Genomic DNA, 144,179 nt, shown 5'->3' on the forward strand with positions numbered 1-144,179 from the left:
ATCCTTAGATATGGTAATCCCAAGGAATGTTACTTTTTCATTGACTGGAATATTGCATATAGAGGGCATCACACAGTCTTTAACAGTAAACAATTCACACTTATTAAGGTTTAGGCAAAGACCAGATGCTTTGGAAAAAATATTTATCACATCGACTGCTCTAGGAATCTGGTCAGCATCTTTCAAAAAAGAGGGTGATGTCATCTGCAAGCTGACTTATGATAATATCTCTGTCAGCAATAGAGATCCCTTTTATATTGCTGGATTTAACAAAACTTGTAAGAAGCTGGGTTGCAAGCAGGAAGAGATAAGGTGAAATTGGGCAACCTTGCCTAATTCCTCTTTTCAAATCAAGTGCCATGCTTTAACTTAATGGAACTGTTCCCATTCATATAAAGAGTTTTAATAGTACTACAAAAGAATTCCCCAAAACCAAATCTCTCAAGGGAGAGAAATAGAAACTCATGTTCCACTGTATCGAAGGCTTTATAAAAGTCTAAGAAGACAATAAAACTATCTTCGAAGATTAGATCAGAATCGTCAATAAGGTCTAATACCAGTCAGATATTATTAGATATATTGTATGTCTACTCCTCATGAGACCAGATTGGGTCTCTTCTATAATTTAGTCCAATACTGCCTTCATTCTTTTTGCAAATATAGAGGCTAGTATTTTGTAGTCGTTATTGAACAAACAGATTGGATGCCAATTATCGAGGAGAAGCAAGTCTTTCTTGGTCTTAGGTATTAATGTAATCAGACCTTGAGTCAAACTGGGAGAGAAAGCATTATTTGTAATGCTTTCAGAAAAGAACTCCAACAGAAATGGGGATAACTGTTGAGAAAAAGTTTTGTAAAACTCAGCAGATATACCATCCGTCCCAGGAGACTTATTATTTTAAGGTGTTCAATAGAACAAATTATCTCTTCAACTATAATACGGTCATCACACTGTTCCCTCTCAGCTTTCCCAATTGATTTCACATCCCCCAGAGAGTAAAAAAAAAAAGAGTTGAGGAAACCTCACAATACTTAGAACTATATAAAATCCTAACTTATTTCATCTGTAGCCTAATAAACTACATGCTTTCCCAAGTCGTATTGTCGTACATACCATAGAGTGATGCAAGTCGTACATACCATAGAGTGATGCAAGTCGTACATACCATAGAGTGATGCAAGTCGTACATACCATAGAGTGATGCAAGTCGTACATACCATAGAGTGATGCAAGTCGTACATACCATAGAGTGATGCAAGTCGTACATACCATAGAGTGATGCAAGTCGTACATACCATAGAGTGATGCAAGTCGTACATACCATAGAGTGATGCAAGTCGTACATACCATAGCGTGATGCAAGTCGTACATACCATAGAGTGATGCAAGTCGTACATACCATAGAGTGATGCAAGTCGTACATACCATAGAGTGATGCAAGTCGACATGATGATTGGTGATTGGCTGCCGTTTGACAAATGCAAATGATATCGTTCTTATCCATAGTAATCTCATAATGTAGATAACTAGCTGCACTGTATCTGCAAGCTGTTGGTTAGAGCGCATGTACCAAGACCGGAGTGGGCACATTTGCTATATAACTCAACAGTTTCAGTGGCAAAACTATCAGTAGCGTTGAAAATGCAATGGAAACACCATTTAACTTGTATTTTTCATATAGTACATGGGAATTTAACCGGAAAATTTATTTTTATGTGCACGACGTCATCACACACAGCCTTTATTCCGCAAAAAGTCAGTTTAATGTAAACACATCTCTGGTGGGGTAAATGGCATATTGTTTTATGCAGATTTTAGAATTATTGCATAAATATGAGTGAATGTCCATAGGAGGAGCAGCAGGGGGGGAAGTGAGAAGGTAATGAAACACTAATAAAAAATAATAATACATATTTACAGTTGTAACAATGATAAATGTCCATTGGGGGGTGGGGGCAGGGTAATGTTCGTTGGGGTGTAGAATATCCATAGGGTAGCAGCAAGGGGGGGGGAGTCAGAGGGGCAGAAGGGGGACAGGGGGAGCAGGTAGCTAGCTGACTAGTGGCGATGCAGCAGCCTGATGGTCTGGGGGTCGAAGCTATTGGCCAGTCGTACAGTTTTTGCCATGATGCTCCTATACCGCCCGTGTCTGAGTGATGTTAGCAGAGAGAACAGGCTGTGGCTTGGGGAGCTGAGGTCTTTGATGATCTTCTTGGCCTTCCTGCGACACCTGGTGTTGTAGGTGTCCTGGAGGGTAGGCAGTGTACACCCAATGGTGCGTTGGGTTGAGCGTATCGCACTCTGTAGAGCCTTGCGGTCAGCGGCGGTGGAGTTGCAGTACCAGGCCATAATGCCATAACCCGACTGTAGGTTCTCGTGGTGCTTCTGTAGAACACTGTGAGGGCTCTCAGGAACAGGCCAAATTTCTTCCGGGCTCCTGAAATTGAAGAATCGCTGCAGTGCCTTCTTTGCCACGGTGTCTGTGTGGTTTGACCATTTCAGCTCATCTGAGATGTGTACACCAAGGAACTTGAAGGTTTTGACCCTTGGCCCCGTTGATGAGGATGGGGGCGTGCCCAAACTGGTTCTTCCTGAAGTCCACAATCAGCTCCTTTGTTTTGCTGACATTGAGGGAGAGGTTGGAGTGCCTACCTCATCTCTGTAGGCCGTCTCGTTGTTGTTGGTAATCAGGCCTATGACTGTCGTATTGTCAGCAAACTTGATGATGGAGTTGAAACTGTGTGAGGCCACGCAGTCGTGGGTATACAGGGAGTACAGGAGGGGTTTGATGACACACCCTTATGGGCCCCCGTGTTGAGGGTCAGTGTGGAGGAGGTAATGTTGCCTACCTTCACCACATGGACACGGCCCGTCAGGAAGTCCAGGGCCAAGTTGCATAGATAGACGTTCAGTCCCAGGGTCATGAGCTTTGTGATGAGCTTAGAGGGCACTATGGTATTGAAGGCCGAGCTGTAGTCAATGAACAGCATCCTCACATATGCATTCCTTTTGTACAGATGGGTGAGGGCAGAGTGCATTGGAATGGCGATTGCATCGTCCGTGGATCTGTCAGGGTGGTAGGCGAATTGGAGAGTGTTGGGTGTGTCGGGAGGGAGGAGGTGATGTGGTCTTTGACTAGCCACTCAAACCACTTCATGATGACGAAAGTGAGAGCTACTGGTCAGTAGTCATTTTGTTCAGTTACTGTCCCTTTCTGGGGCACGTGTATGATAGTGGACATCTTGAAATAGGTGGGGATCACAGCCTGAGCTGTCAGAAAACAGAACAGCTAGCTGGTCTATACATGCTCTGAGGGCGCGGCTAGGGATACCTACTGGGCCGGCAGCCCTGCGAGGGTTAACACGCTTGAACGACTTACATTTACATTACACTCCGTGGAGACCGTAAGCATGTAGCCCTCGTTGACCTCTGGAGCTCTCCTCGGCAGCTTTGAGTCGTTATGCTCAAAGCAGGAGAAAAAGGTGTTTTGCTGGTGACTGGCTTTCGTTTTGTAATCCGTGAATCTCGTTAGAAGCCCATGCCACATAAGCCTCGTGTCCAACCCGCTGAATTGCTCTTCCACTTTGTCCCTATACTTGTGTCTCGTTGTCTTGATCTCCTTGTCATGTTTATAAGCAGCATCTCTCTCCTTCAGTTTCCCGGCAAGGCTGCCATCAATCCCGGTTTGTGATCTGGGTACGTTTTGAAAGACCATCTGTGTCACGTCATCTATGCATTGTTTTATGAATCCCCTCACTGAGTCGGCTTATTCATTGATGTCATCCCCAGAGGCACGTCGGAACATATTCCAGTTCACGTGATCAAAACAGTCTTGGAGCATGGATTCTGATTGGTCAGGCCAACATTGTACAGACCTGACCACCGGAACTTCCCTCTTGAGTCTTTGTTTGTATGCGGGGATGAGCAACAAAAAAAGATATGAGCCATGTGGAAAGGCGGAGAGAGAGAGAGGGAGAGAGAAAGAGAGAGAGAAAGGGAGAAAAAGTGTTGGAGGGAGAAGAGATGACGTGGTGATGGGCCAATGAGAGAGAGTGTTGGGAAAGAGACAGAAGAGGTGTAGGAGAAGAAAAAAGAGGATGATTTGATGAGAGTAAGGGGGGTAGTATTACTATAATAGGGGGATAATGAGAAGGGGAGAGAAATTGAAGGAAGAAAGAAAGAGAGCGAGAAAGCGTGAGAAGGGGTCTGGCGAACGGGCAATTGAAACCACGTGTCCGCCCGAGGCGAGGACACGGTGGAATAAGCTCACACACGCAAGGAACGAATTCCATCACTTACACACACCAGGGGCCCCCACGTATTCATTCTCGTTACTTATTTCTTTGCACCGACTTATCACAGGTCGCAAAACTTTGTGTGATCTCTGCTGTGTTCGCCCTCTTTCCCGGAGCTATGACCAACCCCTTCTTTCCTTTTCAACTCTTTTTTTCAAGGGTTGTCTTCCCTCACCTGTCTCACAGCCTAGTGGTTAGCGCGTTGGACTAGTAATTGAAAGGATGCAAGTTCAAATCCCCGAGCTGACAAGGTAAAAAAAATATGTCATTCTGCCCCTGAACAAGGCAGTAAACCCACTGTTCCTAGGCTGTCATTGAAAATAAGAATTTGTTCTTAACTGACTTGCCTAGTTAATAAATAAAGGTAAAAACAGAAGGATGATTTGGAAGGCATTGCCATGACAAGGGGCTCCCTATGTGTTCAGTGAAGTCATGGGAAGAGGTTGGAGGGGAACCTGATCCTCTAGACACACCAGAGAGCCTGCTGGTGTCATGGAGTTATGATCATATCTGCATAAAAATAAAAGGGCGCTTGAGTTTCAGTTTATTATGACACAGATACTTTGTGACTGTTCTGTCCAAATAAAATAGGGATCTCTGAAGTGCGCAATAACATTTTTAAGGTAATTTCCAATTGAGCCGACATATGCAACTTTTACCGTGAATGCAGTCTCCGCCGATGCAGAAACATGGCTTTTTATTTTTTTATTTTTTTTACCTTTGTTTAACCGGGGAACCTATTGAAACCAGGGTCTCATTTCCAATGGTGCCCTGAGAAGAATAGTTCAAGCAACGTGAGCAACAATTCAAGAATGATCACTACAAAATTACAGTTATAACATTTCAAATAAATTACGTTACATTCAAAAGGGCAATAGAAACAAGGACAGTGAGCTCCAAAAGTATTGGGACAGTGACAAATGTGTTGTTGTTTTGGATCTGTACTCCAGCACATTGGATGAGTTTAAAGTGTAGATGGTCAGCTTTAATTTGAGGGTATTTTCATCTATATCGGGTGAACCGTTTAGAAATTACAGCACTTTTGTACATAGTCCACCCCATTTTAGGGGACCAAAAGTCATCTGTGGATCTGTTTGGGTGGTATGCAAATTGGACTGGGTCCAGTGTGTCTGGGATGATGGTGTTGATGTGAGACATGACCAGCCTTTCAAAGCATTTCATGGCTACAGATGTGAGTGCTACAGGGCAATAGTCATTTAGACAGGTTACCTTGGCGTTCTTGGGCAAAGGGACTATGGTGGTCTGCTTGAAACATGTAGGTATGACAGACTGGGTCAGGGAGAGGTTGAAAATGTCAGTGAAGACATTTGCGAGCTGGTCAGTGCATGCTCTGAGTACGTGTCCTGGTAATCCATCTGGCCCTGCGGCCTTGTGAATGTTAACCTGTTTAAAGGTCTTACTCACATCGGCTATGGAGAGTGTGATCACACAGTCGTTCGGAACAGCTGGTGCTTTCATGCATGGTTCAGTGTTGCTTACCTTGAAGCGAGCATAGAAGGTATTTAACTCGTCTGGTAGGCTCGCGTCAATGAGCAGATCGCGTTGGATTTCCCTGGGTTTCCCTTTGTAATCCGTGATAGTTTGCAAGTCCTGCTATTTGAATAATAATAATGTTGGGCTCTTCTGGTAGTCAGAGACTCCCAGCCAACAGAACTATATAAGAGACGCCGCGTACGGAAACGATCACCAGTGATAAAACGCAAGGCTGAGTGGTAGACTGAATCTAGAGGTTTTAACACAGAGGCTGGAAAACAGGAAACCAATCTTTACTGGCAACTTTTAGGTCAGCTCATCAATGTGTGCTTTATCATCAATCCAAATACCTAGATACTTATAATGGGGGACTAGCCCAATTTGGGCTCCTCTCAAGGTACAGATACGCAGATCTTTAGGATACATTTTACGAGACCTGGAGAAAAACATGAACTTGGTTTAAGATCTGTGAACGATTCTTGAATTGAATCAAAGCCAAGATGAAGGTCGTGAATGGCCTGCTGTACTGAGGGGCCACGGGAATAAATAACTGTGTCATCCACATAGAGATGTAAGTTATTATTATTAAGGGACAAACCAACATTATTAATGTAAATAGTGGACAGTAAAGGGCCTAGTATTGAGCCTTGTGGTACTCCTTTGATTATGTTAAGAAAATTAGACAGAACTCCATCAACACATATACATTGAGCTTTAGCGCTGACCTTCCGCGATATGGATTGTGTTATGACACCACACAGATAACATGATATGCATCATTATGAGCTCATGCACCAGCGCCCCACCTGATACTTGAAAGTCTGAGTTCTCGCAATGTTTAGGTTTGTTTCCATAGCGTTCTCCCCGGAATAACTTATTAAGGACGGGCAGAGAAGTGAGAGGAAAGGGGTAGGTGGGAGAAAGGGGCGAGACAGCCATGCTATGGGAAAGTGTTTTGGGCTAACCAAATTAGTGAAAGAAAGGCAGGACACAAAGGCCTTTGAGAGAGGCAGACAGTTCTCTTGACATGTGCCTTAAAAGAGATGCTGCCACAGATGCCAAAAAAGGGGGCCGAAAGAGAGTGAGAGAGAGAGGAGGGACGAAGGGAGAAAAGATGGAACGAAAGTGAGAGGGCTAGGAGAAGGGAGAGCCATCGACTGAGGACAAAACACGAAAGAGGAGAGAGGGAGAGAGAGAGAGAGAGAGAGAGAGAGAGAGAGATACAGAAAGAGAGAGAGAGAGAGAGAGAGAGAGAGAGAGAGAGAGAGAGAGAGAGAGAGAGAGAGAGAGAGAGAGAGAGAGAGAGAGAGAGAGAGAGGGAAGGAAGGAAGGAAGGAAGGAGCGGAAGAGAGTGGTTGACCACAAGATGGATGGTAATGCGTGTGAATAAAGGAAACAATGAGAAAGGTCTGAATATGGAGGAGACCAAACACACTCAAGATACTCTTAAAGGTTTTTAGTGTGTGTGTGAGTGTGCGTGCGTGCGTAAGTGTGTGTGTGGCAGAGAGAGAGTGCAGGTCGGTGGGTGTGGGTGTGCAAATGGGGTGAGCACTAAGAGGGGGAGTAGCCACAAATGCAAATTGATGCTAAATAGTAAGACCCGCCACAAGATTTCTCTATGGAATTCCTCTTCATCACATTATAATGTGTGATTATTGGCTGATCGAAGTGAGCTTTAACCACCCCGTTTGCTAGTCTTCACTCTCTGTTGCATAGGAAAAATCATGTAATGTTATCAATGAGATGGAATCTCAGATTTTCAACAGTTTTCAGATGAATACATTTCTACCATTCACCTGCTATTTTCACACCTCCACTTCAACTATTTACCAATTGGAAAACAAATGCATACATTTACTTTAGTCCTAGCCTAATTGTGGCCCAGAAAGACACTGGGCCACAATCAGGATCCTCCTGAATTGACATGGTAAACAACGAACAGCGACATGCTGTGAAAATACCCGCTTTTTGTCGTTTTCCTTGCTGCTAATGATGTCGAGACAGAAAAACAACACGGTTGAAGAGTGGTCTCTTGTTTTCACATGCAGATTGCAGACTCTTTGATACCATACCCGCCCCTCTCTCAACCTCTGCCATTGTGAAGCCCTCAAAACCTGCACGCACGCACGCACACACACACACTCTCTCACACACACACACACACTCTCACACACACACACACAATCTCACACACACACACACACACGCACACGCACACGCACACACACACACACACACACACACACACACACACACACACACACACACACACACACACACACACACACACACACACTCACACACATATACACACTCGCTCATAGACACACACACAGGCACACTCTCACACACTCACACACACTAACTATTCCTACCTCGGGGTCTGTCTGACTCGGGCCATGAAATTGATTTTTTTTGCCCCCTCCCTCCTCCCCTCGGCTCCTATTTTCTTTTGCCATGAAGCGAGACCGATGTTGTGCCAGGCTAGGAAGAATACCCCCCATCCCTGTCCCAGAATCCTTCAGTGCACTAGCAGCACCCAGCCACCCACAATTCCCCTCTTCTGTCTCCCTCTTTTTCCTCCTCCTTCCCTCATTCCCTCCCACAGAGTCAGAAACATCACATCGTAAACTTGCCAATGTCAAAGTCAAGGTTCGTGTAGTATCAACGTATTTTACTTTTGTGGCAAAAATTTTGCGATAATAGAAGATTTTGGGGTTGCTTCATTGGTCAGCGCCAACGTGGATCCACCATTGCCAAGGGGATTTGAATAATAAAGAGTCTACTCTCCCTCCTCCCTCTCCTCCCGCTAACTCAGACACTCAGACCACACACGGAGACACAGTGATGCCACTGGTCTGAGCAGGCTTTCTTCTCTTGACTCAATATACTGCTGCTACCAGTGAACGTTTCTATTAAATCCCCTGTTGGACGCTGAACGGCAAGATCCTTCAACCAAACTTCAGCTTGATCATCCCAACACCAAACAAAAAAACCTCATAGAAGCTGAATGCTAACATGTTAAAACAGCATCAAAGACACACAAGGCCTTGTGATGGACAAAGGATTGAGAGGGAGAATCATCAACAAGCAGAAGTGACAAAAAGAGACTGAGGTAAAAGGCAAGATGAGCCAAAGAGACTGGCTTTTATCACTCCTGTCACTTTTATTTCTTTAGGCGCATGCCGCTCCTTCCCATAATCCAGCCTGACAGGGTTTTCATCATCCAGGGAGTGGTGGAGTGGAGGAGTGTGGAGGTGGTGGAGGGGACCTTCCTCCCCACCCTCCCCAGCGGTACTGCATGCTGCCTGGGCTCGACTGGTCACCAAGGCCCCTTTGTGCCGGTTATCACCTGGTGGTGAGTGATGGGCGCTGTGGCCTCCCGCTCTCAGAGGAGCGAGGCGGAGAAAGGGGGGAGAGGGAGGGAGCGGGGGAGACAGACGGAGGAGGGGAAAAGGGGAGGAACGTAGGGAGCACCCAGGAGAAGGTGCAGGAGAGGAGTGGTCTGGAATGTTCCAAGCCAGGATGGAGAGAGTGTGAGAGAGAGAGAAAGAGAGGTATAATTTGAAGCACTGGAGAAGGAGGAGTCGTTTCCTCAGTTTCTCTCTCTCTCTCTCTCTCTCTCTCTCTCTCTCTCTCTCTCTCTCGCTCTCTCTCTTGCTCTCTCTTTCGCTCTCTCGCTCTCTCTCCCTCTCTCTCTCTCTCTCTCTCTATCACAGGTGCACAGAAGGAGGAATGTGCTTTGTTGTCATGACTCAATAGGACTCAAATCATCAATGAAATGAAGAGCGACAGCATCAAATGATGGAGTTTAGATTTCTTTTATCACCATCATACGTTATATACCCCGTGTGATGCAGCTATGGACTTACATGTACACAGTTCCATTGGAACCTAGAGTAGTAAATGAATGATAATATCACATGGATCCATTGTGAGTCATAGTGCAGGTGGATTCCAGAGGCTGGTGAGATGACACAAGGTCAAAGGTCTCCATCCTGGTCTTCTCCCACGCTCTCCTCTCCTCCATCATTCACACACCTGTCTCTTCTCTCACGCCCTTGTCTCCTTTCCCTCCTATCTCTCTTTCTCTCTCTGTCACACAGACACACAGACACACACACACACACACACACACACACACACACACACACACACACACACACACACACACACACACACACACACACACACACACACACACACACACACACACACACACATACGCACACTCTCTCACGGTATCTCAGTCACAGACACACACACCCTCACACACACACACATTCCTTGGCTTCCCAGCTGCCTGTGCACCTGGGCAGGGAGCTGTCATCACCGTGGTAACCGGCATACAGCTGGGTGTGTCACTATCACCTGGCTCATCTGCCTCTCAGAGAGAAAGAGAGAGAGAGAGAGAGAGAGAGAGAGAGAGAGAGAGAGAGAGAGAGAGAGAGAAGGAAATCATCTCAAAGGAGAAAAATTTCCTCCTGTATGCTACCTATATCTCCCCACTAGAATCCCCATACTTTAGTGAAGACAGCTTCTCCATCCTAGAGGGAGAGATCAATCATTTCCAGACCCAGGGACATGTAGTAGTCTGTGGCGAAATGGGGATAAACACCTACCTGGAGGTAACAGCATTCTCTCCCCAACATGCCCCCCTAGACACAATTACCACAAAACAACCAACAAAAACGGGTCATAACTCCTGCAGCTCTGTCGCTTACTGGGTCTGTACATAGTCAATGGTAGACTTTGAGGGGACTCCTACGGTAGGTATACCTACAGCTCATCTCTTGGCAGCAGTACTGTAGACTATTTTATCACCGACCTCAACCCAGAGTCCCTCAGAGCATTCACAGTCAGCCCACTGACACCCCTATCAGATCACAGCAAAATCACAGCCTACTTGAACAGAGCAATACTGAATCATGAGGCATCAAAGCCAAAAGTAGTGTAGAAATCTACCAGAAAACAATAAGCCAACAACAAATTAAATCCCTTTTAAGACCACTTCCTGGACAAAACGTTTCACTGCAATAGTGAAGGTGTAAACTTGGCAGTAGAAAGCCAAAATAGTATATTTGACCTCTGAGCGTCCCTATCAAATCTAAACATTTCAACATTTCAACCTAAGAAAATGAACAAGGACAAATGCTTTGATGAAGACAGCAAAAACTTAAGAAAGGATTTGAGGAACCTATCCAACCAAAAACACAGAGACCCAGAAAACCTGGCCCTACGCATTTACTGAAACAGTACAGAAATACACTAAGAAAAAAGAAAGAACCGCACATCAGAAATCAGCTCCATGTAATGGAAGAATCAATAGAATCTAACCACTTCTGGGAAAATTGTAACACACAAAACAAACAGCAACATGAAGAGCTATCCAAAATGGAGATGTATGGATAAACCACTTCTCCAATCTTTTTGGCCCTATAACAAAGGCCAAACAGCAAAAACATATACATGATCAATAAAAAATCTTAGTCAGCTGTTAAAGAATACCAGAACCCACTGGATTCTCTAATTACATCGAATGAACTACAGGGCAAAATACAAACCCTTCAACACAAAAAGGCCTTTGGTGTATCCTAAATGAAATTATAAAACATACAGACCACAAATTTCTATTGGCTTTACATAAACTCTTTAAACAACATCCTCAGCTCTGGCATCTTCCCCAGTACTTGGAACCAAGAACTGATCACCCCAATCCACAAAAGTGGAGACAAATTCAACCCCAATAACTACCGCGTCAATAGCAACCTTGGGGAAATCCTCTGCATTATCATTAACGGCAGACTCCTACATTTCCTCAGTGAAAACAGTGTCCTGAGCAAATGTCAAATTGGCTTTTTACCAAATTGCCATATGACAGACCATGTTTTCACCCTGCACACCCTTGTTGACAAACAAACAAAACAAAACAAACGCAAAGTCTTCTCATGCTTTACTGATTTAAAAAAGCTTTTGACTCACTTCGGCATGAGGGTCTGCTATATAAATTGATGGAAAGCGGTGTTGGGGGAAAGCATACGACATTATAAAATGCAAACAAACAACAAGTGTGCGGTTAAAATTGGCAAAAAACACTGATTTCTTTCCTCAGGGCCGGGGGGTGAGACAGGGATGCAGCTTGAGCCCCGCCCTCATCATATATATCAATGAATTGGCGAGGGCCCTAGAACAGTCTGCAGCAGCTGGCCTCACACTACTGGACTCTGAAGTCAAGTGTCTACTGTTGCATATCATCTGGAGCTTCTGTCCCCAACCAAGGAGGGCCTACAGCAGCACCTAGATCTTCTGCACAGATTCTGTCAGACAGTTCATCTCAGTAATACAAAAATAATGGTGTTCCAAAAAAGGTCCAGTTGCCAGGACCATAAATACAACATTCCACATAGACACTGTTGCACTAAAAAACCACAAAAAAACTACACCTAACTTGGCTAAACTTCCACAAAATTGTGAACGATCTGAGAGACAAGGCAAGAATGGCCTTCTACGCCATTAAAAGGAACATACAAAAACTGGTTCAAAATACATGAATCAGTTATGGAACCCATTGCTCTCTGTGATTGTGAGGTCTGGAGTCCACTCACCAACCAAGATTTCACAAAATGGGACAAATATCAAATTGGGACAATGCATGCAGAATTCTGTAAAAACATCCTCTGTGTCCAACGTAAAATACCAAATAATGCATGCAGAGCAGATTAGGATGAGTCCCGCTAATTATCCAAATCCAGAAAAGAGCAATTCAATTCTACAGCCACCTATAAATAAGCGATTCTCAAACCTTCCATAACAAAGCCCTCACCTACAGAGAGGTGAACCTGGAGAAAAGTCCCCTCAGCCAACTGGTACGGGTACTCTGTTGACAAACACAAACAGATCCCACAGAGCCCCGGGACAGCAACACAATTAGACTCAACCAAATCATGAGAAAACAAAAAGAGAATTACTTGAAATACTGGAAAGCATCAACAAAAAAACTGCGCAAACTGGAATGTTATTTGGCGCTAAACAGAGAGTACACAGTAGCAGAATACCTGACCACTGTGACTGACCCAAAATGAAGGAAAGCTTTGACTATGTACAGACGCAGTGAGCATAGCCTTGCTATTGAGAGAGGCCCCCATCGGCAGACCTGGCTCTCAAGGCAAGACAGGCTATGTGCCAACTTCCCACAAAATGAGGTGGAAACCGAGTTGCACTTCCTAACCTCCTGCCAAATGTATGACCATATTAGAGACACATATTTCCCTCAGATTACACAGACCCACAACAGCAGTTACATGTGTGACCTCTTGGCACTTTTAAAAATGTAGGTGTGCAGTATGTTTCATGTTCATTTCTGATTGTTTATTTCCCTTGTTAATTTCCCTTTTTGTTTATTGTCTATTCCCCTTGCTTTGGCAATGTAAACAAGTTTCCCACGTCAATAAAGCCCTTTGAATTGAAAGAGAGGGAGAGAAAGAAAGAGACAGGAGAGGGGAGATAGAGAGAGGGAGGTGAGAGAGAGAGAGAGAGAGAGAGAGAGAGAGAGAGAGAGAGAGAGAGAGAGAGAGAGAGAGAGAGAGAGAGAGAGAGAGAGAGAGATAGGGGGGCTATGTGCACACTGCCCACAAAAGGAGGTGGAAACCGAGCTGCACTTCCTAATCTCCTGCCAAATGAGACACATATTTCCCTCAGATTACACAGACCCACAAATAATTCAAAAACAAATCCAATTTTGATAACCTCCCATATCTATTGGGTGAAATACCACAGTGTGCAATCACAGCAGCAAGATTTGTGACCTTGTGACCTGTTCAGTGAGAGAGAAAGCGAGAGATAGAGAGAGAGAAAGAGAGACGCAAAAGTGTGGGCCATGTATATGAATGAGAGGGCAAAGAAAGCATAGCTCTGTCCATGAGAATTTCTCCGTCCAGAATTAGTGTACTTATTTATATAATGTGTGTATGAATGTAATTGATGACATCTCAATCTCAGGAGATACACTCTCAAAGTACATTTGAATCTACGCAGAAGCTATTCTGCCCCCAAAAGGGGCTTCTTACCATTATGGAACCAAAGGTCTTTCCAAAGGTCAGGATCAGGGGTTGCAACATAAACAGCACCCCCTCTTCCATTACACATAGTATTTTAATTACAGCCAGAGTATAGAGGAAGTGGGACAGCCTAACTGGAACCCGTCTCAACTCGAATTTATTACTTTGCATGATTCTGAACGAAAGCAGAAACAAAGCTCAATATCTTTTAATGTGCCTGGATCGATTCGCACGCGAGGCAAGCACAGAGGGCCTAGTATGCGTGGTGTATGGGCAACCTCGCCTGTGTTCCTTACTAAGCAGAGGGGACATCAAAAGGAGGGTTTTATTCCCCCCTCCACTATAAATCCCCCAAAAGGAGCCATTTATGGGACAATAAGAGGCCATTTATGAGCCCCAAGAAAATGAAGGAAACTCGGAGGTGTGGGATGAAAGATGACAAGGCTTCTCTGGCACTAGCAGACGTTAGCTAGCTGCTTTCTGTGTTTCTTTTCTTTGGCACTAGCAGACGTTAGCTAGCTGCTTTCTGTGTTTCTTTTCTTTGGCACTAGCAGACGTTAGCTAGCTGCTTTCTGTGTTTCTTTTCTTTGGCACTAGCAGACGTTAGCTAGCTGCTTTCTGTGTTTCTTTTCTTTGGCACTAGCAGACGTTAGCTAGCTGCTTTCTGTGTTTCTTTTCTTTGGCACTAGCAGACGTTAGCTAGCTGCTTTCTGTGTTTCTTTTCTTTGGCACTAGCAGACGTTAGCTAGCTGCTTTCTGTGTTTCTTTTCTTTGGCACTAGCAGACGTTAGCTAGCTGCTTTCTGTGTTTCTTTTCTTTGGCACTAGCAGACGTTAGCTAGCTGCTTTCTGTGTTTCTTTTCTTTGGCACTAGCAGACGTTAGCTAGCTGCTTTCTGTGTTTCTTTTCTTTGGCACTAGCAGACGTTAGCTAGCTGCTTTCTGTGTTTCTTTTCTTTGGCACTAGCAGACGTTAGCTAGCTGCTTTCTGTGTTTCTTTTCTTTGGCACTAGCAGACGTTAGCTAGCTGCTTTCTGTGTTTCTTTTGTCTGGCACTAGCAGACATTACCAACAGAAGTTAGCCAGCAGAAGTTTGCTTCTTTATGACGTTCTCTCCTCTCTGTCTTATATGATGAGAGAACCATACTCTGGGACATAGGATAGGGCAGGGGGATTCTGGAACCAGAGTTAATAAATCTGACTACTCGGTGCAAACAAACAAAAACAACACATTTCACTGCACCTATCCGGTGTATGTGACAATAAAGCATAAATACTTTTTTAATACACGAGCATCAACTAAATATTTAATTGCAACGTGGAATCCCATGTCTTTTTTTAAGTAGACATGAAATGAATCCTAAAAATGTTGATTCCAAGTTGCAATTAAATAATTGTTTAAGGTTCTGTATGTTACTGTGGTATAGTTTGTTGCAGTGCGTAGTAAGATTTGTCAACTCTGGTCTATTCCAGACTCCCCCTGCCCAATTGGTGGTGAAATATTTTAGCACTGACCTCCTTGCCTCCAATATGGATTACGTTCAAGATGAATAAATGCATAGAAACAAAGGGTTGAAGAGTGATTTGAACATACACACTCTCCTGGGAGAATGAACCGGATCGGGTCAGCCTCTGGGTTACTCAGGTGTGGCCAGCAGGCATCCCTGGAACACTGACGCAGGACAACTGGGAAAAACTGGGAATTTCTTTGGCTTATTCCAAGCACTCAAGCATACACAATATATGGAGCCTGTGTGTTTTGTGGAGGGAAGTGACAGCACATCACGTAAAATACTTTTCTTCTGTTTTATTTATGTTTTGGTTTCAGCACCAGTCTGACAGAATGCACAGCCATACTTATCACCACCGCAGAGCACACACACACACACACACACACACACACACACACACACACACACACACACACACACACACACACACACACACACACACACACACACACACACACACACGCACACGCACACGCACATACGCACGCACACGCACACACACACACACACCGAAAACACAGCATGGTAGCACCTTTTTAATGGAACACACACACACACACCCACATACAGTTTCAGTGTATGGGAAAAGAACTTCAGCACCAGCTTGATAGAACACACATCTGTAAACAGTTGCATACAAACACTATTGTTATAGAACACACACACAGACAGACAAAGCACGCAATCACACAGTTGCACCGTAACACACGGTAATGATTGAGAATGAACAAAATTATACTTTCTTTTACTGTAATTGATATGATGAGTAGTGATGAATTAAAACGTGAAGACTATTCAGAAAATAAGTGTTCCTGGTTGCAAATGTTATTTCCAAAGCTTGGAAGACTCAACAAAATAAGTTGTATAACTGAAAGGTTTTTATTTTGTGTTTCAGTTGTTTTAATTTCAGTACGAATGCAAATGTGTGTGTACGTAGGCTATTTACGTATATGTAAGTGTGATCATTTCATTTGGAAACAATAAGATGCATGACCCTATAAAAAAATCAATCAGTATCATCTTCATCGGTAGCCACACTCTCACACACAACACAACAAACAATACACCGTTGCCTAGAGGTTACCCCGCAATGACTCACTATCTTTGTCTGGAAGCAACTTTCAAACAAATCATTGTTTGCCTCTTTGTTTTCTTCATTTCACTTAATCTTCCGTAATGGTTACCAAATATCATTAGGGCCAACCTCTGTGGCTTTTTTTGCAGCGTTGTAGGCAAGCCAAGTGTTTGTTGTCAGAATTTTATTTGGCCGAGGAGGGGGGCTGTTGTTTAGTGTAGGCCTAATCTTGGCACGCCAATAACAGGTTTCAATAAAAGCAGCTGCTTTGTTATGGTAGTAAAGATTTTCTTCCTTCCCCCCCTCTTTTTGCAGAGTGTAGGGAATAGGCTCAGAGCGCCAAACTGGAAGCATCATCCACATATGCCCAACTGTTTTCCTCTCCAGGCAGGTGGTGAAGAGATTTTTTGCTGGAATGCCGAGTGTTTTCCGCGATGCCTTACTTTGTAGAGGGAGAGAGAGAGAGAGAGAGAGAGAGAGAGAGAGAGAGAGAGAGAGAGAGAGAGAGAGAGAGAGAGAGAGAGAGAGAAAGAGAGCGAGAGATGGTTAGCAAGTCCGGTTAGCAAGACCACACTGCCCCCTATGGGGCAAACTGTGTCAGTGCAGGATCAAAAACAAAAGATCGAGAGACAGAGGTATGCTAGAGAAAGGAAAGAAAGTGTAGACTTTGGAAAGGTCAGAGAGAGAGAGAGAGAGAGCGAGAGCGAGAGCGAGAGCGAGAGCGAGAGAGAGAGAGAGAGAGAGAGAGAGAGAGAGCAGAGAAAAGGGAGAGAAAGAAAATAAATCAGAAATAGAGGCATGCCCTTAGACTGTGACAGAAAATGTATTTTGACTGGGTGCAACATAAACAGTGTGATTGAGGGAACATCAGAATCTAAACACCCTAAACGCAATGACTATACACACTGGTGGTCCCACCTCACGACTCTAGCCTCAACTATCATTCTAAGATATTTCCAGAGAGAGGGAGCGAGAGAGGGGGAGGAAAAGACAGAGAGAAAGAGAGACAGAGTGTGTGTGAGAGCGAGAGAGAGAGAGCGAGGGAGAGAGAGAGAGAGAGAGAGAGAGAGAGAGAGAGAGAGAGAGAGAGACAGAGAGAGAGAGAGAGAGAGAGAGAGAGAGAGAGAGAGAGAGAGAGGGAGAGAGGAAGAGAGAGAGAGAGAGCGAGGGACAGAGAGAGAAAGAGAGAGAGAGAGAGAGAGAGAGAGAGAGAGAGAGAGAGAGAGAGAGAGACAGAGAGAGAGAGAGAGAGAGAGAGAGAGAGAGAGAGAGAGAGAGAGAGAGGGGAACTAATCAGCATAACCACATGTGTTCAGTAAGTTGAATATTTTGCCAATAGGGACATTATACCAATTCCTTTCTTATTACATGCTGGTTTAAACACACGATGTCATTTGTATCTCTCTGCTTAGAGCTCTAATTACACTGAACAAAAATATAAATGCAACATGTAAAGTGTTGGTCCCATGTTTCGTGTTCCATACACACAAAAGTTTATTTCTCTCATATTTTGTGCACAAATTTGTTTACATCCCTGTTAGTGAACATTTCTCCTTTACCAAGATAATCCATCCACCTGACAGGTGTGGCATATCAAGAAGCTGATTAAACAGCGTGCTCATTAGACAGGTGCACTTTGTGCTGGGGACAATAAAAGGCCACTCTAAAATGTGCCGTTTTGTCACACAACACAATGTCACAGATGTCTCAAATTTTGAGGCAGTGTGAAATTGGCATTCTAACTGCAGGAATGTCCACCAGGGTGGTTGCCAGAAAAATTGTATGTTAATTTCTCTACCATTAGCCGCCTCTAACGTTGTTTTAGAGAATTTGGCAGTATGTCCAACCGGCCTCACAACCGCAGACCATATGTATGGCGTCGTACTCCAAGGTGGTGGTAGGGTTATGGTACGGGCAGGCATAGGCTACGGACAACGAACACAATCACATTTTATAAATGGCAATTTGAATGCACAGAAATACCCTGACGAGATCCTGAGGCCGATTGTAAGGCCCATTTTTTAAGGTATCTGTGACCAACAGTATTCCCAGTCATGTGAAATACATAGATTAGGACCTAATTAATTTATTTCAGTTGACTAATTTCCTCATATGAACTGCAACTCAGTAAAATCTTTGAAATTGTTGGATTTATATTTTTGCTCAGTATATATGCATTATTACACATAGATTTCCCTTTTGTCCTCTTTACATGCATTTCTTTCATTCCTATGTCTGTAGTTCCAAACATATGACTCTTGGATGTAGTATAAGGCCTCGTCGTATTCTCCTTGAAGTGTCCATATGTATTTGGAATAGTATGTAGAATACTACATTGTTTAACATGAAACATGTCATGAAGTTATATATTGGGCATACAATAAACCCTCTCATAACCGTTGTTGACCAACCTGAGTCGACTTGAATCTAGGTCTGTGTTACTGTAATAAGACTATTAGCCCGCTGAGCTAAAGCCTAGTTATATTGGTGCCATCCTAACATCTTATGATGACACAACTCATTTGGTCTACATGACCTAGTATAGGATTTAAAAAAAGTCACTTCACAAGTTTTTTCGAAAGTACTCTTTTGGGTTTCACCCTCAGTCCCTCATCTCTCCAAGAGGTATTCATACTCATGGTAAAAACAAAAAAATCATATAAAATTAAAAAGTGTTAAGGTAAACATTATTGGACCGTGAACTTTCCTGCCTGTCTGGCTGACCGTGACAGGTTCATGTTTCCTCCCTTCATTATTGTCCTCCTTTCCCCGCCAGTCATCCCTTCTTTTTTAACCCCTTCATCACTCAGCTATGAATCCCTTCTACAGTGCCCTCCACTATTATTGGCACCCTTGGTAAATAGGAGCAAACCGGGCTGCGAAAAAAACGTCTTTATTGTTTATCCTCTTGGTCTTCTATTCAAAATATTCACAAAAATCAACACTTTAATTAAAGTAAAATAATTGGAAGAAAAAATGTATTCTTATCATAAAACAAAGATTTTTCTCAAATATATGTGTGCCACAATTATTGGCACCCCTTCATTCAATACTTTGTGCAACCTCCCTTTGCCAATATAACAGCTCTGAGACTTCTCCTATAATGCGTAACAAGATTGGAACACATGGCAAGGGATCTGAGACCATTCCTCCATACAGAATCTCTCCAGATCCTTCAGATTCCAAGGTCCACGCTTGTGGACTCTCCTCTTCAGCTCATCCCACAGGTTTTCTATGGGGTTTAGGTCAGGGGACTGGGATGGCCATGGCAAAACCTTGATTCTGTGGTCAGTGAACCATTTTTGTGTTGATTTTGAGGTGTGCTTCGGATCATTGTCCTGCTGGGATATCCAACCACGGCCCAGTTTAAGCTTCCTAGCAGAGGCAGTCAGGTTTTGATTTAATATCTGCTGGTACTTGATGGAAATTGGCATTTTCAACCTTTAACCTATTTTCTTATAGCCATTTCCTGATTTGTGCAGCTCAACAACCTTTTGTCGCACATTGTATTCTCGGGTCTTTCCCATAATGAAGGATGACTATGGGAACTTGGCCTGTGTGTCACCTCATATTTATACCCCAGTAAAACAGGAAGTCATGGCTTACCACTTAAGTGTTCCTAATCACTCAGGTTAACTTAAAAAAGTAAAATATGAATGGGAATATACTTCAGTTAGATTTTACTTATAAGAACTTCTAGGGGTACCAATAATTGTGGCACACGTTTTGGAGAAAAATATTTATTTAATTTATTTCACATACATTTTTTTCAATCATTTTATTTAAATTAAAGGTTCGATTTTTGTGAATATTTTGAATGAAAGAGGATAAACAGAAAATAAAAAATGTCACAGCCCGTTTTGCTCATATTTACCAAGGGTGCCAATATTAGTGGAGGGCACTGTATAGTTTACAGATGCCACCCTAGAATTGTGACATGTTGTTTGTCATTTGTGGGCTTTGGAGATCTAGCAGTGTGTGTAGCTATTGGTAGCACCTAAAGTATGCCAGTCATGCTCCAATAATGTCAATATTAAAGAGTTAAAAAAAATACTTTATTATATTGTATTATATTTTACAATCTTATTTTATCTTAGCCCTTCTATAACCTTACATTATCAGCTTGTCAAGTGTTATGCGAGAACCTTTAAACAAAACAGTGAGTGTGAGTCACAAAATTACACAACATTTCCCAATGATCTTATTTCTCATTGTATAATTCCTTTGAGTCAAGTACAATTTTATTTTCCGTAACTGATGAACAGTGCCTTGAAACAAAACACAAGTCCACTCACTCTTATCATCTTTGGAACGTTCGTCAAATCACATTCAAGTCTCACTTGACAGGGCCAGCTGAATTTGCTAAACATTCTGCTTATGTCAGTTCCACTGTTTTTTTTAGACAGCCGTTTTACAGTCACTGAGCTGTCCGTCATCCTGTCGACCAATCCTGTCACAGCCCTGAGTGGTCCCGTCCAATTCTTGAGCTGTGCTGTGTTTGGGTTACGCGGAGTGCATTGGGACAGTCACGGTAATCACGTGTGTCTGTTCTGAGAAACCCTCTCTCAGTTTTCTAGTTTTAGGTGAAGGAGCCCATAGACAGTCCAAGGACTTGGACTGAATCTAGGCTAGCAGCTGCACTGTGTAAGCCCCCACCCGATCACTTCTAACAGATAAGAGCCCTCAGTTTAGTGCTATTCATTTACGTCTGTTTCGGTCTCTCACTTCTTCCCTCACTCTTATATGTAGAGAAAAGGGTGATGGAAGAAGCCAGGCGAGAAGACAGGCTTCCCAACCTCCACACTCGTTTTTGTGACCCATCACCCCTCACTTCATTTGGCTCGGGTTTGTTTGTTAGTTCAGTTCAACGTTCCCTCCTGAGCAGGATATCGTCCTTCAAAATCGTCCTCTCTACAAGTTCAGCCAGATCACTATAGATATATCATATCAAAAGGCAATAGGGCAATAACACTATTAATATTCTGTCATATAAACACATATCTTATACAGTACACATAGTATATAGTACAGCATTTTGAGTGTGTTTATATGAGGGAATAATCGTGGTCTTATTGCATTGCCCTCTCAAAGACATTCAGTGCTGATTACCCATGATTCACTCTGATAATGGCCCCCATCAGAGCCATGTATTTAGAGAGTTGGGCCAATATGATTTCTGTATTATGATGCACTTACATGACATTTTAGCTCCCCATTAACATTACATGGGGAATACTTAATACTATGTAACTGAATGTCTATAATTAGAACAATATTCAAAATTCAAAAATTTGGCCTAACTCTAAATACATGGCTCTGGCCCCCATTATTTACTCTGTCACGCATCCGAGGAGGACTGAGGTAATATTCAGGGCCGGCGATGCGACGCGAGCGGCCATTGTACATGGCTAGTAATCCCACACGCCCCAGTCCACCACTACTATGGAAGTCTGTTCAAGAGAACGTTACGACAGAAATCTATTGTGTAGATCAGGTATGGCTGTTTGTCATTTAGAACTGTGGGTCATGTCAGCACTACACGTCACATTTCCACCTGTAACATTGTGTTTAACCTCATGAAATACACCCCACATCAATGAGTGATGGCCCTCTGTTGAAGCTATTACTTGAATGTGATGTGATGGACTCTCTGGTTGTAAAACTGCGGCCTGACTCAGTTTGTCATAGAGTGACCTCTGGTATGACAGGTTGTGGTCACTTTACAGGCCACATAGGCGAAGGCAGAGAGAGATCAGATATACTGGGAATGAAAGGACACAACACTGATATATCCTGTGTGAGGCCAAGTAATGTCAGGCCTATATGGAGAGACAGAAAACGTATTTTGCCTATGTTACTCCTATTCCTTTGTGCAACTGAGGAGACATGACGGATCAGGGCTCTATATCTTCTTTCTTCCTGAGTGATATCAGATAAACCGGGAACGTGACATCCATTTCCTGTGAGTGAAGAGCCTAGGGCTGTGTTCATCAGGGCACACTGTAACAAAACATTTTGCAATAGAAAACGAAAAAAAGCATTTCCTATTGGACAAGTTCAGATAGCACCTCTCCATTTCAGTTGGTTTTCTTTTGTTTCGTGCCTAGTGAACATGACCCCAGACATAGGATGCACTTCAACCTTCCATTTCCTCCTTTTTCTCCAATGAGAATCCTGAGAGTCTGCCCCTTAGAGGCAGTCAGGACACAGCGCCACCTGTCCCGCCCGGTGGGCCCTGCAGGGACAGAGTCTGCGGTGGACAGGGTCGGACCCAGCGCAGCTGAACAGGAGACGCTCCCGCTGCAGGCCGCAGCGACGACCCCACGGGCTGTAGGCAGGAAATAGATGGTTGTCCACTTCCTGGTCCATGCTGGAGCAGGACAGGCCCAGTCTGCCAGAGGGAAAAGCAGTTGGGATCAATCAGTATGGCCTCAACAGAATCTGTTCGAAATTGTGACATTTAACTATTGTAGTAGTTAACTATGTCACCTAAGCTGACACACTAGTTATATGTCACAGTTTTAGCGCTAGGCTGGAACAAAAACCATTGCGCACTGTAATTGGGGAATTTTGCTATTGTCAGCAATGTGATACAGCAGGGTATTGATGGGAGTTTCTTATAGACTATCACAATATTGTGTGAAAAGATTTAACAGGGATTGTATTGGCCTACCTGGTCTGGAGAATTACAGCGGATGCTAAAGTGTACATGTAGCGCATGAGTACTAACAGACACCTGAGATTATCGCACGGAGATTATCTACACACATGCATCCAGCCTAAACCATGGTACAATATAATACCACTGTGTGTGTTATGTGTATGTATTGGCTAGTCCTCTTGCACCTGTGTACATGTAGGTATTGGATAGCTGTGCCCTCACACCTGTGTATGCAGTGCATTCGGAAAGCATTCAGACCCCTTCACTTTTCACCACATTTTGTTAAATTACAGCCTTATTTTAAAATTGATTAATGTATCTTTTCTTCCTCATCTTTCTACACACAATACCCAATGATGAAAAAGCGAAAGCAGGTTTTTAGAAATCTTAGCAAATTCACCAGAAATGAAAAACAGAAATACCTTATTTATATAAATTCTCAGACCCTTTCGCTATGAGACACAACATTGAGCTCTGGTGCATCCCGTTTACATTGATCATCCTTGAGATTTTTCTACAACTTGAATGGAGTCCACCTGAGGTAAATTCAATTGATTGGACATGATTTGGAAAGGCACACACCAGTCTATATAAGGTAGGAGAACCTTCCAGAAGGACAACCATCTCTGCAGCACTCCACAAATCAGGCCTTTATGGTAGAGTGGCCAGACGGAAGCCACTCCTCAGTAAAAGGCACATGACAGCCCACTAGAGTTTGGTAAAAGGCACCTAAAGGACTCTCAGACCATGAGAAACAAGATTAAACTCTTTGGCCTGAATGCCAATCTTCACGTCAAGGAAACCAGGCACTGCTCATCACCTGGCCAATAACATCCCTATGGTGAAGCATGGTAGTGGTAGCATCATGCTGTGGGGATGTTTATCAGCAGCAGGAACTGGGAGACTAGTCAGGATCGAGGGAAAGATTAACTGAGCAAAGTACAGAGAGATCCTTGATGAAAACCTGCTCCAGAGCACTCAGGACCTCAGACTGGGGTGGAGGTTCACCTTCCAACAGGACAACGACCCTAAGCACACAGCCAAAACAAAGCAGGAGTGGCTTCAGGACAAGTCTCTGAATGTCCTTGAGTGGACCAGTCAGAGCCCGGACTTGAACTCGATCGAACATCTCTGGAGAGACTTGAAAACAGCTGTGCAGCGACGCTCCCCATGCAACCTGACAGAGCTTGAGAGGATCTTCACAGAAGAATGGGAGAAAATCCCCAAATACAGGTGTGCCAAGCTTGTAACGTCACACCCAAGAAGACTCGAGGCTGTAATCGCTGCCAAAGGTGCTTCAACAAAGTACTGAGTAAAGGGTCTGAATACTTATGTAAATGTGTTATTTCAAAAACCTTTTTTTGCTTTATCATTATGGAGGTATTGTGTGTAGATTGATGAGGGGGAAAAAAACAATTTTAATACATTTTAGGCTGTAACGTAACAAAATGTTGAAAAAGTGAAGGGGTCTGAATACTTTACGAATGCACTGTATGTAGGTATTGGATAGCTGTGCCCTTGCACCTGTTTGCAGTATGTTTGTTCTGTCTGCCTGCCTGTATGTCTGTCTCTCACCTGGTGAACGCTGCGGGGTTGTTGAGGTGGTGGAACAGTGCCGGCTCACACACCAGGGAGGCACGTCGACAAACACTCACACACGACTGGCCCAGGGGGCCCAGGTGTATTCTCAGAGCGCTCTCAGGTGGCCAGGTAGGGAAGGACACGCTGCAGAAGTCCTGGGGTCAACAAGAAGACAGGAACAACAGTTATATTATTTTGCAATAAATGTTGGAATGTATCATATAGCTCATGAGACTGGGTTTGGAACAGTATAAAACGAGGTTGTTCAACTCAGTTTAGGGCCCTCACTATCTGGCCATGCTAGGAGGTACAGACTTTTCAAACGTCAAAAAGTGACCACCCACTATCCTTGACCTAAATTAGTAACACAAATGTGCAGTACTTGCCAATCAGTTCTGACAATACTGCCACTATTGTTCTTTCTAGCATGACCAGCTAGTGACTACCATTTATATACATATATCACCAAGCCTGCTTTTTGTTCCAATGCCTCCTAATAGAAGACATTATAAGACACATATTGGAATATAAACCATAGGCCGTATAAAACAGATAGAAACCTATCCCTTTAAAGAAGTTTTAAAGTGTTTCTGGAGACTATTGTTTTGTTGTGTACCTGATGAGTGATGTAAGCATGGACCCTTTCCAGCATCCCTTCACTGGTGAACTCTCGAGGGGTGAAGGGCTTGACCTTTAAAACAGACATAGGAGCTAAATACAGCTTCATATCAGGGTTATGCTAATCATATGAGCCTTCATAAGCATTCATATAACAGCCATACCAATGGATAAGAGGTTTCACCTGTAAAACAGACTAATTCTATCTTCCATAGATCTCGAGATCCATTACAACTTCATATAATAGTTGTGCTAATCATGTGAACCTTCACAAGTGTTAGCAGTTGCTGTTATTCTATGAAAAGCCAACTGACATTTACTCCTGAGGTGCTGACTTGCTGCACCCTCGACAACTACTGTGATTATTATTATTTGACCATGCTGGTCATTTATGAACATTTGAACATCTTGGCCATGTTCTGTTATAATCTCCACCCGGCACAGCCAGAAGAGGACTGGCCACCCCTCATAGCCTGGTTCCTCTCTAGGTTTCTTCCTAGGTTTTGGCCTTTCTAGGGAGTTTTTCCTAGCCACTGTGCTTCTACACCTGCATTGCTTGGTGTTTGGGGTTTTAGGCTGGGTTTCTGTACAGCACTTTGAGATATCAGCTGATGTACGAAGGGCTATATAAATAAATTTGATTTGATTTGAATAACACAAAAAATATATATTTATTCAAAGAGAACAAATCATAGTTGTTATGCTGGAAAGTAGATGGTCATTCTTCCCTGTCCTCAGTGTTTTCTCCACTGAACAAAGAGACAGGATGTAGTTTATACCCCAAGCCTAGCCTGTGGTTGACCAATTAGAATTCATTGCAGTAAAATTGGGCCAATGGTCAAATAACAAGTATCCCATTTCAGGCTCAATGTGTAGACCATTTGGACCAATGAGAACTTGCCACATGTAGCTATGAGTCCTGGACTGAAATTCCTCCCGTGTCCCTGACCCATTAAGCTTCAGTTCCCCATTACAGAAAAACAACAATTTCCTTTGATCTTTAATTCCCTCTTGACCTTTAGTCCTCTGCGTTTTGTATTTATCTGAGAATATTCTTACATAAGCATTCATTTAACATTCATAACAGTAGAATCAAGGTTATGGTAACTGACCTCTGTGCGTAGAATAGCCCTGACCGTCTCTTGAACGTCAGTAGTGTTGGTCATGTCCACGGTCCAAACGTAGGGTTTACCGATGAACTCCTCAGCATAGGGGTGCTGGGAGGAGACCTGACAGACACACACATGTATGCATGCACACACACACACCAACACACACACGCGCACGCACACACACACACACACACACTTCCCAATTAAACCACCATTGGGTCTGAAATAGTCTTTAGGTACATTTTTTTTGTTCATTTTTCAATTTAATTTGATTCATTTCTTAATAATTCTTTGGGATGAGTTCATATCCAGTACCTGTCGTGTTGTGGGCTTCCCTTTATAGAAGTCACTGTTTTCAGAGGAGCGAGGGGGCTGGAAGCGCGGCTGGAGGAAGACACAACCTAAAGCTATGGCCTCCAAAGGAGCTGGACCCTCATAGGGAAACCCAAGGCCCACAAACACCTGGAGGGGGAGGGCAATGCAGCTATGCATTTAGAATCCCTATCACTGCATGGCTTACAGAGATACTGTAGAAAGTGTTTGAATCCTAACATATCGAGCTATATATTTGATCCAGGTCTGAAACCATGCATAGATGTCCACGGAAGTTTGCACAATAAATCAAGATAGTAAATGTCCTCATGGTTCCTGAGACACTGTGGCCTGGGTTCAGTTCGGTTGTTACCTTGGCTCTTCTGAGGAGCTGTAAGAACTGATCCTGGGTCAGCAGGCCGTGGTTGATGATGTTACTGGGCAGCTGAGCGGAGTGGCCTGGAGGCTGGTACACTGTGCCGTGGGTCTCCAGCTCCTGACTGATCACCTCCAGATAACGCTCCTTGCCCTGGAATAGAAAAGAAAAGATTGGAAAATAGTACAGTAGAGAGGAGAAGAGAAGAGAATAAGTTCATTTATAGTGTAGAGTAGAATTGTGGGAGCATGTCGCATGTGGGCCGTTCCAAAAACAACCTGTCTAGTAAGGACATTACTGGATGGCACGGTCGTTGGTCACTGCACCATTTAACTCTTTCCGCCTCCTTACCTGCCACATGTAGTCCTGTTTCCCGTAGACCACAGCCGTGTTGTCCTTCCTGTAAGGCCCTGGCTCCACTTCCTCCTCCCTCTCTTCCTGCTCCACCATCGCCTCCTCACTCACAAACCCCAGGAACGAGTTGTCAGGGGTATGAGCTACACAGGAGACAGAGACGCAGGTCAGAATGCAATTTTGGATTATAGCGTTAGGAAAGTGTTGTATTGATTGTTTGAAGTCACATTATAACCACAGACCAACGTTTTAGCCATCAAACAACCAATAAGTTCTCACATGAAGTATATTGTCTAGTGGTCAAGAACTACAGCAAATCATTATTTCATTAGCAAAGATACAAGTATAAATCCTCTATCAGTTAGACCTCAAAGGAATAAAACCTGTTTCACCCCAAAGGCTTCTATCAGAATGAACAAGAGAGAAGGATAAGACAAAACAATGTGTCTAATGTGTCTGATATGTCTAATATGTCTAATAAGTCGAATGTGCCTAATACGTATAATGTGTCTAATGTGTCAAATATGCCTAATGTGTCTAATACGTCTAATATGCCTGATGTGTCTAATAAGTCTAATATGTCTAATATGTCTAATGTGTCTAATGTGTCTAATACTGAATGTCTAATATGCCTAATATGTCTAATATGCCTATATGTCTAATGTGTGTAATGTGTCTATGTGCAGTTGGAGATGCCAATAGCTGTCAGGACAGGAGGAGACTATAACAAACAGCATTAGTACAGGATAACAACAGAAAGATGTGGGAAAAAAGGTTGTTTTGGACCGGCGATGTCGACATAAGGGACCAAGAATGCGGGTGGTGACAGTTGAGTAATAACATTGGAAGCGTCTCGATGGGCCGACGTGAAAGGAGAGAAACAGACATAAATCACACGATGGTGGAAATAAAAACTATTCTTAGGGGTTAGTGTCAGTGTGTTTGGATAGGCCATACACTTTGACTTCCCACAGCTTCTCAGATTCATCCTAACAGAACAGAGAGAGGGAGGTGTGAGAGATGGGATATTTATTTTAAGAAATACAAGAATGTGTCTGTGAATGTGTGTGTGTGTGTGTGTGTGTGTGTGTGTGTGTGTGTGTGTGTGTGTGTGTGTGTGTGTGTGTGTGTGTGTGTGTGTGTGTGTGTGTGTAGGCTTGTGTGTGTGTGCGTATTAGTCCACGTGTCAGTCCGTCTGTCCCCCCAACAGTTGTTTAAAAGGCCCTGCCAAATAACTCTCTCCTGTCTCCTAACTCTTCCTCACAACTGTGAAGAAGGTCCTCTCTGGGTGAATAACAGGCTAATTTATCCCAGCTTGTCTCCAACACTCCTCCACACGCACACCAGACGCGTAGCACCTCCATTCATCATCTTAGTGGGCTCACACCAACACACCGACATGAATCATGATCAAGATGGAAAATGGTGCAAATAGGGGAGCGATGGCTAGATAGAACCATTGCTTACGACAGACAGACACACACAATAACCAATGCCTTCCCAAAGGCCCTGACACTCAACAGATCCCTTCTAGCACTTCAAAGCCCCATCGACACCAGCTCTAATCCCTTTCTCCCTCCGTCTCTTCCTCTCTCTGAGCTGCCATCGCCGCGGGCAACATCCCTCTTGCCGCACGAGCAGCACAAATAAACAGCAGCGTTCCTGCCTGTGGGAGTGGTCCGGACTGTTCGGCGCTCTCCAGCTTGTCCCAGTCTAGTCGGAGTGGGAGAGATGACTAGGAAGTGTTTGAGAAGATTTTGGGAAGGGCAAGGGCTCACGTTTATTTAACCTGTTCTTAATCCTCTAAGACTGCAGACATACGAAGTCTCCTTTGTGGAACATACATCAACACTGTCATAGTTAATAACACTCCCACAGTGTGTCACCACTGTTGGTCTCTAAATGGTAAAGCCCAACACTAAATACAGACACACACGTGCATGCACGCATGAACTCATACACAAACAAACACACACAAATGCAAGAAACCCATAAACAGACTTACGTATATACTGTAGTACCAGTCAAAAGTTGACAACTACTCATTCAAGGGTTTTTCTTTATTTTGACTATTTTCTACATTGTAGAACAATAGTGAAGACATCAAAACCATGGAATCATGTAGTAACCAAAAAAGTGTTAAACAAATCAAAAAATATAGTAGCCACCCTTTGCCTTGATGATATCTTTGCACACTCTCGGCATTCTCTCAACCAGCTTCACCTGAAATGCTTTTCCAACCACCTTGAAGAAGTTCCCACATATGCTGAGCACTTGTTGGCTGCTTTTCCTTCACTCTGCGGTCCAACTCTTCCCAAACCATCTCAATTGGGTTGAGGTCAGGTGATTGTGGAGGCCTGGTCATCTGATGCAGGACTCCATCACTCTCCTTCTTGTTCAAATAGCCCTTACACAGCCTGGAGGTGTGTTGGGTCATTGTCCTGCTGAAAAACAAATGATAGTCCCACTAAGCACAAACCAGATGGGTTGATGTATCGCTGCAGAATGCTGTGGTAGCCATGCTGGTTAAGTGTGCCTTGAATTCTAAATAAATCATTGACCGTGTCACCATGCTTCACGGTGGGAACCACACATGCGGAGATCATCCGTTCACCTACTCCGCGTCTCACAAAGACACGGCGGTTGGAACCAAAAATCTCAAATTTTACTCATCAGACCAAAGGACATATTTCCACCAGTCAAATGTCCATTGCTTGTGTTTCTTGGCCCAAGCAAGTCTCTTCTTATTATGGTGGCCTTTAGTAGTGGTTTCTTTGCAGCAATTCAACCATGAAGGCCTGATTCACACAGTCTCCTCTGAACAGTTGATGTTGAGATGTGTCTGTTACTTGAACTCTGTGAAGCATTTATATGGGATGCAATCTGAGGTGCAGTTAACCCTAACTTATCCTCTGTAGCAGACGTAACTCTGGGTCTTCCTTTCCTGTGGCGGTCCTCATGAGAGCCAGTTTCATCATAGCTCTTGATAGTTTTTACAACTACACTTGAAGAAACTTTCAAAGTTCATGAAATTTTCCAGATTGACTGACCTTCATGTCTTAAAGTAAGTAAGTAAGTAATTGTCACGCCCTGGCCATAGAGAGGCTTTTATTCTCTATTTTGGTTAGGCCAGGGTGTGACTAGGGTGGGCATTCTAGTTTCTTTATTTCTATGTTTTCTATTTCTTTGTGTTTGGCCGGGTATGGTTCTCAATCAGAGGCAGCTGTCTATCGTTGTCTCTGAGAACCATACTTAGGTAGCCCTTTTTTCCACCTGTCTTTGTGGGAAGTTGACTTTTGTTTAGGGCACATAGCCTTTGAGCTTCACGGTTTGTTTTTCTAGTGTTTGTTGTTTTGTTCGGCGTCTTTTTTTCCAAATAAAGAGAAAATGTACGCTCAGCACGCTGCACCTTGGTCCTCTTCTTTTAACGGCCGTGACAGTAATGATGGACTGTCATTTCTCTTTGCTTATTTGAGCTGTTCTTGCCATAATATGGACTTGGTATTTTACCAAATAGGGCTATCTTCTGTATACCACCCCTACCTTGTCACAACACAACTGATTGGCTCAAACGCATTAAGAAAGAAAGAAATTCCACAAATTAACTTTTAATTGCTTCTGAATCTGCATTGCTTGCTGTTTGGGGTTTTAGGCTGGGTTTCTGTATAGCACTTTATGACTTCGGCTGATGATAAAAAGGGCTTTATAAATACTTTTGATTGAACAAGGCACACCTGTTAATTGAAATGCATTCCAGGTGACTACCTCATGAAGCTGGCCGTGAGAATGCTAAGAGTGTGCAAAGCTGTCATCAAGGCAAATGGTGGCTACTTTGAAGAATCTCAAATATAAAATATATGTTGATTTGTTTAACACTTTCTTGGTTACTACATGATTCCATAGAGTGATTTCATAGTTTTGATGTCTTCACTATTATTCTACAATGTAGAAAATAGTAAAAATAAAGAAAAACCCTGGAATGAGTAGGTGTGTCCAAACTTTTGACTGGTACTGTATAACAGGGTTCATGTTTCCATTTGCCACTGCAGAAATATGTATTCGATGTTTATGTATTCCTATTGGTTGGTTGAATTGACATATTAGTAAGGTGTTATGTTACTGGCTACGCTTGCAGATAGGGGGAGATTGCGAACTTCAATTCTTCCCAATTTAATACTGACACGCAAGCGGTAGGTTACGTTCTGAAATAGTGCTTTCAATTTATGTATTTACAATGTGTACGAGTTCACTATGTACATTTCCTGATATATATATGCAGTGCCTTCAGAAAGTATTCATACCCCTTGACTTATTCCACATTTTCTTGTGTTACAGCTGAATTCAAAATGGATTAAATACATTTTTGTCTCACCCATCTACACACAACACCCCATAATGACAAAGTGAAAACATGTTTTTAGACATTTTTGCAAATGTATTTTAAATGAAATACAGAAATATGGTATTTACATAAGTATTCACACCCCTGAGTCAATACTTTGTAGAAGCACCATTGGCAGCGATTACAGCTGTTAGTCTGCTTGACTAAGTCTCTAAGAGCTTTCCACACCTGGATCTTGCAACTTTTGCACATTATTCTTATAAAAATTATTCAAGCTCTGTCAAATTGGTTGTTGATCATTGCTAGAAAAATATTTTCAGGACTTGCCATATATTTTCAAGTAGATTTAAGTCAAAACTGTAACTCAGCCACTCAGGAACATTCACAGTCTTCTTGGTAAGCAACTCTAGTGTAGATTTGGCCTTGTGTTTAATGTTATTGTCCTGCTGAAAGGTGAATTCATCTCCCAGTGTCTGGTGGAAAGCAGACTGAACCAGGTTTTGTAATGGATTTCCCCCAAACATAACACTTTGCATTCAGGACAAAAATATATATTTTTGGCAGTATTAATTTAGTGCCTTGTTGCAAACAGCATGCATATTTTCGAAAAAATGTATTCTGTACAGGCTGCCTTCTTTTCACTCTGTCAATTAGGTTAGTATTATGGAGTAACTACAATTTTGTTGATCCATCCTCAGTTTTCTCCTATCACATTGGCGGTTTCCTTCCTTAGAACGGACACCTGTGTCTTTGTAGAGACTGGGTGTATTGATATACCATCCACAGTGTAATTAATAACTTCACCATGCTCAAAGGGATATTCAATGTCTGATAAAATACTACCAATAGGTACCATTCTTTGAGAGGCATTGGAAAACCTCCCTGGTCTTTGTGGTTGAATCTGTGTTTGAAATTCACAGCTCAACTAAGGGACCTTACCGATAATTGTATGTGTGGAGTACAGAGAGGAGATAGTCATTCAATAATCATGTTAAACACTATTATTGCACACAGAGTGAGTCCATGCAACTTGTCATGTGACTTGTTATGCACATTTTTACTCCTGAACTTATTTAGGATTGCCATAAGGGGTTGAATACTTGTTGACTCAAGACATTTCAACTTTTCATTTGTAATTCATTTGTAAACATAATTTCACTTTGACATTATGGGTACTGTGTGTAAGCCAGTGACCAAAAATCTCAATTTAATCCATTTTAATTTCAGGCTGTAAGACAACAAAACGTGGAAAAAGGGGTGTGAATACTTTCTGAAGGCACTGTATATATACAGTAAATGTGTGTGAGTGCACGGTACGTGTTAGATATTGCTGGCTTCCTGGGATGCGCTTTTGTATGTTATTGCTGTAAGAGCGAGCTAGCAAGCATGCTATAATTGTAATGGCCGCATTAGCTCCCTGCTAATTCAGTTATTCCCATGCTAACAGACAAATCTACAGCCATCAACATACTGCTGTCCAGCGCATCTAATGTGCTTCCTTGTGTCTATCGTCAGAATAAACACAAATCAACTGGGATCTCTGGCTGAGCATTCCTTTCTTTAAAAACACAACGCAAGAGAGTTAGTTACACATCTGTTACACATACGATCACATCTGTTAACCCACACACACACACACATACAGTATACTCACGGAACATGGTCATGTACTGCAGTGGCTGTAGACGCCAGCTTCCCCATAGCGTGTTGTAACCATGGCTCCGGGCATACGTCCCTAGGTTGAAAGCCGGTTCCGTACCAAAAGAGTCAAGGATTCGGAAGCGGCATCTGAAGAGAGGAAGAAATGTATCATCATAGGCATATTTCATTGTGTTGAACTGTATCTTATGTGACTTGAAATGATGTGGGAAAACTGTCTTGAATCTAGTACTTACGGGTTTGCTTCATGGTAATTACATGGTAATGATATATATTGTTACAGTACCTTGGAATAAGGTTCATGTAATCCAACATGTTAACAAAAGTAACCAAAGTGTCATTACTGGTAGTGTTGGAAGGCCAGCCCCATGGCTCCCTGGAGATGGGCGAGGCCGTGGTAGTCTGTATAGATGAGGTCAAAGGGCAGGGGCATCTGAATGGGGCAGCTTCCTTTACCCGGGGCTGCACCTATCACACTGCTCCACCAAACACAAACAAACACTCTGTGATGGTGAGATAGAACTCAAAGTGACAATGCATAGTGAGAGCTTTAAGTTGTCAAAGGACGATGATTATTCATGATTAGATCAGTCTTCAATACATTTCAATGGATATGCAAAGCCATGATGTCGTTGGATATCAAGGTACTAGACATATTTCTATTAAGAGGTGTGTAAAGCACACCTTGAATCCTGTACTTCTGGCTTGCCTTCCTGGTTATGGGTTCACTTAATATGGCCGCTGACCCATCCATCACAGAACATTGACTTGAATGGGGATTCCCATTATAGTCATTCTATTTCTATGGTGTGTTACCTGTGCAGGTGGTTCTGGGAGGTGGTAAAGGTCAGATTGTGACCCAGGATGAAGAGAGAGGCACTGAGGTCAGCCCACTGCACCAGCTCCCCCAGAGGCCCCCCTTGGTCCACCATGGCCCCGAACCGCTGGCCTGCACCCCCAGACAGGACCCCCGGGTACAGCAGGACCTAGAGAGGGGGAGAACATGGAGGTGGAGGACGATGAGAACTCATGATTAGATCAGTCTTCATTACATTGAAATGGATACGCGAAGCCACGATGATGTTGGATATCAAGGTATTAGAAATATTTCTAGCACCTGGGGGCACATACAGAAGTAACTTTTAAAACACAGCCTTATTTGAGTATATAGAGGTTTTATCACTTCAATATTACACATTCAACAATCATCCCACCAGCATATCAGCGCAAGCACTATGACTAACCTAAGGAATAGTAACAAAAAATAACTAAAGACATACAGTTGAAGTCGGAAGTTTATATACACTTAGGTTGGAGTCTTTAAAACTAGTTTTTCAACCACTCCACAAATTTCTTGTTAACAAACTATAGTTTTGGCAAGTCGGTTAGGGCATCTACTTTGTGCATGACACAAGTAATTTTTCCAACAATTGATTACAGACAGATTATTTCACTTATAATTCACTGTATCACAATTCCAGTGGGTCAGAAGTTTACATACACTAAGTTGACTGTGCCTTTAAACAGCTTGGAAAATTCCAGAAAATTATGTCATGGCTTTAGAAGCTTTTGATAGGCTAATTGACATCATTTGAGTCAATTGGAGGTGTACCTGTGGATGTATTTCAAGGCCTACCTTCAAACTCACGGGAAAATCAAAAGAAATCAGCCAAGACCTCAGAAAAATAATTGTAGACCTCCACCAGTCTGGTTCATCCTTGGGATCAATTTCCAAACGCCTGAAGGTACCACGTTCATCTGTACAAACAATAGTACGCAAGTATAAACACCATGGGATCACGCAGCCGTCATTCCGCTCAGGAAGGAAACGTGTTTTGTCTCCTAGAAATGAACGTACTTTGGTGCCAAAAGTGCAAATCAAACCCAGAACAACAGCAAAGGACCCTGTGAAAATGCTGGAGGAAACAAGTACAAAAGTATCTATATCCACAGTAAAACGAGTCCTATATCGACATAACCTGAAAGGCCGCTCAGCAAGGAGAAGCCACTGCTAAAAAACCGCCATAAAAAAGCCAGACTACGGTTTGCAACTGCACATGGGGACAAAGATTGTACTTTTTGGAGAAATGTCCTCTGGTCTGATGAAACAAAAATATAACTATTTGGCCTTAATGACCATCGTTATGTTTGGAGGAAAAAGGGGGAGGCTTGCAAGCCGAAGAACACCATCCCAACCGTGAAGCACGGGGGTGGCAGCATCATGTTGTGGGGGTGCTTTGCTGCAGGAGGGTCTGGTGCACTTCACAAAATAGATGGCATCATGAGGTAGGAAGATTATGTAGATATATTGAAGCAACATCTCAAGACATCGGTCAGGAAGTTAAAGCTTGGTCGCAAACTCCAAGCATACTTCCAAAGTTGTGTCAAAATGACTTAAGGACAACAAAGTCAAGGTATTGGAGTGGCCATCACAAAGCCCTGACCTCAATCCCATAGAAAATTTGTGGGCAGAACTGAAAAAGCGTGTGTGAGCAAGGAGGTCTACAAACCTGACCCAGTTACACCAGCTCTGTCAGGAGGAATGGGCCAAAATTCACCCAACTTATTGTGGGAAGCTTGTGGAAGGCTACCTGAAACGTTTGACCCTGTCACGTTCCTGACCTTATTTCCTTTATTTTGTCTTTGTTTAGTATGGTCAGGGCGTGAGTTGGGGTGGGCATTCTATGTTATGTGTTTCTATGTTGGGTTCAATGTATTAGCCTGATATGGTTCTCAATTAGGGGCAGGTGTTTTACGTTTCCTCTGATTGAGAACCATATTAAGGTAGGCTGTTCTCACTGTTTGTTTGTGGGTGATTGTTCCTGTGTCAGTGTTTGTTCCACACGGGACTGTTTCGTTTCGTTCGTTCGTGTGCTCCGTCCTGTTCGTGCGTTCATGTGTTTTGTTCTCAAGTTCAGGTCTGTTCACGTCGTTTGTTATTTTGTATTTTGTCAAGTGTTCTTCGTGTTCGTCTTTAAATAAATCATTATGTATTCAACCCACGCTGCATATTGGTCCGATCCATGCTCCTCTTCAGACGAGGAGGAAAACGACCGTTACAGACCCAAGTTAAACAATTCAAAGGCAATGCTACCATATACTAATTGAGTGTATGTAAACTTCTGACCCACTGAGAATGTGATGAAAGAAATAAAAGCTGAAATAAATCATTCTCTCTACTATTATTCTGACATTTCACCTTCTTAAAATAAAGTGTTGATCCTAACTGACCTAAGACAGGGATGTTTTACTAGGATTAAATGTCAGGAATTGTGAAAAACTGAGTTTAAATGTATTTGGCTAAGGTGTATGTAAACTTCCAACTGTATGAAAATATTACAGCAGGAGATAGAGGGATTATAAATATAGATGCAGTACGTGGGAGTTTGAAATCCGATGAACTTCAAAGTATGTTAACCCCATAGAATTACATATTAGAAGTTCATTTAGTAGGATCTCTGTGGTTAACCCACCCTCTTCTGCAGTGAAGTCGTCTTAGTGGTGTTCTCTCGTATCCTGTGTCCCGCCTTTATCCAGCATGTAGACAGCCTCTCCACCCTGGACCGGATGAACCTTCTTGCAGGACCCTGAATTCCACCAAACACCTCATACAATGGCCTCAGAGTCGTCCGGACCTCTGCCTGTGTGAAATAAAAAGGGATTATTGAACAACAATATTAAAGCAGTACGAAAGTAGTGTATGCAAGTTAGAATTAGATAAAGAATTTGATTGAGGTATGGCTTGCATCCAAATATGAAAGGTGCAAAAGTTATCTTGGCCAACATTGAGGAGGCTCTTATAAATCATTGACTCAAAAACATCCCAACCCCTGCTCAGGTAACTCATCCCATTCCCACTATTTCACATCATTATCATAGTACTTCTACAGATAATCATATCCCCAGGGGTATTGCCAGTAACAATCTTGTGACCATAAAAAAAAGAAATCCACTGTTAGCCCAATTGGGAAGCCCACTGTGGTAAGATCGGCCCATAATGTTATTTCAAATAGCACAAAAATGGATACCCCTGCTGTATTCAAATTGCATAGAGTTGGGTTGTTACATATCAATGTACAAAGTTTGATGTCAAAGATGGACCTTCATGATATCTGGATGCATGACACGAGCCCGGACATTTTGGTTCTCACAGAGACTTGGACAAATGGCTCAATCCCGGATAAGGACATTGCTGATTACCACATCTTCCGGTGTCACAGACTGAAAGAAGGGGGAGGGTGGTTATATATGTGAAATCAACTCGTGGCATCAAGTTCTCTAAATAAAAATAAATTGCTTTTGGTTTTTGATTTGTCCATAAGCCAAAATACATATGTATCTGTTGATGGCATTTACCCCCTTCTTCAAGCCCTCACAAATTGGTTGTTGATCATTGCTAGACAACAATTTTCAGGTCTCGCCATAGATTTTTGAGCAGATTTAATTCAAATCTGTAACTCGGCCACTCAGGAATGTTCACTATTTTCTTGGTAAGCAACACCAGTGTAGATTTGGCCTTGTGTTTTAGGTTATTGTCCTGCTGAACGGTGAATTCATCTCCCAGTATCTGGTGGAAAGCAGACTGAACCAGGTATTCCTCTAGGATTTTGCCTGTCCTTAGCTCCATTCAGTTTCTTTTTTATCCTGAAAAACTCCCCAGTCCTTAACGATTACAAGCATACCCATAACATGATGCAGCCACCACTGTGCTTGAAACTATGGAGTACTCAGTACTCAGTAATAGGTTGTATTGGATTTGCCCCAAACATAAATGTCACACCCTGATCTGTTTCACCGGTCTTTGTGCTTGTCTCCACCCCCCTCCAGGTGTCGCCCATCTGCCCCATTATCCCCTGTGTATTTATATCTGTGTTCTCTGTTTGTCTGCTGCCAGTTCATCTTGTCTTGTCAGGTTTTACCAGCGTGCTTTCCCGTCTTTCTGTTTCTCAAGTTCTGTTTCCTAGTTTTTCCTAGAACCTCTGCCAGCCCTGACCCCGAGCCTGCCTGCCGTCCTGTACCTACCTGACTCTGACCTGATCACAAACCTCTGCCTGTCCTCTACCTGCCCTTTGCCTTCCCCGTGTTTATAATAAACTGTACTATCCACCTCCTGTGTCTGCATCTGGGTCATATCCTAAGTCGTGATAGTATGAACTGACCATGACTGACGCAGCAGACTTGGACCAGCTCCACAACGCCTTCTCCTCCCAGGGAACCACCATTGGAAGACACGAGGAGTTACTTCAAGGTCTTATGGAATGATTCCAGACCTTGGCGGAACACCAGGACATGCCTTCAACACATCGCTGGAGCAATTTCTGCCCCGGGATGTCTTCCTGCGGGCTTGGGAAAAGCCCGGACCTCTCCGCCATTCCCGCGGAGTACCAGGACCTCCGGGAGGTTTTCAGCAAGGCCCATGCCGCCTCGCTTCCTCCGCATCGGCCCTATGACTGCGTCATTGACCTTCTCCCAGGCACTACACCACATCGGGGGCGGCTTTATTCCCTGTCAGGGCCGGAGACCAAGGCGATGGAGACATATATTGAGGACTCCCTGGCTGCAGGGGGTATCCGTCCTTCTGCCTCCCCCGACGGCGCAAGGTCAAAACCCTGCCGGGGCCTGAATGACATCACGGTTAAAAATTGTTACCCGCTTCCACTTGGCTTTCGAGCCTCTCCAGGGGGCAACCATCTTCTCCAAGTTGGACCTCCAGAACGCCTACCATCTGGTACGGATATGGGAAGGGGATGAGTGGAAGACCGCCTTTAACATGGCTAGCGGGCACTACGAATACTTGGTGATGCCGTTCGGACTGACCAATGCTCGTGCTGTGTTCCAGGCCCTGGTAAAAGACGTTCTCCGGGACATATTGAATAGGTTCGTGTTCGTCTACCTTGATGACACCTCGTGTTTTCCCACTCGGCTCAAGAACATGTCCTCCATGTCAGAGAACTCCTCCAGCGTCTTCTGGAGAACCAGCGGTTCATCAAAACAGTAAAATGCTAATTCTATCACGCCACCATTTCCTTCCTTGGGTACATCATAGCTGCAGGCAACATACAGATGGATCCTGAAAAGGTGAAAGCGGTGGTGGATTGGCCGCAACCCACCTCCAGAGTGCAGCTGCAACGCTTCCTGGGATTCGCCAATTTCTACCGCCGGTTCATCTGGGGTTACAGCACCCGGGCTTCCCCACTGTCAGCGCTCACCTCTCCCAAGGTCCCGTTTACGTGGTCTCCAGCTGCAGACCAGGCGTTCTTGGACCTCAAGCACCAATTCACTACCACCCCCATCCTAATCCATCCAGATCTGTCCCGGCAGTTCGTGGTGGAGGTCGACGCCTCAGACGTCGGAGTGGGGGCTGTCCTGTCCCAGCGTTCGGCCCAAGACCAAAAGCTGCATCCCTGCGCTTTCCTCTCCCATCGTCTCAACCCCACGGAAAGGAGTACGATGTGGGTAACTGGGAACTACTTGCGGTGAAGATGGCATTGGAGGAGTGGAGGCACTGGTTAGAGGGGGCGGAACATCCATTCATAGTATGGACAGATCACAAGAACCTGGAATATCTCCGCACCGCCAAGCTCCTCAAATCCAGGCAAACTCTATGGGCCATGCTGTTCACCCGATTCAACTTCACCATCTCCTACCTACCTCTTGTCTCGCAGCTGCACTCATCTGGGGTATAGAGAACCAGGTCCGTGGGCTGCAGGGGGCCCGGCTAACCGGATGTTTGTCCCATACTCTGCCCGTTCCTCAGTTCTGGAATGGGCTCATTCCTCTCGACTGGACTGCCATCCTGGCTCCCATCGGACCCTGGCCTTTGTATGACAAAGTTTTTGGTGGCCCACCTTGGTTCCTGATTTCTCAGCGTTCATCGCCGCCTGCACTGTGCGTGCCCAGAATAAGACTCCTCTGCAAGCTCCGGCTGGCCTCCTTCAACCACTTCCCGTCCCTCACCGTCCCTGGTCACATATATCCCTGGTCACTGGTCTCCCCCCGTCTGATGGCAACACAGTTATCCTTACCGTGGAGGACCGATTTTCCAAAGCCGCCCATTTTATTCCTCTCCCCCAAGCTACCTTCAGCCAAGGAGACGGCCCAGCTCATGGATCCATGAACTCATGGATCTCCGACCGGGGTCCTCAGTTCTAGTCCCAGTTCTGGAAGGCGTTCGGCACGCTCATTGGGTCATTGACCAGCCTGTCCTCCGGGTTCCACCCCCAGTCTAACAGCCAGTCGGAGCGAGCCAATCAGGCTCTTCACTGCCTCGTGTCCGCCAATCTCACCATCTGGAACCAGCAGCTCGTGTGGGTAGAGCACGCCTGCAACATCCTCCCTTGCTCAGCCTCTCGGGTTTTGAGTGCTCCCTGGGATATCAGCCCCCGCTCTTCCCGGAGCAAGAGGAAGAGGTCAGCATACCCTCGGCCCAGATGTTTGTCCGCCGCTGTCACCGTACCTGGAAGAGAGCCCGGTTGGCTCTTCTCAAGACCACCTCCAGGTATCGACGACAGGCGGACCACCACCGGACCCCGGCTCCCCGTTATAGTCTTGGGCAGAGGGTATGGCTGTCCACTCGGGATCTGCCCCTCCGGGTAGAGTCCCGCAAACTGTCCCCACGTTTTATCGGCCCTTTCCCCATCTCCTTGATTCTTAGCCACTCTGCTGTTCGTCTTCTGTTGCCATGTACCCTCTGTATACATCCCACTTTTCATGTGTCTAGGATTAAACCTATATCTCACAGCCCTTTGTCTCCTGTTTCCAGGTTCTGTTTCCTAGTTTTTCCCGGTTCTGACCATTCTGCCTGCCCTAACCCCGAGCCTGATTACCATCTTGTACCTGCCTGACTCTGACCTGATCACGAACCTCTGCCTGTCCTCTACCTGCCCTTTGCCTGCCCAGCATTTATAATAAATTATCTGAGAACTATACTATCCACCTCCTGTGTCTGCATCTAGGTCATATCCTGAGTTGTAATAATACAACTTTGTATTCAGGGCAAAAAGTGAATTGCTTTGCCACATGTATTGTACATTGTTGCAAACAGGATGCATGTTTTGAATATTATTATTCTGTACAGGCTTTCCTCTTTTCACTCTGTCAATTAGGTTAGTATTGTGGAGTAACTACAATGTTGTTGATCCATCCTCAGTTTTCTCCTATCACAGCCATTAAACAATGTTTTAAATTCAACATTGGCCTCATGCTGAAATCCCTGAGCAGTTTCCTTCCTCTCCGGCAACTGAGTTAGAAAGAACGGCTGGGCCTCCCGAGTGTAGTAGTGGTCCAAGGCACTGAATCTCAGTGCTAGCTGTGCCACTGGAGATCCTGGATCGAGTCCAGGCTCTGTCGCAGCTGGCCGCGACCGGGAGACCCATGGGGCGGCACACAATTGGCCCAGCGTCGTCCGGGTTAGGGGAGGGTTTGGCCGGCAGGGATGTTCTTGTCCCATCGCGCTCTAGCGACTCCTGTGGCGGGCCAGGTGTACTGTGTTTCCTTCGACATATTGGTGCGACTGGCTTCCAGGCGTTAAGAAGCAGTGCAGCTTAGCTAAGTTGTTTTTCGGAGGACGCACGGCTCTCGACCTTCGCCTCTCCCGAGTCCGTATGGGAGTTGCAGCGATGAGACAAGACTGTAACTACCAATTGGATACCACAAAAAAGGGGTAAAAGTTTTAAAAAAGAAGGGACGCCTGTATCCTTGTAGTGTCTGGGTATATTGATACACCATCCAAAGTGTCATTAATAACGTCACCATGCTCAAAGGAATATTCAGTGTCTGCTTTTTCTATTTCTACCTATCTACCAATAGGTGCCCTTCTTTGTGAGGCATTAGTAAACCTCCCTGGGCTTTGTGGTTGAATCTGTGTTTGAAATTCACTGCTCGACGGAGGGACCTTACAGATACAGTAATTGTATGTGTGGGGTACAGAGATAAGGTAGTCATTCAAAACTCATGTTAAACACTATTATTGCACACAGAGTTAGTCCACACAACTTATGTGATTTGTTAAGCACATGTTGACTCATTCATTATTTAAGCTTGCCATAACAAAGGTGTTGAATACTAATTGATTCAAGACATTTCAACTTCAAATGTTTAATTAATTTGTAGAAATGTTGAAAAACATTCTTTGTGTGTAGGTAAGTCAGTGACAAAAAAAATCTAAATTGAATCCATTTTAAATTCAGACTATAACACAACAAAGGGGAGGAAAAGTCAAGAGGTGTGAATACTTTCTGAAGTCACTGTAGATTTGTAAATGTTTTCCCCACAAGCTTTTCTTCGTGATATGTTTTACTCTGACTTCTCCTCTAGTAGCTGCATGCCTGACCCTGAATTAGCTCTAGAATTGTTCTCATAACTTTTTATCTCTCTGGCAGAAAAACAGTCCCTGTAAACGCCTTAGCGTAAGAAATATAACACATTATTAGTTCTCTATAGAACTTTCAGATCTAGTTATGCTGACAAATCAAGAAATGCTGACTCAGTAGCTGATTGGCAGCTTTTTAGGCAATTGAGAAATAGATGCACTTCCTCAATCAAGAAAGCTTGTGGTGAAATTTAGAACATTTTGGAAAACAGTTAATGCACTGTAGCGTGGAAATTCCTCTCCTTCCCTAACTAAGCAAGTTGTCAGACTGGCATCATTACTGAGAAGAATTTGATAAATAGTGCTTCAAAATCAGCATTTTATCTCGGCAGGCTTTTTAATTTGAAAGAAATTGTGGTTTAATTGACCCTGGTCAGACAGTCAACTGCCTGCCCTTCTCCCAGCCTCTAGTTGGCTCGATGGAAGTCCCGTCAACTTCTGGTGAATCTTTGTTTTCATTCCAACAACTTTCTACTTGTAATGTGCCAGACGCCTTGCGCAATATTGATGTAAAAAAAACTGGGGCTGATTTGCTTGAACCTTTCTTGCTGCAGCTTTCTGCTCCTCTGATTGCAGAATCTTAAACACACATTTTTAACCTTAGAATTATTTCTGGTACCATCCCCAGGGTCTGGAAGGCGGCCCAGATACTCCCCCTTCAAAAGGTGGTGACCTGTGCGACCAACATAATTATTGTCTGGTGTAACTGAGTCAGGTTTGTAGGCCTCCTTGCTCGCACACGTGTTTTCAGTTCTGCCCACAAATTTTCAATGGGATTGAGGTCAGGGCTTTGTGATGGCCACTCCAATACCTTGACTTTGTTGTCCTTAAGCCATTTTGCCACAACTTTGGAAGTATGCTTAGGGTCATTGTCCATTTGGAAGACCCATTTGCGACCAAGCTTTAACTTCCTGACTGATGTCTTGAGATGTTGCTTCAATATATCCACATAATTTTCCTGCTCATGATGCCGTCTATTTTGTGAAGTGCACCAGTCCCTCCTGCAGCAAAGCACCCCCACAACATGATACTGCCACCCCCGTGCTTCACGGTTGGGATGGTGTTCTTCGGCTTGCAAGCTTCCCCCTTTTTCCTCCAAACATAACGATGGTCATTATGGCCAAACAGTTCTATTATTGTTTCATCCGACCAGAGGACATTTCTCCAAAAAGTATGATCTTTGTCCCCATGTGCAGTTGCAAACCATAGTCTGGCTTTTTTTATGGCGGTTTTTGAGCAGTGGCTTCTTCCTTGCTGAGTGGCCTTTTAGCTTATGTCGATATAGGACTCGTTTTCCTGTGGATATAGATACTTTTGTACCTGTTTCCTCCAGCATCTTCACAAGGTCCTTTGCTGCTGTTCTGGGATTGATTTGCACTTTTCGCACCAAAGTACGTTCATCTCTAGGAGACAGAACGCGTCTCCTTCCTGAGCGGTATGAGAGCTGCGTGATCCCATGGTGTTTATACTTGCGTACTATTGTTTGTACAGATGAACGTGGTACCTTCAGGCATTTGGAAATTGCTCCCAAGGATGAACCAGACTGGTGGAGGTCTACAATTATTTTTCTGAGGTCTTGGCTGATTTCTTTTGATTTTTCCATAATGTCAAGCAAAGAGGCACTGAGTTTGAAGGTAGGCCTTGAAATACATCCACAGGTACACCTCCAATTGACTCAAATTATGTCAATTAGCCTATCAGAAGCTTCTAAAGCCATGACATAATTTTCTGAAATTTTCCAAGCTGTTTAAAGGCAAAGTCAACTTAGTGTATGTAAACTTCTGACCCACTGGAATTGTGATACAGTGAATTATAAGTGAAATAATCTGTCTGTAAACAATTGCTGGAAAAATTACTTGTGTCATGCACAAAGTAGATGTCCTAACCGACTTGCCAAAACTGTAGTTTGTTAACAAGAAATTTGTAGAGTGGTTAAAAAAAGAGTTTTAATGACTCCAACCTAACTGTATATAAACTTCCGACTTCAACTGTATATATAGTGTCATTGTTGTTTATTGATGTGTTCAAGCTGCAACAAACACTCAAACTGGACAATTTTATCTCAATCTCTTCATTCAAAGACTCAATCATGGACACTCGTACTGACAGTTGTGGCTGCTTTGCGTGATGTATTGTTGTCTCTACCTTCTTGCCCTTTGTGCTGTTGTCTGTGCCCAATAATGTTTGTACCATGTTTTGTGCTGCTACTGTACCATGTTGTGCTGCTGCCATGTTGTGTTGCTACCATGATGTTGTCATGTTCTGTTGTCATGTGTTGCTGCCTTGCTATCTTGTTGTCTTAGGTCTCTCTTTATGTAGTGTTGTCTCTTTTGTCGTGATGTGTGTTTTGTCCTTTATTTTTATTATCTTTTTTTTTTATCCCAGCCCCCGAAGGAGGCCTTTTGCCTTTTGGTAGGCCGTCATTGTAAATAAGAATTTGTTCTTAACTGACTTGCCTAATTAAATAAGGTTGAAAAAAATAAATGCAGGGCTCATCTGCAAAAGAGACAGTGGTCTCAGCATGACTCTGTGCTTAAATAAAAGGTTAAATAAAAAATTATAAAAGATCATTTCATGTCTCGACAAAAGGCTACTAAAACCGTCAGCATATGTTCAGTGAAGTCCATAAACATTGTTTTTCTATGACAGATTTTGATAGTCATAATACCTCTGCCAAGTGACATTCAACCTGTTCTAAAGCTACCTTCTCTTTGTGGGTGCGTGGTTGCTGGTGCCATGGTGGTGCTGAATGGTTTCTTCCAGGGTGGGGGGGACAGAAGTCTTCTCTCTCACTCAGATAGGTCAGGATGGAGCAGGTGGTACCATCCACCCCGTAGAAAGCATAGCAGAGGTCTGAGTCCCAACGGGCTTGCAGGAACTGGGAATGTAACGTCAAAGTGTTTGTGTTCGAAAAGAAAGTGATAGAGACAGAAAAATTGGTTTGGGACAACAGGTACAGGAGAAATGTTGACTTCATGGGCCCAACAACAAAAACAGATTTAGCATTTACAAGATTAACTGTCAACTAATTGTGTTGTGTCTCACCTCAACTTTCTCTGCACAGTGGGGATACACAGGGTCCTTGGGCACCTCACAAACCTCACGGAGACCTGACAAAAGAGATTGTGATATTATATAAAATTATACTTTATTTTACCAACAACTTCTGTGCTGCTCAGAGTACTCAGTGGGCAATAAACTTGAATCAGCACTCAATTCCTACACTGTAAAAATAAATGTTGATTCAATATACAATTGTAAGGCAACCAGCTGCAATAGAATTGTGAGTTTTCTTAACATTGGGCATATAGTTGAACTAACATACATTCTCAAGTTGAGTGAACATACAATTCAACTTGAAAAATAAATCTACCTTATTTGCAAATTTCCCAGTTAAAATGTAAATCTATGACAATACATTACATACAGTTGAAGTCGGAAGTTTATATACACTTAGGTTGGAGTCATTAAAACTTGTTTTTCAACCACTCCACAAATTTCTTGTAAACAAACTATAGTTTTGGCAAGTCGGTTAGGACATCTACTTTGTGCATGAGACAGATAATTTTTCCAGCAATTGTTTACAGACAGATTATTTCACTTATAATTCACTGTATCACAATTCCAGTGGGTCAGAAGTTTACATACACTAAGTTGACTGTGCCTTTAAACAGCTTGGAAAATTCCAGAAAATTATGTCATGGCTTTAGAAGCTTCTGATAGGCTAATTGACATCATTTGAGTCAATTGGAGGTGTACCTGTGGATGTATTTCAAGGCCTACGTTCAAACTCAGTCCCTCTTTGCTTGACATCATGGGAAAATCAAAAGAAATCAGCCAAGACCTCAGAAAGAAAATTCTAGACCTCCACAAGTCTGGTTTGTCCTTGGGAGCAATTTCCAAACGCCTGAAGGTACCACGTTCATCTGTACAAACAATAGTACGCAAGTATAAACACCATGGGACCACGCAGCCTTCATACCGCTCAGGAAGGAGACGCGTTCTGTATCCTAGAGATGAACCTACATTGGTGTGAAAAGTGGAAATCAATCCCAGAACAACAGCAAAAGGACCCTGTGAAGATGCTGGAGGAAACAGGTACAAAAGTATCTATACCCACAGTAAAACAAGTCCTATATCGACATAAGCTGAAAGGCCACTCAGCAAGGAAGAAGCCACTGTTTCAAAACCGCCATAAAAAAGCTAGACTACGGTTTGCAACTGCACATGGGGACAAAGATTGTACTTTTTGGAGCAATGTCCTCTGGTCTGATGAAACAAAAATAGAACTGTTTGGCCATAATGACCATCGTTATGTTTGGAGGAAAAAGTGGGAGGCTTGCAAGCCGAAGAACACTATCCCAACCGTGAAGCACGGGGGTGGCAGCATCATGTTGTGGGGGTGCTTCGCTGCAGGAGGGTCTGGTGCACTTCACAAAATAGACGGCATCATGAGGTAGGAAAATTGTGTGGATATATTGAAGCAACATCTCAAGACATCAGTCAGGAAGTTAAGGCTTGGTCGCAAATGGGTCTTCCAAATGGACAATGACCCCAAGCATACTTCCAAAGTTGTGGCAAAATGGCTTAAGGACAACAAAGTCAAGTTATTGGAGTGGCCATCACAAAGCCCTGACCTCAATCCCATTGAAAAGTTGTGGGCAGAACTGAAAAAGCGTGTGCAAGCAAGGAGGCCTACAAACCTGACCCAGTTACACCAGCTCTGTCAAGAGGAATGGGTCAAAATTCACCCAACTTATTGTGGGAAGCTTGTGGAAGGCTACCCGACACGTTTGACCCAAGTTAAACAATTTAAAGGCAATGCTACCAAATACTAATTGAGTGTATGTAAACTTCTGACCCACTGAGAATGTGATGAAAGAAATAAAAGCTGAAATAAATCATTCTCTCTACTAATATTCTGACATTTCACCTTCTTAAAATAAAGTGGTGATCCTAACTGACCTAAAACAGGGAATATTTACTAGGATTAAATGTCAAGAATTGTGAAAAACTGAGTTGAATTTGGCTAAGGTGTATGTAAACTTCCGACTTCAACTGTATATCATAAAGCCTTTCTTTGAGGGCCTAGTTACAACCTAATGCACTGGTCTGAAACTCCTGATTTACAGGCCACATCAAGCCTGTAAGTCACATAATGCTGGCTTGCAAAGTGATGTGTAATTCCTATTGGAATCCAGCCAGAGTGAGGATATCTTTTAATTGCCTGCAACCTGCATTGAGAATGACTGCCAGGGTAGGGAAGATTGATTATTGAGTCTACCTAAAGCTTATAAATTGGATCAGCCATCTCAGTAAGGGAAAAAGTTAAACTACTAACAGATTGGATTTATTTTGAAAAATGTTTGTTATTATGTTTGTGTGGTAGGGATGTAACGATTCACAGATATGCATCGGTCCCCGGTTCAAATGTTTAAGATACAAGTGCATTGGTAAAGGTGCTTCGACAAAGTATATGTTTTTTATTTTTAATACATTTGCAAAAATTTCAAAAAATCTGTTTTGACTGCATTATGTGTGTAGATTGATGTGTGTAAATTAACTTTAATAATGGAACACTAGTAACTTTAATAATGTTTACAGACTGCTTTACTCATTTCATATGTATATACTATATTATATTCTACTGTATGCAATGCCACTAAGACATTGCTCGTCCTAATATCTCTATATTTCTTAATTCCGTTCTTTTACTTTTAGATGTGTGTATTGTTGTGAATTGATAGATATTACTGCACTGTTGGAGCTAGAAACACAAGCATTTCGCTACACCCCCAATAGCATCTGCTAAATATGAGTGTGTGACCAATAACATTTTATTTGAAGTGAGCTAAATTTTAAAAAGTTTGTTGAGTAAAATTACAAATGTATGTTTGCTCAAAACCACGCCCACCCCGTTCAAGAACAATTCGATATGTATTTAGATACACGGGCCCGATGCAGGAACGATACGTTTTAGTTTCAAACGATTCGGTGCGATTCGATTTGATTAAAAAAGTGTTAGGGCTAGTAATGTATCAATATTTATCTTTAAAAATGATCTATGACATAGCCAATGAATATATAGCACAACTTTGGATTTCACCCCATCTCATAATCAAATGGTTCAGACCTTTAGGATGTTTTGACCAACTTAGAGTGAGCTTCTCTTCTTCTCCCGCTACGACCATGCAGTCCGGGTAGCAAAAGTGATTGCTGTCCTCCTTATGAAATTAGCAACTTTACCCTGTATATGTAAAAATGACCATATATAGTGCATTCGGAAAGTATTCAGACCCCTTGACTTTTTCCACATTTTGGTATGTCACAGCCTTTTTCTAAAATTGATTAATTTAGCAGATGTTATTGGGGGTGTAGTGAAATGCTTGTGTACCTAGCTCCAACAGTGCAGTAGTATTTAACAATTCACAACAACACACACAAATCTAAAAGTAAAATAATGGAATTAAGAATATATAAATATTAGGACGAGCAATGTAGTGGCATTGACTAAAATACAGTAGAATAGAATACAGTATATACATATGAAATGAGTAAAGCAGTATGTAAACATTATTAAAGTGACTAGTGATTCCATGTCTATGTATATGGGGAAGCAGCCTCTAAGATGCAGGGTTGAGTAACCGGGTGATGGCTATTTAACAGTCTGATGGCCTTGAGATAGAACCTGTTTTTCAGTCTCTCGGTCCCAGCTTTGATGCAGCAGTTTGTTGATTCAACGTACAATTGTAAGGCAAAAGCTGCAAAAGGATTATGAATTTCCTCAACATTTGGGCATATAGCTGAACCAACATACAGTGTTGCCTTCCAAAGGCAAACATGAGTTAGTAATTCGACTCAACAAGTTTTTATACTCACTACGAGCAAAGTTTGTTGAGTGAAACTTTTTTTGAACACGCATTAGCTGAATTTGGTGTCCTTTCAAAGTCTACCCAACTCAGAATAACGCTGATTGAGCAATTGGTTAAATTGGCTTTTTTACAGTGTAGCATTCTATAGCATGAGAAGAAACCCACTGTGTTCCCAAAGAGGCCCCTTCCCGTAAGCACTCCACCTTCTTCCCCCTAGTGTCAATCACACACACACACACACACACACACACACACACACACACACACACACACACACACACACACACACACACACACACACACACACACACACACACACACACACACACATACACATAACGTCAAACACACACACCTAACCCACCTGCCTACCCAACCCCAAACATTCTCCTTTACAATGCAGACCGTGCCAAAACACACAGGCCGTAGCTGTGTAAAACAACCTTGTAAAATGGGCAGAAAATAAAATAAAATCCCAGTCACAGCCAAGGTGCAAAGCACGAAAAAGCTGATGAGAAGATGAAAAAAAATCTGCATCTGAAAAAACACGCGTACGAGTCAACAGGCCATTGAAAGGACTCCTGGGTAATTTGATCGCTCTTTATGGGGTCTGAGGTAATGTGAGGGGAAGAGAGGCGGGTCGGGAAGGAGGGTGGGCTGCTCGTGGTGAGAAGTGTGTGTGTGGGGGGGGGGGTTGTGTGGCCTGCGTTGTATGAATCACCTTATTCAGGGTTTGTGAGCATTCACTTTCTCTCTTCGCTCTCCCTCTCTTTCATTCGCTCTCTCTCTCCCTCCCTCTCGCTCTATCCCTTTGCCTCCCTCCCCAGCTCCCTCCATCCGTCCTCACGTGGCTGGGTCGGCCAGTAACCCGACTCTCACCTGACACCTCTCCGGGGGGGGGGGGGGGTTTAGGGGAGACGGCTGCTCCACACACACACACACCACCATACACACACAATCACACACACACTCCGCCAGCATAGCTAGCTCTCTGGGACTTGTTAAACCCCTTATTCATCGGCCTTAAGGACTCCCTCCCTCATATTCACCTGTAGTCTCTCACCTTTGACCCCTACTGGCCAACGACCATCCCTTCTAGAATCTCAGGCTATTAACTTCACTATGTTGTTAATCTTTGAACTTGAACTATTGCACAGCCCTGAACTGCGGCCTCGAGTAACAATATCAGAGTCCCTCCAGCCAATCTCAAATGCACTATAGTCAACCAATAGTTTTATTGTGGTGTTATGGGGAGACTGGCTGCATTGGCTTAAATCAGGTGCCAAGTCCAACAAAAGCATGTAGTCATTGCATCTTCACTAATGTGCTATGATATGATATATTATATGCTATGTTACTGGTATGACGTTCTATGATAATATACACTGAGTGTACAAAACATTAGGAACACCTTTCCATTACATTTTTGGCCATCAAGGAAAACGCTATGTCTGGCGCAAACCCAACACCTCTCACCATCCCGAGAACACCATCCGATGTTTTTCATCGGCAGGGACTAGGAAACTGGTCAGAATTGAAGGAATGATGGATGGCGCTAAATTTTTATAATTTTTTTATTTCACCTTTATTTAACCAGGTAGGCTAGTTGAGAACAAGTTCTCATTTACAACTGCGACCTGACCAAGATAAAGCGAAGCAGTGCGACACAAACAACAACACAGAGTTACACATGGAATAAACAAGCGTACAGTCAATAACACAATAGAAGAAAAAAAAAGTCTATATACAGTGTGTGCAAATGGCGTGAGGAGGTAGGCAATAAATAGGCCATAGTAGCGAAGTAATTACAATTTAGCAGATTAACACTGGAGTGATAAATGAGCAGATGATGATGTGCAAATAGAGATACTGGTATGCAAAAGAGCAGAAAAGTACATAAAAACATATGGGGATGGGATAGGCAGATTGGGTGGGCTATATACAGATGGACTATGTACAGCTGCAGCGATTGGTTAGCTGCTCAGATAGCTGACGTTTAAAGTTAGTGAGGGAAATATAAGTCTCCAGCTTCAGCGATTTTTGCATTTCGTTCCAGTCACTGGCCGCAGAGAACTGGAAGGAAAGGCGGCCAAAATAGGTGTTTGCTTTGGGGATGACCAGTGAGATATACCTGCTGGAGCGCGTGCTACGGGTGGGTGTTGTTATCGTGACCAGTGAGCTGAGATATGTAGCGAGGGCCAGCCAACTAGAGCATACAGGTCGCAGTGGTGGGTGGTATAAGGGGCTTTGGTAACAAAACGGATGGCACTGTGATAGAATACAGGGAAATTCTTGAAGGAAACCTGTTTCAGTCTTCCAGAGATTTGAGACTGGGACGGAGGTTCACCTTCCAGCAGGACAATGACCCTAAGCATACTGCTAAAGCAACACTCGAGTGGTTTAAGGGGAAACATTTAAATGTCTTGGAATGGCCTAGTCAAAACCCACACCTCAATCCAATTGAGAATCTGTGGTATGACTTAAAGATTGATGTACACCAGCGGAATCCATCCAACTTGAAGGAGCTGGAGCAGTTTTGCCTTGAAGAATGGGTAAAACTCCCAGTGGCTAGATGTGCCAAGCTTATAGAGACTTATAGAAATGCTGCAAAAGGTGGCTCTACAAAGTAATGACTTTGGGGGGGTGAATAGTTATGCACACTGTTTTTTTGTCTTATTTCTTGTTTGTTTCACAAATATACATATTTTGCATCTTCAAAGTGGTAGGCATGTTGTGTAAATCAAATGATACAACCCCCCCCCAAAATCTACTTTAATTCCAGGTTGTAAGGCAACAAAATAGGAAAAATGCCAAGGGGGGTGAATACTTTCACATGCCAATGTAATGTTTGGTATACTCAGTGTATAATAATATATGCCATTTAGCAGACGGTTTTATCCAAAGCAACTTACAGTCATGCATGCAGACATTTTACATGCGGGTGGCCCCAGCGGAATCAAACCCACGACGCTTGGTGTTGCAAGCGCCATGATCTACCAACTCAGCAACACAGGATCCAACTGTAACTATAGGTCTCTGTTATGGTAACCTTCTCTAGCTGATGCTATATGATGTAGTTCCAATGTGGTTCCAAGTTCGGGGTTTGATTCCTGCATGGCCCCTCTGTACTGTAAGTTGCTTTTGATAATAAATGTATGCCTACAAAACAACAATATTGTATTATTACTAGTGAGAGAAAGGCTATGACCAGGGCTGGTTGTGGTCCTACCTGTCTGCGGTCTATGGTCGTCTTGTGGTCGTGGTGTGTGGGGCTGATGACCGAGGCTTTCCAGCTTCTGGGCCATTCTCTGTAGCTCTCTCTCCACGGACCGCACCAAGCCCTCCTGGTCCTGCCGGAGACTGGGTGACCACACAATCACGCACACACACACCCACATGAGACTCACCAGAAACATGTAGTTTCAGTGCTGTGTGTCTGATATAATGTTGAATTTATGTATTGAATATCCAATAACATTATTTTAACTACTTTGTCTGAGTGTGGATGTGTGTTAGGAGTGTAGATGTACCTTTGCAGAAGGTTGGTAAGTTCCTCTTTAGCAGGCTGGGGAGCGTCTCTCTCCCTCGCTAGCCGCTGCACCTGAGAGCTCAGAGCCTCTAAGCGTAGAGCCAGTCTTCGCACGCTGTTACCATGGTGACCTGGGGGATGATTGACAGCACAGAAAGTTGATATTATACACTGAGTGTACAAAGCATTAGGAACACCTGCTCTTTCCATGACATTGACTGACCAGGTGAATCCAGGTGAAAGCTATGATCCCTTATTGATGTCAGTTGTTAAATCCACTTCAATCAGCGTAGTTGAAGGGGAGGAGACAGGTTAAATGATTTTTAAGCCTTGAGACAATTGAGACATGGATTTTGTATGTGTGCCATTCAGAGGGTGAATGGACAAGACAACATATTTAAGTGCCTTTGAAGGAGGTATGGTAGTAGGTGCCAGGCGCACCGGTTTGAATGTGTCAACAACTGCAACACTGCTAGGATTTTCATACTCAACAGTTTCCCGCGTGTCTCAAGAATGGTCCACCACCCTAAGGACACCCAGCCAACTAGACACATTTGTGGGAAGCACTGGAATCAACATGGGCCAGCATCACTATGGAACGCTTTTGACACCTTATAAAGTCCATGCCCCAATGAATTGAGTAGGTTCTGAGGGGAAAAGGGTGTGCAATTCAATATTAGGAAGGTGTTCCTAATGTTTTGTACACTGAATATATGTATATAGTCAGGATCTATTCCGTTACCATGTGACCTGAGTCTCTCTTTCTTTGGTCAGGTCACATGGTCAGGGGAAATCCTGGCCCTGATCTGGTAACATACTGTATTGCACAGTAAAATAGCGCATACTCATTGAATATAATATTCACATCCTTTTTCACAGTCCATGTTATAATGGCACAGTGAGAAATACACTGAATTCTGAGACATGGACAAATAATGGCATTAATCAAACATTCCAAATGGAAACCCCTGTATGGACCACCTGTACACACATCATATTGTAAATGTCATAGCCAATCAGGCCCTGTCCTAAAATAAAATATCAGATTACATCATTATCATCAACAGATTACGTAACGCCATCTATTTTAGTTGAATTGAGTGATTATGGTCGTTCATTTTCCATATTACATGCACCTAGTGCGAGGACTTTAATTTATTTTTTACAGTGAGACTGAAATGTTCAACATGCCTATTTTAGGACAGATGGCAAAGAGTCATAATTCCTGGCATGAAAATATTGTTGGAGTGGTAACTGGAGCTCTTCACATAATTACGCTATTCTCACGTGGCTTTGTGGTTTCAGAACCCCCCCCCCCCCACAGACACACACACACACACACACACACACACACACACACACACACACACACACACACACACACACACACACACACACACACACACACACACACACACACGCGCAGGAACGACACACACAAATAGACATACACATGGGCACACACACCCACACACATAGACACACTCCTAAACATAAGTGAATGTTTACACAGACGCCATAACGGGTAACGCTGGCCCTTGACTCAACTTGATGACATCACCCTCAGAACTAAAGTCATATTGAGGTCAGGTTCATTTCAATATTCTCGCCCTAACACTGCCATTTCATATCAGTCAGAGATGCAACTTTTACTGTAAGACACTGCCCATCATCATGTGTAGTGCTCTTTGTACACTATGCTCTAGCGTATGCCAAAACACATTGCAACATGAGTGGTCTCAATATTGATTGCCTTGTATGAAACTAGGCCATTTGAATTCTCTGCTGGATCTCCCCCAAAATGTGGATGACCTATGCTCCCAACAGAAGGTAAAAAGAGTTTACAGTGAGAGAAAGTACTTACTATGGCACAATAAAAAGAGGCGATTTAGAAAGAACACCCATGATATATTATACTATACTGAATCTACCATAACTACGTCCTTTTACAAGCATTTTTTTGGTTTTCAGGCTACACGCCTACATGTTCCAAAAAGTGTTCTTTAAGCTATTCCCATAGGATAACCATTTTTGGTTCCAGGTAGAACCCTTTTTTGTTCCAGGTATAAACGCAACATGTAAAGTGTTGGTCCCATGTTTCATGAGCTGAAATAAAAGATCCCAGAAATGTTCCATATGCACAAAATAGCTTATTTCTATCAAATGTTGTGCTTAAGTTTGTTGACATCCCTGTTAGTAAGCATTTCTCATTTGCTAAGATAATCCATCCACCTGACAGGTGTGGCATATCAAGAAGCTGATTAAACACCATGATCATTACACAGGTGCACCTTGTGATGAGGACAATAAAAGGCCACTCTAAAATGTGCAGTTTTGTCACACAACACAATGCCACAGATGTCTCAAGTTCTGGGGGAGCGTGCAATTGGCATGCTGACTCCAGGAATGTCCACCAGAGCTGTTGCCAGAGATTTGAATGTTCATGTCTCTACCATAAGCCGCCTCCAACGTCGTTTTAGGGAATTTGGCAGTGCGTCCTACCGGCCTCACAACCGCAGACCACATGTAACCACACCAGCCCAGGACCTCCACATCCGGCTTCTTCACCTGCGGGATCGTCTAAGACCAGCCACCCAGACAGCTGATGAAACTGTGGGTTTACACAACCAAAGAATTTCTGCACGAACTGTCAGAAACCGTCTCAGGGAAGCTCATATGCATGCTTGTTGTCCTCACCAGGGTCTTGACCAGACTGCAGTTCGGCATCTTAACCGACTCCTGTCGGCAAATGCTCATCTTCAATGGCCACTGGCACGCTGGAGAAGTGTGTTCTCCACAGATGAATCCCGGTTTCAACTGTACCGGACAGATGGCAGACAGCGTGTATAGCATTATGTTGGCGAGCGGTTTGCTCATGTCAACGTTGTGGACAAAGTGCCCCATGGTGGCGGTGGGGTTATGGTATGGGCAGGCATAAGCTACGGACAACCAACACAATTGCATTTTATCGATGGCAATTTGAATGCACAGAGATATCGTGATGAGATCCTGAGGCCCATTGTCCTGCCATTCATCCACCGCCATCACCTCATGTTTCAGCATGATAATGCAAGGCCCCATGTCGCCTGGGTCCTGGACTTTCTGACGGGCCGCCCCCAGGTGGTGAGGGTAGGAAACAACATCTCCACCCCGCTGATCCTCAACACTGGGGCCCCACAAGGGTGCATTCTCAGCCCTCTCCTGTACTCCCTGTTCACCCACGACTGCGTGGCCATGCACGCCTCCAACTCAATCATCAAGTTTGCAGACGACACTACAGTGGTAGGCTTGATTACCAACAACGACAAGACGGCCCACAGGGATGAGGTGAGGGCCCTTGGAGTGTGGTGTCAGGAAAAAAAACTCACACTCAACGTCAACAAAACAAAGGAGATGATCGTAGACTTCAGGAAACAGCAGAGGGAGCACCCCCCTATCCACATTGATGGGACAGTAGTGGAGAAGGTGGAAAGTTTAAATTCTTCGGCGTACATATCACGGACAAACTGAAATGGTCCACCCACACAGACAGCGTGGTGAACAAGGCGCAACAGCAGGAGGCTGAAGAAATTTGTCTTGTCACCAAAAACACTCACAAACTTTTACAGATGCACAATCGAGAGTATCCGGTCAGGCTGTATCACCGCCTGGTACGGCAACTGCTCCGCCCACAACCGTAAGGCTCTCCAGAGGGTGGTGCGGTCTGCACAACGCATCACCAGGGGCACACTATCTGCCCTCCAGGACACCTACACCACCCGATGTCACAGGAAGGCCAAAAAGATCATCAAGGAAAACAACCACCCGAGCCACTGCCTGTTCACCCCATTATCATCCAGAAGGCGAGGTCAGTACAGGTGCATCAAAGCTGGGACCGAGAGACTGAAGAACAGCTTCTATCTCAAGGCCATCAGACTGTTAAACAGCCATCACTAACATTGAGTAGCTGCTGCCAACATACTGACTCAAATCTCTAGCTACTATATTGGATGTAATAAATGTATCACTAGTCACTTTAAACAATGCCACTTTATATAATGTTTACATACCCTACATTACTTATCTCATATGTATATACTGTACTCTATACCATCTACTGCATCTTGCCTATGCCGTTCGGCAATCACTCATCCATATATTTATATGTACATATTCTTATTCATTCCTTTACACTTGTGTGTGTATAAGGTAGTTGTTGTGAAATTGTTAGATTACTTGTTAGATATTACTGCACGGTCGGAACTAGAAGTACAAGCATTTCGTTACACTCGCATTAGCATCTGCTAACCATGTGTACGTGACCAATAAAATTTGATTTGATTTGGTTGTTCAAAGGGTTCTCCTATGGGGACAGCCGAGGAACCCTTTTAGGTTCTAGATAGCACCTTGTTTCTAAGAGTGTAGACATAGACCGCCCACTATAACGGTCGCTAGCCAAACATACTGTAAAACAAACATCACATAATGTCGTTTGTTCCACTTCCACTCAATGCCTCTGGCTGACCTAAAGCAGTAGTCCTTTTCCTTGTTTGACGAACCCCATGGTATACATAATAAGCGTACAGCAACCTAACCAGCCAGACTGCAGCAGACGGCCAGAAAAACAAGTCAACCAGGGGCGTAGTAAAAAGTAAATGTGTGTTTAAGAGGCCTGTCAGTTCGGCTTTAAGGGGCTATTTGGGAGGGCCGATCAAGGACTTCCTGATTGAGACATTAGCATTTGCACAAACGTAGAGTGGTCTATAAAATGTTGGGCTGGCCTGGCGCTGAATAGCTAGTATTGAGTAAACGCGGTAATCGGACAATAAAATAGTACTGTAATATTTTGGGCTAGGGTGTCGGTGGTGTGGGGTTACCGGTGTGTGTGCGTATACACTGGTTATAGACCCACAGGGAGGTTGTAGATGTGGGGTCCGGGGGTCTGAGGATAGGGGTTAAACAGAAACCCCTTTGGGATTGGCTATCTACCCAATGACACATACAGGAAGGAACCCTATGATGGTGATGTCACCCCCTATCCACCCCCTATCCACCCCCTGCCTGTTTACTCAGCTGACAGTTACTGCATCACTCCTCACCAACCATAGGACTACAGGAAGGAGTGGCAAAGAGAGAGAGAGAGAGAGAGAGAGAGAGAGAGAGAGAGAGAGAGAGAGAGAGAGAGAGAGAGAGAGAGGAGTCCACACTAGAAAATATCTTAACACAGGTGTCAGCATAGTTCTCAGTCATGTAAAGCATTTCACTATCTAATCTACTCCTCGAAAGAGTAGGACCATAGAAATACAGTATAATGACTGTAGATTATATTTCTATGCTTGGGACACTTACCCTGTTCCTCGGGAGACCTCCCTGCACCTGCCGGCTCCTCTCTGGTCATCTCTGGAGGCACCCAGAGGCTCTGCAGCAGCAGGGTGAGCAGAGAGACAGAAAGACACAGCACCAAGCAGCCACTGGAGACAGACAGGAGGACAGACGGACATGGGTTAGCGTTGGGTTTAGCAGAAATCATCACTACACTAAACTAACTACCTCTACTAGTAATGTAATTGCAATGAACTTATATTTAGCTTCGACTCATGGTATCATATTGTGTATCATGTAGTGCCACGTAGGAGGGGTACCAAGTTTGCCCTAAAGTCATGTAATTCGTTGTGGTGATCTCCGTGTAGTCTCAGTTTGTCCTGCACTGAGCACATTGAGAAGAAGAGGGAATTAACTTGTTCCATGGACAGACTTCAAGTAAGAGCGGTTCTCTTTGTCATAACAAACAGCTGGAGAGTGACGTGCTGTCATGGCGTGAGAGCGACTTGAGCAAGCGACTCCTTTGGGGTTTGGGTTTTTACTGGGGCAGAAGAGGACTGGGCTTTTCGTTGGAGCAAATCGGCTACGAAGAGTGTGTTCCAGAAGTGAAACGCACTCGGGCCAAGCCAAACACGCGGCCAAACTCAGCACTCAAGCCGATTCAATTCAATTGAATTCAATTGTATTAGTAAAGCTCTCCATATAGAGAAATCTGTCAAAGAGATCTCAGCGACTGGCCCAGGTATTTGCGAAAACAACATCCACTATAGGGCTACCAGCGACAAAGAAAAAACTTGAAAATAAGAGTTACAGGATGATACCATGTAGTTCAACACTTAGTAAATCCATTGTTTGTGGGTCCAACAGTCAGTCAAGTCTACATTATAGTCCATTTACCGTACGTTCAGTCAACTCCTGATAAGTGCGATGTAACTGGCATGACAAACATGCAATATACACATGCCGATATCCAGAGATCTGAACACTTATCAGATGTGTGAACTATTTATAAGGAGTCAACCGTATTCCTACACAGTAGATCTAGTCTTAATCAATTGTTAGGCTTTTGGGATGAGCCCTTACCTCCGGGGTCGCAGTGTAAACCGCATGATCCAGAGTCAAGATGTGGGCCTGACTGTCAAAACAGAAAATCATACATTAGAAGAAATAAGAATTATTATCAGTCAATAGTGCAATAACTTGGAAAAAGAAACGCAGAGATGCTGCCTCTAGTAATCTTTTCTTTCTTTTTTTCACTGTTCTCAAAAGTGAAGATAAGGCAGATAGGGTCAAAATGGTTTCCTTTGTGTAGAAGATCACCATTCAGTCCAAAACACCACATCACGGACAGTTGGATCATAGTTTCCATTTACACTGATGGGAATATATTAATCCCCTTCCATATTCAGTCATAGTTTTGACGAGGCGTAAAAGTGGCTCAACGTGTGCCTTTGTGTTTCCTATTGAAAGTTAATGATACACTGATAAATGTCACAAACTGTGCCAATACTTCAGTCCCTTTGTTTTGTTACTCTGTGTGGTCTATAAGCCAGAGTTATAAAGACATTGGAACAGCTAGGCGTACTCACCGATTCAGCGCAGACACACACACAAACACACACACAGACCACACAAACACTCTAAGGCTCCGTCACGACCGGGCAGCAACCTCCTCCATCGCTCCCTCTTTCAAAAAAGACCTGATAAAAAAAAGCTGGAGAAAACGCGGGGCTGGAAAGTCTCATTTGTTTTTTGTCTCTTTCCCTCCTTCTCTGGCCTCCTTTTCTCTGTCCCTAGGCCTCTGGGTACGCATCCTGCGGTTGTCAAGGAAACCTGATTCCCCTCTTGAGAACACAATACCCATGGTGCTGCTGGGGCCTTTCACAGATACAATAGAGCTCACGCTATTGGGTGACACGGCCTCTTTCAGCCCTACCGCCCAGAATAAAAAGCCCTATTTGTGAATGGAAACACAATTGAACTAGGGAATCTACTTGCTACTCCAGCCTATTTGAATGTCTTAGAGGGCATATTATGAAATTTAACACATAAATTAACACATAAATTAACTAATTTCATTGCCAAAAGCAAGCAAATAAGAAAAACACAACGTTGTGCCTTATGATAGGCTTGCATATCAATAATACTTCTCTCTATTATTCCAGTTTACTCACACACACACACATACACCACACACACACCACTTCAGGTCGCACACACAAGACTTTTGAAGGACATCTGGCCTTAGAAATACCAGAGGAGAGGAGTTTAGACTGCAGGAGACAATTAGTAGTTGGACAGATATAGCATGTGCAGTTCTTCATGCAGCCTGAAGAGGGCAGCCTAGTCCCAGTTTTGATAGGCCTATTTCCTGTTGTAGGTTGGTAATGATCCTTCTTTAGGTTATTTTTGTAGGGGAAACTCAACTACCATTGGAATGAGAAGACTAAAGATTATATCCCTCTCAGTTTGTATCCACATGTTTAAAGTTTTTAGTGTAATGAAATAAGGAAATGAAACTAATGTCCCATTACCACCCTCCCCTGATCGGAGGACAACTTTATCAATGTGAAATGTCAATGTCACTTTAATGTCACAGGGTCTTTATAGTAGGTATAATATGGTCATTGTGACAATTGCACACAAACTGGTAATGCAATTAACATTGAACGTCTTTAAGTTCAACTTGGCAAACAAACATCTCACTTAAGTACGTCCGACCTTCACATCAGCACTTGACGTCACACTTTTCTTCGAACACTGCAAGGGTGTGTGTGTGCACGTGTCCATGTTTGTGTGTGTGTGTACGTGCCTGCATGTGTGTGTGCGCGCCTGCCTTCCATAGGTGTGATGTCACAGTGTCGGAGCGGAAGGATTTGATGAGCATAAACCCCCCATAAGCTTGGACCTCAAGGCTTACTGGCTTTAGATCCATCTGTCTGTCTCTCTCTCCCCACCTCAATCTCTCACCAAACAGTGGTATTCTCTGTCCAATCAAATAGCTCTGAGGTTAAAGCGTGCTATAGGCTGAGGGTCGGTGTTTGTTGTGCTTGTATACAGCACTAAATGTACTGTAGCCCTAGCGCGATAGTCAGCGTCCTATGGATTAGTGTACCTCACATGATATGAATGCTGTCCACTCCTACAGTCATGTCTGTTGGACTGATGCCAGCAGCTGACATGTAACAAAGGCTCCATTAACCAACTCCATGGTCATAGAAAAGCTGGCTTTGAGACAGACAGGACAGGGTAGACCTGAAAAGACAGGTAAACACAACAGAATTATACAAAGAGTAGAGAGGGAGTACTGTTGTGGACAGTGTATTTATTCTATGTCATCATTGTGAGTCATATGAGTGGGTTATCATCCACAAAATACCGTATGTCTAAGGTCTTCTCAGAAAAACACATGATGGAGTGGACATGGCGTGGACATTTGGCAATTTGTTTTTTCAGGTTTCATCACACACATAGGCCTACGGGTCAGATTGTTGTTGTTGCAAGAACACCAAATGAAGAAATGAACAACATAATGAGAGAATACAAAGCAAAAATACAAGGCCAGAACCATATTGGAGTGGCAATGATGGCCAAATTGAGTTATCTGTAATAACTGTCATGTGCTGGGCGTTGTTTTTGGCGTGCGCTTTTGAGTAGGAGGACAAAGCAGGGTTTTGTTAAAATTGCCTGGGTGCCTTCCAGTCCTTTTCCAGTGCCCGTAACTACTTTGACAGACATCCAGGCCTGTAAACAAGGCTTGATGAATCAGATGATATTGCCTCTATTCCACCACTCCCAACTGGCTCACTCACAGTAACTCTGACGTTGCCTAAAACAGCAGTGGCGCATCTTGTTTTTAAAATCGTCTCAAGTTATTTGCACTCTAATGTTTGGTCATTAGATTTTAATGGTAGGCTGATGGTCGTTTCACCCTGCTACATTATTTGTTTTAATGATTTCTGGACTTGTATACAGCTATAAGGTTTCCCCCCCATTTAAAGCAGAGGCCAGTGCAATTTCATATATCGAACAAAGCGTAAAGAAGAAAAAAAATGGCATAACAAATCCCATATGAATTGCATTCTACACTCCGCCATATGGCTCCTGCTAGTAGCGGTTAGAGGAGTAGGGATACTGCGCATGTCCGAAACTGACAAATATGAATGCAGCGCCAACATCTCAAGACATCTGACCAAACCAGGTAGGGTTATTTCATATCTTGACAGGTATTTTTCATGTCTTGTTGTTTCTTCAGCAGTTATTAACACACATGCGCAGTCCTCTTGCATCGTGATAATATGAGTTAGCCCGCTCGCAATGCAAGTTCAACAACAACCAATGTTGACAGTGAAGAAGAGAATTGGTCTCGCTATCTTGTCGCTAGTTAGCTAGGTGCTAGCTGGCTAACTATCTCTCTGCATCTGAAGAAAATGCTTTATGGTCGTTGCAAACTATTTTGACGTGATATAACTAGCTAGCTATTCTAGCTAATGCTATGCATTGACCTGGTGATAACTGACCAGACAATGGAGCAGACAATGGACCAATGTCAATTGCTAACGTGAATGGAAGGAAACCGCTTTGTTAGCGTGCGCTCTGGCCGCATTTCTAGCTAGCGCTACCTGTCACCTTTGCCAGGGTTAACACTAGCTATCAGCTTTCACGGCGTTCGCAGGTTCTAGCTAGCTGACCAACTAAATGTAGTCAGTTTTATTACAGCAATATGAATGCATTTCTTACCCAGCCCCATATAGCTATGTAGAGGTGTGTTGTCGGCACCTTGTCGCCTGTCAAATGAATTATCCTAGTCAGTGTTGGCTAACTATCTACGCTGAACAAAAATATAAACGTAAAGTGTTGGTTTCATGAGCTGAAATAAAATAGCATATACACTTTTTCATACGCACAAAAAGCTTATTTATCTAAATGTTTTTGCATATTTGTTTACATCCCCTGTTAGTAAGCATTTCTCCTTTGCCAAGATAATCCAGCCACCTGATAGGTGTGGCATATCAAGAAGCTGATTAAACAGCATGATCATTAAACAGATGCACCTTGTGTTAGGGACAATAAAGGCCACTCTAAAATGTGCAGTTTTGTCACACAACACAATGCCACAAATGTCTCAAGTTTTGAGGGAGGGTGCAATTGGCATGCTGACTGCAGGTGTATCCACCAGAGTTTTTGCCAGATAATTTCATGTTAATTTCTCTACCATAAACTGCCTCCAACGTTTTTTTTGTTGTTTTTTTAAATTTGGCAGTAGGTCCAACAGGCCTCAACTGCAGACCACGTGTATTGCGTCCTGTGGGTAAGCAGTTTGCTGATGTCAACATTGTGAACAGACGGTGTTGATGATGATGGTGGTGGGGTTATGGTATGGGCAGGCATAAGCAACGAACACAATTGCATTTTATCTATGGCAATTTGAATGCACAGAAATACCGTGCATAGATCCTGAGGCCCATTTCTTTTAAAGTATCTGTGACCAACATATGCATATCTGTATTCCCAGTCATGTGGAATCCATAGATTAGGGCCTAATGAATTTCTTTAAATTGACTAATTTCCTTCAATAAAATGTAAATCGGTAAAATCTTTGAAATTGTTGCTCCCAAGTGACGCAGCGGTGTAAGGCACTGCATCTCAGTGCTAGAGGCTTCACTACAGACCCTGGTTCGATCCCGGGCTGTATCACATCTGGCCGTGATCGGGAGTCCCATAGGGCGGCGCACAATTGGCCCAGCGTCGTCTGCGTTAGGGGAGGGTTTGGCCGGGGTAGGCCGTCATTGTAAATAGACATGTGTTCTTAACTGATTTACGTAGTTAAATTAAAGGTTAAATAAATATTTTTGTTCAGTATCGCTAGCTGTCTTGATCACATTAGTTGTTATCATCAGTGTCCCTTGCTGGCTGATCCTACACACAGACAGTTAATTTAGCATAATAATGCAGTTCTTCAATATAGTTGAAATCTATAGCCAGCTAACTAAAGTCATTTAGTTTTAGCTGGGGGGGACACTCAGCTGCATCTCTGTACCTGGGTTTGCAGCCCTCTGGCTTGAAGTCAGTGACCCAAGATGATCCCATACTGTAGTGTTGTTCAGTTCAATCATTTTATCAGTTTCTGTCATGCAACATCATTTTTCTTTGCTGCTTAAAACTATAGACATATTTACAATCCTTTGCCCTTAATTGCTCGCTCAACCTTTGCCCTGAGACATGGCTGTTTAGACTAGATGGTTGTGACTAAATGTAGTTCAGCTACGACCAGAAGTTAGTTTTTGTAGCAGGAGAGCATTTTAGCTAACCCTATTTCTAACCTTATCCTAACCTGCTACATTAATTTTCCTAACCTGCTATGAAAAAGTAACTTCCGGTCGTAGCTGTATAGTACTTAGTCAAAACCAGTCTCAGCCGGTCAGGGCAACCTTAACCTATATAGCCAGTGTAAGTTGCATATTTTTAGCCTACATCAAAGGTCTTATTCTGCAATCGCTCACATACAGGCTAGCTTATACAACATTCCCCTTACTTTGTCCCGCCCTCCCCCTGCATTAAGTTCCAAATAGCCTGTCAAGCAAACCCATATGTTTGTAACAATGTTATCTCATTCTTTTCCCCTCTCTGCAGTAAACATCATGGGTGGTTGAGAGACACCCTGGACTTATTTGTTGTGAAGAGGACAGAAGGCTAGTTAGGCTAAGCTATACTCCAGACCCCTCAGCCGCAGTCCAGAAGATACTGCAGCCATGGCTGAGGAGGACTACGGCTGCTTTGTGGACTGGACCCAGATGGGGGACCTGGCCAACAGCAGTGGCCCCTCCAAACTGGACGTCAAGGACCCAGTGGAGCTCAAGAAGCTGGCCAGGCAGGGCCACTGGGCCAAGAACCACAAGCTTCGTGCCCAGGTTTACCAGCAACTCATCAAGGCCATCCCCTGTCGCACCGTCACCCCTGATGCTGAGGTCTATCGTGACCTCATGGGGGACAGCACAGGTAAAAAAGCCTCGTCCGTCATCCCACTGCCGGACTTTGTGGACGGCAGCGCTGTTCCGCACTACTGCCTCAAGGCAGACGCGGTGACCACAGTCCACCGGGTCATCTCCTGTCTGGCTGGCCAGTTCCCGGACATCTCGCACTGCCCGGCGCTGCCCGCCATAACGGCCCTCCTGCTGCACTTCAGTGCCGATGAGGCGCAGTGCTTCGAGAACATCAGCCGTCTGCTGGCCTGCAACGAGCCAGGCCGGCGCTTGGTGGACCAGACCTTCCTGGCCTACGAGTCCAGCTGCATGACCTTCGGCGACCTGGCCAACAAGTACTGCCCGGCCGCCCACAAGTTGATCGTGGCCACAGCACAGGACGTGGTGGAAGTGTACTCGGGCTGGCAGCGCTGGGTGCTGGGCGACCTGCCCTTCAGCCACGTGGCCCGGGTACTAGACGTCTTCCTGGTGGAAGGATACAAGGTGTTGTATCGCGTGGCCCTGGCCCTGCTCAAGTTCTATCGCAAGCAGAAAGCCGGGGCTGGAGCTGGAGCTCAGCCATCAGAGGGCCAGAAACAGGACTCTGCAGAGGTCAAGGCTGAGATCCAGGCCTTTGTCAAAGCCATCGGCTCCAGCATCACCCCGGACAAGCTGCTGGAGAAGGCCTTCTCCATCCGCCTGTTCAGTCGCAAAGAGATTACCCTCCTGCAGCTCGCCAATGAGAAGTCGCTGCAGCAGAAGGGCATCACCGTCAAACAGAAGAGGTGAGTGAGGGCTAGAGAGACAGCATGAGCCATATTGGGTCTAATTGAAATTGGAGAGTTAATTTACTTCTAGAGAAATGATTGTCTACAACGCTGTCAATGGATATCAATGAGGCAGTGGACACTAGTACCGCTGCTAATGCTATGCTAGCGCTTTAGCTAATGTCTAATGTTTATTTACGCTGCCAAGGTTCTATGTAGGCCTTCTATGAGTGGTGCAGTGGTCTAAGGCACTGCATCGGAGTGTGCCACTAGAGCTCCTGGTTCGAGTCCAGGCAGTTGTAGCCGGCCGCGACCGGGAGACCCATGGGGCGGCGCGCAATTGGCCCAGTGTCGTCCGGGTTAGCAGAGGGTTTGGCCGGCAGGGATGTCCTTGTCCCATCTCGCTCTAGCGACTCCTGTGGCGGCCCGGGCGCAATGCACGCTGACACGTCGCCAGGTGTACGGTGTTTCCTCCGACACATTGGTGCGGCTGGCTTCCGGGTTAAGTGGGCATTGTGTCAAGAAGCAGTGCGGCTTGGCGGGGTCGTGTTTCGGAGGACGCACGGCTCTCGACCTTCGCCTCTCCCGAGTCTGTACGGGAGTTGCAGCGATGAGACAAGACTGTAACTACCACGAAATTGGGGAGAAAAGGGAGTTAAAAAAAAAAAAAAGACATGGTTCTAAGTTTAAAAGCCATGAACCAAATCAGAATGGTATGCTACGAATGAGAGACATGCACTCATTCGTAGCGTGACAACTTTAGCCACCAGTGAGGGTCATGTTTAGAAGGGATGTGACATTATGCATTTTAGCTAACTCTAACCATTTTCCTAACCTTAACCTAATTCTCATAACCTGCTGCATATGTTGTCCTATCCTGCTACGAAAAGTAACATTTTCGGCATCCCATCTAGTCAAAACCACCAGTGAAATGTGGCTGTCGTTCCTGGCTATATAAAGCCGGTACGACCTGCCGCTAAAATCATTTGGACACCTGCCGCTAAAAGCATTTGGATAGTTAATTGATTTTCTGTTTTTAGTTCACTCACACTTTTTCCTGTTGTGGCTGTCTGTGTGGCTCTTTTCTCACCATTCTGTTCATAGTTTTCCCCCTTTTTATTTTTTTGCTGTCCATTTTCCATCCACCGTCGTCTTCTGTTTTCACCTTGACTCCTGTGTCCATGTGTCTACTGCTCCTCCATTCTCCCATTTGCACTTGGCTCTGTTAGTCTGAGGTAGGTGTTTCTCTCTCAGCTCTCTCTCTTCACCTGTTAATACTTGAGCTGATCTCCCTCATTAGTGATAAATTGTATTAGAAACCGTGTCCACATTCTCTGTAAACTATAATTGTATAAGTGACCAGGAAAACACGATTTGGACATAGAACACATAGGCAAAACCAAGAAACAGTGTGCTGGATTTTGCTTCTCGTTAACACTCAATTGAATAGGCCTAATTAAAGTCCCAGACTGACTACAGTACTAGACGGTCCAATCACCTTGTTTAAGGTCTGAATTAGGTGCTGTTGGTTCCAGCTCACGCTGTGACCCTTGAGGTCAGGAGTTGTACAGTTACTACAACAACAACCATGACATATCCAGAAAAGCTCAGAAAATACTGTATTAACCTTCCATTACCACAACCTCATGGCCCTACATGCTGTACAAAGACTTTGACTGACCGATCAGGAGTTTGTGTGTTACTGACAAAGTAGTCATCTCCTTCCTGCCCGGTTACCATGGCTACAGGCGCAACGTGCAGCTGGCTCTGAACCCGGACACCTTCTCCTCGGAGGTGGTCAGCGCCAAGGAGATGAGGGACATCTGGTCGTGGATCCCCGAGCGCTTCGCCCTGTGCGAACCGCAGCTTCTCTTCACCACGTCCACCCACGGCTGCAGCCTCAACCGGTACCCACTGCCCATTGTAGTACCCACTTTACCAGTCTCATTTTAGCCACTCACTGCAGCCTAGGCAAACCACTAGACCAGAGGTGTCAAACATACCGATCCAATGAACCCACTTTATCTCTACATGTGTTTTCTGTGAGGAAACGGTCTCCGTCTATATTGAAATACCTAAAACCAAATTAAAAGTGGGTGGAAATGATAATGGACCTACATTTTTATACAGTCTCTACACTCTGTCCAGCTTGCTAACAGTCACCGAAACAAAAGCTAGACAGTCAGGGAGCTTTGAAAATTCCATTTACTAGGCTATTTTTGGCAAATTTTAATCAAGTTTCAGTGCTGTCCTTCGGACCTCAGTGGAGACCGAATGTGGCCCATGGGGCAAAATAAGGTTGATACCCCTGTGCTCTACAGTTTCCTGTACCCACTTTATCCTTAGTCTCGGGTTCCACACCAACCTAACCTTAGAGAGACAACTAAGATTGGGTTATAGCAACATTTCGAGATGCTAAATCCCTGCCTATATGCAACATTATCACTGATATGCGATTAATATTGCAGACATGATTATGTCGCAGATATGTGATAATATCGTCGGTATGCTGTAATGTACCAGACCAACTGATATTCTGCCCACTTTATTCATCCTCATTGGTACACTTTACCCTGCACTGGGCCCAATTTACCATACAGCTTACTCTACATTTCGCCACAGTCTTGGCTACCATGCCTACTTTACCACAAAGGGGCAATTTGAGATTGGTACGTCAATTTTTTTACTTTTAAATGTGGATGTATACACACTACCTACCGTTCAAAAGTTGGGGTCACTTAGAAATGTCTTTAGAAATGTCTTGATTTTGAAAGAAAAGCAAAAAATGTTGTTTATTAAAATAACATCAAATTGACAGACGCCTCACAAGTCTCAACGTCAACAGTGAAGAGGCGAGTCCGGGATGTTGGCCTTCTAGGCAGAGTTCCTCTGTCCAGTGTCTGTTCTTTTGCCCATCTTAATCTTTTCTTTTTATTAGCCAGTCTGAGATATGGCTTTTTCTTTGCAACTCTGCCTAGCAGGCCGGCATCCCGGAGTCGCCTCATCACTGTTGATGTTGAGACTAGTGTTTTGCGGTTACTATTTAATGAAGCAGCCAGTTGAGGACTTATGAGGCGTCTTTCTCAAACTAGACACTAATGTACTTGTCCTCTTGCTCAGTTGTGCTCCGGGGCCTCCCACTTCTCTTTCTATTCTGGTTAGAGACAGTTTGCACTGTTCTGTGAAGGGAGTAGTACACAGTGTTGTACGAGATCTTCAGTTTCTTGGCAATTTCTCGCATGGAATAGCCTTCATTTCTCAGAACAAGAATAGACTGACGAGTTTTAGAAGAAAGGTCTTTGTTTCTTCTGGCCATTTTGAGCCTGTAATCGAACTCACAAATGCTGATGCTCCAGATTCTCAACTAGTCTAAAGTTGGCCAGTTTTATTGCTTCTTTAATCAAACAACAGTTTTCAGCTGTGCTAACATAATTGCAAAAGGGTTTTCTATTGATCAATTAGCCTTTTTAAAATGATAAACTTGGATTAGCTAACACAATGTGCCATTGGAACACAGGAGTGATGGTTGCTGATAATGGGCCTATGTAGATATTCCATTCAAAATCTGCCGTTTCCAGTTATAATAGTCATTTACAACATTAACAATGTCTACACTGTATTTCTGATCAATTTGATGTTATTTTAATAGACAAAAATTTCCTCTTTTTTTTTTAAACAAGGAAATGTCTAAGTGACCCCAAACTTTTGAGTGTGTGTGTGTGTGTGTGTGTGTGTGTGTGTGTGTGTGTGTGTGTGTGTGTGTGTGTGTGTGTGTGTGTGTGTGTGTGTGTGTGTGTGTGTGTGTGTGGGTGGATGGATGGATGGATGGATGGATGGATGGATGGATGGATGGATATATATATATATATATATATAGATAGATATAGATAGATAGATGAATATAACTTAGAAATGCCTCATGAGCTTAGTTCAATCAACTCTTACCCTACCAGTCCCCAAAATATAAGCTTGTTTTACTCCATTGTTTATAAATGTAATTGTACACAAACACTTCATATCCTAAAAACATGCTTAAAACTACACATTTTGATATCATGGATGGTCAGCCATTACATCTGTCTATTAATTTGAGACCGGTTACATTTCTCCAGCCCCATCCCTCAACTATTTACCAAAACAGTGGCAGGACTGTTGACTTGGACAGTAAGGTCACCCATTTATGTCTTTGTGTTCAGCAGCAATAGAACTAGAATATAACGTTTGTTTAGTGATGAATCAGCAATGGCCCTTGTTCAATATTCCCTTGCCCTTGTACAGCCTCGGGTACTAAATCCATCACCCTCAGGCCAAACGGAAGACTTAGTTTAGGGTCATATTCATAGCTCACACAGAAACAGAATCTTGTTTTATAGAATGCAAACCGTAGCCTGACACTTTTTCCCCAGGGCCAGGTTTTAAGGATCAATACTGTAGGTTTAGTTAATATTTACCCTCCTGTATTGGTTTACTGCTCATCAGCTGAGACACAGGTGAGTACCAGAGCTATCCAAAGTATATCACTAGGGGCCATAAAGACTTTCATACTTTCATTCAGCTAGTGAAAAAGGCTGATCTCTGACTTAAATTCAAACATTTTGTTTTTTCAATAGGAATGGGTTAACTTTCTGAATTATGCTACATAGAAATCATTGACCAAAGAGAGACTGCAGTATGATCATAAAACCAAGAATGAATGTAATCTGACCTTGTAAAAAAGCTGCATGGAATGTATCGCACTGTAGGCTAAATGTAATGTTGTTGTCAGTTAAAAGGGCCCCCTTCCTTTTTGCTTCTCATCTTTAAGATGCGTTATGATTGTTAAAGGGAAGCCTATGTGTGTGTTTTACTTCTGGTTCATTTCACACATGCATACATGGCCAGATTGTGTAATAGAGGTTGTCCATTCCTTTTGTCCCAGGTTTTACGCTCATGTTGAAGGGTATGAGCCCACTCTGCTACTCATCCGGACCTGCGAAGCTGATGTAACGACCTTACACACACACACACACACACACTTACACATTGTGTGTGCGTTACCACCCTCGTGTAACAGTATAATGACAACCATGGCAATAGACAAGTAACTCTCGAGCTCACATTATTATGACACTGAAAAAGTATGCATGGTGTTTTAAATCTATAGTTTTTCAATCATATTGATATGGTAAAGACCTATCATTTAATGACATCTATGAATACATGTACAGTATGGAGTATCTACTTTTTATAATACCGAAATTTGAGTGACTAAATAAAAAAAGTAGTCATTCTTCTTCGCCTTTTGACATTGTCCCATCCTTCTATTTCCTATCCCACTTCACCCTTTGATTCTACTGTAATACACCCTCTCACCATGCCCTGTATTGTCTGTCCAGGTATGTGGAGCCTTTCTCTCAACCGATTGGGAGGAGCGCAAGCGAGGCGGGAACAAACTCAGCTTCTTTGGGACTGGAGAATGTTTTGTCTTTAGGGTGAGTTGTGTTTATTTCCCGATTTACTTAATTTTTCTCATCCAATTATTTTTGGGGAGCAAGGTTATTATAGTAAATTAAAACTGACACTAAAGTAAAAACTACAATTGGAAAAACTATTTAGGAAACTGGGCGTGAACAATGGCGGCAGCAAACCCAACACCAGCAGTGGTCGGTTTCAAAAGGCAAAGCCCCGTATGGGATGATTTTGAGTACATTTTTGGAAAGGATGCAGCGGTCGAAGGCACTGCATCGCAGTGCTAGAGGCGTCACTACAAACCCTGGTTCGATCCCAGGCTGGCTTCAGGGTTAAGCGAGCAGTGTGTCAAGCAGGAGTGCGGCTTGGCGGGTCGTGTTTCGGAGGACGCATGGCTCTCGACCTTTGCCTCTCCCGAGTCCGTACGGGAGTTGCAGCGATGGGACAAAGCTGTAACTACCAATTGGATTTTTTTTTTTTTTATGGAAAAACCCAACCAACCTCAAAGTTCATCTGAACAGCACCCACAAAGAATGTCAGGATAAAGACAAGAATTTTGGAATTCGGTCAGGATTCAACTCAAAGAAAAAAAAATTGGGCCACATGCACCGAATACAACAAGTTTAGACTTGTGAAATGCTTACTTATAAGCCCTTTCCCAACAATGCAGTTAAAAGTAAGAAAATGAACAAATGGATAAAATGGTAACGCAATAAAATAGCACACTACAATAACAAGGCTATACAGGCTATATACAAGGAGTACCGGTACTGGAGTGAGTGTACAGCAGTATGAGGTAGTTGGGATGATTGAGGTAATGTGTAGGTTTGGTTAGGTGATTGATTGATTGATAAAAGAAGAAAGTCCAGGGAGCCATTTAATTAACTGTTCAGCAGTTTTATGGCTTTGGGGTAGAAGCTGTTCAGGAGCCTTATGGTCCCAGACTTGGAGCTCCAGTACTGCTTGACGTGCAGGAGCAGAGAGAAAAGTATGTGGCTTGAGTGGCTGGAGTATTTGACCATTTTTAGGGCCTTCCTCTGACACCGCCTGGTATAGAGGTCGTGGATAGCAGGAAGCTTGGCCCCAGTGATGCACTGGGCCGTACGCACAACCCTCTGTAGCGTCTTGCGTTCGGATGCCAAGCAGTTGCCATACCAGGCGGTGATGCTTTCAATGGTGCAGCTGTTTAACTTAATGAGGATCTGAGGGCCCATGCCAAATCTTTTCAGCCTCCTGAGGGGGAAGAGGTGTTGTCATGTCCTCTTCGCGACTGTGGTTGGACCATGATAGGTCGTTAGTGATGTGGACACGGCAGTCTCTACTACAGCACCATCGATGTGAATGGGGGCGTGCTCGGCCCTGCGTTTCCTGTAGTCCACGATCAGCTTCTTTGTAGACTCCTGGTATCATATGAACACGCAAGACGTGGACATTTTGTAGAATTGCAGGAAATAAGCTTTAAAACTTCATTTTCTCTTTGCTCAATGGCATAATGTGTAGAATGTCAGAAAATGAATTTCAAAACTGCTAATTTTTTCTCTCTGCCATCAAGAAGGGTGTGGACTGGGGTTTGCCACCTAGGAAATTTGTGTGACCGGACCATCTCAAATAGTACTTGAGTACCCCTGCTATTTAATTTTTTTTAACCTTTAATTAACTAGGCAAGTCAGTTAAGAACAAATTCTTATTTACAATGCCGACCTACCGGGGAACAGTGGGTGAACTGCCTCGTTCAGGGGCAGAATGACAGATTTTTACCTTGTCAGCTCGGGGATTCTATCCAGCAACCTTTCGGTTACTGGCCCAACGCTCTAACCACTAGGCTACCTGCCGCTATAGGCCTACAACACACATGGCTCCTAGCCTCCCATGCATGAGGCTACTTTCTGTCCCAAATACTAAAAGTGAATATTAAATCATATGAAATAGAAATGTTTGAATGAAATCTAGTAAATCAAGTCTGAAAACTAACTGAAACTAAACTGAATTTCAAATGAAAATCCTAAACTAATTTCAAATTTTTAAAAAACGAATAGAAAATCACAACTATAATAACCTTGTTGGGGATTAGAAGGTTATGTGGATTCTTTTGTGTGCGTCCCATATATAATTTCGCCTCCGAGGTAGCAATTTGTGACTAAGAGTGGACACCAGGGGGTGCCATTTACAAATAGTTTCTTCATATCCGCTGTCACAATAATAAGCCTCCTTGTCACCAGTCTGGCCTCCACCCACTCTGAACAGAAAAGCATGTCACGTCCAAAACGCAGTATTTCTTCTTGAGTGATATAGCTGATAATTTAACAAAAGGTTTTGTACATTTTATAGACGTTTTGCCGAGTGTATCCGGGTCTAGAAATAGCCTTCTTTCAACTCCTTTTCCATTTAATTATTAAAGTGGTGAGGATGATGCACAGCTATGTGCTCTGGCCGTCTGCCTGTGAATACCGCCCTGCACAGGCAGAAACACACACTCATCGGAAACTCCTGTAACTGGAGCCGAACGGTACAGTAGCACTTGATCCTCACTTGACACCACATACATTAAAAAATGTTAGTTATTTAGCAGACTCTCTTCTTTTTCGTACTGGTCCCCCGTGGGAATCGAACCAACAACCCTGGCGTTGCAAGCGCCATGTTCTACAAACTGAGCCACACGGGACAGGAACACGGAACAACACACTGTAAGATGGGGATCGAGATCTATTAGACATGCACGGGGAGAAAGAAAGAGAATGGAAAAAGCACCAAATATGACAGTCTCAGTATCCAGTTTGTGTCTGGATGATTCAAGGTAAACCCCTCAAGCGTGTGTATATATGAAAATAAACACTCAAACGTGATCAATGATTGTTACTCTCTGTTTGTCCATATAGCTGAAGCCGGAGATGGAGAGGTACGAGTGGGTGGTGATCCGCCACCCGGAACTGGCCTCCTCCATCAAGGCCCAGAGCAGTGAGGACCCTGCTGAGGACGAGGCTCCCGCCGACGGGCAGAGCTCTGATTACAACAGCCTCCCCGTGGAGAGGCCGGCCGCTGACCCCTCCAACCGCCTGTCACCCTTCCTCTCGGCCCGACACTTCCACCTCAACTCCAGAAACACCTCCATGTTCATGGCCGGCAACATTGACTCCATCATAGTGGGTGAGTGGAAATCAGTCCTTCATAACCAGCGTCTCTTGTTCTTAATCAAACAGACTGTCCAGAGTGAGTAGATTCTCCTCATCAATGACTGATGTAGACCTGACAATGTTGCATTTAAACTAACATCTAGGAACTGAGGATCCCTGTGGCCCTTGCCTGTGCCTTTCCTCTCCCTCAGCGTCTCTTTAAAAAAAAAAAAATGGATCTCTCAGATCCAGTGCACTCGCCTAGATTCAACTAATTTTTCTGTCTTAACTCCTGCTGTTCTGTCTCCTGCCAGGGGGAGGAGAGGGCAACGCGCTGTACATCGACGGCGAACTGAACCACGGACGCACAGCCCGCTGCACCACCTTTGACAACCCCCCGCTCTGCTCCACCGAGAGCTTCCAGGTGGCCCTGCTGGAGGTGTGGGGCTTCCAGGATGCCATGGCCTCAGATAGATAGATAGACACATACACACAGTTAAAGATACACACACACACACACACAAACCCCACCAAAGGCCTGATGAAGGTACCTGCAATATCAGAACAAACCCCTTTCCATCCAGAAAATTAATTTATCCTTTGAATTCTATACATAAATGTGAAATATTTGTAATTATTAATGTAAAACAAGTATCGTATTCTGAAAGTATCTTTTATTTGTGATTATTTTTTACAGATGTTTAATTGTTGTATTACTCTTTTTGTTGACTCTCATTCGGGGGATTTTAATGACGAAAAGCAGCTCTGTTTTACAAAGGCTTTTGTCTGGCATTATTATCAAATGCCATGGTTTTACACACTCAAGTTACTTGTTTCATTTCTATATTCACTTTATATCCACCCATAAATTTGTGCAATCTGGTTTGGCACCAAACCAACCGCCAAAATCGTAGTTAGTAGGCCTATAAGTCTAAGAACATATGCCGCCTACCCAGCTGTCAAAGAACTGGGGTCTATGAAAATGAATTGCACAAAGTGAAGTGTCTATTTGGTAAATAATGTTGAATTGTGGGGTATTTGCAATCAAAATAGCAGAGTTCAAGTAATGCAGTCGTGACCTAAGTCGTGCCAGGTTTTGTTGTCTTTCATCAAGCCCAGTTATGCTTTTCCCTCTGACTGTACATATCTGGGAGTTATTACTCTATATCAGATTAACTGTGGTTCTGTTGGCGGATACTTGTGTAAACGTGACGTTTCAGTGTAGCCTGGTCCCAGATCTCTTTGTGCCGTCTTACTGAACCGTCTCCTATGGTCATTCATTGTCGTAGCAAACATGACAGTTGGCTATACGGTACAAACAGATCTGGGACCAGGCTAGTTTCAGTCTGGCTGTTGTGCAGGCCATATTCTCACCAGATGTACTCTTGCTTTTGCACACAGCAGTAAGTTAAAAGAAGACCCCTTTTAAAGTATGCAAATATCGTTCTTAGAATGTTTTTTATTGATACTGTAAAAGTGCGATGAAGACCATATCCACGTCCCTCTCATTTAGGTTCACAACCTGTAGTTAAACTATGTGTAAGTTATGCAGTATTCATCTGTCTTTCTCTATCCGTCCCTCTCCTTTAACTCTGAAACATTATCATCCAAAAAAGGAGCAGAAAATGTAAGTTATTTGGCAGAGACTCAACTGTATATCATTGAATATCTGTGTTGTGTTGAAGTCCTCAAGTGAAGTATCGGTTTAAAAAAAAAAAAAATACAGATGTATCAAATATGTGAAAGTAATACACTTTGAAACAAGTGATATATGTCTTTGTCAGGTTTTATTGTTCATTATTTTTCACTTTCATTGTTTTTTTTTGCTAGCTTTGCACGCATGTGCCCCTACCCATTCGACTGTTCTTTCTCCATGACTACGGGTTGAAAGGAGGGTAGTAGTTTCTTGAACCCTGTCACATTAACGTGTCAGTTGCCTTTCACAGTCCCAGAATCGAACCATTAGCCTAGCCTGACGACTATTCTTCTGCTGCTCTGTGGTTCGCGACATGCTTTAGTCTGAGACTGCCATCATTGAAGTCGTTTGTGGTGACGAGGGGTGTTGTACAAAACAAAGTCATCAGCGACTGGATCAGCACTAGCCAATAAGAATATCACAGCCAATGCTGAATTCTCAAACCACTGTTTTACCCAAGTGTGTTCTGGCTCAACCCATCAGATTCTGGACCAATCAGGTGGCCCTGAATGTGTTCGCATTCGGTGAAGGGTCAGGGAGGTACTCGGATCCAGACGCACTGGGCGAGTTTGCGTGGTAAGGCGGAAGTCGAATAGAGTCGGGGGAGGTACACGACAATGGCAGACATGTTGTTTGCCTTCTTTTATGCCGATGAAGTTGATGCTAGTGAAATTCCACTTCTACACAAAGCTGAACGTGATCATGTTCCAAGGAATGAATATCCTGATAAGGAAATGAGATACCAGCCCAAGCTCTTTCACAAGTCTTGTTTTATATTTCTGTGATGGTTTTTCACAAAATATTACCTGGTAGTGAGTGCATAGGCTACTAGAATGAGAACATATCAGTTTTCTTTGCAGCATATGGAATTTGCTCTGTTTGTCATTACTTCATGCCCTTGTACCTTCCTCATTATTTGTGATTGTGCAACATGGAATTGTAACAGATGTCATTAAATGGAGTCCACAAAGCTTCTTAATGTATGGTAATTGATTGCATGTTAGTATCACTACAGGCTGTAGTGTATTTCTTTCATTCTCAACCTTTGTTGCTTTTGTCAGTAAGCATATAAAGAACAGAATTTGATTAAATCACATGAAGACAAAACACTCACTGTACAGAAAAGTATTAGACTATGTGTACTGTACATCAGTTCACATACATTACTGGGTAAACAATATGAAGAGTATTAGACTACATGTACATCAGTTCACATAAGTTACTGGGTAAACAATATGCTAAGCAGTCGACTGCACTTGGTGTTGACCCCGAGACTGGTGTCTGGGGTACTTGCTCATTGAGAGACGATTTCCCAGACAGATTAAGCCTCTAAAATTGCCCGTGTAGAAATCCCCTACAATAGCGTAGCCTACAATATGTATTCAATTTTATTCACACTTAATAGACAATCAACTAATTTGTTTGGTGACAATATTACAAACCAGACAAATTGTAGGCTATAACATTACAGTAACATCTAGATTGTAACGAGTGCGCTGCGAGTCTGGAAGCAAGTTCAGGGAGTGAGTGTTTTAATAAATAAAAGAAACAGTGAACACGAAACACACCGACATGAAAACAGTCGATAACACCTGAGGAAAGATCCAAGGGGAGTGACAGATATAGGGAAGTGGTCCCGTGTGGCTCAGTTGGTAGAGCATGGCGCTTGCAACGCCAGGGTTGTGGGTTCAATTCCCACGGGGGGACCAGGGTTCAATTCCCACGGGGGGACCAGGATGAATATGTATGAACTTTCCAATTTGTAAGTCGCTCTGGATAAGAGCGTCTGCTAAATGACTTAAATGTAAATGACTTAAATGGAAGATATAGAATATTGACATCAGCAAACCGCTCATTACATGTGTAATGATCATGCTGTTTAATCATCTTAAATTTGCCACACCTGTCAGGTGGATGAATTATCTTGGCAAAGACGAAATGCACAACATTTGAGAAAATTCAGCTTTTTGTGCGTATGGAAAATTTCTGGGATGTTTTATTTCAGCTCGTAAAACATGGGACCAACACTTTACATGTTGCGTTTATATTTTTGTTCAGTGTACATTAGCTATATTTTCGCAAGTAGGATATTTCATTTATTTATGTTAGAAATGTGGGTCACATGTAGGTCTATGTAATCAGATTGTAAGGATAAAGATGTAGTTAAGATTTAAATAGTCATCCACCCAAACAGTAAACATACATTGATAATAACCAATGATGGGTGGCGACATCAACCATTTATGAGCATGTAGCGTCTTTTTTTAAATGTATTTATTTGTATTTATTTAAGCTTTATTTAATTTCACTAGACAACTCAGTTAGTAACAAATTCTTATTTACAATGATGGCCTACCCTGGCCAAACCCTAACCCGGACGACGCTGGGCCAATTGTGCGCCCCCCTATGGGACTCCCAATCACGGCCGGTTGTGATACAGCCTGGAATCGAACCAGGGTCTGTAGTGACACCTCTAGCACTGAGATGCAGTGCCTTAGACTGCTGCGCCACTCGGGAGCCCAAAAACCTTCCACAAAAAAACAGAAGGTTGCCTCCCACAATGCTTTGGTTCCGACTTCAAGTTGCAGTTGGTGAGGAGCAACTACAGAAATTTTTAGTCGACTGCAATCGAAAGTTTATGACCTTTGATCAGAGGGTTGTTGTAAAGGTCATGCAGTTACTTAGTCACAAGTTGGATCATTTTTATACCCATAATGCAACACAATTTGAAAGGCGGTGACCAACGTCAACATCGTGGTCAACATCTTGACAAAAGTGATCTGCTCGAATGCGCCCATTGCGTAGTGATTAGCCTGAGCAAGGAGTCTAGTTAGCCAGGCACCCATTTGCCCCTCTAAATATTAATGGTTATAACATACAGTCAAGAAACAGTCTTCTTCTAACATATTTTAGCAAAGTATTAACTGAGTTGAAAAACAAATGTTCAACAGAAAACATTATTGTTGGTGGTCATTATGATGTTGCTCATGATGACTGGGTGGATAAGTATCCAACTAGGCATCAGCCTATTGTTTTAACTTAATACTTTCTGCTCTAGCTTTAAACTTTATGATATTTGGCAATCTCAGAATATTACTTTTAAACATTTGTATTGGTTTAACTCTACAACAAGTGACAGACAATTCAAATCTATAATTGATTATTGCTTGGTATCTTCCAATCTTCTGAATCTTGTCAGTGAATGTGGTATTTCCTCAGCTCCACTGACAGACCATTGTTTCAACCTTCTTTTTGGGGGGATAATGATAATGATAAGGATTTAAACCATACTGGAAATGTAACTATTTTCTTTCAAAGAATTAGTATTTCTGTTTACAGTTTTTGATGGTTCGTCGGAGGGCATAGCCGGATTTCTTATAAGCTTCCGGGTTAGAGTCCCGCTCCTTGAAAGCGGCAGCTCTAACCTTTAGCTCAGTGCGGATGCTGCCTGTAATCCATGGCTTCTGGTTGGGGTATGTACGTACGTACGGTCACTGTCATCAATGCACTTTTTGATGAAGCCAATGACTGATGTGGTGTACTCCTCAATGCCATCGGAGGCATCCCGGAACATATTCCAGTCTGTGCTAGCAAAACAGTCCTGTAGCTTAGCATCTGCTTCCTCTGACCACTTTTTGTTTGATCTAGTCACTGGTGTTCCTGCTTAAATTTTTGCTTGTAAGCAGGAATCAGGAGGATAGAATTATGGTCAGATTTGCCAAATGGAAGGCGAGGGAGAGCTTTGTATGCGTCTCTGTGTGTGGAGTATAGGTGGTCCAGAGTTATTTCTCCTGTGGTTGCAAATTTAACATGCTGATAGCAATTTGGTAAAACGGATTTAAGTTTCCGTCAACTGTGGGACCTTATATAGACAGGTGTGTGCCTTTCCAATCATGTTCAATCAATTGAATTGACCACAGGTGGACCCCAATCAAGTTGTAGAAACATCTCAAGAATGATCAATAGCAACAGGATGCACCTGAGATCAAACTCGAGTCTCATAGCAAAGGGTCTTAATACTTATGTAAATAAGGTATTTCTGTTTCTTATTTTTTATAAATTTGCAAAAAATAAATATAAAACTGTTTTCGCTTTGTCATTATGGGTGTTATTATTGTGTGTAGGGAAAAATTGATTGATGAGGGGAAAATGTATTTAATCCATTTTAGAATAAGGCTGTAACATAACAAATTATGGAAAAAGGGAAGGGGTCTGAATACTTACCGAATGCACCGTATTGATAAAAGTAATCTTGCCCTAGAGAGATTTACACGGTTATCAAAACATCATGCCAGGGTAAGCCTGCACGAAAAAACAGCTCTTATTTTAAGTATTTCTAAAATCACCTATGGGAAAAATGAATGTCAGAAAAACAACTAGAACCATTTCCCTTACCGCTAGGTTTTATGGGTATAATGACTCATACTGTGGTACTGTATGATTGCTTTGGTTTATCAACAGCCTTGTGGCTATTGTAATCTTTTGACTGTAGAAAAACAGGGATATCTAAAGTTGTCCCAGGTGAGGCAGGTAGCATGTGAGGGAGGGTCAACTGTACAGGTGCCTTACCTAGTTGGTCTGGAACTGAATACCCATACATGCATTCTAAATAGTAGGCCTTTTGGGTATGTAAAAATAGAACGTTTTAAAGTATGTGAAATTTTGAAAGTTGAGTATGCTTTAAAGATCAAATGCCTTGATTACCTTTCACCCTTTTCAAAATGAGGTGAGAAAAGGATTTTATCTCTCTGGTAGGGTACTCTTGTACTTCCTCGGCGGGAGAAGGCTATCGAGGAGCTAAGGACACTTCTCAGTTCCCATACTAACTAATTGACACTCTCCTCAATCACTCGACCACTTATCGGTTTCCGTCAGCTGTCATCAAGGCAAAGGGTGACTACTTTGAAGAATCTAAAATCTAAAATATATTTAGATTTGTTTAACTCTTTTTTTTGGTTACTTCATGATTCCATATATGTTATTTCATAGTTTTGATGTATTCACTATTATTCTACAATGTAGAATTTTTATTTTAATTAAGAAAAACCCTTGAATGAGTAGGTGTGTCCAAACTTTTGACTGGTACTGTATATATTAAAATATTAATATCAGACAGTGGACACCTAAGCCTATAGGCCTTTGCATGCAATACCCTGATACATTTAGTGCTCAAATCTCTAACAGCTAAACCGTGAGGTGGACAATTACTGTTTTAGAAAAGTAGCCAAAAAAAGACATGCAATTTGTTTTAGGATGTTTTTAAAGACACAGAAATGTGGCTCATTTGTGGCTCATATCTCTTGTTTATTGATGGGCGCTGGCTGCGCCACGTTGGATCTGAATGCTAATGGATGTCCATTAAATTTCTCAAATGTCCGGTAAATGAATGTCTTCCTTCATGTTGCCCGGCGCAAAATGTTCCTAATGGAAACTAAAATGGCATATTGTTTTTATGAAGATTTTAGAATATTCACATGAAAATCTCTCACCAATAGGATAGAACCCTAGCTATAGAAACCCTAAAGACTCTGGCAAGAGCGTTAGTCCAGTGTCACTTTGATTATGCCTGCACATCATGGTTCACCAGCAGTCCCAAACATCTAAATAATAACCTACCAGCCAAACTAGCTTGTAAGAATTGTACTTAAACTCCCCCCTCATACTCATCTGGAGGTTGAGCATTTTGTTGTCTATCTCTGTAACGTGTCTGTATCTACAGTTGAAGTCTGAAGTTTACATACACCTTAGCCAAATACATTTAAACTCAGTTTTCACAATTCCTGACATTTAATCCTAGTAAAAATCCCCTGTCTTGGGACAGTTAAGATCACCACTTTATTTTAAGAATGTGAAATGTCAGAATAATAGTTGAGAGAATGATTTATTTCAGCTTTTATTTCTTTCATCACATTCCCAGTGGGTCAGAAGTTAACATACACTCAATTAGCATTTGGTAGCAATGCCTTTAAATTGTTTAACTTGGGTCAAACTGGTGAATTTTGGCCCATTCCTCCTGACAGAGCTGGTGTAACTGGGTCAGGTTTGTAGGCCTCCTTGCTCGCACACGCTTTTTCATTTCTGCCCACAAATTTTATATGGGATTGAGGTCAGGGCTTTGTGATGGCCACTCCAATACCTTGACTTTGTTGTCCTTAAGCCATTTTGCCACAACTTTGGAAGTATGATTGGGGTCATTGTCCATTTGGAAGACCCATTTGCGACCAAGCTTTAACTTCCTGACTGATGTCTTGAGATGTTGCTTCAATATATCCACATAATTTTCCTACCTCATGATGTCATCTATTTTGTGAAGTGCACCAATCCCTCCTGCAGCAAAGCACCCCCACAACATGATGCTGCCACCCCCGTGCTTCACGGTTGGGATGGTGTTCTTCGGCTTGCAAGCCTCCCCCTTTTTCTTCCAAACATAACGATGGTCATTTATTGTTTCATCAGACCAGAGGACATTTCTCCAAAAAGTACAATCTTTGTCCCCATGTGCAGTTGCAAACTGTAGTCTGGCTTTTTTTATGGCGGTTTTGGATCAGTGGCTTCTTCCTTGCTGAGCGTCCTTTCAGGTTATGTTGATAAAGGACTTGTTTTACTGTGAATATAGATACTTTTGTACCTGTTTCCTCCAGGATCTTCACACGGTCCTTTGCTGTTGTTCTGGGATTGATTTGCACTTTTCACACCAAAATACGTTCATCTCCGGGAGACAGAATGCATCTCCTTCCTGAGCGGTATGACGGCTGCGTGGTCCCATGGTGTTTATACTATTGTTTGTACAGATGAACGTGGTACCTTCAGACATTTGGAAATTGCTCCCAAGGATGAACCAGACTTTTTATTCTGATGATGTTTAGGCCAGCAGAGAAGGCCTTGCAGGCCCTGACGGCCCACCACTGTGAAAATCTGATTTACCCCTAGCTGATCATTGTCTGCAGCCGGCTCTGAATGTAGTGTAATGAAACAGTCAGGGAGAGTGAGCTCGTCTGTGGTGGTCGGCGAATGCTCAACCCTTGGCCCTGTGTGGCATGGTGTGTGCCACAAAAGCATACTGAAGAGGCAAAGCCAATATCCACGTTTATAAACACAGGGTTACTAAAGTTATTGTTATTTGTAGTCATAAATGTTAGTTTTTAGCTAATTCTATGTAGGGGGAGGGTGTTCAATGTATTTCCTCCCAGTACATTTTGTTCTGGCCCTAATTGGTGCAATATCAGCTGATGCTAGAAGTTAGTCATAGGACTCACTGACAGTGTATTAAATCTATTTTCTATTTTTAATCTGTCTCGTGTGGACTGTCATGACAATGCCCTTTATGTCTGGAAAATTACATGTGGTGAAAATGAGTAAGATGGAACAGTTATACATTTGAACTAAAATTACATCAATGTTCACTGTTCAATAGCCTGTGAGTCCAGGCTATGCCTATGATACAATTAGTTCTTAATCCAAAATGTAAATATTATTAGGATGGATTCACAAATATAAAATCAAGAGGGTATTGACAACTGTCAAGGTTTTATATTTTTTTAAAGAGAGAAGAGGCCACTGCTGAAGAATGCAACATAAAATATCACATTTGAAAATCTTTCCGCTTTAACACACAGAATCAATTCAAACCGTCACCCCATACAAAATGCATCACAATCAATTTGTTTTCAATGGGTGCAGTTCTTTTTAAACATCCAGAGGGGAAAGACAGACAGACAGACAGACAGACAGACAGACAGACAGACAGACAGACAGACAGACAGACAGACAGACAGACAGACAGACCGTATGTGGTAGAGTTTAAGTAAGTCTTTCCCTAAGTGGCATTGACTTCCCCTTCTTGGCAAGGCCATGCTGTTCATTCAGGATTCTCACCCTACTAATCGCACATGCACTCCTATTTTTAGCCCCTCCTTTGGGTGTTGGTCGGTGCGGATCCTGAAATTCACGCTTTCCAGCCTCAACCAACCAGTAAGATAGATAAGATGCTTAAGTGTTTAACACTACACTGTGTCTGTTTCCATGGCTGCTGCCCAGCCCCCTCCCCTAGACTAGGAGTGGATGAGGGATTAACATCCAAACCAAGGGGTCTGGCAGATATTTGTTTTGGCTCACAGGGAGAGACAGTGTTACAGGCGTGTTTCCGTTTTTCATGGATGCCTTTTGTCAATAATAAATTGCATCACTAACCGTGCTTTTGCTGTTTTGTTTTATCAGTAATAGGAATTCTGATAACTGGTATATTTGGTATAACCAGAGTCCTTGATTAGCCCATATGGTGCTGCTAAATAGAAATAAATAGAAAAACAAAGGTAAGTACTATATGTACTATATTTAGACTGTACTCAAATGCACTGTGCAGATACAAATATTCTACTGTCACTCTCAGTTGCGTGAATACAATAAACCGCATCCTTAAAGGATTAAATCTAATAGATTTGAACGAAGGGACATTTCGTCTTAAATATCGAATGCATGAAATGTGAGTGATTTTTACTGCCCCCAGTTGGATTATTGGATCGTATGAGGGATATATTTTGGGTTGCATTCTCACACTAACCCAACATTCACAACCGATCAACAAAGCACCGTTTTTTTATTCCACCTTCCCCTGTTTCTGTAAGGATGTGGACTGTGTGAGGGGAGGACAGAGACTTACCACATAGGACACAGTTACTGATTACTGATGAGGTGTGGTGGTCTTAGGCTCTTATATCTGCCAAAGCATCACCCAGGTGGGTGCTACACTTTCGGTGTTGGATGTTCCAGCCTACCTACAGAGGACGAGTAGACGTGATCTTCCTAGACAGAGGTTCCCGATGAAAAGCCTGTATGACTGATGTTCTCCCTCCTGGCTGTACCATCGACGCCACCACTCAATTGAATGATCAACTGCATTATCATCTAGGTGTGGAAGACCTTCTCACATGAACTGTCAGCTCCCTGAATTCGCTATTTTTTGTTTTTCAAAGCGCTAAATAAATAAATATATTATTATTATTTATGGGCCAGATGCTAAACCTGAGAAGCTTAGCTCAGCTACTTCCTTATCATTAGGTTTACAGTCCTGAAATTGCCTCTTGCGTTATAGTATCAAAAATAGAAATATGCACATCCTCTGTGCAAATTAATCTACCCAATCAAAAGGCATTTAAAATGAATTCAAATTGTATTTGTCACATGCACAACAAGTGTAGATTTTAGCGTGAAGTGTTTACTTACGAGCCCTTTCCCAACAATGCAGTTAAAAGTAAGAAAATTAACAAATAGATGAAAAGAAAATAGTAAGAAAATTAAATAACACAAAAAATAACTATAACGAGGATATATACAGTACATGCTATTTACAAGGAGTACCGGTTCCGAGTCAGTGTACTGGGGTACGAGGTAGTTGGGGTGATTGACTGAGGCAATATGTACTTGTAGGTTTGGTTAGGTGATTGATTGATTGATTGTTTGAAGTACTATGTACATGTAGGTAGGGGGTGAAAAGCAGAAAGTCCGGCTAGCCATTTAATCAACTGTTCAGCAGTCTTATGGCTTTGGGGTAGAGCCTTTTGGCCCCAGACTTGGCACTCTGGTACCACTTGCTGTGCGCATAGCAGAGAGAACAGACTGTGACTTGGGTGGCTGGAGTCTTTGACAATTTTTAGGGCCTTCCTCTTACACCACCTGGTATTGAGGTCCTGGATGGCATGGAGCTCGGCCCCAGTGATGTACTGGGCCGTACGCACTGCCCTCTGTAGCGCCTTGCGGTCGGATGCCGAGCAGTTGCCGTACTAAGTGGTGATGCAGTGAGTCAAGATGCTCTCAATGGTGCAGCTGTATAACCTTTTGAGGATCTGAGGGCCCATGCCAAATCTTTTCAGCCTTCTGAGGGGCAAGAGGCGTTGTCGTGCCCTCTTCAAGACTGTGGTGTTGTGTTTGGACCATGATAAGTCCTGAGTGATGTGGACACAGAGGAACTTGAAATTCTGTCTCCACTACATCCCCATTGGTGTGAATAGGGGAGTGCTCCGCCCTCCATTTCCCATAGTCCACAATCAGCTCCTATATCTTGCTGATGTTGAGGGAGAAGTTGTTGTCCTGGCACCATACTTCCAAGTCTCTTACCACCTCCCTGTAGGCTGTCTCATCGTCGTCGGTGATCACGTCGTGTCATCAGCAAACTTAATGATGGTGTTGGAGTCATGTGTGGCCAAGCAGTCGTGGGTGAACAGGGAGCACAGGAGGGGGCTAAGCACACACCCCTGAGGGGGCCCCGTGTTTGGATGTGTTGTTGTTGCCTACTCTCACCACCTGGGGGTGGCCCTCCAGAGTCCAGTATCCATTTGCAGAGGGAGGTGTTTAATCCCAGGATCCTTAGCTTAGTGATGAGATTGGAGGGCACTATGGTGTTGAACGCTGAGCTGTAGTCAATGAACAGCATTCTCAAGTAGGTGTTTGTTTTGTCCAGGTGGGAAAGGGCAGTGTGGAGTGCAATAGAGATTGCGTCATCTGTGGATCTGTTGGGGCAGTATGCAAATTGGAGATTGTTCAGGGTGTCTGGGATGATGGTGTTGATGTGAGCCATGACCAGCCTTTCAAAGCATTTCATGGCTATAGATGTGAGTGCTACGGGGCGATAGTCATTTAGACAGGTTACTGTGGTGTTCTTGGGCATGGGGACTATGGTGGTCTGCTTTAAACATGTGGGCATTACAGACTGGGTCAGGGAGAGGTTGAAAATGTCAGTGAAGACACTTGCTAGCTGGTCAGCGCATGCTCTGTGTACACATCCTGGTAATCAATCTGGCCCTGCAGCCTTGTGAATATTAACCTGTTTAAAGGTCTTACTCACATCGGTTACGGCGAGCATAATCAGACAGTCGTCCGGAACAGCTGGTGCTCTCATGCATGGTTCAGTGTTGTTTGCCTCGAAGCAAGCATCGAAAGAATTTAGCTCGTCTGGTAGGCTCACATCACTGGGCAGCTTGCGGCTGGGTTTCCATTTGTAATCCGTGATAGTTTGCAAGCACTGCCACATCCGACGAGCATCAGAGTCGGTGTAGTAGGATTCGATCTTAGTCCTGTATTGTTGCTTTGCCTGTTTGATGGTTTGTCTGAGGGCTTAACAGGATTTTTATAAGCGTCCGGATTTGTATCCTGCTCCTTGAAAGTGGCGGCAGCTCAGTGCGGAGGTTACTTGTAATCTATGGCTTCTGGTTGGGATATGTACGTACGGTCACTGTGGGGACTACGTCGTCGATGTACTTATTAATGAAACCGGTGACTGATGTGGTAAACCCCTCAATGCCATCGGATGAATCCCGGAACATATTCCAATCTGTTCTTCCAAAACAGTCCTATAGATTACTGTTCGCTTCATCGGACCACTTTCCTTATTGAGCGCATTTCTAGCTAGATTTACAGTTCCCATGTCCTTGTTCATCCACGACTCTGTGAAACATAGGATATTACAGTTCTTCCGATCACGTTGATAGGATAGTCTCGAACGGAGCGCATCCACTTTATTTTAAATGATTGAACATTTGCCAATAGAACGGAAGGTAATGGCGACTTATCCACTCGCCGTCAAGGTCTCGATAGATATCCCGCACGCCGACCTCTGTAGCGTTTCCTCCTCCTCCTCCAGTGACAGGGATTTGGGCCTGGTCTGGGATGAGGATTATGTCCTTCAACTTCAATTTGTTGAAATAGAAGTCCTCACGCCAATCCTGGTTAGTAATCGCTGTTTTGATGTCGAGAAGCTCTTTTCGGTCATATGAAATAGTGGACAAAACATTATGTAGAAAGAAAGTTGGGATCAGCGAAAAAAAAACACAATAGCAATTGGTCAGGGGCCCGTAAAACGGCGGCCATCCCCTTCGGTGCCATTAGAGTTTTTGCAACAAACCCTATGAGTGTATCATGACATATCGATCCTGCTCAGAAACAATCTGTTATGCTGGTGAATGAGGACCCAAAAGCGACTTAATAGAAACAGAAACTTTATTCCAGTCTTAAACAAAAACGATACTCCTGGATCTTATCTTAGGTAAATCCAAAACAGGAAAACTGAAATCCTCTCGTCAGTAGAGAGGAACGACTGGAGACGCGACCACAGACTGCAGGTCGCTTCGGGAAGGCACAGGCCGTAGCTGACATAGACACCTGCTCACACGCAGCATCTGAAGAAGGCAAAAACACGACAGGGCGGAACAAGGACACAGAACAGCAAACATCAAACAAGGATCCGACAAGGACAGAAGCGGAAAACAGAGGGAGAAATAGGGACTCTAATCAGAGGGCAAAATAGGGGACAGGTGTGAAAGAGTAAATGAGGTAGTTAGGAGAATGAGGAACAGCTGGGAGCAGGAACGGAACGATAGAGAGAGAGAGCGAGAGAGGGAGAGAGGGAGGGGGAGAGAGAGGGATAGAAAGAGGGAAAGAACCTAATAAGACCAGCAGAGGGAAACGAATAGAAGGGAAGCACAGGGACAAGACATGATACTCAATGACAAAACATGACAGTACCCCCCCACTCACCGAGCGCCTCCTGGCGCACTCGAGGAGGAACCCTGGCGGCAACGGAGGAAATCATCAATCAACGAACGGTCCAGCACGTCCCGAGATGGAACCCAACTCCTCTCCTCAGGACCGTAACCCTCCCAGTCCACTAAGTACTGGTGACCACGTCCCCGAGAACGCATGTCCATGATCTTCCGTACCTTGTAAATAGGTGCGCCCTCGACAAGGACGGGGGGGGGGGAGGGAAGACGAACGGGGGCGCGAAGAAAAGGCTTGACACAGGAGACATGGAAGACAGGGTGGACGCGACGAAGATGTCGCGGAAGCAGCAGTCGCACAGCGACAGGATTGACGACCTGAGAGACACGGAACGGACCAATGAACCGCGGAGTCAACTTGCGAGAAGCTGTCGTAAGGGGAAGGTTACGAGTGGAAAGCCACACTCTCTGACCGCGACAATACCTAGGACTCTTAATCCTACGTTTATTGGCGGCTCTCACAGTCTGCGCCCTGTAACGGCAAAGTGCAGACCTGACCCTCCTCCAGGTGCGCTCACAACGTTGGACAAAAGCCTGAGCGGAGGGAACGCTGGACTCGGCGAGCTGGGACGAGAACAGAGGAGGCTGGTACCCAAGACTACTCTGAAACGGAGATAGCCCGGTAGCAGACGAAGGAAGCGAGTTGTGAGCGTATTCTGCCCAGGGGAGCTGTTCTGCCCAAGACGCAGGGTTTCGAAAAGAAAGGCTGCGTAATATGCGACCAATCGACTGATTGGCCCTTTCTGCTTGACCGTTAGACTGGGGATGAAACCCGGAAGAGAGACTGACGGAAGCACCAATCAAACGACAGAACTCCCTCCAAAACTGTGACGTGAATTGCGGGCCTCTGTCTGAAACGGCGTCTAACGGGAGGCCATGAATTCTGAACACATTCTCAATGATGATTTGTGCCGTCTCCTTAGCGGAAGGAAGCTTAGCGAGGGGAATGAAATGTGCCGCCTTAGAGAACCTATCGACAACCGTAAGAATCACAGTCTTCCCCGCAGACGAAGGCAGACCGGTAATAAAGTCTAAGGCGATGTGAGACCATGGTCGAGAAGGAATGGGAAGCGGTCTGAGACGACCGGCAGGAGGAGAGTTACCTGACAGTCTGCGCGCAGTCCGAACAAGCAGCCACGAAACGGCGCGTGTCACGCTCCTGAGTAGGCCACCAAAACCGCTGGCGAATAGAAGCAAGCGTACCCCGAACGCCGGGGTGGCCAGCTAACTTGGCAGAGTGAGCCCACTGAAGAACAGCCAGACGAGTAGAGACAGGAACGAACAGAAGGTTACTAGGACAAGCGCGCGGCGACGCAGTGTGAGTGAGTGCTTGCTTTACCTGTCTCTCAATTCCCCAGACAGTCAACCCGACAACACGCCCTTCAGGGAGAATCCCCTCGGGGTCGGTAGAAGCCACAGAAGAACTAAAGAGACGGGATAAGGCATCAGGCTTGGTGTTCTTATTTCCCGGGCGATAAGAAATCACGAACTCGAAACGAGCGAAAAACAACGCCCAACGAGCTTGACGTGCATTAAGTCGTTTGGCAGAACGGATGTACTCAAGGTTCTTATGGTCAGTCCAAACGACAAAAGGGACGGTCGCCCCCTCCAACCACTGTCGCCATTCGCCTATGGCTAAGCGGATGGCGAGCAGTTCGCGGTTACCCACATCATAGTTGCGTTCCGATGGCGACAGGCGATGAGAAAAATAAGCGCAAGGATGGACCTTATCGTCAGAATGGAAGCGCTGGGACAGAATGGCTCCCACGCCCACCTCTGAAGCGTCAACCTCGACAATGAATTGTTTAGTGACGTCAGGAGTAACAAGGATAGGAGCGGATGTAAAACGCTTCTTGAGGAGATCAAAAGCTCCCTGGGCGGAACCGGACCACTTAAAGCACGTCTTGACAGAAGTCAGAGCTGTGAGAGGGGCAGCCACTTGACCGAAATTACGAATGAAACGCCGATAGAAATTAGCGAAACCGAGAAAGCGCTGCAACTCGACACGTGACTTAGGAACGGGCCAATCGCTGACAGCCTGGACCTTAGCGGGATCCATCTGAATGCCTTCAGCGGAAATAACAGAACCGAGAAATGTGACAGAGGAGACATGAAAGGCGCACTTCTCAGCCTTCACGTAGAGACAATTCTCTAAAAGGCGCTGGAGTACACGTCGAACGTGCTGAACATGAATCTCGAGTGACGGTGAAAAAATCAGGATATCGTCAAGGTAAACGAAAACAAAGATGTTCAGCATGTCTCTCAGTACATCATTAACTAATGCCTGAAAGACAGCTGGAGCATTAGCGAGACCGAACGGCAGAACCCGGTATTCAAAATGCCCTAACGGAGTGTTAAACGCCGTTTTCCACTCGTCCCCCTCTCTGATGCGCACGAGATGGTAAGCGTTACGAAGGTCCAACTTAGTAAAGAACCTGGCTCCCTGCAGAATCTCGAAGGCTGACGACATAAGGGGAAGCGGATAACGATTCTTAACAGTTATGTCATTCAGCCCTCGATAATCCACGCAGGGGCGCAGAGTACCGTCCTTCTTCTTAACAAAAAAAAACCCCGCTCCGGCGGGAGAGGAAGAAGGCACCACGGTACCGGCGTCGAGAGAAACAGACAGATAATCCTCGAGAGCCTTACGTTCGGGAGCCGACAGAGAGTATAGTCTACCCCGAGGGGGAGTGGTCCCCGGAAGGAGATCAATACAACAATCATACGACCGGTGAGGAGGAAGAGAGTTGGCTCTGGACCGACTGAAGACCGTGCGCAGATCATGATATTCCTCCGGCACTCCTGTCAAATCACCAGGTTCCTCCTGAGAAGAGGGGACAGAAGAAACAGGAGGGATAGCAGACATTAAACACTTCACATGACAAGAAACGTTCCAGGATAGGATAGAATTACTAGACCAATTAATAGAAGGATTATGACATACTAGCCAGGGATGACCCAAAACAACAGGTGTAAAAGGTGAACGAAAAATCAAAAAGGAAATGGTCTCACTGTGGTTACCAGATACTGTGAGGGTTAAAGGTAGTGTCTCACATCTGATACTGGGGAGAAGACTACCATCTAAGGCGAACATGGGCGTGGGCTTCCCTAACTGTCTGAGAGGAATGTCATGTTTCCGAGCCCATGCTTCGTCCATAAAACAACCCTCAGCCCCAGAGTCTATCAAGGCACTGCAGGAAGCAGCCGAACCGGTCCAGCGTAGATGGACCGACAAGGTAGTACAGGATCTTGATGGAGAGACCTGAGTAGTAGCGCTCACCAGTAGCCCTCCGCTTACTGATGAGCTCTGGCTTTTACTGGACATGACATGACAAAATGTCCAGCAGAACCGCAATAGAGGCAAAGGCGGTTGGTGATTCTCCGTTCCCTCTCCTTAGTCGAGATGCGAATACCTCCCAGCTGCATGGGCTCAGTCTCTGAGCCGGTGGGAGGAGGTGGTTGAGATGCGGAGAGGGGGAACACCGTTAACGCGAGCTCTCTTCCACGAGCTCGGTGACGAAGATCTACCCGTCGTTCTATGCGGATGGCGAGTGCAATCAAAGAGTCCACGCTGGAAGGAACCTCCCGGGAGAGAATCTCATCCTTAACCTCAGCGTGGAGTCCCTCCAGAAAACGAGCGAGCAACGCCGGCTCGTTCCAGTCACTGGAGGCAGCAAGAGTGCGAAACTCTATAGAGTAATCCGTTATGGATCGATCACCTTGACATAGGGAAGCCAGGGCCCTGGAAGCCTCCTTCCCAAAAACTGAACGATCAAAAACCCGTATCATCTCCTCTTTAAAGTTCTGATAATCGTTAGAACACTCAGCCCTTGCCTCCCAGATAGCTGTGCCCCACTCCCGAGCCCGACCAGTAAGGAGTGATATGACGTAAGCGATCCGAGCTCTCTCTCTTGAGTATGTGTTGGGCTGGAGAGAGAACACAATATCACACTGGGTGAGAAAGGAGCGACACTCAGTGGGCTGCCCAGAGTAACATGGTGGGTTATTAACCCTAGGTTCCGGAGACTCGGAAGACCAGGAAGTAGCTGGTGGCACGAAACGAAAACTCTGAAACTGTCCTGAGAGGTCGGAGACCTGAGCGGCCAGAGTCTCAACGGCATGACGAGCAGCAGACAATTCCTGCTCGTGTCTGCCGAGCATTGCTCCCTGGAACTCGACGGCAGTGTTGCGAGAATCCGTAGTCGCTGGGTCCATTCTTGGTCGGATCCTTCTGTTATGCTGGTGAATGAGGACCCAAAAGCGACTTAATAGAAACAGAAACTTTATTCCAGTCTTAAACAAAAACGATACTCCTGGATCTTATCTTAGGTAAATCCAAAACAGGAAAACTGAAATCCTCTCGTCAGTAGAGAGGAACGACTGGAGACGCGACCACAGACTGCAGGTCGCTTCGGGAAGGCACAGGCCGTAGCTGACATAGACACCTGCTCACACGCAGCATCTGAAGAAGGCAAAAACACGACAGGGCGGAACAAGGACACAGAACAGCAAACATCAAACAAGGATCCGACAAGGACAGAAGCGGAAAACAGAGGGAGAAATAGGGACTCTAATCAGAGGGCAAAATAGGGGACAGGTGTGAAAGAGTAAATGAGGTAGTTAGGAGAATGAGGAACAGCTGGGAGCAGGAACGGAACGATAGAGAGAGAGAGCGAGAGAGGGAGAGAGGGAGGGGGAGAGAGAGGGATAGAAAGAGGGAAAGAACCTAATAAGACCAGCAGAGGGAAACGAATAGAAGGGAAGCACAGGGACAAGACATGATACTCAATGACAAAACATGACACAATCCCTAGCCCCTAAACCTAACATAAATATACAGATCTGAAGAGATCGGATGGATAAACAATATGGTCATAGCTCCTCGCCCTCTGATAGGCTTGCCATACTGCTTGAACCTATCCAATCTTCTCAGATCTACACATATGCCTGGGGGGACAGTCACTTTGAATCACGCCCTTGTGAGAATGTTTCACATGGTTCCCTATTTTGTGAGTTCCCCATATCCATGAAGCAGATGCACAGTGGAAGTCACTGTCTTTTCTCTGATTAATCTCTACTGTCAGAGACCATGTCTTGATCGATGAACGTGGATCCACCTATCCTGACATTCAGCAACACACACACACGCGAGCGTGAGTTCCTATGACAAAATGTTCAGGCAGGGAGTTGCTGAGTATGCATCACAGATATGCTATCGTGATAAACCTGCCTTAATGGAGGAGGTTACCTTTAGCTGCCTCCTCAAACATCACAGTAATGAGATTCCTGGATCAATAGCTGTTCAGTCACCCGTGAGAAAGAAAACCAGGGCACAAATTATATCCATTCAACTATGACCTTTATGTTTTTGATGCATCCTCTTCATGTGCATCTGTAGCACAAAATAATGTATTTCTCTGCAAGATAATGATAATTGTGAACCTCAAATATGTCAGGTAGCATATGGGCCTATAGTATGAAAAAGTAAACTAGAGAGAGGCCTGTGATGCTGGTGTAGAAATTACATCAAGGGTGAAGGGGCTTGGTGGGGGGAGGGGTTGCTCTGATGGCCTGCCTGCCTATGAGGAGAATGGGGATGTAGAGGGGGTGGATGGAGGGATGGAGGAAGGAGGTGCGACTCTGCACAATCTCTCTCTGACTCACACACTCAGCGTCACTCCCTTGCTGTCCTCTTGCTGTCCCTGGCTCTCTGAGCCTGCAGTTGCTGGGAGCGATATAGTGGGATTCTCAGCTCCCTCCCCCACCACACAATCTCTGACACTCACGCTCCACATGACTGCTGCATATCAAAGCTTACTGTAAACGACCCTCTCCTGCATGTTATCCAGGTGCAAAATGAATAAATTAATTCACAACGGAATTGTACGGCTTGAATTTGTGTTATTGTATCATGTGCAAATCACTTTAAGAAATGCATGATTTCAAATGCATTATGTCTGTTTTGGAATTTAGTCACTCAATATCTAGGCTATTCTTAATTAATCCAAAATGCATTGAGCCTCACTTCCAACAATGCAAGTAAGAAGCATATTGTTGTCGAGCAATAGTGAGATGTATTTCACTTAATTTTCAAGGAGAAAGGCATAACCCCTGAGCATCCACACCCTTTTTCCACTAATTTCATTCCTCATTCTGAAGGAGGGTGAATGCCTAGATAGCAAAGGGAAAGGGCGCGTTCCTCTGCCCAGGCGTTGCTGACGTATGCCAGATTTGACAACGCCTGGATCGGTATTTTACGCTTCAGCTAACCACATCATAGGCTATAGCAGTCTGTCAGTCGATGACACCAGTGATGACGTGCATGCAACCATTGGTTGATGCATGCAACTTCTGAGCATGGGAACGCGACGGTTGTCACTAGTTACCACAGCCACAAAGTCAACATTTCTATCACATTTTTGGTCGTCATTTAATGTTAAAGTTAGGCATAAGTTTAGCAGTGTGGCTAATGTAAGGTTATGTTTAAAATCAGATTTTCAGAAGGTAAATTGTAGAAATATGCGGGGTTTAGACATTTGTGGCTGTGGTAACTAGTGACGACCGAACGCCACCAAAGCCTGCAGCGGAGCACACCAAAAGAGACTAAAATAGGGGATGACCTTCAAAAAATGAAATACAGAATCTGGAGATAAACCATTTACTTTGCATGAGTTTAGTCGTAAATGTATACAATAGTTTTTTGTCATTTTAATTATGTTTGATTTTTTTTTTTTGTAATTTTAATTATGTTTGATTTGCTGCAGTAAAGTATTATTAGAGTTACTTGTGAGCGCCTCCCCTACACACAGTTGATGATGGGTTTTATCCATATGACCAGTCAGGTGATATTTTCCGCTTCGCCATTTTGTGCTGCTGCTACGCCGGGTATTTATCTGAAGATTCGTGACTAGTCCATTTACATCGCTAGTTAGCTAGGTGTTCTTGTACCTTTCCCAGTTTACATCTAAAGACCGTTGCCTTCGATAGGTTTAGTACCTAAACCATTGGGAAACATAGCAATAGCCGTTTTGTATTATTTAGTTTACTGTGTGAGAAAGAATGTCGTCCGAAAGCCCCGAATACTCTCCGTTCTTCGCAGTGATGGGTGCCTCTGCGGCTATGGTTTTCAGCGGTAATTATCACACAATTCAAATACTATCTTTATTAGCTAGCTGCATTTAAATTATACATTGTATGTGTAATTTGTCAATTTTAACAGCATCTTTGTCGTTATTGCTTGAAACCAGCTAACGTTAGAGGAGCCCAGGCAGAAACTGTCATTGACATAACGTTATTTGACATTCATTTTAACGAACTTTAGTTAGGTAATATACTTGTCCTGTCATTACCAGTAACCACACCTTCAAATCAACGCATTTGAAGTGAGAGTTCATTCTTTCTCAATTTTAGGCGCTTTTAGTTTTACGCTTTGCGACATGCGCCACACTACGACACCACCAGATTTGAGCGTAACGTTACTGGTATCTTCGGCGAGTTGGTCATTATGAAAGCAGGAGACCTATTGATGGTGAATATTGACCATCGGTATCAGATGTTGAGTATATACAACTGATACTATGAAGAATACCAGCTCAAATTGGTTATAGATTTGTGCAATGTAACGTTAGGCATAACCAGCAGGGGAGCACGCTCATGCGATGACAACCAAGTGAATGGAATGCCATCGTTTGTTCCACGTCATACGAACAATTCCATGTAAATTCGGGTGATTTAAAAGGCTACTGCATAGGGATTGGGCGCTTGTGGACCAATTCATGTGTATAGGCCTCAGATAATTGAAATGGAAATAAACTGCACGAGACACCTTAGATTCAAGGAAAATGGCATTTGCATCAATATCACATGACAATCACATGATTGGACTTGTGATTTGGAATATTAAAGTAGCAAAGGATTTAGGAAGTGCACTTGTGGTGTAGACCTATAAACAATCTACCACTAAAACACGATTAATATAGAACATTTAATCAGATTTATGATACATTTGCATGTCTAAGAAGATAAATTGGCAACTAAGTGCAATAATTTGATCTCTGGCTCATGTTCTGCATGGCCTCAGGTCCAAGTGAAGGTGTAGATATGACTGTCTAGTGATCATTCTCATGACAAATGAGAACAGGGAGGACAGTGATGTATTGTCTTTGGATTTTTTTTATTGTCCTGTTATGTCTGGTGCATTCACTCAAGCATTTCGCACAATATACTTCCTAACGGCATACAATTACCAACCAACTGTGCCATTGACTGCAAGATACATGGTTTGGACTGCAAGATACATGGTTTGGACTGCAAGATACATGGTTTGGACTATCACTAGGCCAAAATTAGGAATCTGTTTAAACATGCACTCCAGCCATCTTTTTTACATTTTTTTCAGTGGAAAAACAATGCCACTTAATACAGTAATGTACACACATTTAGACATGCTCTGGAACTTTATCTACTCCTGCTATGATCTGTATGTGTTAATGTGTAGCTCATACATGCAGAATTACTGTCTCACCTCAATTAGCCACAATCTCTAGTTTGAAAACAACAGTTTTTCTGGAAGCTATGTCAAGTCATTTTTTTCCCCCCAACGTGGGCCCAGCCCCCAAGCAATTCGAGTTCAACCAATGAGCTTCAACCTCTCGCCATATGAGTGACAGCTAGCAAGATGCACGTTGCACCCACAGCAGAGCGAGACAGATCAATGATGTAGTACAAAATATCAATTATGTAGTACAAAAGTATGTGGACACCCCTTCAAATTAGTGGCTTCGGCTAGTTCAGCCACACCCGTTGCTGAAGGGTGTATAAAATCGAGCATACGGCCATGCAATCTCCATAGACAAACATTGGCAATGGCCTTACTGAAGAACTCAGTGACTTTCAATGTGGGACCGTCATAGGATGCCACCTTTCCAACAAGTCAGTTTGTCCATTTTTTGCCCTGCTAGAGCTGCCCCGGTCAACTGCAAGTGCAGTTAATGTGAAGTGGAAACGTCTAGGAGCAACAACCTTACAGAACTGGACCGTTGAAGCGCGTAGCAAGTAAAGATTGTCTGTCCTCAGTTGCTACACTCAGTACCGAGTTCCAAACTGCCTCTGGAAGCAACGTCAGGACAAGAACTGTTCGTCGGGAGCTTAATGAAATGGGTTTCCATGGCCGAGCAGCCGCACACAAGCCTAAGATCACCATGCACAATGCAAAGCCTCGGCTGGAGTGGTGTAAAGCTCGCAACCATTGGACTCTGGAGCAATGGAAACACGTTCTCTTGAGTGATGAATCACGCCTCACTATCTGGCAGGCCGACGGACGAATCTTGGTTTGGCGGATGCCAGGAGAACGCTACCTGCCCCAATGCATAGTGCCAACTGTAAAGTTTGGTGGAATAATGGTCTGGGGCTGTTTTTTGTGGTTCTGGCTAGGCCCTAGTTACAATGATATTCTAGACGATTCTGTGCTTCCAACTTTGTGGCATCAGTTTGGGAAAGCCCTTTCCTGTTTCAGCATGACAATGCCCCCGTGCCCAAAGCGAGGTCCATACTGACATGGTTTGTCAAGACTGGCCTGCACAGAGCTCTAACCTCAACCCCATCGATCACCTTTGGGATGAATTGGAACCCAGTCTTTGAGCCAGGCCTAATAGCCCAAGATCAGTGCCCGACCTCTCAAATGAGCTTGTGGCTGAATGGAAGCAAGTCCCCGCAGCAATGTTCCAACATTTAGTGGAAAGCATTTGCGGGACAGTGGAGGCGGTTAAAGCAGCGAAGGGGGGACCAACTCCATATTAATGCCCATGATTTTTTGGAATGAGATGTTTGACAAACAGGTGTCCACATACTTTTGGTCATGTAGTGTAGGTGATGTAGAAATGTAAGGATAAAAACATGTTCTGAGCACTTGTATTTTTATTTCATTTCAAAGAGTAGGCCATTCAACTAGTTGGTCTGATGGTGCCTTCTGTTATCGGCCTTCCTCTTGTTTGCAGGAACAATAGAGAACCCCCCCCCCCACACACACTTGTGCCATATCATGAGGATACCTGGACCACCTATTGAGATGTGCCTTTAGTAAATCCGGGGATGAATTAGGTGAAAAGGAGACACTAGTAGGACTTTAATTAGACTATTTCACAAAGTACTGTTTCTCCTTTTTATAATTAAGTTTCTGTGCCCTTTATCAAACGACAATGTGTTCTTTTAGCACGGCTTAGGCTGCATGTGGCAAAGCTGATTTTGGACTTATGCAGCATTTTCTAGAAAAAATTGACATTCTGCTAAATTGTCATGTTATATAGGGTATGACCTAGTGGGGATTTTAAATCATGCCGTTTCTGCTAGTAGGGCTGGCACATGGTTGTGGATGAAGACCGTCGTGAAAGTAATAAGTCTAAACCGTTAAAATAATATAGATAAGAGATATCTGAGTTTTTTTTAACTAACAGCTGACTGAAGACAGGACAGCCGGGCATTAGTGCGGTTGAGTCCATTTCTGCTGTATCATGGATTCTTAATAACGTGATAACTTTGTTGTGACCTGCTGAAACAAGCAACAAATGAGTCTTCGGTTGCCTAAACTCCCCCCCCCCCCCCCACAATGCATCTCACAGAAATGTAATGAATAGAACATGCTCGGGGCTCCCGAGTGGCGCAGCGGTCTAAGGCAATGCATCTCAGACCCTGGTTCGATTCCAGGCTATATCACAACCGGCCGTGATTGGGAGTCCCATAGGGTGGCGCACAATTGGCCCAGCATCGTCCGGGTTAGGGTTTGGCCGTCATTTTAAATAAGAATTTGTTCTTAACTGACTTTCCTAGTTAAATAAAACGAAATGGAATGTATTTTTTGTAATGTTAGTTGAGTTGAATGAACAGCTGATGAAGTCACTGCACTGGCAGTGGCGACCGATGTTCTTGCAAGTCAGATAGCACAGTGACGCCATCTGACGTAAGACAATGACAAGTCACAGCACTTATTGACGTGTCCACTTCCTGCTTTTACTTCCTGCTTTAACTTCATTCTTTACGCCTTCTGGGTACACTCGCAATGGCAGCCTTCATTGACTTGAATGGGAATGCCCATTTATATTTCAATGGCAGCACATGCAGTGAAGAGAGGAGAAAATGGTTTGCTATTCAAATGGTTATTCCATAGACCATTTGGCTGGCCAATTACCTTCATCCAAAATTCAATTTCTGTCAAAGCCCTAACTGCTAGTGGCTGGAGGGTATTGCCTTCATCTAAAATTCAATTTCTGTCACCTTCCAGCTACTAGCAGTTAGGGCTGTATGTGGTACTATTGGCTCCTTTACTGTGTGGTGGGGTGGCATCATGCCACCTGTCTGTCAACCTGGGCAGTTGTATTGAGTAATAACCAGCATCTTAACCATTTAGGCCTAACTGCACAATTGAGAGCAGGTGTATGACCGCTCATATTTGGGGAAATGTTGTCCTTTTTCGCTCTTCTTCCCACAACCAAAGGGAATTGGTGACTAGCCTTATTGGCTGTATTGTAGTTCAGCTTTGGTATTGGAAATGGAGCCATGGCCTATAGAAAACATGGTTCCGTAATAACTTGTGAATAAAGGGTGGCCTCAGTTATACTCCTGTTTAGTGCATTAAGTCTACTTGTACTCCTTTTTGCAGCCCATACCAATTTTCAGACAGGTGTATGACCCTCTCACCTAATGTTTCTGTCAACACTCCATACATGTGGAAACTGATTGCACTAAAATAGACCATCATAGCCAATATGTGTAGGTATGTAGGAAACACACTGGCTAGAGGCTAACCTAGCTGGAGTCGTATACATGTTTAGTGCTGACTGCGCTCCTATGGATAGTGACGGCACAGGGCAGCGTGGGTAGCCCCTGTAGCTGGCAGTGGGTGTGATCTGTGACGGGCAGGGTGGGAAGGAGTGACAGATGGGGAATTAGCCAGCTGAGAGGGTTGCTGGTGGGTGGCGCAGGCACCCAGTGGAGGGGGCTGATTAGGGACACCGGTGATGATGGCCCAGCAGCATTAAGCATCTTACAAGGTTTATATCCTACAGGAAATGTGAGCCTGCCATCTTGTGGTGTCTGCACCACCATACTTGAGATTGAGAAACAATATGTAAATAGCCATTTTCTGTTGATTTTAAATGATTTTTTGATCTAATGGTTTGTGTGTTTGTAAACCATTGCCTATATTGTGCTTCATGATAATTTCTAAATGCATGTAGCAGCCTCTGAAGACCGTCTCACACTTATTTCACTGTTGCCGTTCCCAGTTATATTCTTTCATGTCTTAACTGAAAGTGTGAAGGGTCTGCTTTGGCACGGTGGAAGCACCATGATGGAATCCAAAATATTGGTTAGAAGTCTCACTTGTAACAGAGGCATCATGAACAGCCTTAAAACATCACCATGAGTTGTACTGTAGAATTTTAACAATCGATAGCCTAATAATTTGATAACTGGTTGTTGTGGCTAGATTTCATTAAACGACGTGTTACTTTCTGGTGATAAACTGAGATCGCTGCATAGGGCTCTGATGATCATGGAATTTTGGATGACTATAATTGGCCAGCCAAATGACCGGTTCATAATAACCGTTCGAATAGCATATGCAGATTTTCTCCTTTCCATGTGCTGCCATAGAAGGAGATTGGGCGTCCCCGTTCAAGTCAATGATGACATAATGGGTGGACTGGCGGCCATTGCGAGTGTAACCATAGGCGCATAGAAGGAATTGGAGTAATGGGTTTACCAGTTGAATTGCCGGGGTTAGAGGTTCCAAGCCCATTCTATTCATCGTTTTCTACAGCACCTTGCTCGTTTCGGCAAGGGACAACAGTTTCATCACAGAAATTGACTAATTGCACTAATACCCGGCTGTCCCGTCTTCAGTCAGATGTTCGTTCCCCAAAAAATGTACTCATTTTATTTTCATGACGGTCAGTTGTACTGTTATTGTGCCAGCCCTAGTGGCGGTGGCTGTTCCAAGTTCCTCGTCCTCTTGCGTCATATCAACGGGTTAGTAGCGTTTTGGGCTGTTATGTCTGCAGCCTTCACTGCTTGAGGCCTCTGCTCTTGGTTGGTAGTCGGTACAGGCTGTGACGAGCATGGTAGCGATATCCTTCAATGGCACTGGCTGACCCAGTCTACCATAGTGAGCTGTACTGCACATTATATCAGTAGTGCACACCCTATCCCTCCTAACTACTAGCCTATTCATGGCACTGGAGGAGATGCTTGACTTCAGAATTTATAGTGTGTTATATAGCCCAAAGTAGGGGCATAAGCATAATTTTAAAATGTTTGACTATTGCAGACATCAAGGCTAAATGTTAACACGTCATCTACTGGTGTATTTAAGACATCTCCTAAAAGCCTGGTGTTGTACAAAAGTCCTCATTTTTAACTGAGGTGGATTGTGTTGTCCCTACTCAAAGCTCATCTTTTTGTTTAATGAGTCGACCTATTTTGATTATTTACTAGCTAGTTTTGTTCTATTACTGCTCAAATGGCATATTTTCTGTCGGTTGGTTCAATAGATTTAGGAGTAGCTTTATATTTCTCCATAACACCATGTAGAGAGTACATTATTCTAATGGTCTTAACTCCATTTGATCCCTCACATCACTACTAAACCCGGATTCAGCTCCACCACATTTGTTCAGTGTCTATAGACAATTTAGGGATTGTTCGCTCAAAATATTTAATTAGACGGACCAGTTTTTTTTTTTTTTTTTTTTTTTTTTTTGGCTAAATAAATGGGTGCTATATTGCAAAGCAGATGTAGATGCTTGGGCAATATCCCTGGCTTCACTGCAATACTGTCCACTATGGTTTCATCAAGGTAGCTTACAGTTAATGTGCTGTTTAAGAGTTTGCTATATTATGCTTCATATTAAAGTACTGATAAAAAAGGGCTGTTTGGGTTTGAGCATCTTTTTCACTGAACACCAGTTTGATTACTTCCGTCTCCACAGTATCTTTACATTGCAGAGCAATCTGAGGCATCTGAGTGTAGTAACGTTAATGAGTGATCTGGGGGGGGGGAGAAAAAATGAAAGCTCTTTACCTCCGCAGAGGATTAGGCACAGAGGATTAAGCACAGGGGTTCTGCCTCTCATGCCACCCATTGCAGCAGTCCTCAAACTCAACATTTAATCTTCAGAGAATAAAGCCATGGGACCTTGTCTCCACTAACCTAAACACGCTCTGCATGTTTATTTAATTTTTTTTTACATTTTACCTTCATTTAACTAGGCAAGTCAGTTAAGAACACATTCTTCATTTCAATGACGGCCTAGGAACAGTGGGTTAACTGCCTTCGGGCAGAACGACAGATTTTTACCTCGTCAGCTTTGTGATTCGTTCTTGCAACCTTTCGGTCCAACGCTCTAACCACTAGGCTACCTGTAGATCTGGGTCGTGTTCAGTAAAGCACACCATGGCAAAAAAAAAAATCCAATGCCCAATTGGAACACTGATTGTAGTTGACTAATTTTCTAATTTCACTCAACTATTTCTCTACTGAACACAACACTGGTGGGTATAGTCTCTCGAGCTACGGTTGTGTTGGTCTTCCTTTATCAAAGAGCGGGCATAAGGGACAGCTGTTTGGAGAGGGTAATTATTGTGCTTCAACATGGAAGTCATTACATTTACCATACACCACCTCAGGTCAGAGTGGGAGCTGCAAGATGGTGCTTTAGTGGTTGTGGCATGAAATGATCTACTGTATAGAACCGTTCAGCGGTTGGAAGTGGTCTTGTCTTGGTCTCTGAGGTGCTGTTGTAACATAAAGCCCTTCTGTCGATAGACTTCCCTAAAGTGAGATTGAGAAGTGCTTGGCTATTTTGTAAAACCAATCACCAAGACACATTTGATGGGGAAACCCGAAACCAATATGCAGTAAATGCATTTGGGTATTGGTACTACTTTGTCTTAGAAATGGGCTAGTGTCAGGCACTGCCTGACTTTTCAAATTTTGTAAATTGTCTCAATGGTTTGACAAATTCTGAACACGACTGAATGCCTCGCTCTGCTATCAGAGATGTAGGTCCAGACAGCATCCACTTTAAGTCACTCGTACTCAGGGGCTGAACAACTCTTCTCTATATGGCCTGAGTGATTAAACCTTGCATCGACGGCGTCAGTCTTGATGAATAAGTGAATGTAGAGGGAGTAGTGGCCTGACAGGTGGCTGACCGCCATGCGCACATTTTTAAGGATTGGCCAGCCACTTCCTCCACTCTCTAGAGATTATATCCACTTCCTCGTTCTTTCCTGTTGTCGTATAGAGGTCACAATGTTGTCTCTGTCATATTATGGTGTCTGTGAGGCCACGGGCAGTGCCATTGATGGATGCGTTGTTGCGATCTCTATGCTACAAAGGGGAAAGAATGACGGAGTGGATAGAATCTTGTTTTTATGATTATCAGTGAAATTTATAAAATGTTGGTTGTTTTGTAAGACTAAATGACCAACCACCCAGCTTTTGAGGAGCTGGCTACTGCGCTGGCAGACTTCCAGCAATTGTGCTAAGCTAATGATATGCTAACGTCACTCAACAGCATGCAGAGACACATTGTATCCATGAGTTTGTCTTGACTCTGAGATTTAGGTAATTTATCTACTTTCCCAATCTTGCAGTATTTTTTTAGATGCACCATTGTAGTAGTAGTGAAATGTCCATATGGCTCTCTGCCTCATGGTCTGTCGTCACGCGCCGCCTGTCTGTGCTGACTGCGTTCTGCGGGGACCCTACCGGTTAGTGCTGTCATAGAAATAGAATGAATAGACTCAATTTCTATGATTGCGGCTGGTGCTGGTTTGTGTCCCTTCTGTGCTGCTGCTGGTTGCCTCTGGAGGGATGTGGCATCCTGCTGTCCTCTGACGTCAGAAGCTTCCTGTGTGGAGAGCCTAATGAGTGTTTTTCAGGCAGGGAGGCGGAGTGATTTAGAACACTGCAGCTCTGGCACAGAGCCATGAAAGGGGTTAAACTGAGCTCCATTCCCTGTTGGGAGCTATGGGTTGAGGTGAGTAGAATTAGCCTGAACCGTAGCTGTAAAGGGGAATGGCTGGTTTGAGAACTGCAGTCGCACATCAGTGGCAAGGCGCTATTTTGGGGGGGGGAAATATGATGCTGGTAATTTCCATAATACACAAGCAGAATTTCCCAGCTGTAGCCATGTTGACCTTGTTTGTAAAGGGAACAGAAACTGATTACATTATGATCTTCAATTTCAGTTCCTCATGTTGCTCAACCCTGTATTCTACTGTATTTGTACATTGATCTAATCACAGAATGAAGTAAAACACTATGTATTCTATCTCCTATGGATCTAATACTCTCTACCTCCTTTCCCCTCCACCAGCCTTAGGAGCAGCCTATGGGACGGCTAAGAGTGGCACAGGGATCGCTGCCATGTCCGTGATGAGGCCGGAGCTCATCATGAAGTCGATCATCCCCGTGGTCATGGCGGGTATCATAGCCATCTACGGCCTGGTAGTAGCGGTGCTCATTGCCAACAACATCTCCGAGAAGGTCACCCTCTACAAGTAAGCCTAACCCCTCTCATGACATCTTACGTCTAGAAATGGGCTCGAGTTGCATTTCCTCTTTCCTAATACTACAATGAGGAAGTGAGGAACTTAGAACAGGCTGGGAGGCAACTGGTCCGTCAATCCATAACGCCTGACATTGACGGAAGATCAAATCTATATACTGGGGAAATTTTTGTTTTTTGCCAAATGTCTTATTGAAAACATCTCTGCTTGCTTTTGTCATTGTTCATTCTGTATCACATAGTAACCCTGTCGATTGTAATCCTCTCTCTGCTGTAGGAGTTTCCTCCACCTGGGTGCAGGCCTGAGTGTGGGTTTGAGCGGGCTGGCAGCTGGCTTTGCCATCGGCATCGTAGGTGACGCGGGCGTTAGGGGCACAGCCCAGCAGCCCCGGCTTTTTGTGGGCATGATCCTCATCTTGATCTTCGCCGAGGTCCTCGGACTCTACGGTCTCATTGTGGCCCTCATCCTGTCCACGAAATAAACCACCAACTTCTCCACCAAAATCTGTCCTATATGTTGCTGCTGGAGAAAAGAGTAAAACCAGAAATAAAATGTAAAAAAAAAAAAAAAAAAAAAAAAAATGTATGAGAAAGTTTAAAAAAAGAGACGAACGTGGAAAATAATTACATCATTAAAAATGACTCCGTAAATATGGTCTTATCTCTACAATGTGTACAGTCCAGATTTGATAGTCAAACTTCTTGTAAATGCGCAATGTAGTGACTTGTCGGTCCTGTGTGTGTAAATGTATGGAGATTCTCCCCCCCCCCCACTGGTTTAACGACGTTCAGGTACGCCAGGTTTCTTGCTGGTTTCTGCCTCGTCTTAGAGCGCTCACCAAAGGGCCCCACTGCGTTTTTATTCCCTTGCATTCATTTGGGAGTTCACATGATTTCTGTGTTGTCTATGGGGGATCTATTTGTAAAGAGAATTGTATGGACTTAGCTTTGTTTTTTGTTTTTCCACTGGCTTTATTTATAAAGAATTGTTCAATGAATCTGTTTTTAAATGGAGCAAAAATGTTAAATTCCCTAGAAGATATATACATGCATACAAATATCTATAGATTTAATGCACTGTGGGTTAATTGTGATAAGTGGTTGGAATTCCTCTGGATGTATTAACGTACTTGGTTTAAAGTTAAGATTGCCTTTAGTGTGTGGCTGGTGGAGTGGGAGTTGTGTGTAATTGTGTAGTTTAATCATTACAAACATTCTTGAAACACTTCAATGTTTTCCTGTAGTACCGCTGTTTTGATTGCATTAAAGGTGTGTGTGTGCCCCGTGTTGGGTCTCACGTGTAATTTCCAAAACTGTCATCTCCAGCTTCTTCATCCACCTCATCTGTAGATGTATGCATTCTCACCACAACTCTCCCATTAAACGTGCATGGAGCTATGGTTTTTGGTCAAATTCCTTGTACGTCGCCATACTCACTGCCATCGTGTAATTCAAATAGGTAGCCATGTTTTAGTGTAGAAATGTCACTGAAGTATCACAGGTGATTTTCTTGATTTGGGTTATTTTAAAGGTGATGGTTAATTGTAACTCATAAGCTACACTGAACAAAAATATAGATGCAACATGCAATTAAAAATATTTTACTGAGTTCATATAAGAATTGGTCAATTGAAAGTCCATAGGCCCTAATCTAAGGATTTCACATGACTGGGGAAACGGATGCCTCTGGTCACATAGTTAAAAATACAAACTCTCCTTTGCATAGTTCATTGTGCCCTGTGGAACGTTGTCCCACTCTTCAATGGCTGCGAAGTTGCTGGATATGGGTGGGAACTAGAACACGCTGTTGTACACATCAATCCAGAGCATCCCAAACATGTTCAATGGCTGACATGTCGGGTGAGTATGCAGGCCATGGAAGAACTAGGACATTTTCAGCATTCAGATCCTTGCGACATGGGGCCGTGCGGCGGATGAATGGCACGACAATGGGCCTCAGGATCTCGTCACGGTATTTCTGTGCATTCAAATTGCCATAGATCAAATGCAATTGTGTTTGTTGTCCATAGTTTATGCCTGCCCATACCATAACCCCACCATCATGGGACACTCCGTTCACAACGTTGACATCAGCAAACCGCTCGCCCACACGACGCCGTACACTGTCCGCCACCTGTCCAGTAGATTTGAAATCGGAATTAATCTGTGAAGCGCACACTGCTCCAGTGGCCATCGAAGGTGAGCATTTGCACACTGAAGTCGGGTCAAGACCTTGGTAAGGACGAAGGGCACGGAGATGAGCTTCCCTGAGACGGTTTCAGACAGTTTGTGCAGAAATATTTCGGTTGTGCAAACCCAGTTTCATCAGCTGTCCAGGTTGCTGGTCTCAAATGAGGTCCTGGGCTGGTTACATGTGGTCTGCGGTTGTGAGGCCGGTTGAACCTATTGCCAAATTCTTTAAAACAATGTTGGAGGCAGGTTATGGTAAAGAAATGAACATTCAATTTTCTGGCAACAGTTCTGGTGGACACCTGCAGTCAGCATGCCAATTGCATACTCCAAACTTGAGACAACTAGCATTGTGTTGTGTGACAAAACTGTACATTTCAAAGTGGCCTTTTATTATCCCCTGTGTAATGATCATGCCGTTTAGTCAGTTTCTTGATATGGATTATCTTGGCAAAGGAGAAATGCTCACTAACAGGGATGTAAACAAATGTGAAATAAATAACCTTTATGTGCTTTTGGAACATTTCTGGTATTTTTTTTTTCAGCTAATGAAACATGGGACCAACACTTTACATGTTGCTTTTATATTTCTGTCCAGTGTAATTAGAAATCCTTTAATGGGTTGTTTTGGCTCTTTCTGTGATAAATTGTATGTTTGAATTCATGCTAGTTGCTGTAAAGCATCAGGAGAAATTTTGCCATACTTCCCAAAATGATCAAAGATTATTTTATTTAGAGAGGAAACACACCAGAGAAACTGACCGTGTACATAAAACTAGCCTCTGACCCGAAGATCGGCTGTCAATTTCAGTTTACCGACAATCTTACATGTTCAATCGCTGCCCTTCGTCAAAACCCAGAAGTTTATCACTAACAGACCGCTGTCACCCGCAGTTTCCAGCCGTTCGTCTTTCTGGTGCGTTTCCTCATGAAGACAGAAACGCACTCGTATGCTCAAACATAGGATTTGGGTAATTAATTGGTGACTTGGCTGCTTAGAACGGAAAAATCTAATCAAGTTAATTAAAGTTTGTCTATAGTGGAACAGAATTTAGTAATCGGATTTATGGCTGTCTAGACAGAGAATGTTCAGCTGTCCGTTTACCATAACCTAAATGTCTGCTGGCAGCCAGGTAGTGGTGAAGCGGATTGCACTCAGTTCTGCTCTCAATTAAACATCAGCACACTTTATTAAAATTGTGAAGTATTACATGTGGGTAGATTTCTGAAGCTTACATACCAGTAGTATATGACAAGATAGATACAATTGTGCATGCGTGTGATAATATATATATCAACATGATTTAAAAAAAGGCTAAATACTACGATACTGTATTGCTATTGAATATGCAATGGGATTTGAATGCTCAGGGATTCTGTATGCTTGTTAGGAGGGTCTGTGCAATGCTGTTGATGGCACTGAAGGTGGCGCTGTCTGGGAATGTCTGGATGAAGTCTTTGCCCTCCTCTATACTGGTAGTGAGCAGAGGGTCCAGGGGCACAGAGCCTGAAATGGGAAACACACACACAATCTGAGGCCTTCGCAACCATTGAAAACAATATACACACACAACAAGCAGCTAACACACTGGCCTACTTTAGAAAACACACTACGGTGTCTTTTGAGGTCAAAACTTGAAAAGATCAAATGCTGTTAACATTACATGCAAAGGCTGTGTTCACGCAGGCAGCCCAATTCGGATCTTTTGCCAATAATTGGTCTTTTGACCAACTGGATCAAATCTTTTGCCAATAACCGCGAAATATCAGAATTGTCTGCCTGTGTAAACGCAGCCATAGTCTACTACATACGCCTGTCTACCCCAGGGCTCTCCAACCCTCTTCCTGGAGAGCTAGCCTCCTGTAGCTTTTCACTCCAACCCCAGTTGTAAGCAACCTGATTCAGCTTATCAAGCAGCTAATTATTAGATTCAGGTGTGCTAGATTAGGGTTGGAGCGAAAACGTACAGGACAGTAGCTCTCCAGAAACAGGGTTGGAGACCCCTGGTCTAACCAGTAGTCTTCACACGGTCTACATTAGCCCATCAATGGCACACAGTTCTCTCAAAACCTCTCCATCCACAGCCATAGCAGTGCTGTAGTTGGCTGGGGACGGTGCTGTAGCCTTAAATATGGCTTCTCACCGCTCTGGGCATTAGATACATCAGCCGCTTCATTACTCACCGATTGGTTTCCACTCTTACAAAGCATATGGTCGTTGAGTGTTAATGGTGAAATGGCCATTAATATACCACTTAGATTGATCCCCTATCGCTTTGACTGAAATGTATCAGCTCTAACCCCCAAATCTTACAAGCACTCCACTGCAATGAAGACCAACCATTTTATCAGTGCAGCACTGCTGTAAAATGCCTGCTAAATGGCGACAAGCAGTTTCAGAGGGCTGGAGTCGGTTGGGTTAGAGTGACATCTACTGGCTGTTCAATGAAATACACGTCATATCCCTAAAAGCCGATTCGGAGGCTCCGTACGGAGGGTGTGAAGAGCCACATTGTTTAACAATGCGGAGGGCTCCGTATAGCTCTACATTGATATGATTGGTTGACGGTAGGTGAGGGCTGTACATCCTGTATAAACACAAACACACTTCCTTGACAACTTCCTTCACATAAGCTCTGCGAAGTGCAAGATGTACGAATGCCCAGACTTCTGCAGAGGCCGCATCGCAGGAAATGCTGTATGGCCAATGCAGACGAGGGAATTACATTTTTTTTTTAATATGGCTTTTACCCAAATATACTGATCCTGTCAACTTGGCCAGCTCCTCTCCTCCTCCTTTGGAGAAGATATTACTGCATTCCTGTAAGCAAACACATTATATTAGAATGGTCAGAACTGGCATATGCTGAGATTCTAATATGACAAAATAGTGACACTATACATTTTTAAATGACACCGCTTCAGACTGACGATTGTGTCCAGTGAAATAATGCACATGAAGCTAATCTAAAACTAACTGGAGACCTGTTTGCAACAAGCACTGTATTCCAGCCCAGATGGTGTGTGTGAGTGTCCATGCATATTGGAGTACTCACAGAGCAGTGTGGACACACGAATCCACTCATGTTCTCTACAATCCCCAGGATGCGCAAGCCTGTCTTCTTACAGAACGTGATCTCTCTCCTGACGTCCCCCGTCGATACTGCCTGCACAGAATAACAGCATATCTAAGTACAATATAATGTAATTAATACAATGGATCAACCAGGGGGAGTACAAGTGCACACTTCAGGAGAAGGGTCGATATTTATCAGAACAAAAGGTTTCCCGTTGCCAACATTTAAGACCAACCCCAGCGAAAGCTGCTTTGTTTCTCTTCTAGAGAGGAGGCTGATCACTGATAAAAACGTAGAAAGCAGGAGTTGACACAACTTCCAATCTTTCCTTGTGCTGTACCTGCGGTGTAGTGATCAGAATGGCTCCGTCCACTTTGTGCTGCTTCTTCAGGTTTTCCAGGACGGCCAGGTGCTCGTCTGACGTCCCCGGGGGGGTGTCCACCAGGAGCACGTCCAGTTCCCCCCACGCCACGTCAGACACAAACTGGCCAATCAGAGCTGGGACGTGACCATACGGCAGGTGGTGGGGGAGAGAGAGCCAGAGAACGTGAGAGGATATTGATGAGAAACCACAGTCCCACCCAGTAAGCTCCTACACTCATGTTGATCAAGGGGCGGTTTACTTCAAGCGTCTCAAAGGAGGAGTGCTGATCCTGTGATCTAAATTGTTTTATTTACTGTAGAAGCTCCACCTTGGCTTCTAATAGTCCGATGTAGACTGAGCATACCCGTTTTCTTTGGGCCCCTCCAGACAACTGCTTCGTCTGGGTCCTCCAGCAGGAAGCCTATGGACATGAGCGCCAGGCTCTTCTGGGCATCTGTGTAGACGGGCACCCAGCCCGAGTCACACTGGTGCACCTCTGGCTTGCCCACACTCAGCATGCGGGGGATACTGGGACCACACAGGTCCACGTCCAGGATCCCAACCTGATACACAGACAGACATGTAGGTACGTGTGAACATAGTTATGAGGGCTAAATATTCCACACAGGTCCAAAATACCAACCTGAGAAAAAGATACTGTAGTCTCACACACATACATGGTTGGGCAGATAACTAGGAAATGTGGAATCAGTAACCGATACATTTACATGACAATAAAAGTAATTAGTAACAAAATCCACTTGATTACTCAAAATTAATAGCATAATCTGATATTGGTATTTTATTAGTATCCCCATTAGCTGTTGCGAAAGCAGCAGCCACTCTTCCGGGGGGGGGGGGGGGGGGGGTGTAGCCCAAACTGTTGGGACGCTACAGACAGAAGTTGGGTAGACTGGCTGTACCGACTTCAGACGGGTCCCAAGACGCTTGTGGGGTAAGTAGAGCAAAACAGAGAACACCATCGTGTCCATGAGTCTCATAATAGTTTGTAGGCTAAACCGTTCAGACGCTACAGACAATTTTATGAGAAGACCGATTTTCGGGATGTCTCATGGTCTGACAAACACCGCTCTAGCTCTGTCACCTTTCACTGCAGATGCAGAAGTGAAACATCGGCGGATGAGGTGGATTGAGACGCAGCCACTGCAAAATATATCTCTAGCTTAAACTGACACATTTTTAAGGGGATTTTTGTATTATGTAAATTTGATTTCCGCTGGGGCGCGGACATCGACTCTAGGGGGATAATACAGAACATTAATAAACAAGAACAGAACATACATTTATAACATCACACATAGCCTACATATCAATACACACACAAAATATCTAGGTCAAATAGGGGAGAGGTGTTGTGCCGTGAGATGTTGCTTTATATGTTATTTTTTTAACCAGGTCTGCCATTCATTTGAGCAATATGAGATGGAAGGCTCTATATAATACCGTACGCTTTCTTGAATTTGTTCTGGGTTTGGGGACTGTGAAAAGACCCCCGGTGGCATGTCTGGTGGGGTAAGTGTGTGTTTTAGAGCAGTGTGTAAGTTGACTATGCAAACAATTTGGAATTTTCAACACGTTTCATACAAAAATTAGAAGCAATGCAGTCACTCTCTCCTCAACTCTTAGCCAAGGGAGACTGGCATGCATAATATTTATATTAGCCCTCTGATTACAATGAAGAGCATGATGGCTTTGTTTAAATGCCAGGTCATTGGTAAAAATAGAAAAGAGTAGAGGGCCTAGCAAGCTGCCCTGCGGTACACCACACCCTACATGTTTGACATTAGAGAGGCTTCCATTAAAGAAAACCCTCTGAGTTCTATTAGATAGATAACTCTGAATCAGCGATATGGCAGAGGCTGAAAAGCCATAAAACATAAGTTCTCAACAACAGGTTGTGGTCAATAATATGAAAGGCTGCACTTTAATCTAACAGTACAGCTCCCACAATCTTCTTATCAATTTCTTTCAACCAATCATCAGTCATTTGTGTCAGTGCAGTACATGTTGAGTGCCCTTTTCTATAAGCATGCTGAAAGTCTGTTGTCAATTTGTTTACAGAGAATTAGCATTGTATGTGGTCAAAAAACGTATTCTAACAGTTTGCTAAGAGCTGGCAGCAAGCGGATAGGTCTGCTGTTAGCACCAGTAAAAGCCGCTTTATCACTCTTGGGTAGCGGAATGACTTTGGGTTCCCTTCAGGCCTGAGGACAAACACCTTCCTCTAAACACAGATTAAAGACATGATAGGAGTGACCATAGAGTCAGCTAGCATCCTCAGTAGCTTTCCATCTAAGTTGTCAATGCCAGGAGGTTTGTCATTATTGATCGATAACAATTTTTCTGCCTCTCCCACACTAACTTTACAAAATTCAAACTTACAATGCTTTTATTTTATGCATGAATATGATGGCTCACTGACTGTTAATTGTTGGCATTTCCTGCCTAAGTTTGCCCACTTTGCCAATGAAGTAATCGTTAAAATAAATTGGCAACATCAAATGGTTTTGTGATGAATAAGCCATCTGAGTTGAATTTGTCTTTCTGTCCATAATTTCATTTAAAGTATTTTTTTTTCTCTCATCATTCTTTATATAATTGATCTTGGCTTCATAATACTGTTTTCTTTTTGTTGAGTTTCTGCAGTAAGTCAGATGTGCAGCCAGACTTATTAGTCACTCCTTTTTCCCCCATCTCTCTCAAACATAGTTTTTCAATTCCTCATCAATCGATGGAGCCTTAACAGTTCTAAGAGTCTGTTTCTTAAGAGGTGCATGTTTATCGACAACTGGAAGAAGCAATTTCATATGGATATAGCCACTATACTATGATCACAGCATCCAATGGATACGGTTACAGCTTTAGAACAAAGTTCAACAGTATTAGTAAAAATGTGATCAATACATGTGGATGATGTTGTTCCTGTAGTGTTTGTAAACACCCAGGTAGGTTGATTAATAAACTGAACCAGATTACAGGCACTAGTTACAGTGAGAAGCTTCCTCTTGAAGCTTCTCACTCTTGATCGGACAGCTTGATGAAAACCAGTCAATATTCAGGTCCCCAAGAAAGTAGACCTCTCTGTTTACATCCCATACCACATTAAGCCTTTCACACACATTATTAAGATACTGACGGTTAACACTTGGTGGCCTATAGCAACACCCCAAAATAATAGGCTTTAGATGAGGCGGGTAAACCAGCAACCACAGCACTTCAATAACACTTGACATGAGATCTTCTCTAAGCATTACAGGGATATGGCTCTGAATATACAGTACCAGTCAGAAGTATGGACACACCTACTCATTCAAGGGTTTTTCTTTATTTTGTACTATTTTCTACATTGTAGAATAATAGTGAAGACATCAAAACCATGAAATAACACATATGGAATCATGTAGTAACCAAAAAAGTATTAAACAAATCAAAATATATTTGATATTCTTCAAAGTAGCCACCCTTTGCCTTGATGACAGCTTTGCACAATCTTGGCAATCTCTCAACCAGCTTTAAGAGGACTGTTTTTTCAACAGTCTTGAAGGAGTTCCCACATATGCTGAGCACTTGTTGGCTGCTTTTCCTTCACTCTGCGGTCCAACTCATCCCAAACCATCTCAATTGGGTTGAGGTCGGGTGATTGTGGAGGCCACGTCATCTGATGGTCAAATAGTCCTTACACAGCCTGGAGGTGTGTTTTTGGTCATTGTCCTGTTGGAAAAACAAATGATAGCCCCGCTAAGCGCAAACCAGATGGGATGGCGTATCACTACAAAATGCTGTGGTAGCCATGCTGGTTAAGTGTGCCTTGAATTCTAAATAAATCACTGACTGTGTCACCAGCAAAGCACCATCACACCTCCTCCTCCATGCTTCACGGTGGGAATCACACATGCAGAGCTCATCCCTTCACCTACTCTGCGTCTCACAAAGACACGGCGGTTGGAACCAAAAATCTTACATTTTGACTCATTAGACCAAAGGACAGATTTCCACCGGTCTAATGTCCATTGCTTGTGTTTCTTGGCCCAAGCAAGTCTCTTCTTCTTATTGGTGTCCTTTAGTAGTGGTTTCTTTGCAGCAATTCAACCATGAAGGCCTGATTCACGCTTGATGGTTTTTGTGACTGCACTTGAAGAAACGTTCAAAGTTCTTGGAATTTTCCAGATTGACTGACCTTCATGTCTTAAAGTAATGATGGAATGTCATTTCTCTTTGCTTATTTGAGCTGTTCTTGCCATAATATGGACTTGGTCTTTTACCAAATAGGGCTATCTTCTGTATACCACCCCTACCTTGTCACAACAAAACTGATTGGCTCAAACGCATTAAGAAGGAAAGAAATTCCACAAATTAACAAGGCACACCTGTTAATTGAAATGCATTCCAGGTCACTTCCCCATGAAGCTGGTTGAGAGAATGCCAAGAGTGTGCAAAGCTGTCATCAAGGCAAAGGGTGGCTACTTTGAAGAATCTCAAATATATTTTGATTTGTTTTAATACTTTTTTGGTTTGATGTCTTCAATATTATTCTACAAAACCCTGGAATGAGTAGGTGTGTCCAAACCTTTGACTCATACTGTGTCTATAACACCTCCCATAAGCATTTCTGTATCTTCTATAGCTGTAATGTCCTTTTATTGCTACTACTGTATCAAAGGAATTATCCAAGTGAGTCTCAGAAATGGCTAATATATGTATGTCATTTGATGTTAGAAATAAGTTTCATGAAATCAATAACTTGCTACGGCTACATACAATATATATATACAAAAGTGTGTGGACACCCCTTCAAAATTAGTGGATTTGTCTATTTCAGCCACACTCGTTGCTGACAGGTGTATAAAAATTGAGCACACAGCCACGCAATCTCCATAAACAACATTTGCAGTAGAATGGCCTCACTGAAGAGCTCAGTGACTTTCAACGTGGCACCGCCATTGGATGCCACCTTCCAACAAGTCAGCAAATTTCTGCCCTGCTAGAGCTGCCCCAGCGGTTGGCCACACAAGCTCACAGAACAGCACCACCGAGTGCTGAAGAATGGAAAAATCATCTGTCCTCAGTTGCAACACTCGCTACCGAGGTCCATACTGCCTCTGGAAGCAACGTCAGCACAAGAACTGTTCGTTGGGAGCTTAATGAAATGAGTTTCCATGGCAGAACAGCCGCATACAGGCCTAAGATCACCATGCGCAATGCCAAGCGTCGGCTGGAGTGATGTAAAGCTCGCCGCCATTGGACTCTGGAGCAGTGGAAACGCGTTCTCTTGAGTGATGAATCACGCCTCACCATCTGGCAGTCCGCAGACAAATGTGGGTTTGGCGGATGCCAGGAGAACACTACCTGCCCCAATGCATAGTGCCAACTGTAAAGTTTGGTGGAGGAGGAATAATGGTCTGGGGATGTTTTTCATGGTTCGGAGTAGGCCCCTTAGTTCCAGTGAAGGGAAATATTAATGCTACAACATTAAATGACATTCTAGACGATTCTGTGCTTCCAACTTTGTGGCAACAGTTTGGGGAAGGTCCTTTCCTGTTTCAGTATGACAATGCCCCAGTGCACAAAGCGAGGTCCATACAGAAATGGTTTGTCGAGATCAGTGTGGAGAAATTTGACTGGCCTGCACAGAGCCCTGACTTCAACCCCATCAAACACTTTTGGGATGAATTGGAACGCCGACTGCGAGCCAGGCCTAATCGCCTAACATCAGTGCCTGACCTCACTAATGCTCTTGTGGCTGAATGGAAGCAAGTCCCCGCCGCAATGTTCCAACATCTAGTGGAAAGCCTTCCCAGAGAAGTGAAGGCTGCTATAGCAGCAAAGGGAGAACCAACGGCATAGTAATGCCCATGATTTTGGAATGAGATGTTCGACGAGCAGGTCATGTACTGTATATTAATATGGGCTATTTTCAGCCCTTTCCTTCTCAGAGATAGACATAATATCAAAAAGAACAAAGCAAGATGAAAAAAATATATAATTCAGCAGTCCATTAATCAGTTGGTGTGTGTATGTGTGTGTGTGTGTCCTTCCAATCTCATTACATTTCGCCAGCAACTGCTTCCTCAGTTTATGCTGCAGACCGATCAGTTCCCTCTCTAACTCTGCCCACCGAACTCACCAGCATCCTTGGGCTGGCTGCATCTTCTTGATACATTCTTTTTTATTTTTTTAACATTAGTCATTTAGCAGGTGTTCTTATCCAGAGTGACTTACAGGAGCAATTAGGGTTAAGAGGGTTAACTTTCGGTTACTGGCGCAACGTTCTTAACCGCTAGTCTACAGTACCCGCCCCCTTAATGGCATCACTGCTAAAAAGTAAGATTCACTGTCAAGTTCCAGGAAAAGCTTTTCCAGCCCTCATTCTTGACTATGCAATTATAGGCCTACTATACACCCAGCTACCAAGCAGACTGAGGCCAGTAAAAGAGGAAATTGTCATTTGAATGTTTGACCCACCCTTAAAGCCCGGATCTGCGTTTGCTTTTCACAACAGAAGTCGCCCACTGCTTGTATTGAGAGAGTTATGCTTTTTTTGGAATGAAAACATTGGGGTTTTCTGAGTAATCTTTCAAATTATTAGGACATGTAAACAGCTTAAAAATGGGCATTCCAGCGGTGTAATTGATCTGTGCATATGCCAGAACCGGGTAGCGCGAGTGAAGTGATTTCGGAAAAACTGCAAGTATGCATCTTTTTTTTTTTTTTTTTCTTTTTTTTTTTTTTCTATTGGGGTGGATCAGCTTAATATTGCGGAAAGAATGTTGCTTCCAATGTAATTGTCTGCATCATTTCCAATCCCCCATATTTTTTTGGGTAAATATATATATCCATACACGCATGCATACATATATACATATATACATACACATACCTATATAGACATACATACTTTTTTAAAGAATATACCTTTATTATTATTCCCCGCAACCCTACCACCGCTCCCCCAATTGGAGTAAACTAATAAACACTTCTGCTTTTACCTTCAATTTATACATCTTATACCTATTTTACAGACACAGACTACTTTATAATAGTTCTCTCTTGTTTGTTCTTAGTCCTTCCTCTATTTCTGTTGTCCATCCAATTTTATTTCCACTTGTAACTGTGCTATTTCACAAAAGCTCCGCACCTATACACATTTCACAGATCCCGTATGCCCTACATTGTTTATCTTGTTATTAGTCCCACCCTTCAGTTCCACTCAACCCTTCCCATCTATCTTCCAACATCATCCATTTCGGATTTTTATTTGCCATATATTTTTCAACTGTGCTGTGATGCTTCACAAAAGATTTGAACCTTCCTATTCTCATAGCTTCTACAGATTGTAAATTAAAAATAAACATTTTTGCTAAAATAATTATTATATTATTGATTGATTGACTATGGCTTTTCAAATCCCCCAGTATTGCTATCTGTAGCGTTAGTTCTAGGCAAATGTTGCAATTCTTCAGCCATTCCTGGACCTGTGACCAAAAACGAGCTACATATGGACAATACCAAAATAAATGATCTAATGACTCTGCCTCCTCACAACAGAATCTGCAGAGCTGGGAAGATTGTATACCCCATATATATAACATTCTATTAGTTGCAAGAATTTTGTACAGTAATTTAAATTGAAAAATTCGAAGTTTTGAATCCGGCGTTGTTTTGCGTATCAATTCATAAACCATGTGCCATGGAATGGGTACATCGAAAATCTCTTCCCAACTATTTTGCAATTTATATGGCACAGCTGTCAGTTTTTTGGTCCTTAAAAGTATGCAAGTATGCATCTTAGTTTTCACATAAAAACGTTATATGTCTGAACTCAGAATCAAATAGTTTACACAAAAACAACACGGTCACTGTGGTAGAATTTTTATTTTGATTGACGATTTTCTTCATTTATCAAAGTCCCATCAGTAGTCTGATTTCAGATGTGTCCATGTAAACACGATAATTAGGGAAATCGTTCTTCTTGCAAAGCATGTAAACATTTTAAACAAACTATTATATTAACCTGACTATCCACAATAACCGCATTATTGTGTATATGTAACAGTACTCATTGTAGATGTGGGATGATTTTGAAAGTCCTGAGACATGGATTGTGTATGTGTGCCATTCAGAGGGTGAATGGGCAAGACAAAAATTGTAAGTGCCGTTGAACGGGGTAGCTGCAAGGCGCACCAGTTTGAGTGTCAAGAACTGCAACGTTGCAGTGTTTTTCATGATCAACAGTTTCCCATGTGTATCAAGAATGGTCCACCACCCAAAAGAATCCAGCCAACTTGACAACTGTGAGAAGCTTTGGAGCCAACATGGGCCAGCACCCCTGTGGAACGTTTCGACACCTTGTAGAATCCATGTCCCGACAAATTGAGTCTGTTCTGAAGGCAAAAGGAGGTGCAACTCAATATTAGGAAGGTGTTCCTAATGTTTTGTACACTCAGTTTAAATACCTCATGAGCTTAGTTCAACGGGTATACGCTAGTTGGTGGTTGAAGATATCCCTCTGGTGGTGTGGGGGCTGTGCTTTGGCAAAGTGAGTGGGGTTATATCCTGCCTGTTTGGCCCTGTCCTGGGGTATCATCGGATGGGGCCACAGTGTCTCCTGACCCCTCCTGTCTCAGCCTCCAGTATTTATGCTGCAGTAGTTTATGTGTCGGGGGGCTAGGGTCAGTCTGTTATATCTGGAGTATTTCTCCAGTGTCCTGTGTGAATTTAAGTATGCTCTCTCTAATTCGCTCTTTCTCTCTCTCTCTCTCTCTCGGAGGACCTGAGCCCTAGGACCATGCCTCAGGACTACCTGGCATGATGATTCCTTGCTGTTCCCAGTCCACCTGGCTGTGCTGCTGCTCCAGTTTCAACTGTTCTGCCTGCGGCTATGGAACCCTGACCTGTTCACCGGATGTTCTACCTGTCCCAGACCTGCTGTTTTCAACTCTCTAGAGACTGCAGGAGCGGTAGAGATACTCTTAATGATCGGCTATGAAAAGCCAACTGACATTTACTCCTGAGGTGCTGACCTGTTGCACCCTCGACAACTACTGTGATTATTATTATTTGACCATGCTGGTCATTTATGAACATTTGAACATCTTGGCCATGTTCTGTTATAATCTCCACCCGGCACAGCCAGAAGAGGACTGGCCACCCCTCATAGCCTGGTTCCTCTCTAGGTTTCTTCCTAGGTTTTGGCCTTTCTAGGGAGTTTTTCCTAGCCACCGTGCTTCTACACCTGCATTGCTTGCTGTTTTTTTTAATTTATTTTTAAAATAAATTTTATCCCCTTTTCTCCCCAATTTTCGTGGTATCCAATCGCTAGTAATTACTATCTTGTCTCATCGCTACAACTCCCGTACGGGCTTGGGAGAGACGAAGGTCGAAAGCCATGCGTCCTCCGAAGCACAACCCAACCAAGCCGCACTGCTTCTTAACACAGCGCGCCTCCAACCCGGAAGCCAGCCGCACCAATGTGTCGGAGGAAACACCGTGCACCTGGCCCCCTCGGTTAGCGCGCACTGCGCCCGGCCCGCCACAGGAGTCGCTGGAGCGCGATGAGACAAGGATATCCCTACCGGCCAAACCCTCCCTTACCCGGACGACGCTAGGCCAATTGTGCGTCGCCCCACGGACCTCCCGGTCGCGGCCGGCTGCGACAGAGCCTGGGCGCGAACCCAGAGACTCTGGTGGCGCAGCTAGCACTGCGATGCAGTGCCCTAGACCACTGCGCCACCCGGGAGGCTCTGTTTGGGGTTTTAGGCTGGGTTTCTGTACAGCACTTTGAGATATCAGAATTGAAAGTAAGCTTGTTTTACTACAATGTTTAAACAACGTAAATGTAAACAAACACTGTATAGTGTCAAAACATGGTTAAAACTATAATTATGATATCATGGATGGTCAGTCCTTGCATCCATAGCTCTGTCTATGAATTTGAGAGTGGTTACATTTCTCCATCCCCATCCCTTAGCATTTCAGCAAAACGGGGGAGGGGAGAATGCTTTATTATTGTTTAAATTAAGGATTCTAGCTATTATTATCCATTTTTATGATGTAGCCAATTTTGACTTTGTGGCTGTGGTAACTAGTGACAATCCTCTAGCTGCTACTACTGCCGGCAGACTCAGCAGACAGACAGCAGACCCAGCAGACCCAGACAAAGTCACAAATAAAATGGCAAACGTTCTCCTGTTCAGAGCCGTGTTGACATTGTTGTCTTTATAATCAAGTTAGCCTGCTAGCTACTTGCTATCTAACGTTAGCTGCTAACATTTGTGTGATCGACAATGTAGCTATAAGCAAACCTTTGCCTTGTATTCAGACTGTTTTGTACTTACTATTAAAAGGAGTCTACTCTAGCTAGCTACAAGGCATAAACCTCACGAGATGCCCTAATGCTTTGTTTCAACTAATGTTAGCTAGCCAGCTAAATCTAGATGTACAGATTGTTGACATGACAGTATGTATGGTTTGTTGTACCCCATTCATAGGTACAAATTGCTTTAGCGCCTATTGACAATAGGATCTTCTGACCGGGGGAGTTTTGTTAATAGCCCTGACGCTTGCTCTAAACATTAAAACACACATCGCTTGCGGTTCAGTTTTGGAAACAAAAGGAACGTATCTTTCATATCAGCGATAAATAATAGAAAAGGTTAAATTACTACACACCTTTAAAGGGTTAGGGTTCCCACATGGCCATATTTCCATGTTACTGTGCTTCTTTACAGAAAACAGATGGAAGACTACCTGCGCTAATTAGCTATCTGCGTCTCCAAACACCTGTGTGTAAACAGAAGATGGACGCCACAAACGTGTTATCACTGAAAAATCCTGTTGGCTGCAACTGTGTTAAAACCGGTCAGTCTGTACCTTAAGTGTGTATTTTGCGTTTGTGCAATTATTTTGATGTAATATGAAAGTAGAGGGATTTGTTTCTAGAACCGTACCGCATTGAGAATCGATTCACGTTTAGATGAAATATTTGGAGTGTTTTGGAACATGTAAGCTCCTTGGACTATAAGGAGTAATGTTAGGCTCCTTTAGTCCATTATTGGGTAGGTTTGTTGATGATAATGCTAGCTGGCTAGGTGGTTGCCAGGTAATGTTAGATAGCAAGTAGCTAGCAGGCTAACTTGATTATAAAGGCAACAATGTCAACACTGACCTGAACAGTTGGCCATTTATTTGTGACTTTGTCACTTGTCAGTGCGTGTTGGCTGTGTCTGCTATGTTTGAGTTTGGCAGCAGTAGTAGTAGCAGCTAAAGACCTTCCACTTCCTCTCACTCCACTGGCTTTCAGAGCGAGGCACAACAAACGTTGTTCGAGTGGGTGGGATTTAGCGCAAAGACACATCTTTCCCCAGCACAGCGGCTATGGCTGGGCCAAATCCCCATGTTTTCGTTCAAACAATTTCTTCTCTCTCAAAACACAAGCGTCTTCCGTTGTGAAAAGCAACTGCGGATCTGGGCTTTAGCATAACAGAATGGAGCTGTGTTGATCCATCAAAAATGTCCATTTGATACAAAGATCCTGATGACATGTGTGATGATACACGCACACACACACACACACACACACACACACAGATATGAATGTTTTGTCTCCCACCTTCTTGCCTGCGTGTCTTAGGGCCAGGGCTAGCTCTGTGGTGAGGGTGCTCTTGCCCACCCCTCCTTTTCCAGACAGTATCAACACCACATGTTGGACCTGGGCCAAGTTCCCACCTTCTGTGGAGAAACAAGTTAGTAAGTTAGTGAAATATATGGACATGAATGCATGAACAAATACACAGAGAGGGTATGTTCAAGTCCTATTACTGTGAAAGCAGATTATCACTCCATTTAGATATGGACATTTATGACATTTACTAATTAACGTTATATCCATTAAACCTCTAATTACTGTGTGTTCAATGACACTGAACGATTCTAAGGACCAAGTCACGTTTTATCACTTGTTTCACACTGTTTAACTAGTCAAGTGAAAGTATTGCTTTGCCAGATAACGAATTGCACCATTAGCCTAACTTAGCAAAAATTCGACTTGAATGTAACTAACTAGCTAACAGTAGCTACTGAACTTCAAGTCGAGTTTTGGCTAAGCACTGCCACCAGCCTTGCACATGACAGCTTCTCGAGCACATTAACCCACTTCCTATGAAGTCAAAAAGACTAAATTATAATTAAGTAATATGTATAAATATTACGGTATCTAGCTAGCTATCGAACAGATTAGAGCTAGTTGTTAGCTAATTATCTAGACAGAAGCTAACGTTAGCAATGTGAAAACAACGTGACAGTTTCTCGTTCTGACAAAGGACAAGCTCATAATAGAAAGATGCCTTATTTACAAAGAAGGAAGCTATTTACACATGCATATAAACTGGCAGCGTAATATTGTTTTCATACCATTGTTTTGTTCCATATTTGCTTTATATATCACTTTTTTGTTGTTGTACTGTTGTTGGAGTGTTCCGTATACTTCCGCACTTCGTCGCAAGAGCACCAAATATCCAATAGAACGAATGGGATTGCGTGTTGCTCTCGCCTCCAAAAATAAACAACCAATCAGTTGCCTTTGCGTCTAATCTGTTATATGCGCAAGCGTACCGCAAGCGATGCGTTTTAAAGTTCAGGGCTCTTAAACAAAACCCCTGGATCGAAGATACCTTTTCGTGAATAGATGCTAGAGTTAGCTAGCGTCTATGAATAGGCTAGTCCTTGATCATGACTCTCAGTTCCATTACATTATGCAGTGCATTCGGAAAGTATTCAGACCCCTTCCCTTGTTCCACATTTTGTTACGTTACAGCCTTGTTCTAAAATTGACTAAATAAAACATGTTCCTTATCAATCTACACACAATACCCCATAATGACAAAGCAAAAAAACAGTTTATTAGATTTTTTTGCTAATAAAAAAATAAAAAAACAGATACCTTATTTACATAAGTATTCAGACTCTTTGCTATGATACTCGAAATTGAGTTCAGGTAGTTCCTGTTTCCATTGATTATGCTTGAAACGTTTTTACAACTTGATTAGAGTCCACCTGTGGTAAATTCAATTGATTGGACATGATTTGGAAAGGCACACACCTGTCTATATAAGGTCCCACAGTTGACAGTACATGGCACAGCAAAAACTAAGCCATGAGGTCGAAGGAATTGTCCGTAGTGCGCCGAGACAGGATTGTATCGAGGCACAAATCTGGGGAAGGGTACTGAATTATGTCTGCAGCAATGAAGGCCCCCAAGAACACAGTGGCCTCCATCATTCTTCAATGGAGGAAGTTTGGAACCACCAAGACTCTTCCTAGTGCTGGCCGCCTGGCCAAACTGAGCAGGGCCCTAGTCAGGGAGGTGACCAAGAACCTGATGGTCACTCTGACAGAGTTCCAGAGTTCTTCTGTGGACATTGGAGAACCTTCCAGAAGGACAACGATTTCTGCAGCACTCCACCAATCAGGCTTTAATTATAGAGTGGCCAGACGGAAGCCACTCCTCACTAAAATGCACATGACAGCCCGCTTGGTGTTTGCCAAAAGGCACCTAAAGGACTCTGACCATGAGAAACAAGATTCTCTGGGCTGATGAAACCAAGATTGAACTCTATGGCCTGAATGCCAAGCGTCAACTCTGGAGAAATCTTGGCACCATCCCTACAGTGAAGCATTGTGGTGGCAGCATCATGAAGTGGGGATGTTTTTCAGCGGCAGGGACTGGGAGACTAGTCGAGGGAAAGATAAACGGAGCAAAGTACAGAGAGATCCTTGATGAAAACCTGCTTCAGAGCACTCAGGACCTCAGACTGGGGAAAAGGTTTACTTTCCAACAGGACAACGATCCTAAGCACACAGCCAAGACAAGTCTCTGAATGTTCTTGAGTGGCCCGGACTTGAACCCGATCGAACATCGCTGGAGAGACCTTAAAATAGCTGTGCAGCGATGCTCCCCATCCAACCTGACAGAGCTTGAAAGGGTCTGCAGAGAAGAATAGGAGGAATTCCCAAAATACAGGTTTGCGAAGCTATAACATCACACCTAGACTTGAGGCTGTCATCACTGCCAAAGGTGCTTCAACAAAGTCCTGAGTAAAGGGTCTGAATACTTATGTAAATGTGATTTTTCCGGGGTATTGTGTGTAGATTGATGAGGGGAAAAATGTAATACATTTTAGAATGAGGCTGTAATGTAACAAAATGTTGAAAAAGTCTAGGTCTGAATACTTTCCGAATGCACTATACAGTTGAAGCTGGAAGTTTACATACACCTTAGTCAAATACATTTCAACTCAGTTTTTCACACTTCCTGACATTTAATCCTAGTAACAATTTCCTGTCTTAGGTCAGTAAGGATCACCACTTTATTTTAAGAATGTGAAATGTCAGAATAATAGTAGAGAGAATGATTTATTTCAGCTTTTATTTCTTTCATCACATTCCCAGTGGGTCAGAAGTTTACATACACTCAATTAGTATTTGGTAGCATTGCCTTTAAATTGTTTAACTTGGGTCAAACGTTTTGGGTAGCTTTCCACAAGCTTCCCACAATAAGTTGGGTGAATTTTGGCCCATTCCTCCTGACAGAGGTGGTGTAACTGGGTCAGGTTTGTAGGCCTCCTTACTCGCAGACACTTTTTCAGTTCTGCCCACAAATGTTCTCTGGGATTGAGGTTAGGGCTTTGTGATGGCCACTCCAATACCTTGACTTTGTTGTCCTTAAGTCATTTTGCCACAGCTTTGGAAGTATGCTTAGGGTCATTGTCCATTTGGAAGACCCATTTGCGACCAAGCTTCAACTTCCTGACTGATGTCTTGAGATGTAGCTTCAATATATCCACAATCTTCCTACCTCATGATGCCATCTATTTTGTGAAGTGCACCAATCCCTCCTGCAGCAAAGCACCCCACAACATGATGCTGCCACCCCGGTCCTTCACGGTTGGGATGGTGTTCTTCGGCTTGCAAGCCTCCCCCTTTTCCTCCAAACATAACGATGGTCATTATGGCAAAACAGTTCTATTTGTGTTTCATCAGACCAGAGGACAAAAAGTACGATATTTATCCCCATGTGCAGTTGCAAACCTTAGTCTGGCTTTTTTATGGTGGTTTTGGAGCAGTGGCTTCTTCCTTGGTGAGCTGTCTTTCAGGTTATGTCGATATAGGACTCATTTTACTGTGGATATAGATACTTTTGTATCTGTTTCCTCCAGCATCTTCACAGGGTCCTTTGCTGTTGTTCTGGGATTGATTTGCACTTTTCACACCAAAGTACGTTCATCTCTAGGAGACAGAACGCGTCTCCTTCCTGAGCGATATGACGGCTGCGTGGTCCCGTGGTGTTTATACTTGCGTACTATTGTTTGTACAGATGAACGTGGTACCTTCAGGCATTTGGAAATTGCTCCCAATGATGAACCAGACAAATTTTTTCTGAGGTCTTGGCTGATTTCTTTTGATTTTCCCATGATCTCAAGAAAAGAGGCACTGATTTTGAAGGTAGGCATTGAAATACATCCACAGGTACACCTCCAATTGACTCAAATTATGTCGATTAGCCTATCAGAAGCTTCTATAGCCATGACATAATTTTCTGGAATTTTCCAAGCTGTTTAAAGGCACTGTCAACTTAGTGTATGTAAACTTCTGACCCACTGGAATTGTGATACAGTGAATTATAAGTGAAATAATCTGTCTGTTAACAATTGTTGGAAAAATGACTTGTCATGCACAAAGTATCCGAACACCTGTGTGTAAGCGTAACAGAGGAAATGTTTCAGGTTTTTGCCGTTGGGTGCACAGGGTGTATGCGCATAGCATGGAAACTACTTGATGCGGTTAAGGAAGCTTTGAGGCCACATACTACAAGTGCGGTCATGCAGCCTTGGCCTCTATTGAATTTCGCGATTATGATTTCTGTACCTACCCTAGAACCCTTTCCCCCACTCGCATGTGAATTTTAATGACTGCAGATGTTGCATTTGCTTTAAAACAAATGTTTAAATGTTGCTTATGCTTTGGCCCTTGACGTTCAAGAATGCCACCTTTCTCATTTTGTCTATAAAGGTAATTACTTTCCCTTGCATATTTCCTGATGTTCATAAAGGTAAACTTAAAAATATGTATTTTTGTAATAGTATGAAATTTTGACAATATTATCAAATAAATATTTACTGTCTGTTCCGAATTCTCATGCTTTATCTAACCAGGGTAATGAGAACATGCATCAATAAGTTAATACTGCCACAAATGACACCTACATAAAGCCACAATACAATCTCTACCAGAATGTTATATCTACCCTATTTAGATAGGCAAGTTAGCATAGACTCCTCCCTTTTAGCACACTTATCCAATCAGTGCTAGGTGTGGGCGTGTAAGGGTATTGTTGATGTCTGACATGCAGGGAACTAGGTCATAGAGCAAGTTGCACCTGTCACACTCAGGAGTCTGGTATAGAAGACCTAACATGCAAGATAGTTCATAAGAAGACAACTATAAGGTAGGAACCTTTTCCTGGTTTAATGAAAGTAGGGGGGCAGGTAGCCTAGCGGTTAAGAGCGTTGGACAAGGCACTTAACTATAATTGCTCCTGTAAATTGCTCTGGATAAGTCCGTCTGCTAAATTACTGAAATTTAAATGGCTATTGTGTTATATATTTGACAGTCCTTAGATATCAGTTAAGTATAGCCAGCCTATGGCTTTTATGTGAATCAAACATGTCAACTTTAACAGTGTACAATGACAAATTACACTTTTGGTTCAACTAACTGTATTACTATGTAATGAATATATAGGAAATCATTAGGGACTTATGGGTTGGAAAACCAATATTTACTTAAATTCAGGGGGAAACTACTTACATATAAATGTTTACTAAATAACCCATTGCATCTTGGACATAAGGAAGTAAGCTAAGAGCAATTCAAACTTGGCTCTGAATAAAAATGTATTTAGAAAATGAACAAACTATGTGTTTGGTGCTCATGCATGAAAAGAAATGGGTTGAACTTGTATCCAGATAACATACATTAGATTTTGATTGACGTGGAGCCATGGATGCAGCCTGCGTTACTCAGATGACGGTGATAGAGTATATAGGCTAAGCACTGTTAAAGTGAGGCGCGTCAGACTCCCTTATCTAAACCATTGGCAATTATCTGGTGCACCTGTTTGGACAGCAGTCTACCCAGCTGCTACCTGTTTTCTGTGGAAACATTAGGCCTAAGCAAGGCGTGCCATCAGTTGCAGATTCCATGTCAGCTCAACTCCTCTGAGCATACATTATTTGACCCCAAATCAAATCCTTATCATCGGGACATAAGTGGGCCTCCACCCCCAACCCCCATCCCTTTCCCCCAACCCCACCCAGGGGCTTAATCATTTATGATCACATCACTCAATGCAGTCAGTGGGTCAAAAAACATTATCACTGTTGACCTCGTGAACCGGCTCACAGACTGCAGACTCGCTGCCAAAGTGGCACACTAGAAGGCATGTTGGATTTAAAGGTCAAACTTACATGTGGAAACAGTCCATATGGAGCAACAGTACTTCAACCTCAGACAAGGGAGAATATAGGTTAGCAACTCCAGAGTTCAGTTTGTGTGTTTTTCTGTGGAGCCTATATGTTTCAAGCAGGCTAGGGGTCAGTTCTATTTAAATTCAGGAAGCTAACTGAAATTCCATTTCAATTCAGATAAATTCCAATTTCAGACATTTTAAACTTCCCATCGTTAAATCAACGTTGACTTCTCTGTAAAAACGGACTTTTGCACAAAGCAGCTATTTTGACCACTTCCCCAAAAAGTTAAACAAAAACTTAGAGCACATGACATCTTTACCTATTTTTCTGCTATTCAAATCTGGAATCAGATTATAAAAATATAATACCAATCCAGAGATACAGCTATTTAAGTAACCATATCAACTACTTTTTCTCACAACTTTTAGATAAAACTGAAATTTTGACCACTTTCCCAACAAGGTAGACAAATATCTTCTATCAAGCAAGAGATACAGCTGTTTTAGTAACCACATCAAATACTTTTAAGCTAACTTCCCACTGTTGAATTAAAGTTGGAATCCGTTGCTGTGAAACTACCACGTCCGTATGCGATATTACAACCACAAATAGGTTACTTCAACCAACAAACACTGTTTTATTCCCTCAGACATCCTTACACATTATGTACATGCGATAGAACAGCAGAGTACTACAATTTTTATTACATTGCTGGATGCTCATCTCCTTTTTTATATATTTTTTTACCCCCCTTTTCTCCCCAATTTCTTGATTACGATCTTGTCTTATCGCTGCAACTCCCCAACAGGCTCGGGAGAGGTGAAGGTCGAGTCATGCGTCCTCCGAAACATGACGTGCAAAACCACGCTTCTTTAACACCAACTCGCTTAATCCGGAAGCCAGCCGCACCAATGTGTTGGGGGAAACACCATTCAACTGATGACCATTGTCAGCTTGCAGGCGCCCGGCCCGCCACAAGGAGTCGCTAGAGTGCGATGAGACAAGTAAAGCCCCCCCCCCGGCCAAACCCTCCCCTAACCCGGACGACGCTGGGCCAATTGTGCGCCGCCCTATGGGACTCCCGGTCACGGCCGGTAATGACACAGCCTGGATCGAACCCCAAGTTGTAGTGACGCTGCAACACTGCGATGCAGTGCCTTAGACTGCTGCGCCACTCGGGAGGCCATCATTTCTTCCTTTTTAAAGAACAAAACGATAACAATAACAAATGCGCAGTAGCTCTGTTTCGCCTGTCACGATTTCAACTGGGGAAGCACATAAGACTGATTATAATCTGGGTAGTTTGGGTCATGGATGCTGAATGGCTTAAACAGTATTAAACAATATATATAAGTATGATACAAAAAAACTCTTACTATTGTTGGTAACCAGTTAATAATAGCAGTAACACACCTCGGGGGTTTGTGGTATACTCTGCTTCGCGTCGCGCATAAGAACAGCCCTTAGCCGTGGTATATTTAAGCAATAAGGCCCAAGGGTTGTGGTATATGGCCAATATACCACGGCTAAGGGCTGTTCTTAGGCAGGACACGAAACTGAGTTATAATTAAGCAATAAGGCACGAGGAGGTGTGGTATATGGCAATTATACCAAGGCTAAGTGCTGTTCTTATGCACGACGCAACGTGGAGTGCCTGGATACAGCCCCTAGTCATGGTATATTTGTAAGGATCGACGCTGGTAGACGAGAAACAAGTACAGGGAGTGAACATTTTAATTAGCAACGGACATGGAACAGGACAGGACTGCGTCTGGACATGAACACATAACGACATTAATGCTGACACATGGAACAAACTGAGGAGCAGACAGAAAAAGGGAAGGCAATCAACAAAGTGAAAGAGTCCAGGTGAGTCCAGTGATCGCTGATGCGCATAATGATGGTGACAGGTGTGTGTAATGAAGGGCAGCCTGGCGCCCTCGAGCACCAGAAAGGGAGAGCGGAAGCAGACGTGACAATATTGGCCATATACCACAAACCCCCGAGGTGCCTTATTGTTATTATAAACTGGTTACCAACGTAATTATAATATTTTTTGGGTCATATCCGTGGTATGGTATGGTTTGACATACCACGGCTTTCAGCCAATCAGCATTCAGGGTTTGAACCACACGGTTTATAATGACCATTAGCCTACCATTTAGCCAACCTATCTACAACAGTAATTATTACTGCTGCAGTGTACTGCTACAACTACTAGGCCTACTACTACCACTGTCAATACTAGCCTACTTCTACTACTGGCCTACAGTCACTATTGCAACAGTCACTATTTCCACCACTACTGCAGCAGTGCTGTAAAGTACTTTAGTAAAAAACTTTAAAGTACTACTTTGCGGTATCTGTACTTTACTTTACTATTTATAGTTTGGACTACTTTTACTTCACTACATTCCTAAAGAAAATAATGTACTTTTTACTCCATACAATTTCCCTGACACGCTAAATAATTAATTACATTTTGAATGCTTAGAAGGACAGGAAAATGGTCCAATTCATGCACTTATCAAGAGAACATCCCTGGTCATCCCTACTGCCTCTGATCTGGCGGACTCACTAAACACACGTGATTCATTGGTAAATGATGTCGGAGTGTTGTAGTGTGCCCCTGGCTATCCGTAAAAATAAAAAAAAGATGGTGCTTTCTGGTTTGCTTAGTATAAGGAATTAGAAATTATTTCTACTTTTACTTTTGATACATAAGTATATTTAAAACCAAATAATTTTTGAATTTTACTCAAGTAGTATTTTACTGGGTGACTTTCACCTTGAGTCATTTTCTATCAGGGTAGGTTTATTTTACTAAAGTGGTATAGTAAAATAAGTGGTGTGTGTATATATACAGTGGGGAGAACAAGTATTTGATACACTGCCGATTTTGCAGGTTTTCCTACTTACAAAGCATGTAGAGGTCTGTAATTTTTATCATAGGTACACTTCAACTGTGAGAGACGGAATCTAAAACAAAAATCCAGAAAATCACATTGTATGATTTTTAAGTAATTCATTTGCATTTTATTGCATGACATAAGTATTTGATACATCAGAAAAGCAGAACTTAATATTTGGTACAGAAACCTTTGTTTGCAATTACAGATATCATACGTTTCCTGTAGTTCTTGACCAGGTTTGCACACACTGCAGCAGGGATTTTGGCCCACTCCTCCATACAGACCTTCTCCAGATCCTTCAGGTTTCGGGGCTGTCGCTGGGCAATACGGACTTTCAGCTCCCTCCAAAGATTTTCTATTGGGTTCAGGTCTGGAGACTGGCTAGGCCACTCCAGGACCTTGAGATGCTTCTTACGGAGCCACTCCTTAGTTGCACTGGCTGTGTGTTTCGGGTCGTTGTCATGCTGGAAGACCCAGCCACGACCTATCTTCAATGCTCTTACTGAGGGAAGGAGGTTGTTGGCCAAGATCTCGCGATACATGGCCCATCCATCCTCCTCGTCCTGTCCCCTTTGCAGAAAAGCATCCCCAAAGAATGATGTTTCCACCTCCATGCTTCACGGTTGGGATGGTGTTCTTGGGGTTGTACTCATCCTTCTTCTTCCTCCAAACACGGCGAGTGGAGTTTAGACCAAAAAGCTCTATTTTTGTCTCAACAGACCACATGACCTTCTCCCATTCCTCCTCTGGATCATCCAGATGGTCATTGACAAACTTCAGACGGGCCTGGACATGCGCTGGCTTGAGCAGGGGGACCTTGCGTGCACTGCAGGATTTTAATCCATGACGGCGTAGTGTGTTACTAATGGTTTTCTTTGAGACTGTGGTCCCAGCTCTCTTCAGGTCATTGACCAGGTCCTGCCGTGTAGTTCTGGGCTGATCCCTCACCTTCCTCATGATCATTGATGCCCCACGAGGTGAGATCGTGCATGGAGCCCCAGACCGAGGGTGATTGACCGTCATCTTGAACTTCTTCCATTTTCTAATAATTGCGCCAACAGTTGTTGCCTTCTCACCAAGCTGCTTGCCTATTGTCCTGTAGCCCATCCCAGCCTTGTGCAGGTCTACAATTTTATCCCTGATGTCCTTACACAGCTCTCTGGTCTTGGCCATTGTGGAGAGGTTGGAGTCTGTTTGATTGAGTGTGTGGACAGGTGTCTTTTATACAGGTAACGAGTTCAAACAGGTGCAGTTAATACAGGTAATGAGTGGAGAACAGGAGGGATTCTTAAAGAAAAACTAACAGGTCTGTGAGAGCCGGAATTCTTACTGGTTGGTAGGTGATCAAATACTTATGTCATGCAATAAAATGCAAATTAATTACTTAAAAATCATACAATGTGATTTTCTGGATTTTTGTTTTAGATTCCATCTCTCACAGTTGAAGTGTACCTATGATAAAAATTACAGACCTCTACATGCTTTGTAAGTAGGAAAACCTGCAAAATCGGCAGTGTATCCAATACTTGTTCACCCCACTGTATATATAGGGTACTTTTTCCACCTCTGTACTGCAGTCACTACTTCTGCTGTTACTTCCCACCACACTAGACTCCAACAACTTCTACTAAAAATACTTTTGGACAGCTGAAGCAAATCCCACAATTTTTCTTGAAAAATTACCCTTTCTAGTTTCAGTTTAATTCCTGAATCGACTGAATTGAAATGGCATTGACCCCAAACCTTTGTTTCAGTGCTGTCTCAAGGACTAGTTTTGGGCTCCCGAGTGGCGCAGCGGTCTAAAGCACTGCATCTCAGTGCAAGAGGCGTCACAATAGTACCTGGTTCGATTCAAAGCTGTATCACATCTGGCCGTGATTGGGAGTCCCATAGGGCGGCGCACAATTGGTCCAGCGTCGTCTGGGTTTGGCCGGAGTAGGCCGTCATTGTAAATTAGAATTTGTTCTTAAACTGACTTGCCTAGTTAAATAAAAATAGTTGGCATCTTGTATTGCCCGTAGGGGTGAAAGAGGATACAATCGACCTAGTTTGCCTGTTTGTATAATGTTTGAAGTGAGATATTTGAAATGAACACTTGCTCAGTGCTGTCTCCCTTTCAGTATTTGAAAAACAATCTTGTGTCATTTCTTATGCCAAATGACATCCCTATCTGGATCATGTGACCCAAATAAACCAATAAAATCAATGTTGTTTCCAAATATAATATATGCTACGTCACTGCCATTGATATTTCAACTTCACCACTACATGTGACTGAGTATTTTAACTGATCATATCGTTCCCACCAGCAGGGCATATAAATGATTCAAGTTCAAGTAGCTTTGTCAAGTTGAACGTGTGTAGTGTGATCTTCGAAACATATTTAGCCTAGTTTCAAGTAGGGCAATGGGATGCACATGTCTGCCAACATAAGTTCACCATGCTGAAATTGTGGGATATAGGTTATAAAATTATATTACTAGTGTTTTATGACAATCCTTTGTATTGTATATTATGTATGTTAAATGAAATATATTTGTGATTTTTCCTTCCTGTCCCTTTAGAGCGGCCATGCTACGGAGAAGCAGGAACAGCCAAGCTCCGCGCTACGTGTGGAGCGACATCCGACGAGACATTGACACCGTGGTACTGGTGAATGACAGAGAGGAGTGGGGCGACGAACACACACAGGTGAGAACCGGGAGAAGGGGGATGGATGGAAATGGGGGAGAGAGAGTAGGTTATATTTACCATTGTAAATACAACTTATATTTATGTTTTTTTATTTTCCCATTGGTACTTTAACTATTTGCACATCATTACAACACTGTATATAGACATAATATGACATTTGAAATGTCTTTATTCTTTTGGAAATTTTGCAAGTGTAATGTTTACTGTTCATTTTTTATTGTTTATTTCACTTTTGTTTATTATCTATTTCACTTGCTTTGGCAATGTAAAACATATGTTTCCCATGCCAATAAAGCCCTTATATTGAATTGAGAGGGTGTGGGGGAATGAGAGGGAGTGGGGTAGTGAGAAAGATGGAGTGGGGGAGTAAGAGAGATGGAGTGATAGAGATGGAGTGAGAGAAAGAGACAGAGGGAGGAGTGGGGGATGGAGAAAGGAGGAGTGCAGTGGTGAGATGTAAAAGGAGGGAGGAGTGGCGCGAGGACTACAGATGGTTCGAAAAAATAAAGAATAGAAAGGGTGGAGTGATGAAAGGTAAGAGTGTGGAAGTGTGTGTGTGTTTGGGGCAGACCCAGAGAGGAGTTAGGGTAGAGAGGGGGTGATAAGAGTTGAAAGAGCAATGGGAGAATGCTGAGACTGAGAGAGAACACGAGGCCGCGGCATGATCGAAAATATGACCTCGTTAGAGCCAGTAGTTTTCCATGATGGATTCAACTGTCTCAAAATGGCTGTGTCTACTGAATGGGGACTCCTAAGGCATGGATGGTCTGTATTTTTGGCACAGGTCTATTTTTAAATGTTGGCATACCCTGCTTACGCTCCAATGGGAATGCAAGGGCCTCTCTTTAGGGAAAGGGTCAACCTATAGAAGCTTTAAAGAACCTGAACGAGCTCGGTGCTTAAGTTGAGGTAACCGACTAAGGAAAGGTTGCAGTGCACGGTATTTCCAGACGTTTCTCAAATAGGACCTACTAAGCTAGTTTTTGGTTTTGTCTTAATTTAAGCCAAGCTAGTCGGTTTTTGTTTTTTGTATTCTTTTTTTTCTTTCTGAAAGCGATCCGATTGCGAATTCCTCAGATTCTCACAAATTAGTCTTCTCAAGTGTGGTTCAGTCTACCTGTTCTCTCAGTTAAAACTAGGGACATTCTCAAATGTCCTACTCAGTATCCTTGACCATCTCTGTCTATCCCATGTGCGTCAATCAGATCAGTGACTCGGACTCAGAAGTGGATTACCTGGCCGTCACCCCGGAGGTGACAGACATTGTGTCTGACACGGTGCCTGTGACAGGGGAGTCCTACTGTCACTGTGACGCCCAGGAGGAAACAAGCCCTGGGGCTCTGCTGCAGGGTTTCCAGCCCCTCAACGACTGCCTGTGTGGAGAGGAGGACCAGGGTGTGTAGTGGGAAGGATAGGAACTATGGATCTGTGTTTGTCTTTCACTTAGTCTGGTCTGTGTTTACTGTATAGGTGAATGAATAATTGTATTTTCTTTGTACTGTCAAGCAATGCATTTGTATGTCCACGTTTTGAATGGATGTGGAGCTATTATGTATATGAGCATGCACCGTATAGCTTAAACAGTGTACCTGGAAAATGTAGCAGGTGTTATCAATGGATGGGTCATGAATTAGTGTGGATAACCATCATATTGTCTCTCTGCAGGTTTTGACTGGGTGTGGGATGAGGGTGTTAAGTCCAATGCAGCAATCCTGAGCTGTGACAACCGCAAGGTGAGCTTCCACTCTGAGTACAGCTGTGGCACAGCCGCCATCCGTGGCACCAAGGAGCTGACAGATGGACAGCACTTCTGGGAGATCAAGATGACGTCACCCGTCTATGGCACAGACATGGTACGTACGCAAAAAAACATCCAGGTCAGGAATTACCCTAAGTGGGTTAACCTTAACCCTTACATGTATACAGATACTGTAGGCCCATAGTGTAGCTACAGTATAGACAGGGGTCGAATTTTTAAAAGTTAACAAGTGTCGTGGAAATTCAACGAAAGTCTGTAGGAATGTTGAACATGTAGAGACTTGTTAACTAAACTTAAGGCTACACGATATTGTACTCCCGATGGCGTTTTCATTGATATCCCAAATGATGAAGTTCTAAACCGAAAATTCAACCACCCCCCGAGACTGAGTCGGAAACTGGCTCTGTTTCCCAGTCTATCTTGTCTCAGGTGAGACTTTATTATGGACAGAGTACTCCATCTACAGTGGACTGATAGACAGTGCCAGCCCAGTTATAATACATGTTGATACCAGAAAGTTTCTCTCTTCCCTTCTGTATTGGCCGATGTATTTTATAAATTTGGCGCATTACATGTTAATCTTAAAATAAGAGGCATTTAATAAGTGTGAAGCAGAAAGTGCATATCCGACAAAAATTGTTAATAAATATATAGGGTAACATTGTTAGTGTAGACTAAAATGAAAACAATGCCTTCCAATATGGAGAAAGTTATCATGTTTGTTTTTAAACCTTACAATAGGGGTAAAAGCAGAACATTGTTTGAGAGTGATCCGTGTGTATTAGCATTAGTGAATGAGGGCTGTCTGTGGGGCTTTCCCATGGTACTGTTACTTGCCCTCACTGCTGTACCCAGGGAGGAGGAAGCTAGGGGGGTCCTGGGGCATGACCCCCGTGGGAGATTTGTTTTGTAAAAGCAGCTGTTAGTTGGTCAATTCTGAGCATTCCTGGGAGGCTTTGTCACGTTCCTGACCGGTTTTCTGTTATTTTGTATGTGTTTGACGGTCAGGGCGTGAGTTTGGGTGGGCAGTCTATGTTATGTGTTTCGTGTTGGTTAATGGGTGACCTGATATGGTTCTCAATTAGAGGCAGGTGGTTTTCATTTCCTCTGATTGAGAGCCATATTAAGGTAGGTGTTTTCACATTGTTTGTTGTGGGTGGTTGTCTCCTGTGTCTGTGTCTATGTACGTTGCGCCACACGGGACTGTTTCGGTTTGTTTGTTTGTTCGTTCGGTTTATGTAGTCTGTTCCTGTTTCATGCGTTCTTCGTGTCATGTAAGTTCTTATGTTCAGGTTCGTCTACGTCGTTTGTTATTTTTGTTAGTTATTCAAGTATAGTTCGTTTTTGTCTTGTTCAATAAATATCATGTCATATCACGAAGCTGCATTTTGGTTCAATCCCTGCTCCTCCTCTTCGGATGAAGAGGAAGAGGAACGCCGTTACAGAACCACCCACCGAACCAGAACCAAGCAGCGTGAATTCGAGCAGTGGCCTGCTACACAGGATTATTGGAGTTGGGAGGAAATATTGGACGGAAAAGGTCCATGGGCACAGCCGGGAGAATATCGCCGTCCCAAAGCTGAGCTGGAGGCAGCGAAAGCAGAGAGGCGGCGATATGAGGAGGCAGCAAGGAGACGTGGCTGGAAGCCGGAGAATCAAGCTCAAGACCGGAGATATGAAGGTACGCGGCTAGCAAGGAAGCCCGAGAAGAAACCCCAAAAATTTCTTGGGGGGGGGGGGCTAAGAGGTAGTGGGCCAAGGGCAGGTAGGAGACCTGCGCCCACTTCCCAGGCTAACCGTGGAGAGCGGGAGTACGGGCAGACACCGTGTTACGCAGTAGAGCGCACGGTGTCTCCTGTACGTGTGCATAGCCCGGTGCGGGTTGTTCCACCTCCCCGCACTGGTAGGGCTAGATTGAGCATTGAGCCAAGTGCCATGAAGCCGGCTCTACATATCTGGCCACCAGTACGTCTCCTTGGGCCGGCTTACATGGCACCAGCCTTACGCATGGTGTCCCCGGTTCGCCTACATAGCCCGGTGCGGGTTATTCCACCCCCCCCGCACTGGTCGGGCGACGGGGAGCATTCAACCAGGTAAGGTTGGGCAGGCTCAATGCTCAAGGGAGCCAGTACGCCTGCACGGTCCGGTATTTCCGGCGCCACCTCCCCGCCCCAGCCCAGTACCACCAGTGCCTACACCACGCACCAGGCTTCCAGTGCGTTTCCAGAGCCCTGTTCCTCCTCCACGCACTCTCCCTATGGTGCGTGTCTCCAGCCCAGTGCCTCCAGTTCCGGCACCACGCACTAAGCCACCTGTGCGTCTCCAGAGCCCTGTACAAACTGTTCCTTCTCCCCGTACTCGTTCTGATGTGCGTGCCCTCAGCCCGGTACCACCAGTTCCGGTACCACACACCAGGCCCAAGGTACGCTTTGAGAATTCAGTGTGCCCTGTCCCTGCTTCCCGCACTAGCCTGAAGGTGCGTGTCCTTAGCCCGGTGCCTCCAGTTCCGGCACCACGCACCAGGTCTACAGTGCGCCTTATCCGGCCAGAGCCATCCGTCTCCCCAGCGCCATCTGAGCCATCCGTCTCCCCAGCGCCATCTGAGCCATCCGTCTCCCCAGCGCCATCTGAGCCATCCGTCTCCCCAGCGCCATCTGAGCCATCCGTCTCCCCAGCGCCATCTGAGCCATCCGTCTGCCCAGTGCCGTCTGAGCCATCCGTCTGTCCCGAGCCATTAGAGCCGCCCGTCTGTCCCGAGCCGTCAGAGCCGTTCGTCAGTCAGGAGCCGCTAGAGCCATTCGTCAGACAGGATCTGCCAGAGCCGCCAACCAGACAGGATCTGCCAGAGCCGCCAACCAGACAGGATCTGCCAGAGCCGCCAACCAGACAGGATCTGCCAGAGCCGCCAACCAGACAGGATCTGCCAGAGCCGCCAACCAGACAGGATCTACCAGAGCCGCCAACCAGACAGGATCTGCCAGAGCCGCCAGTGAGCCATGAGCGTCCAGAGCCGTCGGCCAGCCATGAGCGTCCAGAGCCGTCAGCGAGCCATGAGCGTCCAGAGCCGTCAGCCAGCCATGAGCGTCCAAAGCCGTCAGCCAGCCATGAGCGTCCAGAGCCGTCAGCCAGCCATGAGCGTCCAGAGCCGTCAGCCAGCCATGAGCGTCCACAGCCGTCAGCCAGCCATGAGCGTCCAGAGCCGTCAGCCAGCCATGAGCGTCCAGAGCCGTCAGCTAGCCATGAGCGTCCAGAGCCGTCAGCCAGTCATGAGCTGCCCCTCAGCCCAGAGCTGCCATTTATCCAGAACTGCCCCTCAGTCCAGAGCTGTCTCTCTGTCCGGAGCTGCCCTTCAGTCCGGAGTTGCCCCTCTATCCTGAGCTACCTCTCTATCCTGACCTACCTCTCTGTCCTGAGCTATCTCTACCTTATCCCGGTGCTGCCCCTTGTCCCGGTGCTGCCCCTTATCTTAAGGTTACCCTTTAAATTAAGTGGGTGTAAAATGAGGGTGGTCATTCTAAGGGGGAGACGTAAGCTGGGATTGACTATGGTGGGGTGGGGACCTCGCCCAGAGCCTGAGCCACCACCGTGGTCAGACGCCCACCCAGACCCTCCCCTAGACTTTTGGTGGTGCGTTCGGAGTACGCACCTTGAGGGGGGGGTTATGTCACGTTCCTGACCGGTTTTCTGTTATTTTGTATGTGTTTGACGGTCAGGGCGTGAGTTTGGGTGGGCAGTCTATGTTATGTGTTTCGTGTTGGTTAATGGGTGACCTGATATGGTTCTCAATTAGAGGCAGGTGGTTTTCATTTCCTCTGATTGAGAGCCATATTAAGGTAGGTGTTTTCACATTGTTTGTTGTGGGTGGTTGTCTCCTGTGTCTGTGTCTATGTACGTTGCGCCACACGGGACTGTTTCGGTTTGTTTGTTCGTTCGTTCGGTTTATGTAGTCTGTTCCTGTTTCATGCGTTCTTCGTGTCATGTAAGTTCTTATGTTCAGGTTCGTCTACGTCGTTTGTTATTTTTGTTAGTTATTCAAGTATAGTTCGTTTTTGTCTTGTTCAATAAATATCATGTCATATCACGAAGCTGCATTTTGGTTCAATCCCTGCTCCTCCTCTTCGGATGAAGAGGAAGAGGAACGCCGTTACAGGCTTAGGCCTATGACCGGGGTGGAATTAAAATAAAATCACAGGTTATCGGCGGATGCGATGGATTGCGACGCAGCCCATTTAAAAAAAAAACATATCTCCAGTTTAAACTAACGTATTTTGATGGGATTTTTAAAAATTAAGCCAACTACATTTCTGCAGGGGCACGGACATCGACTCTAGGGGGTTAAAACAGTTGCAGAGTTTAATGGCGGTGATAGGAGCAAACTGAGGATGGATCAACAACATTGTAGATATTCCACAATACTAACCTAATTGACAGAGTAAAAAGAAGGAAGCCTGTACAGAACTTTGTCTTGAATACAAAGCGTTATGTTTGGGGCAAATCCAACACAACACATCACTGAGCACCAAATCAAATCAAATCAAATCAATTTATATAGCCCTTCTTACATCAGCTGATATCTCAAAGTGCTGTACAGAAACCCAGCCTAAAACCCCAAACAGCAAGCAATGCAGGTGTAGAAGCACCACTCTTCATATATTCAAGCGTGGTGGTGGCTGCATCATGTTATGGTTCTGCTTGTCATCGGCAAGGACTAGGGAGTTTGTTTTAAATTAAAATAAATGGAATAGAGCTAAGCACAGGCAAAATCCTAGAGGAAAACTTGGTTCAGTCTGCTTTCCAATAGACACTGGGAGGCCAAATATACACTGGAGTTGCTTACCAAGATGACATTGAATGTTCCCAAGTGACCTAGTTACAGTTTTGACTTAAAATTGGCTTTAAGATCTATGGCAAGATTTGAAAATGGTTGTCTAGCAATGATCAACAACCAACTTGTCAGAGCTTGAACATTATTCTTTTTAAAAATGTGTAAATATTGTACAATCCAGGTGTGCAAATCTCTTAGACTTACCCAATAAATATTCACAGCTGTAATCACTACCAAAGGTGATTCTTGTTAGAATTTTTCTTCCACTTTGACAAAGCAGACTAGATCTAGATCGTTGACAGAAAATGACAATTAAATCTCTGATTCAGAGCGGTTGGGTTAAATGCGGAATACACATTTCGGTTGAATGCATTCAGTTGTGCAACTGACTAGGTATCCCCTTTCCCTATTTTAATCCCACTTTGTAACTTTGTTTCCTGAAATTCATGACATCTTTAAGGTAGGCTATTTCATGATACAGAATTAAATAGGGGGGAAATAAAGTTGACTATTTTCACAAATGTTATTCCCCTAATAAATATGTTATAATATTGTAATTTATTTGAACTATCAAGTATCAATTTAGTTAAACATCTTATTTTTTCAGAAAGTGATTAGCTCAATTGATAGCGAGAGTCACAGAGATTACTTCCCAAGCAGTGTTCTTCATTTCTTTACTCCTCGACAATAGAAGAACGTAGCTCAGCCTGTGAATATTATAGAGACGACCCAAAGATATCCCCATGTGCATCAGAAGCATATATTCCTTGTGAAAGCTTGATTCTAGCCTAAAGCATTGCAGACTTAAGCGTCATTATAGATCCCTGTATATAATCAGGATACATTTTCCCCCTTCAAAATCTTAAGCTAACAAGAGGTATGGCATTTATTTCACAAGGTGTGTAATTCGAGCCCTGAGCATAGATCATTTGATAAACAGACACAGACAAGGCCAGCCAACCAGGCAGACAAACAAGGCCAGCCAACCAGCCAGCCAGTATTTAACATTGTTACCTATTATTGTATGTTTTGTCTTCTATGTAGATGGTGGGCATCGGGACCGCTGAGGTCAACCTGGACAAGTTCCAACACAGTTTTTGCAGTATGCTGGGGATGGACGAGGACAGCTGGGGACTTTCCTACACAGGTGAGGAAGTGACCCATAAATGTTATGAATAGGCATGCCTTATGGATATGACAGGTATGATATGGATATGACAGATATGATAGGTTCACCTTTATACATAGTAATTCCCTAATTTGCCTCCGGTTATTATTCATTTCCTATTCAAGGTATGCTTCAGCACAAAGGGGACAAGGTGAATTTCTCGTCCCGTTTTGGCCAAGGCTCCATCATAGGGCTGCACTTTGACACGTGGCATGGAACCCTTACCTTCTATAAGAACCGCCGCTGTATAGGTGAGTGACACCTTGATTCAAACTATACTGAACAAAAATATAAACACAACATATAAATGGTTGGCCCCATGTTTCATGATTTTAAAATAAAAGATCCCTGAAATTTTCCATACGCACAAATTTGTTTACATCCCAGTTAGTGAGCATTTCTCCTTTGCCAAGATAATCCATCCACCAGACAGGTGTGGCATATCAAGAAGCTGACTAAACAGCATGATCACTAACTGGGTCACAGGTGCATCTTGTGCTGTGGAGAATAAAAGGCCACTCTAAAATGTGCAGTTTTGTCACACGACACATTGCCACAGATGTCTCAAGTTGAGGGAGCGTGCAATTGGACTGCTGACTGCAGGAATTTCCACCAGAGCTGTTGCCAGAGAATTGAATGTTCATTTCTCTCCTCGTTTTATAAAAATTGGTAGTACGTCCAACCGGCCTCACAACCGCAGACCACATGTAAACACGCCAGCTCAGGACCTCCACATCCTGTTTCTTTACCTGCGGGATGGTCTGAGACCAGCCACCTAGACAGCTGAGGAAACTGTGGGTTTGCACAACCAAAGAATTTCTGCACAAACTGTCAGAAACCGTCTCAGGGAAGCTCATCTGAGTGCTTGTCGTTCTCACCAGGGTGAGAACAGAGTGCCCCATGGTGGCGGTGGGGTTATGGTATAGGCAGGCATAAGCTATGGACAATGAACACAACCTAATTTTATCGAGGGCAATTTGAATGCACAGAGATACCATGACGAGATCCTGAGGCCCATTGTCGTGCCATTCTTCCGCCACCATCACCTCAAGTTTCATGGCCTGCATACTCACCAGACATGTCACCCATTGAACAGGTTTGGGATGCTCTGGATCTTCGTGTACAATAGCGTGTTCCAGTTCCCGCAAACATCCAGCAACTTCGCACAGCCATTGAAGAGGAGTGGGACAACATTCCATAGGCCACAATCAACAGCCTGATCAACTCTATGCGAACGAGATGTCATGCTGCATGAGGCAAATGGTGGTCACACCAGATGCTGACTGGTTTTCTGATTCACGCTCCTACTTATTCCCAATCATGTGAAATCCATAGATTAAGGCCTAATGAATTCATTTCAATTGACTGATTTCCTTTTATGAACAGTATAGTTTTGTTCAGTTTAGACTGTTCAGAGTGCTGACGTATCCTACCTCAACTGTAAGGGTAACATTTGCTCTAGATTTACATGTGACCATGTGCCTAATGTCTCGGTCTCTTCCCTTCTTCCTGTTCCTCAGGTGTGGCCACCACCAGGCTGCAGAATAAGAAGTTCTACCCTATGGTGTGCTCCACTGCAGCCAAGAGCAGTATGAAGGTGATCCGGGCCTGCTACACGCCCACCTCCCTGCAGTACCTCTCTTGCTCTCGCTTGCGCCAGCAGCGGCCCGACTGCCCTGACATCCTGAACGTGCTGCCCCTTCCCCCGGGCCTGCGCCACCTCCTCCACAACCAGCTGGGCTGGGTGTTCACCCTCAACAACGACGCCCCCGAGCAGTCTGAGGACTTGATGGAGGACTTGAATGAAGACTTCGTTGATGACTTTTCAGTGGAGTTGCCTGATGACTTGCCTGAGGAGCCTAGTCCATGCCCGAGCCCCTGTCTCAGCCAGGTGTCCACCCTAAGTGCCTGCTCCTTCCCTAGCCCTGTACCCAACCATGCCAATGCCCCTGCCTCCTCTCACCCAGTTCCCAGCCCTGCCTCTCCCTGTGCCCCTGCCTGCCCACCCTTCCAGGGAGCAACTCAGA

The 144,179-nt window shown here is 43.8% G+C and overlaps 5 protein-coding genes across 6 annotated transcripts in view; 3 read left to right on the forward strand and 2 right to left on the reverse strand.

Moving 5' to 3' along the window:
* Positions 1-22,620: 22,620 nt before the first annotated feature.
* On the reverse strand, positions 22,621-59,627 carry LOC120045761 (alpha-1,6-mannosylglycoprotein 6-beta-N-acetylglucosaminyltransferase B-like). Its single transcript, XM_038990693.1, has 17 exons — positions 59,602-59,627; positions 58,546-58,667; positions 53,219-53,348; positions 52,918-53,048; positions 45,862-45,926; positions 45,521-45,694; positions 36,920-37,087; positions 34,263-34,432; positions 33,791-33,922; positions 33,442-33,575; positions 27,443-27,588; positions 27,089-27,244; positions 26,719-26,865; positions 26,404-26,520; positions 25,290-25,364; positions 24,668-24,828; positions 22,621-22,822 (listed from the first exon to the last, which is right to left on the reverse strand). The coding sequence occupies exons 1-17, from the start codon at positions 59,625-59,627 to the stop codon at positions 22,621-22,623; spliced, it is 2,256 nt and encodes a 751-aa protein (XP_038846621.1).
* Positions 59,628-62,648: 3,021 nt separating this feature from the next.
* Positions 62,649-77,475, forward strand: tbc1d24 (TBC1 domain family, member 24). Of its 2 annotated transcripts, XM_038991352.1 has the most exons (8): positions 62,649-62,719; positions 65,152-66,265; positions 67,477-67,482; positions 67,996-68,154; positions 71,166-71,229; positions 71,623-71,718; positions 74,572-74,839; positions 75,120-77,475. In XM_038991352.1, the coding sequence occupies exons 2-8, from the start codon at positions 65,271-65,273 to the stop codon at positions 75,281-75,283; spliced, it is 1,752 nt and encodes a 583-aa protein (XP_038847280.1). In that variant the 5' UTR covers positions 62,649-62,719; positions 65,152-65,270; the 3' UTR covers positions 75,284-77,475. The 2 variants fall into 2 exon arrangements, with proteins under 2 accessions (XP_038847280.1, XP_038847281.1); XM_038991353.1 differs by lacking the exon at positions 67,477-67,482.
* Positions 77,476-96,108: 18,633 nt separating this feature from the next.
* LOC120046271 (V-type proton ATPase 16 kDa proteolipid subunit-like) lies at positions 96,109-106,904 on the forward strand. The gene is made up of 3 exons (XM_038991354.1): positions 96,109-96,181; positions 105,426-105,609; positions 105,895-106,904. Exons 1-3 carry the CDS (start codon positions 96,109-96,111, stop codon positions 106,097-106,099), a joined length of 462 nt encoding a protein of 153 aa, XP_038847282.1. The 3' UTR covers positions 106,100-106,904.
* Positions 106,905-108,974: 2,070 nt separating this feature from the next.
* Positions 108,975-123,768, reverse strand: nubp2 (nucleotide binding protein 2 (MinD homolog, E. coli)). The gene is made up of 7 exons (XM_038991355.1): positions 123,678-123,768; positions 122,878-122,996; positions 111,613-111,811; positions 111,225-111,382; positions 110,864-110,974; positions 110,559-110,628; positions 108,975-109,314 (listed from the first exon to the last, which is right to left on the reverse strand). Exons 1-7 carry the CDS (start codon positions 123,691-123,693, stop codon positions 109,175-109,177), a joined length of 813 nt encoding a protein of 270 aa, XP_038847283.1. The 5' UTR covers positions 123,694-123,768; the 3' UTR covers positions 108,975-109,174.
* A 10,509-nt stretch (positions 123,769-134,277) lies between these two features.
* Positions 134,278-144,179, forward strand: part of LOC120045762 (SPRY domain-containing SOCS box protein 3-like) — a 9,916-nt gene continuing 14 nt past the window's right edge. Inside the window, exons 1-6 of the mRNA XM_038990694.1 lie at positions 134,278-134,397; positions 135,606-135,795; positions 136,066-136,253; positions 142,029-142,131; positions 142,278-142,403; positions 143,673-144,179. The exon at positions 143,673-144,179 is cut by the window's right edge and continues 14 nt beyond it. Of these exons, the coding sequence (XP_038846622.1) occupies positions 134,278-134,397; positions 135,606-135,795; positions 136,066-136,253; positions 142,029-142,131; positions 142,278-142,403; positions 143,673-144,179 (1,234 nt within the window). The remainder of the gene's footprint in view (positions 134,398-135,605; positions 135,796-136,065; positions 136,254-142,028; positions 142,132-142,277; positions 142,404-143,672) is intronic.

The sequence above is a fragment of the Salvelinus namaycush genome, chromosome 4, assembly GCF_016432855.1.
Source record: "Salvelinus namaycush isolate Seneca chromosome 4, SaNama_1.0, whole genome shotgun sequence".
NCBI classification, from domain to species: Eukaryota; Metazoa; Chordata; class Actinopteri; order Salmoniformes; family Salmonidae; genus Salvelinus; species Salvelinus namaycush.

What these genes read in the sequence shown, in the direction of transcription:
- nubp2 (XM_038991355.1), bottom strand. An exon ending in TAAGACACGCAGGCAAGAAG is followed by an intron (nt 111,812 to 122,877) that starts GTGGGAGACAAA and finishes TCTGTGTATCAG; the next exon opens with GTTGGGATCCTGGACGTGGA. An exon ending in TTCTGATCACTACACCGCAG is followed by an intron (nt 110,975 to 111,224) that starts GTACAGCACAAG and finishes TATTCTGTGCAG; the next exon opens with GCAGTATCGACGGGGGACGT.
- tbc1d24 (XM_038991352.1), top strand. Translation starts at nt 65,271, where the DNA reads ATGGCTGAGGAGGACTACGGCTGCTTTGTGGACTGGACCCAGATGGGG. An exon ending in CACGGCTGCAGCCTCAACCG is followed by an intron (nt 68,155 to 71,165) that starts GTACCCACTGCC and finishes CTTTTGTCCCAG; the next exon opens with GTTTTACGCTCATGTTGAAG. An exon ending in TCCGGACCTGCGAAGCTGAT is followed by an intron (nt 71,230 to 71,622) that starts GTAACGACCTTA and finishes TTGTCTGTCCAG; the next exon opens with GTATGTGGAGCCTTTCTCTC.
- LOC120046271 (XM_038991354.1), top strand. Translation starts at nt 96,109, where the DNA reads ATGTCGTCCGAAAGCCCCGAATACTCTCCGTTCTTCGCAGTGATGGGT. An exon ending in TGCGGCTATGGTTTTCAGCG is followed by an intron (nt 96,182 to 105,425) that starts GTAATTATCACA and finishes CCCCTCCACCAG; the next exon opens with CCTTAGGAGCAGCCTATGGG. An exon ending in GAGAAGGTCACCCTCTACAA is followed by an intron (nt 105,610 to 105,894) that starts GTAAGCCTAACC and finishes TCTCTGCTGTAG; the next exon opens with GAGTTTCCTCCACCTGGGTG.
- LOC120045761 (XM_038990693.1), bottom strand. Translation starts at nt 59,627, where the DNA reads ATGCGGTTTACACTGCGACCCCGGAG. An exon ending in GCAGTACATGACCATGTTCC is followed by an intron (nt 27,589 to 33,441) that starts GTGAGTATACTG and finishes TCTCCTGTGTAG; the next exon opens with CTCATACCCCTGACAACTCG. An exon ending in AACCCCGCAGCGTTCACCAG is followed by an intron (nt 22,823 to 24,667) that starts GTGAGAGACAGA and finishes TCCCTCTGGCAG; the next exon opens with ACTGGGCCTGTCCTGCTCCA.